The sequence below is a fragment of the Lagenorhynchus albirostris genome, chromosome 6 (genome assembly GCF_949774975.1).
Source record: "Lagenorhynchus albirostris chromosome 6, mLagAlb1.1, whole genome shotgun sequence".
Classification (NCBI taxonomy): Eukaryota; Metazoa; Chordata; class Mammalia; order Artiodactyla; family Delphinidae; genus Lagenorhynchus; species Lagenorhynchus albirostris.
Genome location: NC_083100.1, coordinates 66,072,382 through 66,216,560, shown reverse-complemented (window position 1 = coordinate 66,216,560; position 144,179 = coordinate 66,072,382). Strand labels below are relative to the sequence as shown.

Below are 144,179 nucleotides of genomic sequence, written 5' to 3'. Positions count from 1 at the left end.
CTGATAGTGAGTCATGCAGGAGTTTAGAGGGGTGGGGGGGGTGTTCCTTGATTACACTTCTGTTTGCGATTGCCCACCCAGTGCCAGGTGTAAAGAGGGAGACCAGGGACTAGACCAGCACAGTGGTCCAGCTCAGTGAAAATGCCTGGGCAAAGACAGCAGTAGTAGGGATGCAGCTAAATGGGCAGAACTAAGAAATATTTGGCGGAGGAGTCAGGACTTAATTAGGTGGAATTAGGAGTAAGGGCAGGAAAGCACTGAGAGTGATTCCAAGTTTCTTGGCTTCTGCAACAGGGATGGTGTTGCTGGACTAAGATATGGAACATGCGAGAGAAGCAGGTCTGGTGGGGATGACTTCAGGTTCATTGTCTGACACAGTGACTTTGAGATGCCTCAGGGAAATCCAAGTAACAAAATTAGTCTGAAGTCTAAAGAGAGATCAAGGCTGGAGATGCAGACATAGAGGTCATCTGCATAAAAGTGAAAATCAAACCCTGAGAATGGATCAGACTGCCAAGGCAAGAACGGGGAACAGGGAGCAGTGGGTGGAGAATGCTGGGGAACACCAGGTGGGAATGGCTGCAGGAAAGAGGGCTGGATGAAGAGGAACCTGCCATGGCAACCAAGAATCAAAAGTCGGAAAAGTGGAAGATGCCTAGGGGAGTTTGATGCAAGTGACAGAAATAGAACACTTAAAAAGGGCTGAAAAATTTTAAAGGGATAGTTTCTTCTGGAAAGGTCAGTTCTAAAGGAATGATGGAAGCAGATGCCTTATGGAAGAATAGATGAGAGATGACAAATTACAATAATTTTCCAAATTATTGGATATAAAGAGAGAAGTGGAGTAATATCAAGATGGCAGTGCAAAAAGTGCTTTGTTTCATTTTTCAAATGAAATGAGAAGGTGTGTTCTGGGTTGGTATTTATCCTATACACATTGCAATTATTCACTAGTTGCTTATGAGTCCTACTAGATCCGATAGGCAGATTTACCTATTCTGATTCCATGGTGGAATCTATTCCGATCTATTCAGAATCTAGAGTCAGCAGTCAGGGTCATCGTTAAATATTTTTTATATTCTCCTTAGTGTGATTATAGGCTAAAGGGAAGAAGGTAGAAAAGGAATGGCTGAAGGTATGGAAAAATGGCAATTATTCTTAGCAAAGGTTAGCAAACTATGGCTGAGAGCCAAATGTGGCCTACTACTTCTTTTTGTATGACCCTCAAATAACGGTTTAACGTTTTTTAACGATTGAAAAAATAAAAAGAGCGTTTCATGACCCATAACGATTTCATGAAATTCAAATTTCAGCGCCCATACATAAAATTTTATTGGAACGCAGACAAATCAATTTGTTTACATACCATCTACAGCTGCTTTTGCATTGCAACAACAGGGTTGAATAGTTGCAACAGAGACCATATGTCTTGCAAAAGCCTAAAATATGTATTATCTGGTTTATTACAGAAAAAACTTGTTGACCACTGATTTATAGTACAATTCTTGAGAAGAGAGAGGGAGAAGATGGGATCAAGGGCACATGCAGAGGTATTGGCCTTGAACAGGAAAAAAGATGCTTCATCCTACAAAACGGGGAAAGGATGATAGGATTGTGCAAATATAAACAGTTTTGTAGGGGCTGGAGGAGAAAGAGGTGGGGGCTCGTCCTCACCACATACACCTCACACTCTAAGTGAAATGTGTTAGCTGCCATCGATCATGACATTCTAGAGGACAAAAACTGTGTCGTATTCATCTCTGTCTTCCCCACAGCTTTCAGCACAGAACCTTTCTTTCAGCCACTCTCACTAAATATTTAATTGAATCCCAGGTGAAACTCTATTATAAGCGCATTCCTAGAAACCTCTGCCTTTAGGGCCTTGCATTTAATTCTCTTACTATCTGAGCCCACATTTATTCAAGTTTGATATGTTTAGAGGTGTAAAGAAAATGGAAGCTGACTTCTTATTCAGTTAATTTCCAGTTCACTAAATGGAGTCCATATAGTCAGAAAGAGTTAATATTCTTATTAAAATTGTTCTGTTTTTCCCTTTTTTCAGCTGGAATAGTTTTGTATATCAGTAAGGTGTTTTAAGAATAAATACTATACAAGTATAAGTCATTAATACAGATTTTTTTTAAAGCTACTAACAATGTAAAAAGAAAATAGGAACCACAGGAAAGTTTAAAAGTTAAAGGGGAAAAATTATTATAGAGTAGCATATATGACAACCCTCAGTTATTTTATTTAGCCAGCATGGTGAGTTTTAAGAGCTTGAATTTTAACACGCTTGGGTATACACTACTCATTCACTGCCATTGTCACAGTTGCTACTGTCTTATACCTGCTCATACGAATATATTGCCAGCCCGGACCTGAAAAGTATTTAAATTTCTAATTGCTAATGAAGAGTTATCTGAAAGCACAGAACAGTACAGATGACCAACTTGAGGTTTATTTTCATCATGGCTTAAATATACATGCACACATATACATACAAGAATATTTACATGAATATACATAAATTCACCCCAATCAGCCGAATCGTCAGCTCTCCCTTGTTTACTTAAAAAGTAACAGCATGACAGTGGTAATCATATTACAATATATTAATGTATCAAACCAACACGTTGTACACTTTAAACTTTCACAATGTTATGTGCCAATTATAAGTCAACAAATAAATAAGCACCAAAATAAAAAAAAAGTAACAGCATGTTTGTGAAAGTGTCTATTTTACCTGTTAATCTATTGTGAAAATTAATTTTGCAAACACCCAGTTATCTAATGTTCTTTAGCCCCCCAATAAATCTTTCCATCTCCAAAGGGAGCTATACGTGTGATGACCTATAATGATATTCATCTTGGCATGATCATCGTTATAGTAATCTTCTAGTAAGGCATAGATTGCTGAAAAGAATACTCTGAAGTGACTGATGATAGCGTTATAATGCCCAGTGACAGAGAACATATCTATACATTCAAAGTAATAGTAACTAGGCACATTTACACACTCCCAGGCTGCCGCCTCTAATCTAGAAACTTGTCTAACAGATGTAAAGTACAGCACCAACTTGCAGTAAAATGATGTGTCAGGAGCTTTGGGGGAGAAAGAGAGAGAGAGAGAAGACATATGCGAAGGGAAAAAAAAAGCAAAATATTATGCCTATTAATCAATTCATGGGATATGAGAATTGGAAAATGGGAGTTTTTGTTTCTTCTTTCCAACTGCATTATTTTTCAACAAATACAAAATTTTGGTTCTTTGCCACTTTCTTCAATAAATCACTCTGGTACCAGAAAAAAAATCCCCAAACAAAGCAGTGCATGGTCTGTGAAGGTGACAGAAACATCAATAAAAATAGTCAGTTTAACTGTTGATCTCTATTGATAGAGGTGTACCTTTAAGATCACTTGTTCTAAATGGTATCAAACTCCTCATAGGTAAAGGCTAGGAGGAACAGGATATGGTTGCAGCTGAACATGCTTTTCATTAAGTATCTTACTTTAGGCTTTCTATCTGAACAACATTTAAATGCATTAGACCAGGATAAATGTTGGGAAGCTGACATTTTTTTAAAAAAATGAACAAAACATAATTCATTAGCAGACTGTTCTCTGGAAGGAGTCCCAGTTATTTACAAGTAAAGAAAAGGGATGTATAATAGAACTAATAGTTGTACTAATGAGCAAAATCAGGTTCTATTGTCACCATTTAGTTTTGACACATTAGAATTTAAGGGAATATAACTAAATTGAGATCTATAAGAATAGGAAAAATGTTAAATTTGCATTTTAAGCCATCTTTCTAGTCTCCTGTTTGTCCCATATTACGGAATTACTCTGCATGTGATACTTTTTCAAACCTAATATCATTTTTTATTCATCCTTATCCAAGGACAAAAGGTTAGGTCCTATTTCTTGTCTTAGAGAGCTCACAAACTATTATTTTATCTGAAAATTTCCTCTTGTTAAATGATGGGATCAATGGACTTCTCCCCTAAAAATATATTTTTAATAGGAGTGTCAACTTTATATAGTATACATATACTCCCAGGAGCAGAGGAAGTTGCTTAGTGACTTCTGTAAAGCTTTTTTGAAAATGACCCATGGTACTGGTCTATGTAGTAAGAGAATCAGGGAGTTACGACTGCTTTTTAGCACTCACCTTAACCATACTTTTCATAATACCTGTGAACAATCCTTATATGCCCATCTCTTTTCCTGCATCTTCATCTATCATGTTATTCTATAGCCAACCCAAGCTCTATGCTATCTTTTCTCTCTACCCTTAAGCCACGTGGTTCTCACTGAGTGATTCCATTCATGCCCCGCAGCCTCTGCATCTCCTGTGACAGTGTCTACCCAAACCACCGGAAGCCTGGCTACCATGCTGAGCTTGAGTTATTCAAATCACTCTGTTTTTGATAAGAAGAAAAGCAACACAGTAATCAGGTGATAAAGTACTATTTAAAAGCAAAGCTCAGCGCTTCCCTGGTGGCGCAGTAGTTGAGAGTCCACCTGCCGATGCAGGGGACACAGGTTCGTGCCCCGGTCCGGGAAGATCACACATGCTGCAGAGCGGCTAGGCCCGTGAGCCATGGCCGCTGAGCCTGCGCATCCGGAGCCTGTGCTCCGCAACGGGAGAGGCCACAATAGTGAGAGGCCCACATACCGCTAAAGCAAAGCTCAAAATATCTGTGTATAATTTGGTTAACTACTTGATCAGATATGAAATGCAGGTCCGTATGGCAAACCAGACTTTTTCCCGTTATGTGCTTGGCTTGCAGATCTACTCTGTTAGTGATTTGCCTTTAATCTCTAAACTGTTTATTTCACTGGTGTTTATGATATGATTTGGCTCACTGAAGCTTAAACCTTTGAGGGGTAAAAAATGCTATTATTTTTATATTTAGTTATAGCTGTCCACTTTCACACAGTGCATTTAGGAACAGGAAACATCCCCTTAAACACTATCCATTTATCGAACATATAAAAGGAGACTTTAATTCCTTATAGTAGTTACTAAGGGCTACCACTTGTCAAATACATTTCTGCAGTTAAATAATAAAAAGCCAGAGTGTTTGATTGAAAAGAGCACTAGTCTAAGCTAAGAAAGTGGCTACTTGAAATATTTATGCCTTACTTTTCCCACCAGTAAAACTTCTTCCTTGCATGGCTACTTAAGGATGAAAAGTATATTTAAAACACCTCAGGAGAAAATTCAAGTCCATCAAAAGATTGAATAAATTCAAGTTACCCAGCAAAACCCTCCCAAAGGCCATATGAAATTGGACTCATAAAGGGAGAATGGTTGAAATGTTTTTTTCTTCCTCTCCAAGAATGATTTCTTACGTTTCCAATTCAGCGACGATTCTTCTGTTTATTCTGTGCTCTTGATATTCAACAAAAAGTCATTTCAATCTTGGCAATATATTCACCGAAACCGAAAATGAACTGTTCATTTGGGTTTCATTCTCTCTGCAAATAAAATAAAATTACATTTATTCTCTCTTCTATAAATTTAACACCAATATTTACAAAATTCTTGCAATACAGGCCACATTATATTCTCTTTTGTCCTATGAAATTCACCACAATTAAACTGAAATCTTACTATTTTCCATAGCACAGTATGTCCCTTGCCTCAAGAGGAAAGAATAGACAGTTGTGATAGACAAAAACTGAGTAAGAAATTTCTACTTTGTAAACCCTTTTTCCTTCTGGTCCATCTGCTGTAGATTTGATGCAGGAGGGTGTTCTCATCATCAATCAGTGTCTCGATAAGTATTTCTTATGTTAATGGCCATTAAAGTCTAGTGAACTTAATGCTGAAAAAATATAAATACAAAGCTCTTCTATATGTAATATTAGTGTGTGGACATTTTAGTCTATCTAGCATACTTTTATTTAACACATGTCATGAATTGGTAGAAAGCTTCTGTTTACAGAAATAGCATTCTTAAAATAGCTTACATATTGGCAGACATGTTGATCCAAAATGTGAAATGTTTGTGAAGGCCCATTAGCAAAGCCTGAATACCTCTTACGTGCAAGTGTCTGTACTCTAAAAGAAACCTACCTCTGACTTCAAAGAGACTATGTTAGACAAATAAGTACATGCAAAATCACAGGCACTGCTCTTGGACATGGGAACAGTTGAAGCACATCTCTTCTGTATTTGGAAGAAAAGGAGGAAAGGGAGAAAAGTTGTTGGCAAAGAGGGTAGTAATGATGATTGGTACTTGAGGAAAAGGTCCAAGACGTTTTATCAGTTGGAGGAATTTTTAACAAGGCTGAAAATGTGTTACCAGCTGTGGAACAGCTACAAGAGGAGAAAAATTGCAAGGTATCCTGTCTGATCCAATTCTCATAACCCTGTTATGATGGGTGGGAGGAGGAAGTGTGTACAATATCTCCAGTTTTCATTTGTTTTTTATTGAGACGAGCTCAGAAAACACAAACTGGAAGCTGGTGTTAAACAATAATTCTGTCCTCTGAATAACAACCTGCATGTTGCCAGCATTATCAAACGTTATAAAGACAGCTATCTAAAAGCTGTGTACACCTTATGTCTATATTCTAAAAACATTTTTGCAAGAACTTGTGCAACAGCATTGAGCATCTCTGGTGTGAAAGCCTTGTGGTAGGCACTAAAGGTATAAATATGAATAATGTGGAGGCTTTATCTTTGAGATCCCAATTTATTGGTATCTTTCTAGAAATGTAGACACATTAATACAGTATGATGTTATAAAGTGGATAGTAGAGTACTAAACAAAGACACATGAAAGAGAGAGAAAGGAATGGCCTTTTCTCTCCATGTGCAAAGGATATGGAGATAGGTTTTAAAGGGAGGGCAATTTTGAGCTAAGTCTTAAAGGGGAGGCAAGAGTTGATTGATGGAGGAAATAAGAGTATAAGAAATCAGAGGACCATCTCACAGTTAATACTGGCCTGTGGACTGAGAATGGGCTTCTATTCCAGACTCTTCTATTTATAGCTAAAGATGTAGGGGTCATTACAGATTAAAAGTTGCCCCTCAAATTGTTGCCTGGGAAACACTCTCCAACTATGTTATGATTGGTTCTTTTCCAGTATACAATTAATAACTATAACAAAACTGACAATAGTATATTTAGGTTCAGAAGTTTCAGCATCATTTCTCTCTGGGATAGCAAGAAAACAAGAGTTCCACGCCTGGACATTTGCTTTGCAGGCACTCTCCAAGCATAAGGAAAATTTAGTATGAATGCATCAATATTTTCCCAATTAGATGTTTTTACCTCAGGCTTTCCAATTTTTCTGCTATTAAATTTCAACTGGAACTACATAATGCCCAGCTGTAGATTTTTTTTTTTAATTCTCAAGGTCTTCTTCCAGTTTAAACATGTATCTCTTAGCTCTAGTGCCCTTACCATTTTTTGTGAAAATACAATCTCTCTCCTCCAGGCAAGTAAAGTAATTTATCATAATGTAGGGCTCAGCAGCTGGGTCAGAAGTAGGGTTACTCTACTCACTGAGACCTTCTTGTGCCACCTCCAGTCACCCCTTCTCGTCCACTGCCACTGAGAGAAGACATGGGAGTAGATATGTGAATCTCTTTGCAGAACCTCAAAAGTGAATTTAGAAAAGCAGTGCAGTATGTAGTTCCTTAAAGAAAATGTTGAAAAGGAATCTGTTCATCAATCAAAAGAAGTCACATCTTTAACAAAGCTGGTAGACAGGATGGCATCGTGTCCAATCCAGCCTAAGGGTGGAGTGTGGAGGCAGAGTTCAATTTCCTTCATATCTAAAGGCTTAAACTTACAGCAGTTGAAATTGTTTGAACAATATCCTTATTTGAAGAACCTAGGGGCAAGACGGGAATAAAGATGCAGACCTACTAGAGAATGGACTTGAGGATATGGGGAGGGGGAAGGGTAAGCTGGGACAAAGTGAGAGAGTGGCATGGACATATATACACTATCAAACGTAAAATAGCTAGCTAGTGGCAAGCAGCCGCATAGCACAGGGAGATCAGCTGGGTGCTTTGTGACCACCTAGAGGGGTGGGATAGGGAAGGTGGGAGGGAGGGAGATGCAAGAGGGAAGAGATATGGGGACATATGTATATGTACAACTGATTCACTTTGTTATAAAGCAGAAACTAACACACCATTGTAAAGCTATTATACTCCAATAAAGATGTTAAAATATATATATATATCCTTATTTTTAAATGCCTTTCTTACCATTAAATTAAGTTAGCATAATTAATTTTAATATAAAAGTTCTAATGTTATTAATTTTACATTGTATCAGTAACAGGAAACAGAACACTTGTAAAATATAGAAAAAGCCAAAGTCAAAAATCAAAATCACCTATTACCTAACGTCCAAAAGATAACTATTTTTTATGATTTTGATTATACTTTTCTAATTATTTTATGCTTATAGATACCTAAAATATTGAGCCCGTAGTGTGTATATTGCTTTAAACTCACACATAGTCCCTTAATTCCTTTAATTCCTCTCCAGTCTTCTTCTATACATATTAGTTGTAATCATTCTTTATATTTCTGGGAAATTTCTTCACTAAGTATTTTTTAAGTATATGTATTGTTTTTACATAGTCAAAATACTGATTTCAATGGCTATCTGATATTCTACTACATTGATAAATATATATTAAGTATATTTAGGTAATTTAAAGTTGGTTTTTTTGTTTGTTTGTTTGTTTGTGGTACACGGGCCTCTCACTGCTGTGGCCTCTCCCGTTGCGGAGCACAGGCTCCGGACGCGCAGGCTCAGCGGCCATGGCTCATGGGCCCAGCCACTCCGTGGCATGTGGGATCTTCCCGGACCGGGCACGAACCCGTGTCCCCTGCATCGGCAGGCAGACTCTCAACCACTGTGGCACCAGGGAAGCCCCTAAAGTTTTAATTATTGTGTGATTTCTTGAAATAGCTTTGTATTTAAAAACCTCATTCTTCTTGTAGCCCATTAAACCATAAATTTATTGCTGCCACGTGGTTCCACAGTGGCCATAGAATATAGTAAATTAAAATAAAGGGAAAATGGAATAATGTAGCCATAGGTGTCCTAGGTCAAAGAAATACTGTATAAATAAAATGTAATAAGCATATGTAGACAACCTTAAAGTCACCTCACTGTGAATGGCTGGGAAACAGTAGCAATATAATGCCCAATTTTGTCTCAGCCGTCATAATTGCACGTTCCATAGATAACTATCAGTAATTAAAGAGGCAAAGATCCAAATCTTGCTTTGGCTTCGAAAGAGTAGCAATAGCTGTGGTATCCCCAGTTGTCGGCTAAAGTTATCAGGAGTTATAGTATTCAGATAAAATGTATTTACCGTTCTCTCTATTCTTAATCCCACATAAGAAATTCTTAGAATATCTAGAGTTTAAATGAGACTGTGATCAAAACTTGTTTTTACTGTTTATTTACAAGGCTAATGGCTTTTCTTCAATGGCATGTTGATGTTCTAAACTAAGACACATGTGACTAAGACAAGGTTCTTTAGCCTAACGACCGAATTAAATAACACCACCTTCCAATACGAAGGAACACATATGCACTATGATCACATGTGTACATAACGATCATACACTAGTATTATAAGGGTGTATAATTTCCTTCCCTCCAGAGATAAAAATCAGAGCCAAACATGCTTGGATCATGGTTTCATGTAATAGTGCTCTTTGATAAAACAGACATGAATAGTGAATACTAAACAGGAAGCCGACTATATGAACAAGGAAGAAAATGCATGCTTCATTTCAAAGAAACCAGTCACTAGCATTAATAGCAAGCCACGGGATTAAGCTCATTAAAAAATTTGCCTAAAGGAGAAATCTCATTTGTTTCTTGTATTTCTTCATGTCGTATGTTTAATATAAAGCACAGAGGTGGATTTTGTGATCTGGATCATGATTTTAATCTGCATAGAACACTTTAATAATAGTTTCCTTATCTGAGTACCACAATTAAGTTCAATTGATGGTATTCCAGATTTGAAGTTTGATTGTGAAGTTGTTTTTCTTTCTTTACCTTTAATTAGGCCACTGAGAGAAATTCTGTTCTCTTAAAAGTTAGCTGTGATGGAGGGAATTGTTTATCTAGGTAATCGATTTTGTCTGTGAGCTCCTCTGCCAGGCATTGGGCACTCAGAGGTCAAGAAGGAATCTTTGTGTTCTTAGAACCATGTACTTTTGCCAGGTGCATGGTAGGCATTCAATATTTACCACTGAGTGGCTCCATATCTGATATTCCTCTTGTATTTCTTTCTTTCTTTCTTTTTTTATTTTTATTCTTTTATTTTTTAATTTTTTTAATTTTTTTATTTTTTTTGCGGTACGCGGGCCTCTCACTGTTGTGGCCTCTCCCGTTGCGGAGCACAGGCTCCAGACGCGCAGGCTCAGCGGCCATGGCTCATGGGCCCAGCCGCTCCGCGGCACGTGGGATCTTCCCGGACCGGGGCACGAACCCGTGTCCCCTGCATCAGCAGGCGGACTCTCAACCACTGCACCACCAGGGAAGCCCTCTTCCTTTCTTTTTTAATGTATTATTATCTTTAATTAAGTACAAAGACTTTCCCAATCATGTCACCTAGAGATCATTTTATCCAGTGCTCTGTTTGGCCGCCAGTCTCTTGTCTCTCTTCTCAGCAATGGTCAGTCAGATACCCCTTCCCTGGGGAAGAGAGATCCATGGTTTGTTGTTTTTGCCAATAACAAAAATGTTGGAGAGCCAGATGGCAAAGCTGTTGCCATTGGCATCTTTCACATGAACTATATCAAAAGAAACAGAATGTCTTTTCTGGTTGGTGATCACACCAATTCTTCCCAGGTTAGCATCTCCAGTCACCATGCTCAGGTTACCAGTGTCAAATTTGACAAAATCAGTAATCTTGCCAGTCTCCAAATCAATTTGAATCGTGTCATTTACCTTGACGAGGGGATCAGGGTAGCTGATGGTGCGAGCACCATGGGTCACCAGATGAGGGATTCCTTTTGTGCCCACAAAGATCTTTCTCATGTTGCACAACTTATACTTGGCCTCCTCAGGTGTAATATGATGAATAGCAAAGCGATCCTTGTTGTCATGGATCAGACGAAAATTCTCTCCCGTCTTGTCAATACTGATGACATCCATAAAACCATCAGGGTAGGTTATATCAGTGTGAACCTTGCCATCAATCTTAATGAAACCCTGCATGCAGATCTTCTTTACTTCGTCTTCTGTTAAGGCATACTTATGTCTCTTCCTTAGGAAAATGATTAGGGGGAAACATTCCTTCAGCTTGTGGGGACTTGTAGATGGACAAGGAGCAAACACACTAGTCAGTTTATCCAATGCTTTGGAGTTTCTACACAATTCAGGTGCTCCTTGAGACCATGAGCCATAGCTGCACTAGGCACGAAAAGAGTTCCTCTTATATGTCTATCCATGGTTACTGGTATCTTCATCCATACTGTCTCCTAAATTAAAAATCCTAGATTCAGGGTTCCCCCTCACTCCCACTTAAGTATCTGTTGATTTATTTCCTTAATATCTTTCCTCTCCATCCCCAGGGCTGCCACTGTTTTCATTCAGAGCTTTATAACTTTTTTCTAGGATATTTCAACTGTCTCATTTGGTCTCCTTTCTTCTAGACCCTCTCTCTAATTCATTATCCTGAGTTACCTAATAAAACACAGTTGTAGTCAAGCCACTTAAACATCCCCTATAAGTACAAATTGATTCTTAGTTGAACTCCAAACAACCCAGCATTACAAATGCACAATCCCATATCAAGATCAAATAACGTTACCATTTTCACAGTGAAATTTTTAGTTTCTTTCACATATACATTAGTCATGCCTCAGAATCTGTATGTATTATAGATCTTCTTCCCAGAATACTCTTTTCCTTTTCCACAAAAGAACTCCTACTCATCCCTTAAGATTTATTTTCCATGTCACCTCCTCTATGAAGCCCACTGTGACTATCTTAAGTAACATGATACCAATAGAGCCACACTGCATTAAAGCCATACTACCTGGATTTGGATACTGACTCTGTCACCTTGGCAAGTCACTTAACCAGTCTATGCCTTAGTTGTCTCATCAATGAAATGGAGATAGTAAAAGTAATTACCTCATAGGCTTGTTGCAATGGTTATGTGAATCAATTAATACACGTAAAGTAAAACACTTCAGTCTTGGTTAAGTGTTTGATAACTGTTAGCTATTTTTATATAGTTTATTCACTCCCGTCTTTATGTTCTTATATAATTTTCAGTTAGAGAATGTATCCCATTATGCTGTATCTATCTCTTTATATAGGTCCCTACCTCTAGGTGGAAAGCCAGTTAGCTTGAAGACTGTGACTTATTCATCTCTTTAACCTGTCAGAGTACCAAACCAGATCCTGAGCATATAGTATTCAGTGAATGTAAAATGAATAAATGTGTGAGTGAATGAATGAACAAACTCAGGTAAATAATATGCCAAAACTGTTTCTGTATGTGTCTGTTACACAAATCAAAGTAGATTCAATCTATTAGCCAAGTATCTATAGACTTGTATTGGTGAAATAAAATATAGGAAACTCTTTCTTGTGCCTTGAACCCCAAAGCAGTGTCATAGCCCTTCTAGTTATGATGTAACCTTCCCATTGACATGGAAAAGCCACTGGTTCTATTAAATTATTATTTTTTTCTTTTTTACCTGCTCAGTTCACGTTTGCTTTTGCACATGCTGTTTGACTCCATATTTTTGGTCTCTGGTTAGACATCTAATTCATTAATAAGAAGAAATCATTATAATCAACTCTGATGGTCACTAAGAAATAAATGTATCCTTTGTGTTCTCAGAGAGGAGGTTTGCCTCATTTACCCTTTTCTCTTTATAAATGCTGTTTTCTGATGCCTTTGTGGTGATAAAGAGAATGAAGGGTGGGGGGGAAACCTAGATACTTTCTTCTCCGGGTCACTTTGCATAAAGACTTCTTTACAGCCACGTTCAGATGATTTATGTACATATTGTATATGCAGCAGCAGCAGTTATAGAGCTATTCCTACCATTTAACCTGCATCATTCTGAGTGGCTGTTCACTGGCTGCTTAACTTAACATCTGGTACTTTGGTAGTCTAATATTCAGACAGAATGAAGAATCAGAAAAATAAAACTCCAATAGGCTTGTTTACTTCGATAGGTAATGGTGTGTGGTTTTGCGGGGTGGGGTGTGTTTTGTCTTAGTTTGCATTATCCAAAATTATCTATCTTTTTAATCTTTGCAGAATTAAGGCATGTTTGTCTTTTCCCAACTTAGGAATCAGACAGCAGAAAGAAATATAAATGGTCTCCTCTATGTACTGTATTTAAGGAAGGTCTTGTTGTTTTATAGTCTTTTGCAGCTTCCCAAACACAACATTAACAATACTTGATATTAACAAATTTTCACAATATTTGGAAGTAGACAAACTGAGGCCAATACAAATCAAAATACCCGTACAATTACTAAATCTGTCTAACTAAACTAGTTAAATGCTCTCTAGTTGTCATATATAATTGGTAACTGAATCATAAAACCATTGACTTTTAAGGCTATCAATGAGATCAGAGCTTGGCTTATCCAACCAATATAAAATTCCTTCTTTCTTTTTGACGAATTCCTTTCTCCTCATTCCTCAATTGTCACCTTTAGTTCAGACTTTCATCATATCTTAACTCCTCTTCCTCAGCCTCTGTGCTGCCTTGGTGCTCTACGAGTCTAGACACGCCTCAACTGCCAAAGTTGCTTCCTTTATTTATCACTTTGACTATACCGCTTTTCCTATGCCTTGGTCACTTCCCAACATCTCATATGTTGCAAAAATCTCACTTCAAGCTTCATTGCACTCCAAGAAGGGGCACCAGACTTCCTTTTCTCCTTCAACCTCCCAACACATGCCTAAATCTCCTGTCACCCAAAACACTTCCTCAAAGTCCTCTCATTGTAGTTAGTAAAGCTCATGCCCATGTTTCTGGGCTTTTCCCAAAGTACCATTACTGGGAATTCCCTTTTCTCCTGGCTAGTGAGGCAATCTCTTCCCTATTAGTTCAGAAACCCCATTCCTGCAATACAATCTTCTTAGATAAATCAGTCCTTATGTGCTTTGGACACACCCTGAATTTTTTTTTTGCTTCTTTCTCTGCCCTCCTAAGTTGTATTTTCTTTTAATGCATCCATTAAATTCATCCATTTCACTGAATATATGTATCAGACAGTCCTTTCATGTACTTTTAGGTTTATTATGTTGTCTCTGTCATACACATGTAAATAGGTTCCAGTTATCAATTGCTGAGTGACTACTACAACACTTAGTGTCTAAAACAGCAACCATTTTATTGCATCTTATGAATTCTGTAGGACAAGAATTTGAGAAAAACTCAGCTCAGCGCTTCTCCACATAGTGACAACTAGGGTCACTTCATGATATCCATTTGGTGGATGGGTAGGTTTGGAGGGTCCAAGGTGGCTTTACATACATGTTAGGCATCAGGAATGGCCGGAACCCTGGGCTCGGTTTGGACTGTTTGAGCAAAGTGCTTATATGTGGCTTCTCCAAGGCAGTCTTAGGGTAATTAATCCTCTTACATGGCAACTCAAGGCTCCTGGAAGACTCAAGAGGCTCCAAGAGGCCCAAGTAGAAGCTTTAAAGTTTCTTAGGACCTAACCTTGGAATTTCTAAAACATCACCTCTGCAGCCTCTATTGGATTAAGCAAATCATTAAGACTAGCTTAGAGTAAAGGCAAGTGAAATTGGATTCAACCTCTTGATGAGAAGGATAGCATAGGAATATGTAGCCATTATATGTAATATAGAGATGTAGAGATAGAGATTAGATAAATGATAGATAAAGTCTTTTGATAAATGGCTTTAATTATAGTAATGATTTTCTGACTTTAGGAAACAATATTGAAAAGAAATTGTATTGATTGTACCTATAATGCATGTTGTCAACAAAATATTCAAACTTTAGAAAACATTATCTCTACTTTACCACCCTCCCGTAACTTGCTCAGCACTTTTTTTTTTTAACCTAGATAGACTACAATCTTCTTGGGTACAATGTATATTTCATTTTTTATATCCCTAGCAACTGTCTCAGAGCTTGGTACACAGTAAGCTCTCAATAAATGTTTGCTGAATTGAATTGAATTAGTCCTGGATTTTGAGGCTGACATGGCCAACTTAATGACCTCTCTGAACATACCGTAAAGAAGGATAAAGGTAGCAAGAAAATCCAGCCTTATCAAGGGTAAATCCAACAGGAGGTACTGATATATATATATTAATATATATTATATATTAATATATATTAATATATATAAATATATATTTATATTAATATATATTAATATATATAAATATATATATATGCCAACTAATACAGTTCTAGAAAACACAGGTGATGGTATCAGTTAATCTTTTCCATCTTCTTTCATGCAGTAGAAATTTCAAGAGACCATCCATTTAGCATGTCTATGCCCAAATTACTGCAGGAGCTGGATAGCAAACATTCTGGATTACTTCTGACAAGCTTTAGTTATTTTGGAGAAAAGGGGGGCAGACAAAATGATTCTATTATGCCTCTTTGTCATTAGAGAAAAGCCAAGCTACTAAGAGTCAATAATAAGAATTGACATATCTTTTTGAATTCGCAGCTTTTAATATACAAAGTAAATTAAAACATCCTTTTAATCTTGAATGGAATTTCCTTCTTTAAGCTGTGATCTTGTGTTTCTCTGTTAATTTCAAATTTAAAGAACTCTTGGCTGATGAAACTGTTGTATAAGCAGAGGCACTGTTGTTCATTGTGTAATGTGAGAATCAGAAACTCTACTGCAATTCTCTTGTCATGTCGCTGACAGAGTTCCAGAATTTTGATTGGAAGGATGGGTATATTTTATAATTTGTTTTAATTCTGAGGCAATTTTATGAGATTTGTTTCAAATTACTTACTAAATTCATTTCTATTTTTTTTCTGTATGTATTAGGAAAAAACTGCCTCTTGTTTCCAAAAGTCCTATCTACTTATTATATCTGTTTGTCTTGGCTATTAGGATAATGCATTTAAAAATTCTTTTAAATAATCATTAGAATTTTACATCATTTTTTCTCATTTTACTAATATTAGTGGACAATGCTTGAATAAAACCAATTTAGGGAACTGAAGTATAAAAATATTGCTATATATTTCCATGACATGCTTTCCAAAAATTTTTCTGTTCCTGTTTTGCAGACTTGACAAATAAGGCAGAAGATGATAAAATAACTCACCAAGGTCATTTAAGATAATAGTAGACCTGGGAAGCTTATTACTGTTTCATGATCATTTTGTCTCTTTCTAGGTCTTTCCAACTATGTTGTCCACCTTTAAATACCTTTTTCAACATTAATGAATTTAGTAAGCTTTTACATTTAATACATTGTTTACAGACTATAGTCTTTCCATTGGAGACATTATTTTACTAATTTGTTTTAATTGCTAGCTATTTCTATATCCCTTGTATTTATTTATAGTTCTTTCTTACTGTAAATTATTTCTTTACATACATTCATACAAAATTCACATATATGGATTTTTATTTCTAATTTCACACCCATTGCCCCTCCCTATCCCAAGAATTTGGAAGTAACAGTTTTCTACTGATTCTTTCCTTCCATTTGGCAACCATTTTATTTCACTGTTTTTGAAGTGATGCAGTAAGAGAAAAATGGCTGCCTTTTGTTTATTTCCTTGTACATTAACATGATGACATCATCAAAGATATTAGCTAGAATGTACATATCTTTAAGAACCCAGAGGTACACTGTAAGCCAGAAACACTGTTTTCCTTTTCCTCCTTAATGCCCCAAGGTTTTGCAGCTTTAGTGTAGCTCTTGTGTGCAGGGGGAAAAAGGAACTTGAGCATTTTGGAACAAATGCATTAAAATGGTGGCATTTAAAACATATCTGAATATTTTTTCAATGTTAAGAAAAATCCATGAAAAGGCATTTATTTAAGTCATGAAACATTCTAAATCAATGCTACCACTACAAAAAATATTATAAAGCATGATGTTAAATCATTGTATTTAGAGACTGGCTAAAATATTTAGCCACATGTGCCTATTCTGGCTTTAAATTATTTTTAAAAATTTCCATTGACACAAAAAATTTTGTTATAATTATTTCCAAAAAATAACTTCTCATTAATGGAAGGTTTAAGCAGGTATATAGATTTACTATTTTTAAGATTACTGTATTACTTACAAACACTATTAAAATGTACTATATAACTGTACAGAAAATTTATTTTCTGATCTTCATTTATGATGCTTCTGACTTTTCTTTCTGTGCTCTTTGTTGCACATTGCATGTACTTGTCATAGGATTTCCATTGAGGTTAACAAGCAACAAGCTTTCAGTTACAAATTCAATTTAGATTATTAAAGAGATAAGAAGTTTATTTTTTTCATCAAATTCCAATTATTAAATAGCTTTTTCATTTGGAAATACACAATCCATTTTCAAATTTTGAGAAATAATTTTAGGTAATTATTTTTAAATGTATTTTAGAAAGATAATCTGACTATACCTATGTGTGTGTATGTATATGTATTAATTCAATATTTACATAGCAGAAAATTCCTGTAAATGTTGAGTACTCAGCTCTGAAACTACTTGTTAACACTGAAATCAGATAAGGTAAACCATATGCTTTATTGAGGTAAGTGGTCTAAAATAAGTTACTGAGATTTTAAGAATTAATATGAACCACATGTCCTTTAGATCTTTAAATTGAAATCTTCATTGTTCTTTTAAGTCAGCTGTTCTAGGAATGTGTCATCTTTTGAGAAGATAAATTAATCATCTACCTCACTTATATACATCAATAAAAGAGACTCACCCTCTCATCTACTTCATCAAAAATAATTAGAACATCCATATTTTTATTCATATATTATATCTTATTTTTATTCATATATTGTATCTATTAGTGATTGAGATTTTCATTGAGGAGATTTTTAGGGAAACAGCCACTTATCCTTTTAGAGAGCAACCTCCTCCAATAAAAATAAACACCAGCAATCTAAAGGTTAAAACATACTGTCAAATCATTCAGTTAAGCAAGGCTCTTGAATAACATTTGTACAACAGTACTTTCAGAAAGCAGAAGGTAGGAAATAGCTCTTTGCTAGTTCCCCTTCCTTAAATTATTATCCAGCCTCTTATTAAAATAAAATCTAGTGAACTTCTTTTGAATGCCTGCTCAAACGCTTTCTATAATAAAAAAAAATCTTGTGAAGGGATTTCCATAAGTTGTGCTGCATTAATGACTTAGAGCAGCTTCCTAATCTGTTATTCCTTCCTCCTAGCAGACCTCAGCTGATAAAAATATCCATACACACAGTGAAGTCAGTGGCATGCCTGGCTTTCTCAGACAAAACTCCCATGTGATCACATATAGGCAGCCTCAGTGAGGCTGATGCCGTGCAGCAAGCAGTAGGTAATGAGTCTTTGTGCAGAGTGAAGCTCTTGTCGCTGAACAATAAAGCATACGGTACCAGCAATAAAACACAGGGCTGGCAAATTTCAGAAGATTCCGCTGAACCAGGAAGAACAGTGCCTTCGGTGATGCTGACACACATTATAAAATGATAATCAATTTATTTTGGATTCTAATGAATAAAGAGTGCAAGGACTAAGACTACAGCTATTTGAACAGGTCAGTGATTTTATAAATTACTCCTACACTTCCTTGTGTTTGATTGGATTTAAATTAGGATGGTCTGATGTGTGTTTTGCCTTAAACAAAAACTTTGCAAGATATTTACAGTGTGTAACATGAAGGATGCACTTGAATTGACCCAATTCAATTAAATGGCTGATGTAGTCAGATGTGGTAGAGAAACGTTTATATGATTATAGTAAACTGAAAAGTAATTTATTCTATTTAAAAATTTATGGGTTAAAAATCATTCAATAATTTCTAATCTTCTATGATTCAGAAAGAACATAAAGCAGAATACTACTAACAAATAGCTCAAATAAAAAGCTTCACATTAATGTTTCCGGTATTAAAAAATCCTGTATTGCAATAGTTTGTGTCTTATGATTTGGATGATATATCCTTCAAAATTTATTGATGTCTTTCAGTGCACTGCAAGAGGTTTAGTATATTTAATTATTTAAATAAAAAATTTTAAAACCAAGAAAATTTTGAAATGTTAATAATGCTATCTCCCAGAATAATGCATTTTATATTTAACTATAATATAGTAATCTGTTATGTGCCTTTTATTTTGCATGTTATATTTCTTTTGATAGATGGAAAATATTATTGCATTAAACCTTTTATTTCATAAATATTCACTCATTAGTGGAGAAAACAAATTAGCTTAATTTAAAAAAGAAGAATTGATTAATTATGTTATGATGCATATTTCCATTGACTCACCATTTAGAAAAGAAGAATATGTGCCTTCATGGGTATTTATAAAAATATGTACACACATGACCTTCTGTATCTAGAAAATAACCACTTCTTAGGTTTATGAGCAAGAGAGTTTATGTTTTAAATAGAGAGATTGCTGTGTGTAGGAAGACAAGGAAGAAATAACTCTAGCAAATAATAGCACAACACTGAACATCTCTGTCAAAGACATACAAGCATTACTGCTGCATGAATCTTTACATTAAAACACATAGTTTAACTTTGCTCTGCATTTTTACTGCTGTATTGTTTTAAAGGCATCGTGGGACCTAAATTCTTTACAATTAATTTCTTGGACACCATTTAGGATGATCTTCTCTAAGGCACTAGAGTACATTTAACATTTTATAGAATTACCGGTGACTTCATGTATTTGTATAGTGACTCAAATAATTCTATGCCTGTAAGATGCTGTTTAAACCACAACAAAAAGAAATACCCTATGTCCCTGATTATGCGTGTACTATGTATTCGAAAGGGAAAAAAATAGCTATGTTTCAAAAACAAGAGAAGTTAATGAAAATTTTAAATTGGCCTTCCACATGTATTTAAATGAAGTATTTGACTATTTGAGTTTCCTTGGTTACCACTGTCGCTGCTGACAGCTTCTTTTTGGTGGGGAGGGGGGAAAGCAGCACTCCAAAACAAAGAGTTAAAAAACACTTATCCATTAATAGACGCGGGGGTGGGGTGGGGAGGCGGGAGGGTGTGATGCGGACAGCCCGGCGCAGTCGGTGCCCACTCCCCATCGCGTATTGCAGCTCTCGGGCGATTCAGGTATTCTGGCAGAACCGCAGTTCCACAATTCCTTACCCAGCATTCCGTTTCAGCTGCTGGAGGGCTGCCTGAGCCTTATGCAAATGAGACCAGCTCCGAGGCTTTGACTCGCAGAAGCGAGAGGAGGGGGGCAGAAGGGAGTTCAGAGGTCACAGGGCTGGTGGAAAGGCTGGATCGGTTGCCCGAAAAAAAAAATGCACTGGGCTCCTCTGCAGCAGTGTTTTGCAGCAGTTACATGAAGTGTGCTTTATTTCTCAGAGTGAAGATCTTAACAGCGTGTGTGCCGTAGTCGTTTAAAGTAAACGCAGGTACGGTGACAGATTTCATGATGCGCCTGATTTTATTTCTATAAAAGACACTGATGAGGATTGGCTATTTTAACTCATTGTGGAAATTGGCAGGGTGTTCGCGATTTTCAGCTTCCCTTAACTAGTTTATTAAATCTTCTTAATGTTGTCTCAATTTGAAACGTAGGTGTTTTGTTCCAATGGAATAATGTCATGAGAGAAAAAACTGGTTTGGGGCTTCTAAATAATTCCATTTTGAGGAAAGTTTTTGATTGCAGAGAGGTGTCTGGGTTGAAACATCTAGCTGAATATCAAGACTTTCAACTTTTTGAGGATTTTCACATTTTTAAGAAATGTATTTTAAATGAGGTATCTGGAACTAAATAATGGAGTTCTTTTGTTCATACCCCACATGATATCATAAGGACAGTTTTAATAAGTTATATTTTCATTTCATTTTAAGAGAGGGTTTCAGTTTTGAGATTCTTCTTTCTATATTTCATCGTTAAACATCTTATCAAAGAAATAATTTATTTGGGGGTCCCATCCTTTAAATACTTTAATTTTCATAATTGTTATTAATATTCTTTGGAACTTTTTAGACAATGCTATTTTGAACTCAACATGTTCAACTTCCTGTGACTTTTCCTTTCAGTTAAATCTGGATTGTGAAGTGATCCTCATAAATGTCACAGGCAGGACAAAAGTCTTCTTTTTCCATGCACGAAATTTCACACTTTTGTAAAATGTGTGATCACATCATAGAAAAAAGTCTGACCTGAACCAAACAAATGTGTACTCACTTTTATTGTTCATATTGCTTTTTTATTTCCAAAGCGTATTTTTAAATAAACTTAACGCATCGTGATCAGACTGTTTGTCTATATCATTAAAATTTTAAAATATATCAATTCAGCAGTTACAATGCTGATGGGAAAAATGTTATTTTAATTTGCATCAAGTGTGCATCTGTCTACATTATAGGTTGTACGTGTATGAAAATAAATTGGAAAGATGAAGAGGCAAAATAATGTTTAGTCATGAAATAACTGCTTTATGCTTTCATATTTGCATAAGATATTTTGGAGTGAATTTTATGCAGCTTACGTACAAAGAGCTAGTACATGTTTAGATAAACTTTCTTTTGCATTGAAAAGGGGGTGTTTATTTTATTATAATGATTAAGGCTTGGCAGTTTGGCAACAATATCTTTTATTTTTAAATGGGGGGTGGGGGGGAGCATGGAAGGCAGACCAAAACAGGAGGATGGCCATTTAAAACAGTGATTTAAAACAGTGATTTAAAACAGTGAAAGACAATTACTTGAAATATTTATGAAATCACTTCATAGTAGTCATCCAGGGCCAGATTCTCACCCTTTATCACTCTATGGGGACATTGTGACATTTATCCAGGATCCCGAGATTAATTTAGGAAAAGAAATTCATATTTTGGTATGAGTTTTTAAAAAACAAATAAACTGCCATTTTCTTCTAAATTCTCTTTTGAAACTTTCAGTAATGACTGAAGCTTAAGGGGGTATATTTTAAGTCAATTGTTTCCTTTTTATGTTGAATGGAAAATGCTGTCCTCTGTCCTCTGGTCCAAACAACGTATTTGTTTACTTTTGTTTTATACATATGTATATAATTTATATATATATATAAATTATATATAAATATATATACACATAGGTTATGAAATACCTATGTTTACATATATTTATATATGTATATATTGTTATGCATACTATAAATTATATATATTTTGTATGTATACATACACACATATATTTCAAACAGCCAAATAAAATCTTTCTTACGGTCAACCATATTTAATCGAACAATTTTGAAAAGCAAAAACTCTTTATTTCATTTTTAACTCAGGTAGTGCCCATAGTTTATACCTCCCAACCTCTGCGTGTGTCTAGGCAGGGCACAGGGAGGAGGAGAGAACTGGGTTTAAAATTCATTTAGCTTGTCCAATACTATTAACTTTGTAAATGCAACCGCTACCCGTTAGCACATTCTGAATATAGAAATAAAAACAGTGCGGGCAAAGAAGGAGAGCCTGTGAAGATTCTTGGAGAAAACGTGGTAATAGACAAATGTGAAATAAAGAGAATTGTTGTGCTTCCGTGAGCCACGAGAGAGCTATATATGTCCTGCAGCAAATTTATGGCTTTGAATATCCTGGAGAATTTATGTCTCTATGCAAATTCACTCAGAACTTTGAAGTCTTTTTTGCATTTGCTCGAGCCATACTGCTTCCATTCAAATCTCAGCAGCGTGTACCTAGTAAGTTCATGGTCTGGATAGTTGGGTGTATATAGAAAAATGCATTTGTGTAAATGCAATTCAAATTAAATTTAGAAAGTTAAAGAGTAAATAGAATAATGTAAAAACAAATCATTGAAGGAAGTGCAGTTAGTGTACTTGAAGAGGTGATGTTACATCAGACTTCAAAGGAATCTTTAAGGATTTTTCAAAAATTAATTTCCTGCTTTCTGATTACCAGTCTGTCTTTGTCATCACTTGAAACTAGAGACCATATTGTAAGCTTGGAAAAGATGTTAGGGCAAACATGTCGTACTCAGTCTAGCAGTATGGAACATAGTCTAAAATCTACAAATAACTGTTGTCATCTCAAAATCGCATGTGTAGGTTTTAGGTTGTATTATCACTATATGTGTCCTCCTGAACTTCTGGTGCCTATGAAATAGAAAAAAGAAGAAAATAACTTATAACATATAGCAGGAAAATATTCAAAATAATTGAGTATTCAAAACAATCACATTTCTTCATTTTAACCTGGCATTTCTTAGGAAACAAAACATATGATTGCATTTTTATCGCCTATTCTAAAATTTAAATAGAATTGTATCAGTTTTATTGAAGAGTATAAGGACGATAAAATTACAAAATGATTTTAAAGGTCTTATTTTTATTCCATAGTATTAGACACATGGCAACATTATAGTAATACTTTGTCTAGGACAGTTGGAAAATAAACTGTACTAAATTAACCAATTTTCCAAACAGGTAAAGTTTATGACTTAAATGGCCAGTTTTTTAAAATGTGTTAATTGCTTTCATGGAAGCAAAATACAGTGCATGATGCCATTCTGCCTTATTGAGCAAAGTAGAAATCCATTTAGCTTTTCTTCATGGCAAAAGAATCATTATTTCCATCGTTACATTGACTTATTGCAAATGATAACACTGTTCGCCAACTGTACACCAACACTAAATGGTGTTCCTATTAATATGCTTTTTGCATATAGTTTTATATGTTTTTTATATACTTTATATGCTTTTTATAAATTTACTCCTTTTCTCATGTTAATATTTATTTTAATAGTTAACAATTATTCCTTATCTGAGAGTAATTTGAAAATCAAGTTTGTGCACTTTATTTTACATTAACTTCTAAATCATTTAGACTTCAGTGGGCAAAGAGAGAGATAACATCCCTCTATACTTCTCCTATGTACTGAACTTCTGACATGTACATGTATGTAGTATACTGAGCATAGAAACATAGAAAATAGAATTTCTTTTAGTTTTCTTATGTTCAGGATATTGAAAATCATGTTTGAGCTCTAGATAAATGAGAAATTGGTTCTTGTTGCTACAGTGAGAATCTGTCATAGTAAACCACCAACAGAAATTTGAAATTACTTTGTCTAATAAGGAAATGAGGAATCTCTAACAGGTATACCAAAGAAAACACGCAGACCAATTGTTTTGGTGGTGTTTGACTAAACATTGGTGTCATATACCTATTCTTGCCAATTTCAGGAATTGTGTCTATTTCATTCTTAAATCCTGGGGCTTTGTGATACACCATCACCATGCTAGTTAGGCAGAGTTGTTACTCAGGCAATCTCTTATTTCCATGCAAGCTTATGAATCCACATATTCATTTAGAAATGCATTTAGTCGTGTGTGTGTGTGTGTGCGCGTGTGTGTGCATGCATGCACGTACGTGTGTGCATGCATGCACGTACACGTGTGCACACCTAACATTCTCCCCAATCACATACAAGAAAAGTAAGACAACAGAGCCATCAATCCCCATTTCTTTTAAAATTCACTAGTATAATGCATGTGTAAAGATACACGAGGTGGCTAATACCATAACAGCTAATAAGTGGTCTCTTACACTTTGAAGACCTTTGAAAAGCTGAAGGAATATTGCTTCTCATTCTGTAAGAATTAGAATAGTCCAAACTATTGGGGAAAAGCTCCATATTCTGGTCTTTTTTTGCCCATTAATATTTAAAAAGGCCTGAGAACTACTTTAACAAACCTGGGTAACTTTGTTTAATACAATAAAACGTTGTAAACTTAGGGCAATTCATGAACAATTGAAAAACCAGGAAAGTATTGTATATTGTTTTCTTGATAAGTAAGTGCTTTTATTATGTAGTTTATTGAGTGTGTGAGTTCAAGCTATATCATGGAGTGTGAAAAGACTGAATAGGACAGTGGTTTGGAGCTTACCTTCATGTTCCAACCCTGGTGTCACTTCTAAGACATGGTCTGCAACTTACAATCCATGTGGCCTTGGACAGGGTACTTGAAAACTCTAAGCCTCATCTTCATCTGCAAAGTGGGGATAACTGTCTCTATATCAAAGGGTTTTTATGAAAATGAAATGGCATGATGCATGCCTGGCACAAAGTAAGATCATTTTAAGTGATAACTAATATTACTATTTTTCATCCCACAGGGGTTGATTCCCTGGTGCTGATAAGACAAGTTCAGCTTAAGCCTATAGTTACAGATAATCTTGATAAAACATCTTAGACTTCAATGGATGAGGAAAAGCCGTGTTTTCCAAAAATAGAAACCCACTAAGAGTTTATTGGAGGTCATACCTAGGAGGTACTAAGCAGCTGATATCTTATAATCAGATGGGACAAGCAGAGAAGGCAGTCACCAAATTCAAACTATATGTGGCTTCATAGATAGCTTAAATCTTACCAAACAGAAGCATAATAACCACAAAATCACATCCTCACATAGGATGTAGTAATATGTGATTTTCTGAGCTCTCTTGTTTTATATCACTTGTTGCTTTAAAATGTTTCATCTTTGGGCCTTTGCCTACTATTTTTTCTTTTCCATGTTGACTTTGTACAATTAAGGCATTAGTTGTTCATTCTATTCACCGCAGTTCCTATCTTATCCATAGACTATGGACCTTTCAATTACAGAGGGAGCCTGGCTCATGTTAGGTGCCCAAGAAATGTTTGCTGAGCCAGTGCTGTTGTGGAGCATGAGTCCAGTTCTATCTCATGACTTAAAAGTGCTAATTTGTTTGAATCGTGAAACGATCTCTATTCATGGACTTACTGCTATTTTACACTTCCTGTGTATCAGAATGATGTCTAGAAATATTACATCAATTGATTTAGCCACAACGTTTTTCAGAAGAAATTTAGAAAATATACCTACATTTTTTTACTTAAAAATTATTATAATAGTAGCATACCTAGAAGTGATAACTATACATTGGTAACAAGTGTCGGATAAATTGGTTGGGGAGGAATATCATGACTCTGCTTTTGTGAAGCTTGTTTGAATGATGAAACTTTTCTAAATAGTGGGTTTCCAAGTTTTAAAAGATTGTATGAGCGTGGTGTGATTTATTTCTATTGTGAACCAGTTTTAATTTATGCCAGTAGAACCTTCACTGAGACTTGAAAATCCAAGTATTTAATCTTACTCTCTAAATTATTTTTACTAATTGCTGCTTAATGTGATGTCAGCTGAAGGTTGAATAACTATTGTTCTCTGCCTTAGATAGTAGAAATCTATATCTTGCCTAAGGTAGTAATCATTTTAAAGAACATCCAAAGTACCTTCTTCTACATACTCTAATTTTTTAAATCTTCTTTATTTTTTTGCACAGTATCTTTGGCAGGATCCCAGTGCTTAGATGGGTATAGTCCTAAAGCTTGACCATATTTTATTCTGATGTCCACTTTAGAGTACTTTATGAGGGAAGTGTTTTTAAATATCCTTTCACTTCAGACTATTCTAATGATTCTTCTGAAGGAAAAGGATGTCATATTTCTTACATACCTTTTGAGCTACACTGACTACTTTATTATTTAGTCAGAAACTTTCTAAAAGACTGAAGAGAAACTTCTTAAGTGCTAAGGAGAAAAAAATACGTTATCTTCCAGTGCTGCAGTAGTAATTCTAAATTCTTCCATGTCTGTGTGGTCTTTTTTTTTCCTTAATGTGGTAAGTCTTGCCAATCTTCCAGGAAACTAGGCTAAATACTCCTTTTTAGTCGTAATAGCAAGCACATCAAATAAATTTTTCGTTGGTACTTTTGTCGTTGGGGTAGGAAAAATAGGACAACAGACACTTGATCAATTTTCAACAGTTTTAAAAGCCTTATCATGTTCTTGGTTGGGTCTCTGTGCTCTTGCTAACTGAAAACACGTCCTGAAAGTTAACGTTGGGGAAGGACTTTTGGCTTTCAGTTCACATGTATTCTGCTATATCATGTTGACAAATAACAAGTAATGAACAATGTTTAGGGTTAAGAGGCATTAAAAACCAAGTTCTGGGTATCTTATATGGATCCTAATCCCAATGACAGGTAATATGGAAAGCTTCTTGGGGTCTCCCCAGCCAGACATTCATAAAGAACCCCTTTACCATTAGTAAGTGGAGTAGTCTTCCATCCGTTTGTCAGCAGGGCATAAATCAATTTAGCCATTGCAGTTTGCACACAGTGAGGGAAGAGGTATGGACAGTTAGAGGCACCTACCTTTGATGGAAAATCCATGGGTAAATGACGTGCATTTGTGCACTGTTTTCAGGGATAAACACTCATTTCTTTAATCAAATTCTCAAACTGCAAATCATCAAGCTGCAAAACTGTCGAAATCCAAAGCACATAAAGTAACTCAGACCTCTAACTCAAGGTCATGGGCAACTCCGGCACAAGGAATTCATGCATAATTGGGGAACCCTACAATCATTTCTCCAACAAAAATATTCATTAGACAAGAGTGCTCCCAGCATTTTTGGCTTAAGCAGACACCTAGACAAGAGAAGTGTATTTGGCTAACTTGTACTTCTTGAATTGGCAAGCCACCAGTAGCATTTTTCACATTGGTGGTGCCCCATGGAAACACCTTGCAGGATTTTATCTTGTGAATTAATTGCCAAATCCCTATCTTCTTGGCGGCAGATAGGTTAATTTCTTGCCAAATGGGTTAAGGCAGAAATAGCCCTAGTATTGTGAAAGAAGTTATCCCTTTTTTTTTTTTTTTAAGAGCAATGCATAAGCATTCTGAGACCTGTGGCGTGATAAGTGTTCAAGGCATTGAAATCTGATGCCAACTTCTTAAGATAATGATTATCTTATTTAGCAGAAACTTTAGCCAATAGTCAGTGTTTGATTAACATAACAGTGTAAGGGCAGTAGCAATGTGAGTGTTAGGGCAGAACAAAGATTACTCAAATTCATGGTGTAAAAAATTTGAGGAGGAAAAGGATTGAATATAAATTAACTCGTTTAAAATTGTATCCTGATAGTTAGGAACACATCTGGATAACTAATGATATCCCACCAGAAAATAAAAATAACACAGTATGATGTTTTTTTAGCCAAGCTCTCTTTTGTTGAGTATTGGAATAAAACCTACACACCATCAATTGAGCAACTGTCCTCTTCATCCTCTCTCTAGCCCTGTAGACAATCTGGTTGATGAAGTGTGACATTGTGAATAATCTTGCTTTTGCCAACTCAACTTCTCCCACCTGCTATCACAGATGAGCCACACACCAGTATTTTCATCAACTTGTTTGCAGTACTTCTCATCTCATCATTTGAATTTGGTGAAGCAACCAGAAGAAACATCAAAATTGTTTTCCATTCTGCATGAAAGTAAAGAAGAATAAGCTTCTTTTTCTATGCAACTTAATCCTGACACTGGTGTTTCCTGTTCAAGGCGAGCAGCCTGAGCTTATCAAAGTCGTTGGGAGAGAACAGTCATGGTTTCTTAGCTTTTTGTGCTTGCTGGAAGAATTTGATGAAGATGTAAAATAGATGATTTTGTTCTTTGACAAATCATGAAGAAACGTCCTTCATGTCAGGTTATAATGCAGTTAACATGCTCCTTTGATGTATGCCATATCACCAAGGCAGAAGGGTGTTTGTTAATGACCTTTGCAGTTAAAGGTTGCCCTCATTTTGATCAACTACAAAACTAGCAAGCAAGCAATGCAAAGGATATACGCAGACTCCCAGGTAAAAGTGAACAGAGGGGCTCTAGACACCCCCCTTGTTCCTGAGAGAGGACCATGTAAAGCTCCCGGTTTAAGCAGCCTCCATTGGAATTAAGGACCTGCCAGGTCAAATGAACCAGGAACTCACAGCTCACCACCCTTTCTTTTATCAGGCCAGGGAAGAAACAGCATCTCACCAAAAAGACCTCCTCGTTACCATATAAGGAAATTCTTGCCATGCCAGAATTACTTCCTTTTAAATTCATTTTTTCCTGTGTCAGTGATAGGCCATGCCTGCCCTAAGCCTATTAACCGTCTCCCACCCCCTCACCTTTTTTTCAATAGTTTGATAAACTCTTGATTCACCCTAATAACCTTACGTATTTTATTTACTGGGTTTTGTCTGATTGGTAAAGGACAGGAATATTCACGTATGGTATTTCCAGTTAGTAGGTGGCATTTTTTTATGTAGATGTTTTGTTGATTTTATAGTCATTCTACTTTCTCACCAAGAGCACCAGTTAGGGTTGTGAGAAGAGATGTAGGCTGCCCAGGTAAATTTAAATTTCAGATAAGCAACAAATAATAAGTAAAATGATATCTCAAATGCTATTTATTTTTTTATCTAAAATTCAAATTTAACTGGGTGTCCTGTTTTAATTTGCTAAATATTTTAATTTGCTAAATCTGGCAACCCTAAAATGATTCTTCTCCAAATCAGACAACTTGCTCTTCAGAACTAGGAGATTGATGATGCTCTTAAGGCATTTTTCCTGTGGTCATTTCCCTATGATGCAGAGCAAAACATTGGGAAATAGGGACAGAATGTAAGAAGAAAAAAGGATTAAACATTAGATGAATATAAATGGGATAGTAAGAACTCAATGGGTTACCTGGGAAAGCTATGAAATTTTTAGGCAGTCAAAAGAGAGGGATATGAACCAGGTCCTAACAAATACCCAAAGTTTAGCTTCAGTAGTTCTTCCAGAGGCGTTAAAATGTACATTTTTATCCAGTGTCTTACTTATCTTAACCCTGCAGCCTTCTGGTTTCCAACACTTTTTCCAGAAATATATTAAATAAAATAATTGTATTTACTTATAACCATAGAAAATCTAGTGTAGTTGATCAGTATCTTTTTGAGGAGAAATGGAAACATTTATACTTTTCTACTACTCTTTCTTTAAATGTGTCCAGAGACTTCTTACATCTAACACAAATATGAAATAAATAGTATATGATAATTAAGAATAACAGGTATCCAAAATTACAAGATGTTTATTAGAGTTTTAAAATAAAGTAGTTCAGGGCTTCCCTGGTGGCGCAGTGGTTGAGAGTCCGCCTGCCGATGCAGGGGACACGGGTTCGTGCCCCGGTCCGGGAGGATCCCACATGCCGCAGAGCGGCTGGGCCCGTAAGCCATGGCCGCTGAGCCTGCGCGTCCGGAGCCTGTGCTCCGCAACGGGAGAGGCCACAGCAGTGAGAGGCCCGCGTACCGCAAAATAAATAAATAAAAATAAATGAAAAATAAAATAAAATAAAGCGGTTCTTAATTGAATTTGGCAATAGAAAGGGCACTTAGGTGTAGGGAAAGAGGAATCCCAAACTGAGAAGCCGGCCAAGTGTTGAATTCATGGATGTTTTGCCGAAAGCCTTACTTTCGGTTTCAAGGTTTGTAGGATTCGCTCGCAAAATAACCTCTCTACACTCAGTTAAACAAGAATTTAGAGAGAGTTTATTGAATTAACAAATAACAGTATACTAATTAAGAAAAGAATAGTATAACTAAGAAAGAATAGTCAAGGCAGAAGTATATACGTCACCGAATTGGGGAAGCACCTACATCCAGGTCCAAGCAGCGCTGGGAAGTCCCTTGAACAGCAATCTGGAGTCCCAGTTGAGAAGGTCCCGGGCCGTGCGTCCACCCCTCGGGTGAGACTTCAGTTTGCCACTCGAAGGAGCCCAGCTTTTAGCACCAGGCCGCAGGCCGCTAACAATCAGCCTACTTGCAAGTTTGCAGCTCTGGTTGTTGTCATAAATGCCTTGGTCTTAACTCATAAGTTTTGGAATGTTCTTGATCCCCAGGGGCTGGCCAGACCCTCAAGGTGAAAGAAGTCCCATGACTTACGCTCTATCTTATCTAGGGGTTTACTATTGATTCTGGCCTGGGTGTAGCTCAGCAGTTAGGCATGCAGTCAGCTTTAGCATCATTATCCAGTCGCCTCTGAAGCCTGAACAAGACTACTTTACTAGCTTCCCCAACAATGGACTCTATTAATAAGTGAAAAAAATTAGATAAATCAGTGTTAGACAAGGAAAGAATATTGGCTTTGAAATGCAGTTGAACTTATTGAAGCCTCTGAGTGAGGTTCTCTGAGGGGATAGCAAATTGGCTGGCTCCTTGTCTACTGGCCACGTAGTCGAATGGTCGCAGGGCTGACACCTGACCCAAAACGGGCTAAAAGGTTGCTCATGCTTTGGAACATTAAACTTGAACTGTGAGACGTAGAAGTTGTTGGGCTTAAACCTGGTAACTGTGGTGCTCTAAAAAAAAGGATCATGGAATTTCTACAACCATAATCCCAGAAGCTGTCCTTATTCCTGCAGTTCCTCAATTTTTCATTTCAGCTCTATCTTAGATTGCATGAACTAGTTCAGTATTTTTCCAACAGATGTCTTTGTGCTTAAGTTAGCTAGAATTGGCTTTTGGGTTGCTTGCAAGCAAAAAAAAAAAAAATTATATGACGCTTTGAGGTCAATTTCATCTCATTTTAATTCTCATCTAATCAAATATGCCAGATATTTTGATAGGAGAGATAGAGTGGTGAATGAGATGTACATGATTCTGCTTACGGAGCTTTTAGTCTATCAGAGAAAATAGACACTGACACAATAATTAAAGTATGGAAATAGAAGGGTTTCATTCATTCATCAAACACATATTTACTGAGCCTCTATTAGATATAAAGCATTGTTCTAGACCATTGGAACATCAGTACAGAGATCCCTGCCCTGGTATCTTCCAGCAGTGAGAGGCCCGCGTACCGCAAAAAAAAAATAATTAATAAACCTAAAAATACATAAATAAATAATATGGATTTAGGAGGTGATAAGTGCTGTGTGAAAAGAAATCAAAAAGTAGATCGGAAAGAATCATGCATACATCAAAAGGCTTAGAGTCCAGAGAGAAAAAGCAGGTTAGAGAAACTGAATTATTATTAGTACTGAAATATTGGCAAAAAGGCCAATGGCTCAAAAAGAAGATGAAGTTAGCCAGAGTTAGCCAGAGTATATTGTTAAGGACTTTATAAGCCATTTTGAGGATTTTGAACTTTATCCTAAGGTAATCCAAAGCCACTTAAGAGTTTTAAGCTGCTGACCATGATCACATTTGCAATTTAAATTTATCATTGTTCCTCCAACCTGGAAAACCCATTGAAAGCAAACAGTAGTGGATGGGAGAGAATAATTAGGATGTGGCTGTCCTAGTCCAAATGAGAAATGGTGATACCCTTGACTAACATGTGTTTCTTGAATTGGAAAATGGTAGCTGTGTTTAAATGGCTGATAACGAGACTTAGATTCTCAGCTTATCATATTTAGAGTAAATTAATGCCTGTTCAGGTTTATCTTCTGTTCTTTGAGCTTTGATGCTGTTTGCCAACTTGAAATGTTGACCACTTTTTCACTGGCTTCATACCTACCAAGTTTAATTATGCCTCGTCTTTGGGAACAAAAATATATTATTAACTGACTATTTAAGGAGCTATGGCAGCCACAGGACAAGCATTGATTCTGCTCACTTGCATCTATACCTAGCTAGCCACCTATTGTCGTCCTCAAATTCTGAGAGAACCAATACAGGGTACAAGCAAACCAAGTATATACAACTCCTATATTAACAGGGTCTTTTCCCTAAATTCTTTTTTTTTTTTTTTAGTATTTGTTTAAGGATCTCTTTGTTTTTCTTTTTTTTTTTCTTTCTTTTATTTTTATTTTTTTTCCCTAAATTCTTGTATTCTTTTCTTTCCTAGTGAGCTAGTATAGATGCTGTAGGCGAAAACCACATGCTCCCATTACCATTCCACTATTAGGTCTTGATCAAGGTTTATATACTTGTAAGCAATAGGTCATTTGGCCCTCATAATTCGTTATGACATCTTGTTATGCTCACTATGTTTTTTAAAGGCTGTGAAACTAGACAGGTGTTTCGCTTGGTTGCTGCACAAGCCATTTAGCACTTAACCAGTTTCATGGGTATAAGTTAAAGTTATGCCCACTTGTAATTATTTGAATGTTTAATTTCCAGCATAGATACTAATCCCACCTTAAACAGTCAGTTCCTTTGTCCCTTTGACCTGGGAATAGCTCAGGCTCTTTCAGTCTCAAAGATGTAGACAGAAATTACAGCCAACCTTCAACTCCATTGCTTCAAGTCTTGCCAGTACAAATGTAATAACAAAGGGAAAAGAGACTTTTGAATTCCCTCATCATCCCTCCAAAAATTTCCCCTCTCGTGCTTGAGGAGGTGAGAAAGGAAGAGAAGAATACCACGTACCACATTTTGCCATGTTTGAATATAGTTTCCTTTGGGCCTGTTGGGTATCCTTGAGAAATCTGCCTTTCTTAAGGAAGCTGGGGGAGGTCAGATGGGAAAGTAGAGCTTAAGGACATGGTTTTTAACTGTTCCCATTGCAATATCTTATTATAAAAATGTACTTTTTAAACACGGATTTCCTTTTTGTATTATTTTGTCTTTCTGTTTCTCCCTCATGAATTACTTTGCATCTTGTTTGAAGTGAACAATTTTAATATTTATATCCTGTCCTACTTTTCTTTCAGGAACTTTACTTAAAATATCTGTTTTTCTCTCCACCCTCTCATATATGCATGAACATCTTATGCATTTCACACTCTTTAAGATGGAAAAAATAATAAGCTAATCTGAATAGTGGTAAAATCAGTCAGAGTAGAGATTTTATTCTCAAAAGAATAGACAGTGTAGTGTCGTCTTATTGCTATCAGTTATCTCTATTGTTAATATAAGTCATGAAAAAGACATAAATTAGTAAAACAAGGCAGTAGAACATGAATTTGCAGGTTATTCTCAATTCCATGCAGCCCAGCATAGTGGATGCTTGCTCCTTGGGAGCAGGTAACACATTCTACTCCTTTTTGTATCCCCTACTCCACCCAAGGTGGCAAGCATATGCATACCAGTTACTAAACACGTGAATAGATGAGTAGAGTAAGTTGAAATTAATGATACTTAACAGACATCTAATACTGTACTTATAGAATTCACACCAGTGACGGACCAAGAAGATTTTGACTAGGAATTGAGTGCTGGGTTATATAACTCTCTAGGGCTGGTGTGTGGACACACCCAAGGAAGGAAAAGTCCAAGGAAGGAGAAGTCCAAGGAAGGAGCTACTGGAGAACAGACTAGAAATTAGACAAATGGCCCTCCAATTTGAGGATGTATCAGAATCACCTGGAGGGCTTCATAAAGCAGAGTGCTAGGCCCTACCCTCTGGGAGTTTCTGATTCAGTAGATCTGGAACGAGGCTTGAGAATTTGCATTTAGGGGCTTACCTGGTGGCGCAGTGGTTGAGAGTCCGCCTGCCGATGCAGGGGACATGGGTTCGTGCCCCGGTTCTGGGAAGATCCCACATGCCGTGGAGCGGCTGGGCCCGTGACTCATGGCCGCTGAGCCTGCGCGTCCGTAGCCTGTGCTCTGCAACGGGAGAGGCCACAGCAGTGAGAGGCCCGCGTACCGCAAAAAAAAAAAAAGAGAGAGAGAGAGAGAGAATTTGCATTTCCCTCCCAGGTGATGCTTATGGTGCTAACCCCAGTAGCAGACCTTGAAAACTACTGAACTAAAATTTGGAAAACTCGCCCAGCTAAGGGGATCTGGTCAGGCTGCCTGCTGTGATCTGCACGGAGAAGGGGTTATTACAGAGATTTCTGAGGGCAGTGCCTAGGTAATGTAACTAAGAACTCAAACAAGAGTTAAAATCAGCTGACATAATGAGATGGAAGATAGAATGCATGGAATCAATTTAGCAATACTTTCAGCTAAGTTAAATTAATTTAACAATGTAAGACCATCACATATATCTAAGCTAATTTATATATAAGTTATTCCTGAAAATATTCTTACACTGCAAGGAAAGTTTATGCCCTTCAGCTGACTATGTATATGTCAAGGTAAATGGGGAAGGTAGAGAAAAGGCAGCTCAAGGAAAGGGGAAAACCCATTCATCCTAGAGAAAGGATTTAGGAGAAACCGTATCCACTACCCACACCTCACTCTTCCCACCCAACTAGTGCTACGTCCCAACTAACTAGCCTTAGGAGGTTTCCGAAACAGTAGCAGCAGCTTCAGCAACCAGGTGTCATAGGGACATACTTCACCTTATTGTAATATTTCAATGGAAACTACCTAAAATTTAGACCTGATTTCATATAGTGCTCAGCTAATTAGGTTTCTTACATTTTAAAACTTGAGTACGAAGTTTTTGCATATTTACATGTGTTCCTTCCAGCAATCATTTAGGACTTTGGGGAACATTGGTGTTTATTTTCGATACAGAATCTTATGGACTTAGGTGGATTTTCTCAATTTGCCAACAAAAAGGAATAAAGGTATTGCATTAAAATGAACTATGTCTAAAAAAGTTGATACATTTTGGTAAGCAAATGGTCAACTGCTCATATTTAATTTAATTTTTGTTAATTTGTAAATGTTTTTTAAAAAACTGCTTAGTGATCCTTTCAAGGGAAAGCTCAGCTCATGTATAAAAAGCCACATAAAAATGACTCCGGGACCTTGGCTGCACATCAGCGGTCAGATATTTCAATGCTTCGTTGCTCCCGTTCCTGCTACAGGTACATGTGACAGCGCTGCAGCGATGAGTGGAATTTTAAAGAGGAAGTTTGAAGAAGTTGACGGCTCCTCCCCCTGCTCCTCTGTGCGGGAATCAGATGATGAAGTTTCCAGCAGTGAAAGTGCTGACAGTGGGGACAGTGTCAATCCATCCACTTCTAATCATTTTCCCCGTGAGTATGGAAACTATACCTGAAACCGATTGTCTGCTTCTACAGTGAAAATAATTGTATCATCTTGGTCATTTTTTAACTTTTATTACTAGTTTGTTTTTGTTTTTACAGTTGAGCTAAAAACAAAACATGATTAAGTAAAAATGAAATATTTCTGAGGCATCAGTGGGTTCCTGTATTTAGAATGCTTTTGGGAGTGGATTATTTGATAGTGTTAACCAACTGATTCAATGGAAAAAATGACATTTTATTATTATTACTTTTCAAAGGAAGCACCCTACTCCAACAGTAGATGGGGAAGGACAAGTCCAGGCACAAAAATATGTATCCTCCCATAGCTGAAATGATATTCTAGGAGGAAAACATAAAGTGGGGAGGATGTATTTGGCAGTGGAAGTTCTAGGTGCAGTGGGAAAGAGCATAGCCAACCATGCGTTAAGAAATGAAAAAGCAGCAAAACTCTCCCAAGTGTGCGAGTGCAGTGTATACCTCTTTTCCACTCATCCCTTTATTCTCTTATCCTTAAGAATAATATTTAAAGCCCACAAAGGAAAAAAAGGTGTATGCTTTCTCTTTTTCCTTTTTCTGCCACACTGTAACATCACTCCTTCCTGTCAGACAAGGTGAGGTTTGAAGGACTGACAGGAAGATTTTGTAAGGAAATACAATCTACAGGCTAAAGGAAACTGACTATTAATAGCTAAATAATCTTGAATTTATATTTACAACAGGAAGATTTTAATATATTATGATATGATAGATAACTAGTCTTAGTTTTTTTATTTTTCAGTTAAGTAGCTGATTTTATTAATATGTGATTCCATAACATAAAATTTATTTTGGAAATGTGACAACGCAGAAAACCAAGAGAATTAACCATATTTTTAAGAGGTAATAAGGAACTCAGTAAAACTATTGAACACAAAACAAACATACAAAATCGACAGCATTCCTTTAAGCAAGCAAAATGAATAGAAAATATAATGAAAGGGCAACTACACTTATTATAACAGGAAAAAATCATCAAATATTCAGGGACAAGGTTATTGTGTGATGTAGGTGATCTTCAAATACATTTACATATATCATTATGATGTGAAATGAGCTTGTGTTTTGATTCAAAAGAAGATATATGTTTACCTATTTGGCCTTAATATTAACAGTGATAATAACAACAACATCATCATCTGACAGGGTTCTGTGAAGATCAAAGAGCAAGTGAGATAATACATATGAAGGAACTTTATAAAATGTCAAGTACTAAGCGCATGTTATATTAAAAATTATTCTCATAGCTAACATTTACTGGGTACATGCTGTGATTCAGTAGTTTTATATACATTATTCCTATTCTTTATAGCAATCCTGGAAGTACCATTACTTTCAGTTTATGAAGGAAATGACTGAGGATCAAAGAGGCTAAACATCTTGCCCAAGATCACACAGGATTAAAGCCTAGACATACATATATACACACACACACACGTATATATATGTCCATATATTTATGTGTTCCACCCCATAGCCTTCACCTTTTCCATTATCTCACTCTGCCCTTTAGTTATGTAATATTGGACATATCTTTAAAATGTGATTTATTGTGAGTTAGAAAAGAATACTGGAATTAATGAAGAGACAGGTTATGTTTCTGGTAAACATTTATAAAGGTAAATCTGTTAAAGCTTTCCACATTAATTTATGAATATAAAAGGATAATCTCAATAAAACCCTCAACTGGATTTTCTTAGAAGGTGATGGAATAATAAAAATCCATTTGGAAAAATAAGCTAATGAGAATAAAGGGATATTTTTTAAAAGAAGCCATAAATGTTGAAAAGCCACTCCAGATACCAAATAATAGTAGAAAATTATATAGTTTAACATTTTCGGTACCATGTTAGATCTAGGAAAATAGAGAAAATCTCAACATAGTATAGATAAGAATTTTATATATATATATATATATATATATATATATATATATATACACACACACATAAGTGTATATGAATAGGGCATTATAAAACAATGGGAAAAGGAGTATTTAATAAATGGTTTTGGTATTAGAGTTTGAAAAAGGAAAATTTAGATAACACATCTCACAACATTGCCAGAATACATTTCAGATGGATTAAGTAGACAAATATTTTTAAAAATCAAATCACAGGGGAAGTTTCATATTTGGTAGGATTGTTATCTGAGTGTTGAAGTAACATAAAAAAGTTACATTGCAAAATACTTAACATATTTATATAAAAATATTAAACATACCTGATCCCCAAAAATCCCAAAGTAAAATAATCTATATTGGAAAAAAAATATTTGCAGTTAATATGATAAAGCGTTACTGTCTGAATAGCGAATAAAAAAACACATAAATTTTTATATAAATTAAGATACACACCCCCAAACATAATCTACATGATAGGAAATATGATTAGCAAATATTTTGAAGCATTTAACACCAGTAGTAATAACAACACAGATTAAAATAATACTAATGAGATTTCATTAGTATGAAATCATGGAAATTTCATCTCCTTGAAATTAGTGTTCCTCCCTTCAACAGAAAATACTAATACCTAAGTGCTGGTGAAGGTCACAGTACAAATTTTGCATACATCCATATTGCTTTTGATGGCAATGAAATTTATAAAAGTGTCTGTTTAGCACTTTGGAAATATAAGAGCCATAATGATATTCATATCTATAAGTCTGTACTTCAGAGAATTTATCTGAAGGGGGAAACATCAAAAACATGGGGAAAAGTGCATAACTGAAAATGTTGGTTCTTGAGGGAAATAACAAAAAATGGGAACTGGGGCAGGGAAGAAGAAGGTAACATGTCTAAGAGTGGGGAAATGATGCATTAAGTTATGGTAGCTTATACAATTAATTAATTTACATGATAGGTATGAAGACAGGAGATAATGTTAAGAAAAGCAGAACACAAAATTTTACCTACACTGTCAGGGAAAGTCTCTGTATCGTAATGGCAAAGAATGGTAAGGTGCTTTGAAAACTGAAAACGATTTGATTTGTTGAAGTATTAGAATGATAGATTAATTTTCATATTTATTAATTTTTATTTCAGTTAATATTTATACGTCCCACAACAAAGAAATTTTAAATTTAAACTAAAATGATAACTGTAGTTCTGATTGTGTTTATGTAAGCAAATGGCATGATCAGCTAAATCATGCAATACTTCAGCTAACTAGTAAAGGGTTTTTATGAGTTATGTCCAACAGATGTTATTTTTCCTGTTGAAGAAAATAGAAATATTTTGTGATGCCCAAGAATTTATTGAAATTTTCAACTCATCATTTATTATCAGTGGTAGTTGGCAATGGTTAGTTTATGAAATTGCTGATTTAACTTTGTATTAAATGAAATCTGGCGGAGATTTTTCATGATTTTTAGAGATAATTAAATGATTGATTTAATAAAAAGTGCCTTTTTGATTTAATAGTCTGTTTAGTTCACCATATTCACATTATGGAGAAGGAAAAAAAGAAAAAGTGAGAGAAAAAAAACCCAAAAATCAAAAAACAAAAATTCTCCCTCAAATATTTGCTATATAAAAGATCTGAACATGTTAACCAATGTAAAAAAAATAGTTTAAAAGGTTTCTTGTTTCTAGAAATGTATTTCAGATTATTTGCTAGCCCCAAATTGATGCACAAATTTTTATAAAATGTTTTATTTATTTTTTCAGCTAAAGTACAGTGATCTTATCTGCATATGAATCTATGAACATGCATTTTTAGAAATATTGTTATTGATGAATCTTATTTCTTTAATATATTTTTCTACTTTCAAGAAAAAAAGTAGTTACCTTAGAGTAAAAAAGGATTTTTGATGACTATCAAATTTGTATAGTATTAGGAAACCAAATTTAGCTTCACACTGAGATCTTTTAAGATACAGTTATTTAAATCTCACTCATCATGAGCTCATCTTTCAAGTTTAAAATGTCAGATGCACTCAGTGCTTTATAAGCATTAACATATTGTATAACATAACATTTTGTTATCATTGCAAATATAGGAATTGATAAAACTGTGTGGTACAAGTCAGCAGCTATGGTAGTAGAAAATTCCATCTATCCTAAGCTTTCTATAAGCTATTCAACTTGCAGCACATCACATTATGATAGTAAAAGCTTCGAAAGATAAATCAGTAAAGGCATATGGCTTTTACCTTGGACTTTTGAGTTTTGCTAGGCAACTAGCATACTTACCAGCAATGAACCAAGGTCATATCTTATACTTCCCTTGAGATAGAAGTAGCTGGATTCTGTATTGCTGTGGAACACTTTGTTTCATCAAATCCCTGTGGCTCTATAGCCAATCAGCCTGTACTTGAGTGCTGTCAAAAGGAGAGCTACAGAGAAGCTGGAATGATTTTTTTTTTCTGCCCTCTCAAGGTTCCTGGCGCTTCACACGAGTAATGAGAAGCTGTATGATGAAAGGAACACATTTTTCCTGAAACAGAGTGTTTCTACAGATAAATATATAGTATTTAGGAAGTGGAAATATCAAAAGGCAAAATGATAGGTATTCTAAATTGCACACGAAAACAGGTAGTGTATGTCTTATATAGGGATAAGAGTTTCTAATTTACACTTTCACATTCTTGGGTTCATTTGATATCCTAAAGTTGTTGTGTGATTAGGAGCCATTATTGTACCCATTTTATAAAAGTAGAAATTAACATTCAGAGATATATTATTAATTTATCCAATGGCTGAGATTTTAATGTTTTCCTCCCTCCTTCCTTCCTTTCTTTCTTACTTCCCTCTCTTTTCTCTCTGAATAAACAGGCATAAATACGCTGCCATGTGCACCCAAGTCACAGTCTTCCTCCAATGTCATTTCCCTCACAATGACTGCACATTTCATAGTGGGATTAGAGACAAAAAATCAAAAGAAATCAGATCTTGACATGAAACTTTGTAGTGGAAGTATGACCAAAACATATCTATTCTCTTTACCGAGCAGTTAAAATGCATTGAAAATCTAGATTCAGTTTTGACAAATATAGTGTATCTTATGTTACAGTCTCTGTGGTAGGTGCTTTCAGACATGTCAAAATGATAGACTACAAGTAATAAATACAACTCAGAGATACAGTGACAGATCATGTCTACTCAGCATTGTGGTATTAATTTGAGAACTTACTATAGCAAAGACAAACATAGCAATCTATCCCTAGATCAGTGATTTTTCAAACAATGGAGGAGTGTTAAGGCAGAAACTGAACATAGAAATTTTAGGGAAGTCTTTGAGCAGGACTTAGGACCACATGACCCTCAAAAGCTCCTTACTACCCTGTAATAATATGGTTCTAAGAACAAGGATCAAAATAGCATCTTAAGTTAGAGCAGACACCAAGTGGGAAAAGATAAGCAGCGTAGGTCAAGGCACCTCTGATGAGCTATTAAATTAAGACATCTCCAGACTCTGACTCTGCAGCTCCTTATGTTGGAAAAGAACCAAATAGCCTGGCCTTGTGAGATCAGACCTGGAACCAGTTGCAGATCTATTATACTAGGTCATGTCCCTATCTGAACACCAGACATGGACCAGTTGAGTCATTAAGTATTAAGTTTAGTTTAGTGGAAATGTGGGAGTTTAAGTAGTTGGCACAATTACGAGTGGAGGAAATAGATACGAGTTAGTGGTCCATTTGGAAAATACTCACTTGAATGTACTATAAAAGCCATTGGCTGATACAGTGGAATTATTTTCAGATCATTTCATCTGAGAGATCTGAGAGATGCAGTATGATAAATCAGAAATAGTCAACCATTGCTGCCTCCTCTGACCTTACTTAGACCATCCTTCAGGTTGAAATGTCTTCTACTCTGCCTCTCAATCTCTAACTATAAAGTTATGTACCTGCTACAAGGCTCATATCAAATATTTCTTTCTCCATGAACACTTTACCACATCTCTCATGATACTCATACTCTTTGCCTGAATCTCCTGGTATTTCACCAACATTCAAAACCTTTGGCAATGGTTTTCTAACTTCTTTCCATCTCAGTTTTGCCCACCAAGCCATGATGTCAGTAGCCATGTTGAACTCATTGAACCATTAGCCTCATGTTTCCTTGACCACCTCTATTCTGGAGTCTTCCATTCCATTCACGTCCTTTACCTCCACTCCATATAGCTGCTTACGTCCACAGCTTCACCCAGGATAGTTCTATAAACTAGTACAGCTCTATCACCGAAATATCAAATTTCAGTGTTCCAAACTCAGACCATAACCTGTTTTCCTTCCACTTCCTTTCTCCCCCTACCCATTTTTTTTACCTCATCCTGTTTTCCCCCAACATAACACCCACGTCTTGTCTTTACATATCTTTCCACTCCACCCTTTACATTTGCTCCATTATTTCAGCTTTTTTTTTTTTTTGGAGTCTTGGACTCAACCATTTTCCTCCCATATCCTTCGCTCCATATTTCCTTTTTATTCAAAACATCCGAACACTTTAAGGAAGTTTTGGAGAAAATGACGAAACTGTATGTTTTCAAACTCAGCTGCCTGTTACTGCCACAAAACATCCTCCTAAGGTGTCCACGGTCATTTTCTTTTCTATCTCAAAGAGCAGAGTGTTCATCAGACTCATCAAGTCCCTCCACCTCCTACCTCATATTCAACAGATCACCTTGCCTTCATTGTGAATGCTACCTTCCTATTTGTCCTTATCTGCATGTCCTTACATTCTACCTTTAAGCAGAGCCGTCAAAATGAGTTTTAAAGGAATGAGTGTAAGCTCATCAAAGGCAGGAACTCAGTCTTTGTATGCCTAGTATCTAGTAGGCACTTAATAAATATTGGATAACAGATTGAACTGAAGAGTCAGGTTTATATATATGTATACAACGTACGTGTGTGTGTGTGTGTGTGTGTGTATATATATATATATACACACTGTTGAGTGAAATACACAAGTTGCAAATAAGACAGTACTTACATAATTAAAACACACAGACAACACTCTATTTTATGGAAGTAAAAATATACATAGGAAGGGCTGATACACAACAATGTGGGGATTGGTTACTCTAGAGAGAAAGGATATAAGAAGGGGTGGTGGCTGCTTTAGCTGTACTTTCTCACTTTCACTTATATTTTAAAAGGAGCAATCTAAAATAAGTATGCAAAATATTAACACTATACACTGTTACAGTGTATATACAGTAAATCCCACATAACATTTTTGCCTCTTCTATGGTGTTAATATAGAACATTGTTTCTTTATTTATCAGTAAAGTAGCTGCTTGTGTGTGGGAGCTATTGTAAAAGAAAAATATTTAGGTTTGCTATGATTTTGCTTTCCCTAGTGCATCAGGTGAATTTGTGAGAATGAGACTCTACTGCAAATTCCTTCAATTTGTTGTAACTGAAAAAGCCACAACCAAGGAGCCAGAAGATCCTCAATCTAGTTTTAGTTCTGTTACAAGTAGCTCTGACCGTGATTATATCATGTTTTTTCATTTGAAAAATGTGAAAAATGTGAAAATTTTAAATTGCATAAGATTCAGGTAATCCTTTTTCCCTCCAAATATAATATGCCTCTGGTAGTCTTTTTTGCTTGAGTTATTTATAGCATTGTATTTGAGGACATCTTTGTGTTTTCAGTGTTTATGCTTGTGTACTATTAGTGTACCTATATACAAGTCCAATAGAATATTCCATCTGGTGCTTTTAGTTTGTAGGTTCCACCCCCCAAAAAGAAGACAATCATGTGGGTTATTTTAATTGATGACATTTTGGGCTGTCTTGATTAAACAGATAATGCACTCAAAGAATAGTACATTAGAACTGTAAAAAAGACAGTTTCATAAGGACTGAGTAAAATTAAGTAATGATGGTTGGAATAAGGAGTTGTGTATGTTGTTCTGTTGACAGTGAAATGTTGGAAAATAAATAGAATATTCATATACTTACAATTTTAAAAATTATCTTCAAAGCTGTCTTTATCTGAGATGTATAAGTGAACACTCCAGAACATCTCATTACCACAAAGGAATATTCTAACTAAAAATTTCTAAAGAAAGCTGCAAAAGAATGATGCATTGGAAGGAATGATTTATCTGGAATATGTTTAAAATGCATAGTCATTTGAAGCCATGGAATGTTATTTATAAAACTAAATATCTACATTTGTCTCATTTATGTGCTAATTGTGTTTTAATATTGATAGGGTCAACCCTGCTTGTCCACAGAATGTACAGGCATTTAGGCAGTATACTTTAAGAGGCTTTTCTGTCCTAAAATATCTTCTACCACATAATTGGAATTCCCACCATTAATGTAATCGCTTTGGGATGATTCCTTTGGAATGTCTATTGAAATCCACAGGGCTTCCCTGGTGGCGCAGTGGTTGAGAGTCCGCCTGCCAATGCAGGGGACACGGGTTCGTGCCCCGGTCCGGGAAGATCCCACGTACCACAGAGCGGCTGGGCCCGTGAGCCATGGGCGCGGAGCCTGTGCTCTGCAATGGGAGAGGCCATGGCAGTGACAGGCCCGCGTACCGCAAAAAAAAAAAAAAAAAAATTCCACATATAGGTGGCCTATGTAGTCTATCTAGTAGTTAAAAATGTAATGTCTATACTCAAATTGCTTATATTCTCATCAAAGATTGTCTACTCAGGGGCAAGTAAGGTAGTATCTCTGATGTTGAGTTTCCTCATCTATAAATACCAATAAAAAATAGTATCTACATTATAAGTTAAATGGTGGCTTAAATGGGCGATATAGGCAAAATGCTTTACATTGTACTTGATATTTAGTAAGTGCCCAAGAAGTGTTAGCTATGATGATGATAATGGTTCCAATGAGGGACAACACAAATTTTATTAACAGTTATTTTGGAAAACTACCTATGCAGAGAATAACTCTCCAGAGGGAAGGAGACATATGATAGCTGTGGTTTTGGTAGGCTGGGAGAGAAGTCTGGAAAAGATATAGATTAGAGATGCAAATCCAAATATCTTCAGAACCAGGCAAGTCATAGAACTGTGAGAAAGCATCCAGGTGTATGACATGAAGGTATGGCGGATCTAGAGTATACCTCCCTAAAAGGAATTAGACTTAATGGTAACAATAATAACAATAAACCTGTCTAATCCAATGAAATTCTTCTTGAGGTTGTATTCAGTTTACTAACTACCTGTTTGCTACTCCTGGCCTAGGCATTGGAACATTATTCAGAGGATATCATGAGATTCAACACAACAGCTATGGAAGTAAGAATTTCCAAAGTATATTCTCCACTCTTGCTGGCATTAGTCCTAAAAAGTCATAAGGGTTCAGAATAGTAGTCATAGCAGTACTAGCTGCCATTTATTGAACTTTCATTAAACACTCAGTGCGAGGGACTGCACTTACATTTTATGTATGTTATCTTAATTAGCATAACCTATGAAGCATCTGATGCTGATTTTAAGTAACTGCCCAGAATCACAAAGCTAATATGTAGTGGGGCCAGCTTTTAGTCTTTATGTCAGTGTGACTCTGGAACCTGTACTTCTGTATTATTATATCATATTGTTTCCCATAATTATTGTTGAAAACAGCATTAACAGTCTTTCTCATTCGAGCATCACTTCTCAGACTTCTGAAAACATCTCCTAACTGTTTAGGAAATATAGTATAATCTACTGTTAATTAATAAAATAGCACATAGATTCCATTTCAAATGAGAGACACTCAGTAAATATTACATGGGTTGGGTTCAAAGTAAATAAGCTGTATTGGCTGACTAACTCTTTCCTTTGTGTTTAAATTGCAGGGCAGATAGTCAGAATTTTGTCCTCTTAGGTTTTTCTGAAGCTGAAGCACTTAGTCTTTTTCTGAATGACATTTTCTTTTTAGAGTAAAAGGAACAGGGAAGAAGAGTTGCTGACGTTGTTATGACTGAGGGTGTAAGGCTGGGCATTGTGGCACCTCCCAGCCAGGCCCACTTCCCCGCAGGAAGTGCTTCAGAGCTGCAGAGAAGAGGGTGTCTTGTCAGCTGCCTCCCCTTTGATTGACCACATCAGGCTTTAAAAATATCTATGATCTCATTAGCATCAGCCATTTGCAGAGCTCTCTTGTAGACCATCTTAATGGAAACGTGAGAGCTTTTATGAGTGCACTCTAGGATAGGATTTACGGGAAATAGTCACAGCAGGTGTTTGATGTCTTTTGGACTTATTCTCCTGAATTCTAGATACCATCAGAACATCAAGAGAGTGTGACTTTTGTGTAAATACCAGGACAGAGAAATAAGTGTTGGCACAGGTATTTCTGGAAAATTTTCTATAACATTTATCAAGGACAATTTACTAGAAGAAATGGATAGTAACTTGAGGCTTAAAAGTCAGAGAGGGAAGGAAGGAGGGGAGAGGAAGGGAGGGAGAAAGAAGATAATGCAGCCGATTGCACTGAAAATGTATACTTATATACTCAGAATATGGGATTAGGAAAGGAAAAGGGTAGTAAGCAGGAAAAGCATCATAGGGTAGAGGCGTGTGCTTGGCTCAGGCCCGAAGCACAGACAGCAAACAAGTAATAAATAAGAATGTGTATTAAAAAACCAATTGCTACTGTTCCAGTTAGCATCTCTTAAAGTTTCCAGTTAAGAGGCAGAGTCCATTGCAACCTGGCAAGAAGGGTGGGTTTCCTTTCAAATGGTAAAAGAAATGTGAGATTTAAAAAAATGATGTTTACTGCTATACTTTACATGCATTTATACAGTTAATGCCTATTACTTTTAATCCTAATTTTTCACATGAAGGAACTGGAACTCAGAGAAGGTTAGTGACTTTTTTCAGGGTCCTGTTTTTTTCTTTTTTGTTTGTTTTTTTTTTTTTTTTGGTGGTACACGGGCCTCTCACTGTTGTGGCCTCTCCCGTTGCGGAGCACAGGCTCTGGACGCGCAGGCTCAGTGGCCATGGCTCACGGGCCCAGCCGCTCCACGGCATGTGGGATCTTCCGGGACCAGGGCACGAACCCGTGTCCCCTGCATCAGCAGGCAGACTCTCAACCACTGCGCCACCAGGGAAGCCCTCAGGGTCCTGTTTTTAATAAGTGGCAGAACCACATTCAAACCCTGGCCAGCTTCCTTCCAGTGCCTCCACTCTTAACCATGCACCTTTCCCTTTCTATGGAAGCCTCAAAGGACCTGCTCAATGAAATCTTTTTCTTCTCTGATTTGCTTCTTAATCTAGGCTTGAATTTAACCCTTGCAGAAATCTATGTGGGTGTGATTTAATTTTCTAAGTATAAAATAAAATCATTAATTCAAGAAAGTCTTCATTGTACAGCTTTTATTAGTATTGCCTAAAAAGTAAAAACATTTATAATTTATCATATATGCTCTTGCTTTTAATAAAGACTACCTTTATATTGTCTGTGTAATACTTAAAAAACCACAAGATCCTTGCCAAAATATTAAATACAAATTTGCCACATGCAAAGATTTTTTAAATATTATTTTTGTGGTTATTCTTGGTAATCATTTAGTTCTCCAATTTTCAAATTTGTGTTTTGTATAGAGTAGCAAAATCAATTACCTTAGAATTCTTGAATAATAGAACTATGCATGTGTAAAGGAGTATATGTCAGAGTATTATATAAGCTGCATTCATTTGTCCAAAGTTTTGAGGACATATGGGTGAAAATATTGCTTGTAGTGGTAACCAAATTTTCAGAAACGGAGACCTGATTGAAATAAAGAGGAATTTATTTGGGGTTTGTTAAGACTGCAGCCTGGGAGACAACAGATTTAAGAAGCACTTGAATTGTGTTTGCTAGGACTACAAAATGGGGAAGGCTTACAAAGGCAAAAAAACTACAAGGTTCCATAAGTTGTTTGTCAGTAATTAGGACTGGAGCTGGCAAGAACTAAGGGTGCTTGTTAAGCAAGGATTTGTTTGGGGTCTGAAATGATTACATAGTTGCAAAGGTAGAGGTGGGACTTTGAAACTACAAGGTTGCAGCTAGCAGCTGCTAGCAGATATTGTTTTGAAAATGGCTGGTGGTGTCCTTCAGTTTGATACAGTTTAGAGAAAATTCAAGTTCTCAGTGATGCAGGAATGGGTCTGAAACCACATCTACAATGGTAACCTGGCTCCATTTTGGATGCCTGAATCATAGTTACTCCATTTTGATTTTTAAATAATCTTAAAAATGTCACCATAATCATCAAAACAGTGAAATTCTAACAATACTGTTTTACACTGTTTTGATGGTTATCATGAGAGCTGTTTTGCTTTTGCTTGTATGTTTATTTTGTACTTTGAGTTATTCCCATAAATATTATATTGAAATAAAATTATATTTACTTGCCAGCCATGATGGAGTTATTTACTCCACAGAAATTGGCAAATACCACACATCAGGGCTATGCATTTATTGTTTTGTAGATTGTGCAATGGAAGAGTGATGGAAAAAATGCAAATTAAAATTATATCATTTCTGTACCTTTTACATTGTGAATAGCACAAAAACGTGAATATTCTTCTAGTCATCAAAAATTATTATTCTACTTAAGAGAGAAGTCATTCATGTCATTGATGAATGAGTGAAGTTTCAACATGTTTTTGATATTTCATTTTCCTTTTACCCATTTACTTAAATGAAAATATCAATCAGTATTCATATCTAACTACATTCATCTATCAATTGCAACCAGAAGTTGGTGATAGATACAAAAATTAGGCAAAAGTCAATTAATAATTGATTCTGTGAGAATCAATTGATTAAATAGAATTACAATAAAGAATATTTATATTTTATTATTTGCAAATCATGGGCTATGCATTCTTTATATAAATAAATGTATTTTTATGGAGAGCCAGTTGTTAACTACTTGGTTAGCTCTATGATTATTGTTAAACCCAGCAGTTTTTTGTGGATTTAAAAATTATTTTGCACTTTTCCTTTATCCTTTTGAATGCCCTGAGTATAAAATTTTAATGTTTCTTAACTGAAAAAATGGTATTTTGTTAATTTTCATAAATATTGACTCATTACAAATTCTTAAAACTGTAAGAAATAGAGGGGAAAGCCACTCATTACACTAAAATGAAAAAATAATCTGGGCAATAATTTATAGATATTTAAATATTAAAAAAAATAATCCGGCTTTTCTCTTATGTTTCTCAACCATTTCAGGTCTTTTTATGCTGTAAGCTTTTGTCTGATTTGTGGTCAGTTAGCTCAGTTAGAATTTGAGTGTGAATATCAGGCACAATTCCAGACTGACAACTGCATCAGCTTCCTTCTCCTCCGCTGACACAGGCTACCCCCAATTCTGATCATATAGCTACACTGTCTATTCTCCAATTCTACAGAAATGGGCTAGAGGACAAATAAACGAAAATGTTCCACAGCAACAGAAAAACAGAGTTCAAAGTGTGTGGTGCTCAATGATCTTTGTACACAGATCATAGTCCCATATGATATACCAACAAAAATGTTCCATCTGTGAGTTTTCAGCACAGTTGTGATAGGTCATTTGCTATGCTATCTTTAAGCAGATGCTTGAAAAACTAAGAGTGTCTTTTTCCCCCTCTTGGAAATTGAAGTGTGTTATCTTATTAACATAGCTCTCATTGTCATCAGTGTTAGCAAATATTTACTAACAACACCCAAACAGTTCTTTCATTTAATTGGACTCTGAAATTCACAAAGTTAGGCACCTTTGTTATTTAGGGGCAATAGCAGCAGAAAGACAGTATGAACCAAGAACTAAACAAATTGACATTTACACAGATTACACCATTTCATATAATTGTGAAGCCAGCATCAGGACACGTTTGCTATCCATTCACCTCTTTGCCCTGTGTACAGCCCATGCAGAGAAAATTATATATGTGGAAGGATTATGGAGTGCTAGAAATAATAGCCTTCACAGGGATGGGAAATGCTCTGAGGTTAATTATAAAAGGTTTATTAGGAGACCCAAATTTTGAGTTGGGCTTAAAGAATGATTTGGTAATGTATTAGAGGTGGAAAAAGAAGTATACAGTAGGATTATGGTGGATTATCCTTGTGAATCTTGTTATTTATGTGGTATGAGTTTGGGAGGCTGTTCAAAAGTGCCGTAATATGTTAGGAACACATTCCTTTTCATTTAGACCCACCCTTCACATTCTTTCTTTGGGGATGGTTAATATCAGGGCTTTAAAGCCATAAAGCTGTCAATCACAGCCAGCATAGTGAGTGACTTGGTTTCTAAGAGAAGGTTTGTGGGGCCCCAGTAGTGTTCTACATATATGAATTAAAGAAGAGCTCCAATGAAATCAAGCAAAAGAGCAACAAAAAGAGAACTAGAGCCGAAGCTCTAGTTTATATAATTTTATATTTATTATATATTTTTATTATAATATATAAATATTATATATTTATATATATTTATTATATAATTATATATATATCTAGTTTATATAATATATAATTTATAATTTTACCTAAAATTATTCCTAAAAGAATGCAGAGTAGATGAGGGATTGTAGGAAAATCCCCTCTTCTGTGTCCTAATTTTCCACTTACTGAGTTGTGAAGTGAAAAATTACGAGGTATTTTTTTTCTACTTACCTAAACTTCTTTCAAGTCAGATTCACACAATCTGAAGATTACAACTGACCCTTTTTGCTACCACAAAATATTTCATTACATTAGGAGTGAGCCTAGGGAGTAAAGAGTGCTTCTTGGTGAGTTAGTTGGTTGGGGCCACATGTGATTTTCCCCCTATAGTGTACCTCATGGCTGCTGGCAAAATCAAGAAAGTGTCAAAAACAATGAGAGACCTTATCTTTTTAAAGCCATATGATCGGGCTTCCCTGGTGGTGCTGTGTTTGAGAGTCCGCCTGCTGATGCCGGGGACACGGGTTCGTGTCCTGGTCCGGGAAGATCCCACGTGCCGCGGAGCGGCTAGGCCCGTGAGCCATGGCCACTGAGACTGCGTGTCCGGAGCCTGTGCTCCGCAACAGGAGAGGCCACAATGGTGAGAGGCCTGGGTACCGCAAAACAAAACAAAAAAAACCTCATATGATCATCTCAATAGATGCAGAAAAAGCTTTTGACAAAATTCAACCCCCTTTTATGATAAAAACTCTCCAGAAAGTAGGCGTAGAGGGAACCTACCTCAACATAATAAAGGCCATATATGACAAACCCACAGCAAACATCATTCTCAATGGTGAAAAACTGAAACCATTTCCTCTAAGATCAGGCACAAGACAAGGATGTCCACTCTCACCGCTATTATTCAACATAGTTTTGGAAGTCCTAGCCATGGCAGTTAGAGAAGAAAAAGAAATAAAAGGGATCTAAATTGGAAAAGAAGTAAAACTGTCACTGTTTGCAGATGACATGATACTATACATAGAAAATCCTAAAGATGCCACCAGAAAACTACTAGAGTTAATCAATGAATTTGGTAAAGTTTCAGGATACTAAATTAATGCACAGAAATCTCTTGCATTCCTATACACTAAAAATGAAAGATCAGAAAGAGAAACTAAGGAAGCAATCCCATTTACCATTGCAACAAAAAGAAAATACCTAGGAATAAACCTACCTAAGGAGGCAAAAGACCTGTACTGAGAAAACTATAAGATACTGATGAAAGAAATCAAAGATGACACAACAGATGGAGAGATATATACCATGTTCTTGGATTGGAAGACTCAATATTTTGAAAATGACTATACTACCCAAAGTAATCTACAGATTCAGTGCAATCCCTATCAAATTACCATGGCATTTTTCACAGAATTAGAAGAAGAAAAATGTTTTAATTTGTATGGAAACACAAAAGACCCTGAATAGCCAAAGCAATCTTGAGACAGAAAAATAGAGCTGGAGGAATCAGGCTCCCTGACTTCAGACTATACTACAAAGCTACAGTAGTCAAGACAGTATGGTACTGGCACAAAAACAGAAATATAGATCAATGGAACAGGATAAGAGCCCAGAGATAAACCCACACACATATGGTCACCTAATCTATGACAAAGGAGGCAAGAATATACAATGGAGAAAAGACAGTCTCTTCAATAAGTGGTGCTGGGAAAACTGAACAGCTACATGTAAAAGAATGAAATTAGAACACTCCCTAACTCCATACATGAAAATAAACTCAAAGTGGATTAAAGACCTAAATTTAAGACCGGACAGTATAAAACTCTTAGAGGAAAACATAGGAAGAACACTCTTTGACATAAATCACAGCAAGATCTTTTTTGACCCACCTCCCAGAGTATTGAAAATAAAAAGAAAAATAAACAAATGGGACCTAATTAAACTTAAAAGCTTTTGCACAGCAAAGGAAACCATAGACGAGACGAAAAGACAACCCTCAGAATGGGAGAAAATATTTGCAAACAAAGCAACTGACAAGGGATTAATCTCCAAAATATACAAACAGATCATGCAGCTCAATATCAAATAAACAACCCAATCGAAAAATTGACAGAATACCTAAATAGACATTTCTCCAAGGAAGACATACAGATGGCCAAGAGGCACATGAAAAGATGCTCAACACCACTAATTATTAGAGAAATGCAAATCAAAACTACTATGAGGTATCTCCTTACACCAGTCAGAAGGGCCATCATCAAAAAGTCTACAAACAGTAAATGCTGGAGAAGGTGTGGAGAAAAGGGAACCCTCTTGCCCTGTTGGTGGGAATGTAAATTGATACAGCCACTCTGGAGAGCAGTATGGAGTTTCCTTAAAAAACTAAAAATAGAACTACAATATGACCCAGCAATCCCACTACTGGGCATATACCCTGAGAAAACCATAATTAAAAAAGACTCATGCACCCCAGTGTTCACTGCAGCACTATTTACAAAAGCCAGGATATGGAAGCAGCCTAAATGTCCATCAACAGAGGAATGGATAAAGAAGATGTGGTACATATACACAGTGGAATATTACTCAGCCATTAAAAGGAACGAAATTGGGTCATTTGTAGAGACACGGATGGGCCTAGAGACTCTCATACAGAGTGAAGTAAGTCATAAAGAGAAAAACAAATATCATATATTAATGCATATATGTGAAATCTAGAAAAATGGTGCAGATGAACCTTTCTCTATTCCTGCTTTCTTGCAAAGCAGAAACAGAGACACAGATGTAGAGAACAAACGTATGGACACCAAGGGGGAGAAGGGGGCGTGAGATGAATTGGGAGATTGAGATTGACATGTATACACTGCTATGTATGGAATAGATAACTAGTGAGAGCCTGCTGTATAGCACGGGAACTCTACTCAATACTCTGTGGTGACCTAGATGGAATCCAGAAGGGAGAGGATATGTGTATACATGTGGCTGATTCACTTTGCTGTACAGTAGAAAGTAGCACAACACTGTGAAGCAACTATACCCCAGTAAGTTTTTTTACAAATCAGTTATAAAGTTCTGTACACACAATGTAAAGCATTATCAAAAAGAGGAGAGTTGGAGGCTCAGAAATGCTTGCCTTGTATCCTAGAGTTTATTCACTGGCAAATATGCTGGTGTAGGTAATTTTGACCTGTGCTGTTTCTCTACTCGCTCAATCTGATGAAGTTACTGAATTGCTTATACAACCACCTAAGTCAGAAGGACTTAGAAGTTCCAAGGAAAAAGAATTTAAAGAATTCTTTTAAACTTACTAGTGAAGTCATTCATTTGATTATTAATAAGACTAAACTTACTACTCTGGTTGGAGGAGTAGATGCTTAGTAAGAGCAAGGCTTGGAAATCAAAGAAAAATTCTCAGATGAAGGGCATGTATCTGAAATGGGCACCCACAGGAAATGCAACCTTTTTTCTTCTCTTGTTTTTAGAGATTTTATATATCACCTAAGCAAAAATATTTAATTGCAAAATTTTTAAAAAGTAGAATTAAAGCAGCTTTGTATTTAGTTAATAATTACTTGATACATCATTTTCTATAAATGTTATTGGATAAAGCATATAAGCACTTTAAATTTTTAGTTTTTCTTTTTAATCAATTTGATCCAGCCAGAGCTTATAACCTTCTAAAAATTATCTAAGGTATCTGGTCATCTACTGTTCAAAAAAAGAAAAAAAGAATGAAACCTTGTAAAGTTAATAAATATTTTTAATTTTCTTTGTTTTTTTTTGAAATCTATGCTGTCGTAGTTGAATGAAATGTATTCACTTAAACTGATTACAAGTACAAAGTGGCTTTTTTGGTGTGTATTTCGCAATTAAAAGATAATGTGGGGAATGGTAATATTGATATTAAAAGGGATCCTCAGTGTTGAAAACATTGAAAAAACATTATTCTAGATCCTCAAATATGATTTATTCAGAAATAAGGGTATGTCCAATGGGATTGATAAGGTAGACCATTCAGCACTTATTAGTATCGCATAGTTGCCTCTGTCGCTTCCAAATAGATTACTCTGTTCAAATCAATACTACATAAATGTTTAAGAATTATTTAGAAGGATAATAAAGCAGAAAAGACTTTTATTTAAATATTGCTATAGAGGGTTTCCCTGGTGGCACAGTGGTTGAGAGTCCGCCTGCCGATGCAGGGGACACGGGTTCGTGCCCCGGTCTGGGAAGATCTCATATGCCGCGGAGCGGCTGGGCCCGTGAGCCATGGCCGCTGAGCCTGTGCGTCCGTAGCCTGTGCTCCACAACGGGAGAGGCCACAGCAGGGAGAGGCCCGCGTATCGCAAAAAAAATAAAAATAAAAATAAAATAATAATAATAATATTGCTATAGAATTTGCAAAATACTGCAAGCACACCCTTGATATATTGTGACTCATTTTCCATTATATTCTGTGATATATGCTCACAGTGGGTAGTATTGGTATCCCATAAATGTGGTGGCTGATATCTTACGTTTGGTATTTGTAAGGTGCTTTTTCATTCAGTGAATGCTCACATATTTTCATAGAAGGAGTTTACCTGAAGGATATTACATTATAATTCCTTTTCTACAACAAAATGTCAATGTTGCCTATGGCTTAAATGGCCTCAAGCTTTGTTTACCATCCCTTAATTTTATCTTCTCTTTCATGTGTGCATGTGATATATATGTATATATATACATATATGTATATAAAATGATTCATATATAATGATATATAATGATTATATTATATAATTATAATTGTATCATATATAATTATATATATAGTATATATATAGTATAATATATGTAATGATCAGTTCTTTAGCTGACCTCTTTCTAGTCTGCTTTTCTTCAAACTTACACTTTTAGGAGAGCAATGACCACTATATAGTAACCTCAGTTTTCTTACTTTATTTCCCCAATGTTTGAAAGAACAGAAGGGTATGGTCCCGTTATGATACAACTTAAGCTGGAAATCAGAAGCCAAACTAAACAAATACCAGTCCTTGGTAAGCAGTTGTGGATCATTGTAGTCCTGGGTGTTACGCTGAGTCTTTTCCAACCACAGCTGTTCTTGGCAGCTTTTACTGCAGGCGTCCTACCAAAATATTTTTATTTGTGTTCCGCTTGCCTTCTTCAATCCTTTTTTTGAAATACCATTGATGCCAGCTCTTTTCTGGCTTTTCATCTCCCTTTCCTCCCAGCAGGCAAAATTGTCCTCAAGTATTCTTTTATTCAAGATGCTAAGAATGGAAGACACTAGGAAATAAAACATGGTTTGGCCCTCAAGGAACTCCCAGTTGTAGTGATGGGAAAAGAAGATGCAAGCAGTTTTCAGTAGAGCATAAAATGAATCGGTAAAAGTAAGGAAAAGTGTGTGAAGCAGCACAGAGCAGAATATTTCTGTTGAAAGGGGTATGGACCAAGAAGGTCTTACAGATGAGGGGATATTTGAGCTGTTTTGTTTTTATTTAGTTGAAAATAATAACATTTCTTTATTGAAGAGAATTTAACATATGTTCTCATCAAATTCTCTATCTTTTCTTGTTCTTAATAGTTTGTACCATTGAAAAACAATCTATTTTAAATAGTCTCAACACATTTTGACTTTAAGCATGCTTGAAAGTGTGCACACGTGCGCACACACACCCACACAGGATTTATCTTGCTTCCCTATTGCCTTAGCCTCATTTACTCCTTGCCTCTTCTTATTTTGACTTCTCACTTGATATTTCTACCTAGGTGTGCTATTAAATGTTCTCACAGGGGATTCGAATGTTTATTTTGCTCTTTGGAGACATCAGCTTTACCACGTAGGGAATTTTCTTCAGATCATTTAACATGCTCGCCTACTCTTACAGATCTTGAAGGTCAGGTAGAACTTTCCTCTTTGTGCTGGTCTTTCTATTGTATTCTGAAATGTCTCCTTTCTAATAGGCATCTTACTGTATATATTTCTGCCATATTTTCCACATTGAAAAATAATTTCTGAAGTTACTGTGGCAGTCAGAAAAGAGAGTATGTCTCAAATTGAATTCAAAAGGTTCTTTTTCTTGGCAAATCAATATTTTTAATTCTAGTAGCCTATTTCCCTTCTTTCATACGTGTATTTTCCACCATGTTATTATCCAGCTAAGCCTCCTTAATTCTCATCTGGCTTTATAGATCTTTGATGGGTTAGTTCTGGGTCTGTATATTTTTGTAAGAATCAAAATATGTATTTTAAAAATAGTATACTAAAGAGAGGCATATATTTAAATAGCTTTTCTTTAGTATCTATGTATTAGTTTGGCTGATGTAACAAAGTAATAGCTGCTTTAGCTACATTATAGAATATAGCTTATGATTAAGGTTATTATGTAGCTTAAAGAAAATAAAGTTTATCTCTAAACATAGGGTCTAAGCATAAGGAGCCCACTGCCCGTATGGCAGCTCCCTGGTTGTGGGAACTCAGGTTACTTCTATCTTGTTGACCTTTGATATTTCACATACAACTTCCAGGTTGGCTGTTTGGTCTCCTGCCACCATGTTCACATTCTCACTCGTGGGTAGGGGGTAAGAAAAGAATGGTGGGGAGAAAGACACTTCTCTTAAAAACAAGACCCGGAAATTGCACATATGATTTTTACTCATACCCATGGGTCAGAACCTAGTCACTTCATGACCCCACTTAACTGCCAGGGAGGCTGGGTGACTAGCTTGAAGATATTAGCAGAGAAAAAGTCAAGATATTGGCGAAAGAACTACCAGTCTCTATGCTAATCTACACCTGTACATCCCACTTTCTTCTCCTCCAACCCAGACCTACTGTCTTTAAATCCACTTGTCCCTCACTTTTCTGAAGAGTCTCCATGCCCAAGCCTTTTGACATACCAGGCTTTTGTATGATGTTTCATGTATTTGTTCTTTGACAACCCTGCCCAGCAGAGCCTTCAGCCGTCAGATATTGTGATGGTGTGCGGTCACTGATTGTCTCTCTCCCTCCCTTCTGATTCCTACTTTTGATTTCTCTTTCAGGTGGCTGTTGTCTTGGCTTTTTGTCTCCTACCATTACTTTTTCTAACACTCTTCCTTTCCGTTTTTAGAACAACCTCAAGTGAAGTGACTCTTCCTGTCTCCTGTTCTCCACAAACGCAATGCTCTCCTTCTCTGGCTTTTCCCGGGATTCCACAGGAAGCCTGTCAGCCTCATTTCTCCATTCCTCTCTGGAGCTTCCTCTTGCCAATCCCCAATCCTTACAAACAATAGCAGAAGAGTCCTAGCTACCCTGCACTCTTACTCCAGCCCAGTTATCTTGTTTCTTCTTTCATCCTGGACCCTAAAGATGATTCAGGAAAGCCATCCTGGAATTTGGGGGGTGGGGAATAGTTTCTATTTTATATAATTTTGGCTTTTTAATAAAGAAATTTTATTAAATATTTTATTTTTCTTAAGCTTTTCCATATATATTCAGAAGCTAAAGGGTACAATAATCTTTATCAAAACTGTTTTGGGATTCTGAGTATATATGCCCCAGCCTGGTTCTGTGGGACCTCCTGAGGGAATGAACAAAGGCTTCCATGCCAGCTCTGCAGAATCACATAGAGGGCTTCCATCAAGCCAGTCCTTTCTTCTTCCTAAAACGGCCTCCAAAGGCAGTCTTTCTTGTTGTTTTTCCTTTGATGTAAGCTCACAATTTTCTCACTTTCAGGGATTTAAATTACTACAAATGTTCTGGGGGTTCACCCATTTTTTTTTTCTCCGTGTATTTTTTTTTCCATTGAGGTGAAATTCACATAAAATAAAATCATCATGTTAAAGTATACATTCAATGTAGGATACATTTTTATTTTTATTTCTTTTTAATGAATTTATTCATTTTATTTATTTATTTTTGGCTGCGTTGGGTCTTTGTTGCTGTGCGCAGGCTTTCTCTAGTTGTGGCGAGCGGGGGCTACTCTCCCTTGCGTGGGCTTCTCATTGCCCTGGCTTCTCTTGTTGCAGAGCACAGGCTCTAGGCATGCAGGCTTCAGTAGTTGTGGCACGCAGGTTCACTAGTTGTGGCACACGGGCTTAGTTGCTCCGCGGCATGTGGGATCTTCCTGGACCAGGGCTTGAACCTGCGTCTCCTACATTGGCACGTGGATTCTTAACCACTGCGCCACCAGGGAAACCCAGGATACATTTTTAAAATTTCACCTTGATTTTCTCGCTTTTCCCTTAAAGGGTCAAGATACACCTTTCATTTTGTTTTTTAAATTTTTAAATAAAAATTGTATATATGTAAGGTATATGACATGATCTTTTGGTATACATATATAGTGAAATGGTCACTATAATGAAGCTAATTAACATTTCCATCTCCTCATATAGTTACCGTGTGTGTGTGTGTGTGTGTGTGTGTGTGTGTGTGGTTACAGCACCTAAAATCTACTCTTTTAACAAATTTCCAGTCTACAATACAGTATTATTAATAGAGTCATCATGCTGTACGTTAGCTCTCCAGACTTATTCATCCTGTATCACTGCAACTTTGTGAAGGTTCATCCATTCCGAGGTACCATAGTACCTACAGAGTCCCTTGCTGGCTAGCTGTTCTCATCCATTGTCAAACTGGTGCCTCATAAATTTCCCCTTAGAGGTCCTCCCTCTTCACAAATGCTGCCTGGTCTCCTCTTCTTTTTTTTTTTTAGAAGATGTTGGGGGTAGGAGTTTATTAATTAATTAATTTATTTTGGCTGTGTTGGGTCTTCGTTTCTGTGCGAGGGCTTTCTCTAGTTGTGGCGAGCGGGGGCCACTCTTCATCGCGGTGTGTGGGGCTCTCACTATCGCGGCCTCTCTTGTTGCAGAGCACAGGCTCCAGACGCGCAGGCTCAGTAGTTGTGGTTCACGGGCCCAGTTGCTCTGCGGCATGTGGGATCCTCCCAGACCAGGGCTCAAACCCGTGTCCCCTGCATTAGCAGGCGGACTCTCAACCACTGTGCCACCAGGGAAGCCCCTGGTTTCCTCTTCTTAACTAAGAAGCCTTCTTTCCATCCTACAACCCTCAAGGAAAGCCAAACACACCAAGATTCTCACCTTTCCTCCCCCAGCCTCTCCCTATTTCCTCCTCCTTCCTAACATCTCATTCCTTTGTTTATTCTGTCCACTCCAGTTGTCTCACCTACCATTCACTAGGAATTGCTTAGGTGCCAGATGTTATACTTGTTAATCTCCACAACCCAGTGAGGTAGATATTCTCATTTTACAAAGAGGAAACAGGCAAGAGAGGTTATAAAGCTGGAAGAAGGTGGGAAACTAAATAGTGGCTGAGTCAGGATCGAAATCCCAGTCTGGCTCTGAAGCCAACACTGTGTCACACTGCCATTCAGACATACTTGTCACGTTCTGTTTTTAATGAAGTCGCACAGAGTCATTGAAACAACGTGACAGTCCAAAAATCCAATTTCAAATCCTGACTCCACCATTTGGTTTGTGTCCTAGCCAAGTTACTAAACTTCTGAGTTCATTTTCTCACCTGTAACATGGGGCCAATGATCCTTTCTTTAATTCAAGAAATATTTACGGAGCACCTCCTATGTGCCGGCCACAGTTCTAGGCCATGAGGACACGGCCCTGACTAAGACAGACGTTACCCTGCTCTCAAGGAACCAACATTTTAGTGGGAAGGCAGGTAATGAATATACATATCATGTAGTTGTAAGCACTCTAAAGAAAAATAAAACAGGGAAGAGGAGAGAGTGAGACAAAAGAGGGGAAGAAAAGACCATTCCAAGAATGTGAAACTTAAGCAGAGACTCATAATAAGAAAGGGAGGGAGCAACATGGATATCTGTTATAAGAATATTCCAGGCAAAAGGAAAGGGCAAAGGACCAAAGGCAGGATTCAGTAGTAACTAACTCAAAAGCTTGTTAATGATTAAGTTAATCCTTACAGTGTGTACGGATTGGTATATTTCAGGCATATATGTCATCTTTTCCCCTTCAAAGTTTTCACGTATTACCAACACTCGATATTTCCTGTCCAAATCATATGTGAGAGCTGCACGCATCCAAAGACTTCCTGTTTTGCTCCACTGCTATGGTGTGCACTTCCTCTGTGCCTTCTGCCACCACCTTTCACTACCCCTGGTCTCTCCTCTTTGTACCCAGTGGCCAAGTGGCTTCACCCCAGTGTGGACCAATCTCTCCCAGTGTGAAAGCTCTTGATTCTGCCATGCTTTTAAACATAAGATTAAAGTTACTTATATTTGTCCCCAAACCAGAGAAAATCCCTACTCCTGCCTCTAGTTTTCCACACCCCCAGTCACATCCCACTTCCCCACGAACACAACGAACGGATTCTTTTCTTCTTTCTCCAGTGGCACTCCCCTCACCATTGCACAGGCTGCATCTCTGGCTTCCTTGTTTCTGGTGTGATATGTGTTGCTTATTCTGGCTTTAGGCTTTCACGCACTTTAGAGAAGAGGTTCTTCATGGCTTCCTTTGAACCCCTTCACCCCTTATTTGACTCTTCTCTTTTACTCCCTGCTGGTTATCTCAAATATTCTCTTAAAGACTCTTCTTCTCATCCACTAGTTGACAACATTGAGAGCTTGTGGGAGCCATTTAACTAGGCTGGATGTTCCCCTCGATCTTCTCCTTCTACCCTGAGAAGACCTCTACCTCTGATGTAAGCCTACCCATCGCCTCTCTTCAGCAGGTGCAATCATTTCCCTTTCATTTTCTTGATTTCTCTATTGTCCAAGCCGGGTTAGTTTGTTTTGCTTTCCATTGCCTGAAATCCTCTGCCATTTCCCCTGCAAGCCCTTTTGCACTAGCTGCTCTTTCTATGCTATGATAGCCACAGGTAGCTTCCCTGAGTTCTATTCTCTTTCATTCTAGACCCTTGAAGTAGGCATAGCCTACCTTTACTGAGAAATGATTTGTGGCCATCTGCAAGAAATAGCGTTTTCTCCCTCTTTTAAAAGAATTCACTGATAGTCTCTCCTTTTTGAAACCGCTTTTCTCCCTTCACATTGTACTGATTGCTTGAACCACATGCAAACCATGCTTTTGGTGCCCTTTCTTGGAGCCATTGTAGAATTCTTGAAAAAGAGGATGGGTAGTTTTTAGCCTCAACCTGTTCAACTTTATGAATACACATTAGAGTCTGATACGCATTAAAGCCTGAGAACATTGTCACAGATCACATGTGACCCTGCTAGAGGCATAGTCTGCTCTTTCAGGCCCTCACCAAGTTGTTCTGACATCCCTCCCTCCTTCCTGCTTGGGGGCCCAGGGACAGATAGAGGACTACCGTGTGTGCTCACTGTTTGCCTCCTGCTGACTCATTAAATAATGTGCAACAACAGCAGATCCCATGACCCTGGAACGCTCCCATATCCATTTCACTTGGAGTAGCTATGCTTTCTCATTCCCCGGTTCGTACATCTCATTCACAGAGGTAAAGCTCCCATGACTTTTCTCCAAAATGCTTTGAATTCAGGAGTGCGCTTATGATCTGTCTAGCTCTGAAGCGGCTGAAGCATCATAAGGCCATTTGGTTACCTGTCAAGTCAGGAGAGAGGGCAGAGTCAGAGGTAGGGTGTAATCTTCTCCCTTCAGATCGCTGTGATTTAGTCTACCAAGTAAGAAATGAAGATGTCTCTACCTGTTTGATTTAGAAACCAAATCAGTAAGCTCCAGAACCATCAGATTTCTGTGCTTGTGAAAACCTGAAGCATCAGCTGAGCATTAATCCTATTCAGTCACCCTCTCTTTCTTCCGTTTAAAAGTTTTCATCTTTATTTATCTTCATTTTGCACTCTACCATTCATTGATTCCCTCTTTTAATCCCGGACGCCCTGCCTGGTGTATTCAGCAAACTCTTCCTTCTCTCAGATCTAGAGGACGCTGAGCTGATTTCCTGTGGTTCGGTTCTCAACCACTTAAAAGAAAGGTTGCAGCGTTTTCTTTTGTACGCAGGTGAGTTTGATTGTTTGAAACAAGGTTTCTTTCAAAGAGTCTCAACAGACTGTACAAAAGCTTAATCATCGTATCTGTATATAGACTAAAATAAGACCTGGGGGGGGCCACCATCTGAGGGTTCCGGCTCTTTGATTTTTGAAGAAATTTTTGAAAGCGCCTTTTTGTTTCCTTTTCTGCCTGAAAAATTAAATTCTAGTGAACAATGTATTAATCATGCATACGTATTTTGGATTGGTCTTTTCTTTTTTTACTAAGATGACATTTAGAATTGCGAGTTTTATTTCTTCTGCTGCTTTATCTGACTCCTTTTCCTTCAGTGTTGATTCACCCTGCTTTGTTGCCTTTCTTGCTTTACCCATTTGTAATTCCTCCTCCTTAATCACTTTGAAATCCACCATATTTTCTCCTGTTCATTAGCCCACAATCTCCCCGGGGCATTAACTGTAGTGAGTGGTGGACACGTTTCAGGTACCTGTGAGAGCCTGCCATGGGGCGTTGTCCCTTCAGCTAGATGCCAACAGTTTCTGCAGCCTGGGTCTCCAGTATCCTCTCCAAAACTGCTCTCACACTGCATCTCTTTTTTTCCCAGATATCAGATGAAAGACAAGGTAGACATTTTATATTTACCCTGTACATGGATATCTCCCTCATGGTGAATTTCAACACCATTTCAGGAAACATTGACTTTGTACAGCTATCCTCTAGTGGGAATTTTATCAGAAATTCTTTTATTTCTCTTATCATAAAATTGCTAATATTCAACATGTTCAGAGTCAGCTCTTCAGTTCTTCAAAACTAGTGGAGCAAAGGCCTATTGCCTTCATTCATTCAACAAACATTTCTTGAAAGACTACCCCAGGACACACAGGAACAGGTGGATGCCCCAGGGAGGCTAATCGTTTGTTCCACATTCTCTTACTAGGGCCAGGGTTTGTATACCTTTTTCATTATGTTCAAAATGAGAGATTTATTACCTGCACTAAACATTTTGTAACATTATAACTTAAACGTAATTGCCTTGCTGCTGCAATTTTCTGAACTAGATAACTTCTGAGGAGGCATATAAGAGAGTTTGAAATTTAAATGATAAAATAAATCATGTGTTCCTGGTAAACAGTTATGCCATGCATCAGATGCTTTCAGAATTTCATCTCCTGGTGACCATGACTTCAGGTAACTGACTAGGTGCTGGGGGCAGCACGCGTGCAGGGATGTGGCTCATTCCTGTCCTTGCAAGGAGAAGCTTGTTGTGTGTGCCATGCGTATCCTCAACAAAGATGACTGGTGACAGTGAAGGCTTTTTTATATACTTTGTTGGGAACGAGACCAATTTACAAGTTGCCAGTCTCCTTTGGAAATCCAGCTATATTGGCACATATATTTTATTTATTCCAGTGATATTCTAATATCCCGTTACGGACGCCCTAATAGGAACGCTTGGCAACTGCCCAGCCATCCTGCCCTTAATATATCAGGGATATTAAGGAAAAGCTAGATGCACTCCATGCTCTGAAATACCTCAATCCAATAGAAGAAGCAGAATTGGAAACAGATAAGTTACACAAACTGGTAATTAGACAATCAGAATATGTCTTGTTTTAAATGATATTTTTACAGCAATAATCTATTTTATAATTCAGAGTTCGGCAAACTACAGCCATTGCAAGCCAAGCCTCTCCTGTCACCAGCTTTCGTAAGTAAAGTTTTACTGGCATACAACCGTCCTGGTCCATTTACACATTGCACATTGTCTGTGGCTGCCTTCGCACTGTAATGGCGAGTGGAATAGTTGCAGGGGATGGAATGGCCCACAAAACCAAAATTTTTACTATCTGGCCCTTTACAGAAAAAGGTTTGTTGACCCCTGCAATGAAATATGTATGAACCTATTTCAAAGTGTTGGGTTCAAATACTATGGGCATTTAAAGCATTTGACTCAAGAATTGTTTGCAATATTTTCACACTTTCTGTGCTGTGTGGCCAAACCTAGAAACAATAATGAAATATGACCATCCTCACACTAATGTTGATAGAAAACCATTAAGCATTGTATAAGTGCTTAGAATACTGCCTAGGTACTAATTCTGAATTTAGTGAGAAAATGTTCTTTTTATTTTCTTATCAATGTCACAAGTCTGACATCCTATTAAGAAAACAAAAAAAGTGAAATAAGAAGAACCAAATGTTGTTTTCTCTCTCTTCAACAGTCTCTCCCTGCAATGGGAGTTTAGAGTCTTACATTTACATTTTAAAAATCTAAATCTAGGAAATCAACAAATCAAACCCATTTGTGTTTTAATAAATTCTCCAGCAGAATATTTCATTGTGATTCATAAAAAAACCTTGGATTCAATGAATATCTCCTCATGGCATAGTTCCAATAAATATAATTGTGGCATACCCCGTGATTCGCCCACATTTTTACTTTGCTTCTGTGTTTACCAGAATTTGCACTCTCCAGTCTAGCTGAACCACATGGACCAAGCGACTTAGCGGCTGTCAATTTCCATTTCCTATCTGCAGAGTAGAAGCCCTTTATCTTATCTGTAGGGCTGTGCCGAGAATTAATGATATAAAACCTGAAAAACATTGAGCACTGTGGTAGATGTGTGAAAAATGTTATTTTCCTTCCCTTTTTTTGATACGTTCTGTGATATTTGACCATTCTTTCATGTCATACTTAATGCAAATGTTCCTGTCACCTTAAACTTAGCAAAAGGACCACCCAAGTGAACCAAATGCTGACGGAATGGTGAAGCTGGTTTCTTGTCTCTGAAAGCCTTCATCTCCGTCGTTACCTGATAAATACCATTTCAATTGATTGAAACCTAGGGATGCTCAACTCCAAAGGACTAATAATGCAATAATATTGTTGAAAAGAAGGCAGCCAGGACTGTCTTTTATTGTTTCTTTCTATCACTTAAATCACCTGTAACTATGTTGGAATATAGATCATTAACCTCCCAGAGTCAGCAGGTTTTGAGTTTCTATTTTTTTTAATAAATTTATTTTATTTATTGATTTTATTTTTGGCTGTGTTGGGTCTTTGTTGCTCTGCGCTGGCTTTCTCTAGTTGTGGCGAGTGGGGGCTACTCTTCGTTGTGGTGCACGGGCTTCTCATTGCAGTGGCTCCTCTTGTTGCCAGCACAGGCTCTAGGCACACGGGCTTCAGTAGTTGTGGCACGCAGGCTCAGTAGTTGTGGCTCACGGGCTTTAGAGCACAGGCTCAGTAGTTGTGGTGCACGGACTTAGTTGCTCTGCAGCATGTGAGATCTTCCCAGACCAGGGCTCGAACACGCATCCCCTGCATTGGCAGGTGGATTCTTAACCACTGTACCACCAGGGAGGTCCTTGAGTTTCTATCTTTAAGGAAGAATGTAATGGTCTGTCATCAAGCCTCAGCTTTCTGGCATCAACTGTATTTTGATCTTGTTATTTTTCTAAGATTTCTTATGAAATTGACCAGGAAATATTTACTTTTTAATTACAAAAAGAAAGAAATCTCTTCTGATAATTGAAGCTTCTTTAGTCTTGCTTTATTCAACATTCTAATGCCTTTCTTTGTTTTCCACATAATAACTTCAATCCCCCAGTTTACAAGCTTTCCAAGACTCCCCACTGGGAACAGACTAAAATCCGGTCTCCTGATCACAAGATTTGAGTTTAAAACCAAGCTGGTCTATTCTATTGTATGTTGGATTCTAGGGCTTGTGTCTAATTCCTCTGTTCATTTCTTCAGTGCTGAGAATAGTGCCTGGCACATAGTAAGGTGCTCAGTAACTATCTGTTAAATTTAACTAGTAACTGAAGTATGAACAGAACTGCAACCATCCACTCTTTGTGGATCCCTGAATGTGTTCTGTCCCTGGCACCCTTGGGGTTCTTTTCAGTACCGTTGAAATCCTACCCACACTTTCAAGGCCCTGCTCCATTAAACCTTTCCTGATCCTTCAGCAGCCAAGATTAATTTCTCCATTGAGTTTTCATAGCATCCCCTACATCTGTTACAGTATTAAAGCAATTCATTCATTCTACAAGTATTTATTTGTTGTGAAATATTATTTATAAAATATGTATTGAGCACCTATTCTGCAATGTTCCAGGCACTGAAGATACAGTGGGGAAAAGTCTGATAAGGGCCTTGTAAGTTTATATTCTGATGGTCATAATGAAAACAAACAGACGAATGTATCACATCAGGCGGTGATGTGGACTCTGACAAAAAATAAAGGAGGGAAAGGAATGGAGAATGACGGATGGGCCTCCCTGAGGAAAAGGCACGTGAGCAGAGACCTAGATTACACAAGGAAGTGTGCAAGGCTCTGTGCTAGAGGCTGAGAAGATAAAAGACTGTGAAGCATGCTCCTTGCTCTCAACAACATGAAGAAACTTACCTGTTAGGTGATAATAATTGCACTCTAGTGTCTGGAAACAATGCCAACACAACCTGTAGACGAAAGCCATTCTAGCACCGATGTGTTTGCCTTGCTATTTTAGATGCTTCTGTGTTCCTTATTATATTGTCCTTTTGTCTAGGAAGAAATCATGGGTTGTTCATCTTGGTGTCCCCCAGCATGTTCACAGTGCCTGGTGCCTTCCCGGCCCAGCAGACTGGTGGGTTTGGCCAGTGCAGTCCCGAGCAGAGCCTTCCCGGCACTGAGGCTGGAACTGAGGGAGGAGCTGCCTGGAGCTCCGTCTGGGTGTTCTCCGCAGAGGGAGCTGATTGCTCTCCCCTATGAATTACCATCCACACTGAGAAGCCCTCAGCAGCGGATCTGATGAGTGGGAGAGCTGCCAAAGCAGTGCAGCCAGGCTGGGCCCCCGGGGCACCTGTGAGGTCATCCTCTTGCTTTCTGTTTGAAAAGCTTACTGTGATCACAGTGGAGGTGAGTGGGTGGAACTGGGAGAAACTCTTACTCTTTTCTCTCTATATATAGATATCAAAAATGTACCCCAGTACCACACGGGGTAATTTGATTCATCCAGGTTGGTAAAAGCCTGCCTCTATTTTCCTCCCAGGAAAAGAAGGAATTTTAAATAGAAACTAAATTCCAAAGTCTTCAGAAACCCTAACCCTCATTCTCAGAGGCACATCTGAGACTTTACTCTCTGGGATAATTGTTGGCTTTAACAAGGAGGTTGGCGTTCATTGAAGCAGAAAGAAAGAGAGCAAGTGAGAAAGTGCAAGTGAGTGATTTGTACGCAGGTAGAAACATGGCATCATAGAATGTTGGTACACCCAGGACAGGATTTTGAATCCTTAATCTTATTTATTATACTATTTATTATACTATACTATATATATTATACTATTTACATATGAGACAGTATTATCTTGTCTGCACACAGTATCTCACTTAATGGTGAGACTGGTCGGGACTGGTCTAGATTTTGTGACAGATGACAGTAGTCATCTCGATGTTGTGGCCATGGTCCAGTGCAGTTCACCAGGATTGCAGATGAGAATGACATGATTCTGTAGAAATGAAAATCTGTTTCAGAGTCATAGGTAATCATTGCATAACAAAATGTGTAACCTTGCTCCTCTCCCTGGCTCTACTCTTCCTCACTCCATACTCTCTTTTCCCCCTGAATTGCTCCCCTGAGAGCTGCAAGGCACATCCTTTCATTATGCAGAACCATTTAGCTCCCTCCAGTTTCTGCTCCCAAACATTCAAACACAGCATGGGAGTGGCAGACTAAAGAGTAAAGAAACCTGGTTTTTGTTGTAACTCAGTTTCCTGAATCTATGTAAACACCTGACACTGTTTTAATAGTATTCCTATAGACATTAAGAAAAACAATGTCTTCCATTGGGTCAAATGAACTTCCTTGTCTTTATCGGCTGTGGCCAGTGGCACACTCGTTTTGTCAGCAGATTGGCAATTTATGCAGAAGCCACTTAGAAATTGCCTGGGTTATAGGTGCTTAATATATGTTTCTTCAGTGAATGAGTATGAATGCATGCCTACATAATTGCGTGCATAAATTAGGAGCGTATATGTGAGGAACTCCTTGAAGGAGTGAATAACATAAAAAGATGATCTGTGTGTTTTTAGAGATCAGTGTATGAGGAAAACCATTCTAAGTTCATTGATAAGACATGTCTTGAGATGCTTTCCCAGTAATGTTGATGTATTTGCCTTACTCAAGTTCATCTCTTCCATTTAGTTCTCATAACTGACAGCATTGATGTACAAGACAGGACAGGTGATTCCTGTTACCATGTACAACCTTGGCTTCGCTAGAATCAAATTAGCAAATCAACCAGATACTAATCACAAATGGATATATGACTATAAAAACATATATCTATGTTACTTGTATTGGATTAGCCAAAAAGTTTGTTTGGGTTTTCCATAAGATGTTACAGACAACGCCGAACAAACTTTTTGGCCAAACCAATATACGTAAGTCACATGTATATTTGAATTCTAGCAAAACTTAGACTCTATGGATATTTTTTCCACCCATTCCAAAATTCCATCATGCTAATTCTCCTACACTTGTATTATTTTTTAAATAATTAGAGAATTAAGCATTAGTTGACTCATTACCTACAAATTCTTCTGGTTTTTACCAGTGCTGGAGCAGAGCACACAGAGATGTGGTTTATGATTGGTAGATTGGGATTGAGGGCAGTGACTGGGAAGTAGGGTCGACCCCTATGTAAGAAAATCAGCAGTCCTGTTCACGATACCACAGGTATCATGGCATATGGTTCTGGTCTAGGCCAATTTTTTGTTTTTAGCTAAAACGTCTGATATGGTGAAAAGAAGTATGGCAGAAGATATTGTGGGATCAAGGAAATAGGCAGGTCACAGAGCTAAGATTCTAAGTAGATTCAACAAGGCCATATAGCACTAACTCATAAAATAACTTGGAATTGAAGGAATAAGACCAAGTCCTGAGTAGGAGGAAAGAACTAAAAGAGACCAGGGCTCTGATAGGAAAGCTTCAGCTCTAACAGGGAAATGGAATGTGAATTCAGAACCAAGAATGAGGCTGCTTTAAACTGTCTGGGTCTTTATATAGAGATCTGGCAGAAACGCTACCCTCCAGTGGATGTCGGTATGCCCTGTGAGGAAGAACAGACTAATTGTATACCTGGCATGCTAATGGAGATGAAGTTATTAATATATTTCCAGGCTCATCCTTACTGGCTCCAAATTAGTACTCACAGCTGGTTGTGATGAGACAGGCAAGGAATAACATATTCATAACCATTATGGAGTAGTTTAGGCTCTTAAACATACTATATGGAATTCTATGTATAAGTACTTGTGCTTATATTTAATGGAATTTAGAAAATGTGAAACATATGGTCATAAGTGCTGGGGTATAAGATGACTCATTATAGTAATGCCACTTCATGAATGCACTAAACAATTTTATTGTCTTATGTTCAGAAAGCTATAGAAGTGTTTTTAAAGGGCACAACGGAAATTTTACAGTCTAAGTTTTCAGCTTTTTGTGATGTTCATTGTAGAAGAGTTGGAAAATTCAAAACAGCATAAAGAAATGGATTTTTAAAAACTATAACCCTATCACTCCAAAATGATCAATATTAGCATTGTGGTATATTTTCCCAGTATTTCTTTCATGTATTATTATATAGCTGCTATGTATTGTTAAGCATTTTTTTCTGATCTGCTACTGTTTTTTACTGGACACTATATCAGGCATTTTCTAGTATTATTAAAACATCTGCACAATCTTATTCATCTTGTTGGCTACAGAACTATCCCTTCATATGGACAGAGGCTTGTTTTAACTCAACCGTTTCCATAGTGTTGAGCATTTAGGGGTTTTCAGTTTGGCAGTATGCATAACTTGAACATGTTTGGACATAAATAATTTTTTAAATTTCTTAATTTTTTAAGATCAATTTCTAGATTCAGAATTATTTTTATTCAAAACAAGATGAAGATTTTCTAAGGTTCTTGGTATACATTGAGAAATTGCTTTCTGAAAATGTTGCGATAATTTATATACCAATCAGTAGTATAGAAAAGTGCTCATCTCTTTGTATTGTTGCCACAATTTAAGATTATTAGAATTTTGTATTATTTGCTAATTAAATGGGAGAAAATTGGATTTTTTTATTGTTTTGATTTTTACTTATTTGATTATTAGTGAGTTTGAACACTTTTTATATATTTTAATCATTTAAATACCATTTTTGTCACTTTTCTATTTATTAACTTTGCTCAGCCGTCAATTGTTAGAAAATGGCCCATGAACAAAGAAGAAGTACAGCTGATTCTCATTATTCATGGTAGTTGTGTTCTATAAAGCTGCAGCAAACACCAAATGAGCAAATACTGAACCACTGCTCCTCGGAGAAATACAGGGCTAGGTTTCTAGGAGCCTCTAGTCCTAAGATTTTCATTCACGGATCAATACATACCTTGTTTAGTGTGTTTCTATTTCAAAACACCTTATTTAATATTTATTGTTGATTGATTAACATTAAACTCATGGCGAAAAGCACTGTGACTCACGCCCGAACAAAGCTCATCTAACACGTGTATATTTTCTCTGTAAGGCACATCACAGCCTTGCACTTAGGAATACTAGAGAACATTTCAGCACTACGCTTTGGGGCCATTTTAAACAGCAAAATGACCAACAAGAAGCCCCGAAGTGCAAATCCTGTGGCACTAAACATACTGCGTGAAGGATGCATGTTTACACTAGGAGAGCTGAAACAGAGAGGCAGGCAGTCCCCTTGTGCAGTCTCAGCTGAGAACATGAGGCTACTCAAACTTTTCACTGCTCTGGGCATGTCTGTGAATGACCATGAACGTGCCATGAGTATTGATTGGAGGTTACAAATAAGTTTCAGCAAGTAGGCAAATTCACAAATACAGAATCCATGAATAATGAGGACTGGCGGTATCTTCATATCTTCGTGATCTGGCCACAGATAAATGGTGATAAGTATGGGTGAGTAAAGAAATGAATAGACGGATAAATGTAAATCAGTTCATGTTGAAGGGAACAAGTAAAAAGAAAAGTGTTCTTTAAATCCTATCATTTTGAAGTATAGACAGGAGTTGCAATACCCACAGCAAGGAAAGAGCAAAACTGAGAATGGCAAAGCAGGTATGTTGACACCTGAGGAGAAAGAGCAGAACAGGGCAATGCAAAGGGCACCAGCGAGAAGCCAGATGGAGCTGAACGTGAGGCTCATTTGCCAGCTTGTGACCTTGGATGAAAACCACTCTGAGCCTCCATTGTCTCCTCCACGAAATCAAGATTAAAATATCCTCCTTAGACTAAATGTCCCTTAGGGGTACCTTTTGTCTTTTATTCAGTTACAGCCCTAGGACTTTGCATAATTCCCAAAATATGTATGTCAGCTATGTCAGATATATATATGTCAGATACTCAATGGCCAAAATGTACCAAAAATGAAAAGAAATATGTTTAAAGTTCAGAATATTCTACATTTAAAGTACAGAACAAAGCATTTTCATTGTAAAACACTTGTCATACAGGACTAGTCCCTGCCAATGAATAGTTAACAAACGTCGATCACTCCATTTCAGACGCTCTACTGCTCTATATAAATGATTTATGTGAATTCAAATTATATGAATGATTTATTAATTTCTTTATTTTTATTTAACAAACATATAGTACTTACTATGCGCCAAGCTTTGTTTAATGCTTGACAAATGTTAATTTGTTTAATCCTTGTAACAACACTATGCAGTAGGTTTTATTATTAAAACTATTTTATACATGAGTCATAGAGGGAGTAAGTAACTCGTCCAAGGTCACACAGCCAGTAAATGGCAGACCCAGGATTTGAACTGAGTGCTTTGGCTCCAGAGTTCATGGTTATAACCTCTACTTTGTCACAGTGGCCCTGGGAGATTCGAGATAAGGAAACAGGGGTTAAGTAACTGACCTAAGTTAGCAATGAACCTGCTGGTGTGTCTGACTCCAAAGCCTGTGTCATTAGGATTTATAGCTCAAGGCCACTAGCATTCTGGTGATAAAACAGCAGAGGCTTACAATGGTTTACTACCTATGTTGCTTCTAACGGCTTCTAAAACACAAACAACTTGCTTTCTCTCTTCCTGGTTTCTTAATAATGCGGCTAGATTATCATTGCCCTAATTCTAGATTTTTTCTGAGTCCTGAGAGCAGGTGTTCATGGAATATAAGAAGGAAGAAAAAAGAGTAGTAGCCCATTCTGGAACTAAGGAAGGGAGGCAGGATATTGTCAAGATTAACAGCTTGAGCTATGGACTGACACTGTCTGAATTCAGATCAGGCTTCCCTGCTACCGGCTGTGAGGTTTTCGTAAACCACTTCACCTCTCTGGACCTCAGTTTCAGCCACAAAATTGAACAGTTCTACCTATTCAAACCATGCTTGTATTGGTGTGAGGATTCAATGAATTACTACCTATAAAGCAATAAGAAAGGTCCTTGGCACACGGTGAATACACAAATAAAACTTCAATAATAGAAGCAACATTTTAAAATTATCCAAGTTTGTCTTTTACAATTTCACCTCTTATGTACTAGTAAGTTTCCAAACTTTGTGATTACACACCTTTATCATTAAAATTGGCATATGTACAAACATCCTTACTTTATGTATAGATTATCGAAATGTGTAGCAATAGATTGTAGTAACAGATTGCATGAAATTTTAAACTAGATAACAGCAACAGTTCACCAAGTCCTGGTTTATCTTTCCCTAATATGCCTAAGCTGCCCTGGGGCACCCTGGATCCTTGTACCCAGACCTCCCCTCCCCAAAGAGTTCTTTGCTCAAAGCTACCTATGGCCTCCTCTAGTCTTTCTTAATTTCAATGACTTGTAAAAGAAAAAGGGGTAACTTCTTCTGTTGATGGAAAGTAATTATATCCATTACCATCTGGGAACAATAATAGTCCCTTAACTCTTCCAAGATTATTCACATACTCAAAAAACATCCTACGTTATCCCTATTGAATTCTTGATCAAAGGCCAGAAGTCTGGGGGTCAAGGCAGGGTCTACCTCAAATTGATTCTGCTTCTCACATTTTTCCTTTTGCCAACTCCCAGCACCAGCTCCCTTTGGTGAATGAATTGGTCTGTGGCAGGGGTTGGAGATGAGTATTTTGCTTGTGAAAGTCACTTAAAACTTGGACTTAGCAACATTGAAGACCACATATACATGAGAGGGAGGTCAGGGAACTGGTTAGTGGAAGATGCTGAGAACCAAGATTCCAAGTTTGAGTTCATGCCAGACAATAAAAGAAACATAGAAATCATTGAGAAGTGGTGCTCTTGAAGATAGAAGAGGCTGAGTCCTGCTTTTATTAAACACAGTATACTCATTCCGCTCATTTTTCTCTTCCATCCCAAGAAATATAAAATCCTAAAATGTAGAAGGAAAAGAAACCTTTTTACACCTTTGCTTCTCCCTTACATAGCCCGAACCTGAGGTCACATTTAGCTTTGGAAAAAATATTTCTTGTAACAACCCATATGTCATAAGAGTAGCATAGGAAAGGGAAAACATAGATCCCAAAAGGAGGACTGTTTCTGTACCTCCAGAGGTACCTGAGAATATATATGGATACACACAGTTGGCCCCCCCATATCCATGGATTCTGCATCTGCGGATTAAACCAATGAATGATCAAAAATATTCAGAAAAAAATTCCAGAAAGTTTCAAAAAGAGAAACATGAATTTGCCACGCTCTGGCAACTATTTATATAATATTTACATTGTATTTGCAATAATCTACATAGCATTTACATTGTATTAGCTATTATAAGTAAGCTTGAGATGATTTAAAGTATACAGGAGGATGTACATAGGTTATGTGCAAATATTATACTAATTTATATAAGGGACTTGAGTATCCATGGGCTTTGTTTCCATGGGGGGGTCCTAGAACCAATTTCCCATGGATACTGAGGGACACCTGTATTCCCTTACATGCCCCATAGATGTGATAGCAAATCGTAACTGGTACCACTCCTGGGGGCTGCCAAAATCATTCCCAAGAACTTTGGACTTATTCTCTCCTTTGGCAAGATGTTTGCAAAGGGAGGTATCTGTGAGCTATGAAGAGACCGAGAGGAACAATGCTATACTTTACAGGAATAAAAATACCTCATGAAGCATTCTCTAGGAAACTCTTTAGTTCATAGACTCTTTATAGGGAAAATTGTTTCTTTATGTGTTTTGAATATTGCTTTCACATACTAAGTAATAAATAGTTATGATGTAGGTGCTTATGAAATTTTTATTTTGCAAGAATTACAGAGTTTAATAAAAGTAGAACCCTATCAATAAATTCCACTCATTCATTAAAAAACTATGTATTAAATATATCCCCACACTATTCTAGGTGCTTGGGATATATGAATGAACAAAATAAATAAAAAATCTGTCGGGAGACCCTTGCCAAGAATGCACTGCGCTGTCCCCTCTATACCTGGGCCATTTCTCAGTGTTGCATTTGTAGCAAGCAGCCCTGAAGGATGAAGTAATGTCTCCTTCCTTCCAGACGAAGAGCAGGCTTGCTTACTGCTTACTAAAAAAACAGTGGGTTCCCAAACTTACTATGCTTTTGGTACAATGCAAACCTACTATGCATGTAGCATCTATTTGACCCCTCCACATTGCCCCCATAGAATCTGGGGGACAAGGAGTACCGACAAGAACAAGATGCTCATGCTGCTTGCTGTACTGTGAACAATGCAGTAGTTTGTTTCTGATCCAGAAACTCATGTTTTTGCCCCCATCTGCAAAACGTTAACAAGATAACTCTTTAGTGTCAAGGTAAAATCGTCCCAGAGAAGACAAATCTCTGCCTTCATTCAATTTACATTCTAGCCCATATTGTATCAATTCTATCTTGCTTTCATATTTCAATAAAAATTTAAATCCAGCCTTCCCTGGTGGTGCAGTGGTTGAGAGTCCGCCTGCCGATGCAGGGGACACAGGTTCGTGCCCCGATCCGGGAAGATCCCACATGCCATGGAGCAGCTGGGCCCGTGAGCCATGGCCACTGGGCCTGCGCGTCCGGGGCCTGTGCTCCGCAATGGGAGAGGCCACAACAGTGAGAGGCCTGCTTACCGCAAAAAAAAAAAAAAAATTTAAATCCTCCTTGCTTGCTTCTGCAACTTTTCTCAGGAGCTCATCAACCATGGTTTTTACTTATGTTTAATCACCACTATCAACAAAAAGAGAAAAATTAGATGACTTAGAATATGGATGTTATTATAAAATTTCATAGGAAATTATAAATCTTGTGCAATATGATATTTTAAGGTAAGTAACTACTTTAAGGTGAAGATAACAATTTAAATACTAAGAGACAGAATTGTTTTGTAGATCTATCACTAATGAACTGCTAAAGGCACGAATTTCAATCCTGTTTTTGCCAGAGGTCAATATCAATTAGTGATATATATATATATGTACATATATATATATATATATATATATATATATGTTTTTTTTTTTTTTTTTGGTACGTGGGCCTCTCACTGTTGTGGCCTCTTCCGTTGCGGAGCACAGTCTCCGGATGCACAGGCTCAGCGGCCATGGCTCATGGGCCCAGCTGCTCCGCGGCATATGGGATCTTCCCAGACCGGGGCACGAACCCATGTCCCCTGCATCGGCAGGCGGACTCTCAACCGCTGCGCCACCAGGGAAGCCCCGTCCAATTAGTGATATTTTATCAACAGGATTTCTCTTTCAAAACCATTTTATAATATTCAGATAACTCTTTCCCTGGCCAGCTACTTGCTTTTTAGAGATGGGTTTACCAACTCATTATTAATGGATTATTTAGACGTTTATTATGGTGCCAGGGTTTGTTTTTTTATGTTAGGTCTAGTGAAATGTAAAATATAGCATATTTCAAATGGTTTGTTAATACAAAAGTTATGTGTACCCTCAAGCCATGAGGGCGATGTGTCCCCTCTTCAGTATATAATGGTTTTTATTGAAAGGTGTCTCTAGAAAATAAAGTGAATAGAAATTAGTGAGGAAGGAAGACACTGACCATGAGGCTTTAGGGGAAAACTGTCAAATGTCATCTTATCATTTAAAATTAAGGAAAATATATTTAGGAAATGTATATGTTTACTTATTTAGCCCATAATTCAGTTATTCATTCATCGAATTTAGTGACGCAGACATTTATCAAGTGAGTCCTCGGTGCCCAGCTCTGTGCTGTACGCTGAGGGTTCCCCAGGGAGCAAAAATGCAGTCGTTGCCCCCTAGGTCCTTACCAGGCAGTGGAGGAGAAACGCATACTCATCTGTATCAAGGCAGCGATGTTCTGGAAATGTGTAGAAAGAGCATTTACCTCATCTTAAGGATTCTATGAAAGTCTTCCTGAAGTTGACATTTGAGCTGAGTCTCAATTTATTTTTCTGGTATTGTTAGGTATTGGGTAGTAATTTTATGCCAGACGTGATACTTCAGAGATTTCCTTATTCGAAGTTTTAAAAAGTGTTAAAACAGACAAGGAGGAGATTATGAGAACTTGAAGAATATGCTCAATCGAAAAATATATATGTTTGTAGAAAAATCATAAAGTTTTTCTTTTCTTTTCTTTTCTTTTCGACGTTTACAAGCCTCCCAAATCACTCATTGACAACCAGGAAACAGAAGGCACCTCAGTAACCCCAGCTGCCCCCCTCCCAGCTGCCTTCCCAGCCTCTGCTTTAATCCCAACTCTGCAGCCCTGGATCTCTTTTTGAAATTTAGCATTTCTAACATGTGGAGCCAATAATACAGCATTGATGAATTTCTTCCTTTTATGTTTTTAACGATTTGGATTTTTATTGGGGGTAAGTATAATAAAGACTTTTTAGGCCTAAGGGTAAAAAAGAAAAAGGTGATTCCAGATTTCATCCTGCCTGGGAAAGTTCAAGTGTACTACTATCTTTGACCCAGTGTTGTTCTGCAGAATGACTTGCTCTTAGAAGAGTTTTGTTGCTCTCGTTGTTTTAGAGGATTTTGCTTTGTTTTGTTGTTATTGTTGTTCAGTGATGTTCTGACCTGGATTGTCGAGACATGTGAGGCTTGATGGGGCTATATTGTTGGATCAGATGAGATACTGTGTGGGAAAGTCATTGAGCAGGTGGGAAGTGCTGTTTAATCCTTCTAACAGGAGAGGCTCATGGTGGTACTGAGAAAATGTAAAAAGCAGCAAAACAGGTTAGTAGAGCCAAAGAATAGCAAATGTCTCCTTCTGTCACCGTGTGAGCATTTTAATCAAATGACCTGCCTCATGCAGCTTTATTTTGCATCGAGATATTCTATATCCTCAAAATATTTCTCCAATGGTGGTAATGAATTGCATTGCCCTCTCCGTTGTAAGAGCGTGGGTATTCTGCTGCGGAGCCATATGGTTCCCATTTATTTTAATGTGTCTTTGACATCAGGAGAATTGCTGAGACAGCAGAGGAAAGTGCTTACAACTTGGACTGCAGCCAGAACTGCGAATATTTATGTTTAGTAATGACTACCTTTTTTTCCCAATTAAAGAAACGGTATAGTCTTAAGATGGTATCCATGTTGAGATTTTAATAAAGTGAGAGTTTAAGTTTATATATTTTGGAAATAGCTGTTACTTTAGTAGCAGAGAAATATATTTCTTAAGCATGAAGTTTTAGGGTTTAATTGCACATATGAGAGATTAAAGGAACAAGCTGGGAAGTAGGTGGTACTTATTTTCTCACTGATAATAAAGAAACACACTTTTTGCTTGGTTTAACAGCAATACCAAGATAGTAGTCTGCATATGTAATGCTTTCCATCTGTGATTCCTAAGGCTTTTAACAAAGATAATTATTTCTGATAATACTCCTGTGAGGTAGATAAACATAATTCTGAAAATACTAATGACTGAGAAATGAAGGTGCCCATTAATCTAATCTGTATAATGGAGATCAGCAAGTTTAGAATTCAGATTTTGATTTAAGTACATTATCTAACAATTTACTATTTTCCAGGTATCAGGATAGGATAATATTTTCTCTAATTCATTAGTAATACTGTATGCTTATAATAAAGAAGCATTCTTTAAAAATGAGAAGACAGTAAAGACCTCAGTAATAATGAATGTTCCATATGTAAATGTTAATATCAGCTCTGTTGAAATCTTAGGTTCCTTGTAAAATTTTAATGTTATCTAAAAGAATATACATAGTGTGAACAGAGAAAAGAGGTGATAATAATGTTGATCACAATTCTGTGAAATTGTTCTCACTAGTAATAAGGTCAGATGGCGAGTTGAATATATGGAACAGGAAAGAAATTTCCCAACTTCCAGTCTGTTTGGGGCAGAACTGAACAGAATGCAGGGCCCAGATTTAGCAGAACACTTTAATATTATACTGTCTTTCGAATATTTTGCTTAAGGATTTTAATGTGCAAACTTTAAGTGATGTATCATATAAACACACAATTTATCATATAAAGACCAGAAGGAAGACTTCATGTCAAATATAGAATTAAAACTCCAAGATTCGTGATGCCTAGTACTATTTGATGGATGAATTGATGAAAAAGGAAAATTGGAATGAAACTTGGTAGATCGCTCAGTTAGTGGTGCTATTTTAATCTACGGTTTAATCTAAATTTCTTTTAGTTTAACAATTCACCATCCCCAGTATTAACTGCATTTGATGTTGATGGCTAGCGCTTTCTAAGTCACATCACATTTTCAGTGGAACAGCAGTTTAATGTAAGCAGGAGAGGGTCAGTGCTAAGTCAACTATATATTAAGATTATATAAAAGAGAGAACATGATTTCTTTTTAAAATTTTGTTCTTTCCATTTTTAAAACAATTTTATTGGAGTATAGTTGATTTACAATGTTGTATTAGTTTCAGGAATACAGCAAAGTGAATCAGTTATACATATACATATATCCATTCTTTTTCAGATTCTTTTTCCATATAGGTTATTACAGAATATTGAGTAGAGTTCCCTGTGCTATACACTAGGTCCTTACTAGTTTCTCCCAATGTTTTAATTTCAAGTTTATAACTCCAAACTATTGTATTTATCCCTTTTGTCCTAACAAGTATGAGAACAAAATGACCTCCTCCCTATTCTTTTAGATCACTCACAAGAATTAGGGGGAAAGTGCAGGGGGCACCTTTAATAAATAAAAATGTGTGAATGAAAAACAGCTAGTTCTGAGAAATGACCAACCACTCCTTGTGAGTTAATCATCTTAATTATTTATGACATCAAAGCTGGAAAGTCGAAGCTTGCACTTAATTTTTATATGCCGCTTTCTGAATTTACATCAAAATCCTGGGCAATAAACCTTATTTTTTTTCAAGCTGAGGACTGCAAGTAGATGATTACACTATTAAACCACCCCTATAATTGCAGTGTGCTGAGTGGCCTGGGCTGTAGCTGTCAGGAGAGACTCAGGAGAGAGCTGGTTCCCTCCACGCAGATCTCGTGCTTGCTTGTGTGGACGTAGCTGACAGACTCAGTGGATGATGACGTGACATGAATGTTCATCATCCAAAACAAAGCTTTAGCCTCAAGGGTCATCTTTTTATATTATTTCTCTTCTTGTTAATTTTTTTTTGCTTAAATGCATATACAATATTTTTACATATCTTGATAGAAAATGTATTATCACACAGTCTTATGTGAGAGGGTTTTTTGTTTTGTTTTTGTAAACTAAGGATTTAACCCAAAGGGTCTCATCTTGAATTATTTCACTCAGAAGCTGCAATGAACAAAAGACATTATTGGTCTCAAAAGTAATCCATTGGTGAATATTTTCATCTTGTTATAGGATGGAAAATACTTATGGTTAAACTACCTAATCTTGTCTACAAATTATAAACCTAGTCCTCTACAGAAGGACTGACATCAGAATGAAGACGACTGGTTCTTATGTATGTCTATCATATTTTATATTCTCCAGTCTATTTGCTGCTTTACTAATACATAAATTGGTTGGTTGGTTCGAGATGGGGAAGAATGGCATTTAGGAGCTGGAGAGACAGATGTGCTACAATTTGAAAAGCATTTAGAGCTATCATTCACACTGTAGGAAACCAAATACAAATTGAGACTTGATAACTTGAGCATCACTTCAAGTCGGAGCTACTCTGCCTTGATTTTTGCTTTTGAATGCTGCTTTCATAGAAATAAAGTCAGTAGTAAAAGAAAAACAAGCCGCTGGTTTGCTCTTTGATGGATTCTGACATTTTCTTACACTTACTGACTGTCTCAGTTCTGATGAAATTTTGGGAAATGCAAAGCACTTCAATTCCAAAATATTGGGAATACCCCAATATTGTCTCTAACATGTTCAGTGTTTAGGAAAGTCTCTTTCTTTCCTTTGTGATTGTTTTTGCCTGCGTTATATCCTTCATAACTGAGTATAAAGTAACATACTGAGTATAAAATACCATAACATTTATTTGGCCATCACTTTATGTTACATACTTAGGGTAATTTGGATTTTGTTCATGATTGGAAGGAAAATATTCCCAATTAGTCTTTACTTTCATTTTGCCTCTCATTTACCCATGCCTTAAGATATTTCCTTCTTATCAGTCTTTTGGAATTGCTCCCACTAAAATGATTTACTGCGGCCCTAAGTACCTTACTTGAGCAAAGTAACAAAATAAACACAACTGGGGCAAATATATTTGAGAAACTTGAGAATGTGACCTAAAGGAATAAAAGGGGACCATTAGAACAAGGAGGGATTGCTTTTGATAGCAAAATTGCCTTCATATTCAAAGGAACTACTCCTATGTTTCTTGGTTACTAGATCCATTTTCACTCCTTACTTGTGGTTAAGATTTGAGACCGTGTGTGTGACACCATGATCAAGAGGGGCCAACCTTGACAATCACATCAAGCTGGAGAAGATGTGAAAATATGATCACAGGAAATTTTCAGAAGTCACTTGTGAAGACTGAGGACATTTTTTTTTAGTCTTAATAATTTTAAACATTGGAAATTGATTTAATATCTAAGCTGTTATGCTAATTTCTATGCAAAATATTTTCTGATGAAACTGGATTTTCTGTTTGAAAGCTAGTTTTCATGCATGATTTCGTAACTGATTTGATCTTGATTTGTTCTTCAAAAGGTAAGAAACAACATGCATACTTTCAGAGCCCCTGACTAATTTGGTCTGTATGATGCAAAAACACAAGTTTTTATTGCCCAGGATTTACCAAGATAAACAAATTAATTTCAGCAATCTTACTTTGCTTCTACGGAATTTCCTCCAAATAAATGAAAAATAGACTCAAAATATTGACTTACAAATCACCTGGTATTTTCCTTTTGAGCATAGCGCATAGAAGTATGCTATTAACTTCAGACCCAAATGGTAGAGTTAATATTTTCCACAATTTACCCCTTGTTTAGCATCAGACTGGACCATAAACTCTCAACCTCCACGTGCCAACTTTAGTGCCAAAATACATAGTTCTGTTTACTGCTTTCTGCCTTTCCAGCTATACCAGGGCTTTGCTGATAGCTGTTGACACTAAATGAGCCAGGTGTGCCTTAGGAGGGTAACTAGATTGCTGCTCAAGCATTGGCCCCAGAGTGGCTGCACTATGGCTTCCATTTTTTCTTAAGTTATTTTATTGAAGTGTAGTTGATTTACAATGCTGTGTTAATTTCTGCTATACAACAAAGTGATTCAGTTATACATATATATATATATATATATATATATATTCCTTTTCATATTCTTTTCCATTATGGTTTATCGCAGGATACTGAATATAGTTCCCTGTGTTCTACAGTAGGACCTTGTTGTTTATCCATTCTATATATTGTAGTTTGCATCTGCTAATCCCAAGTAGCTTCCATTTTTAATCCACTCTGATCATGAACTCTTTATTATAAGGTATGGTACAGCTTATTTTATTTTATCTACTTACATTCTGACCCTGCCATTGTGAATTAGTCAGTTTCTCAACTCTTTTTTTCACTTATTTTTAAAAGCATTTTTTAAGGTTGGGTAGCTTCTTCAGATGGCTAATGTCAGTTGCTCTGTGCTTTTTATTCCCTTAATTTACAAGGGTCAATATTATCTCCATAATATGTGATCATTTTACAGCAACACCAGTATGCCCTGTTGTACCACCATAATGGTGGTCCCAAAAGCTGTGTCCTGGGCAGGATATATAGTACTGTTGCATTTAGACACTTCTGCTTCAGGATGGTAATGGTGAATGGGATAAAAGAAGAGGAGCTGAGAGGCAACAAAAACTTAGCCTTGTGTATGAAAACAGACTAGTTCTTTTTCAAAGCAGTAATGAAAGCCACCTTCTCCTTCTTCTTTCTTCTTGCTCTTGACCATCACGGTAGTAAAATGAACCCCTGAACTCTGTAGAGACACAAAGTTGAGTTCAATCATTCTGTAAAGGGCACAAATTACTAGGTAGATATATCAGGGAGGTTCCGGATTCCCTAAGGCAGTTGTGCTGAGTGAATTTAATCTGTTCTTCCCAGGCTTGAAGAACACAGACTCCTTTTTGCTAACTTCATTCTGTGATGTTAGTCAAATCGGGGCCTGGAGACAGGAGATAGCCCACAAGAGCCCATTCTGGGACTCCAATTCAATCATCAGAAGAGAGACGTGAGTGGCTCCTAAATTTAGGAGAGCCACACTTAAAATATCCTTCATTGGACTTCCCTGGTGGCACAGTGGTTGAGAGTTCGCCTGCCGATTCAGGGGACACCGGTTCGTGCCCCGGTCCGGGAAGATCCCACATGCCGCGGAGCGGCTGGGCCCGTGAGCCGTGGCCGCTGAGCCTGCGCGTCCGGAGCCTGTGCTCCGCAACGGGAGAGAGGCCACAACAGTGAGAAGCCCGCGTACCGCAAAAAAAAAAAAAAAAAAAAAAAATCCTTCATAAGGCTGATCTTGTGGCATTTCAAAGCCTTCCTCTTAAATATATCCCATAGGCTTTTTGATCATTGTTTCTACAGTGCTATTTATAACATGCAAGTGCTAAAACAAGTATAAGCACATGTTTGAATTATAAACCCTAGTGGATGGGAGGAAGCACTAATCTTAGTGCACTTTGACAGTGTTAGAAATGCCAAGAGCCCAGGTAAAGGGCTTCTGCTCTCTGCAACTATTGTCTTCTTCCAAGCCTTGGAAAAACATCTCTTAACTGTCTTTTGGGGAAAGTGTAGTCTGGCTTTTTGTGAAAGGATGGTACAATAGATTCATCCAGAAGGTTGAAGGATTTTTTTTTTTTAATAAATTTATTTTTGGCTGCGTTGGGTCTTCGTTGCTGCGCGCAGGCTTTCTCTAGTTGCGGCGAGCCGGGGCTACTCTTCAGTTCGGTGCGCAGGCTTCTCATTGTGGTGGCTTCTCTTGTTGCGGAGCATGGACTCTAGGTGTGCGGACTTCATAAGTTGTGGCATGTGGGCTCAGTAGTTGTGGCGCCCAGCCTTATTTGCTCCGTGGCATGTGGGATCTTCCTGGACCAGGGCTTAAACCCATGTGCCCTGCATTGGTAGGCAGATTCTTAATCACTGCTCCACGAGGGAAGTCCATGAAGAATTCTTATAATCTAAAAATACAGGTACAAAATCTAAGTAAATTTTTTTAAAAGGAAATTTGTCTAGAGTACTATGAATTGTCTAAAAAATAAGTAATAAAATTATCAGAGGTGTTTATAGTAATTATTTTAAATGAGTACATTAAAATGTTTTTATTTCATTTGTAAATTATGGCCTTGAAAGATAATGTCTTCAGGGCATCATTTGTATGATATTAAGAGTAAATTAGGTTGAAAGTTATCACCCAAAAAGCAGAGTCTCTAGCCTGCTGTAAGGTGGTGACGGATGAGGCTGTCAGATAGGGTAGCAGATTACTGGGCAGATTATAGAATTTTGCTTTTTACAGTGATCTTTTACATTTTGACAAATTCTTCTCTGTTTTGAGATGATTTAAACATACAGTTATGAAGCAGATCAGAGCTTCTAAATCTAAGTTGAAAATTGTCACTGCTGCCAGGAGTACAAGTATTTTGCCGTGAACGTGTACATAAATAAATGGGAGAACTACGTACATGCTTGAAAGCATTTGCTTCCTGGCAATCTCTTCTGGAGAGGTAAAGCAATAAAGAGGAGAGAAAGTTGGGAAAGCTAAATTCTTGCCCAAATGTCCTCCTTCTCTTGCTCTGTAATCTTTTGAGTCTGTTTCTTCTGTCTGAGTTTCTCATCACTGGAAGTGGAAGTTCCGTACAGGCAGGGATCACCATCTGTTTTCTTCACCAGTATGTCCAATCATTTAGAAAGTGCCTGGCATATAGTAGGCCCTTGGTTTATATTTATCGAATAAGTAAATCCTTGAAATGAGATGTATCATAGCACCTCTCTGTATTTGGCTTGAGAGTTTAATGGGGGAAAAATGAGATAAATGAACTTGAACTCCTTGAAAGAATATTCTTATATAAATCCAAAGTGATGCTGTATTCACTTTTCCTTCATTGCTTATACAGCCTTCCAAACAGAAATCATCTTTGGTCTACAAATAACAAATTTTGGGAGGATGTGGAGAAAAGGGAATCCTTGTACACTTTTGGTGGGAATGTAAATTGGTGCAGCTACTATGGAAAACAGTACAGAAGTTTCTCAAAAAAAAAACTAAAAATAGAACTACCATATGAACTGGATATATATCCAAAAAAACCAAAAACACTAATTCGTAAAGATACATGCACCCCAATGTTTATAGCAGCTTTATTTATAATAGCCAAGGTATGGAAACATCCTAAGTGTCCATCAACAGATGAATGGATAAAGAAGCTGTGGTATATATATATGATGGAATACTAGTCAGCCATAAAAAAGGACAAAATGTTGCCATCTGCAGCAACATGGATGGACTTGGAGGGCATTATGCTAAGTGAAATAAGTCAGACAGAGAAAGATAAATACCATATGATATCACTTGTATGTGGAATCTAAAAAATACAGCAAATTAGTGAATATAATATAAAAGAAGCAGACTCACAAATATAGAGAACAAACCAGTGGTTGCCAGTGGGGAAGGGGGGAGGGACAATAAAAGGATGGGAGAGTGGGAGGTATAAACTATTGAGTGTAAAATGTGTGCAAGGATGTATTGTACAACGCAGGGAATATAGCCAATATTTTGAAATAACTGTAAATGGGAAGAAACCTTTAAAAAGTGTATAAAAATAAAACATTTTTTAAAAAGAGATATACACCCCCCCAAAAAAAAGTCATCTTTGGAGTCTGCAGCAGTTGACATCTACCAGAAGCAATGTGACACCAAATCTCAGCCTTGTTCAGCTCCCTTAGCATGACCTCAGCTCTCTACTGTGAAATGATGGTTAAAAGACTGGGCTCTTGAATAATGAATCCCAGTTTCACCACTAGTTATGTGACCTTGGCCATGTTATTTAACCTTTGGTGGATTGGTTTCCTCAAATGGAGACATGGGTAATTTCAACACAAGGAGTTATAAGGATAAGATGAGATAATTCATGTAGAGTTCTCTGCATAGTCCATAAATGTTAGCTCATATATGTATTTTTTTACGTCCAAGGAGTCCATTGTTTCTTTCTGTCTATTTCATTCATTTCTTTCTTCATGAAAGAGATAGCTCCAATTCTGTAAGACTGCGTTACTTCACTACAAAAGAAAAAGACTGGGCTAGATGATGTCTAGCATGTCTTCCAACTCCAAAAGGTCAGGATTATAACGTGTAGCTCTCTTTTCCCTCAAATACAGTGTGTATCTCAACGTTCCATCGTGCTCTGTGCATCTTGATTTCCCTGTAACTAGTAATAAAAGTTCTGATATATCTCATGACGTTTTCAATTTTCTCAATGTATACTTGGATTAAAATCCCACTGTCTGTAATGTTATTTATTGGAGTTTTCATCAAATGAAAGCTTGGTTAGATTTAGGTTATAAAAATACCTAAATGGTGCCTTTGAGCCTTTTTTGGCGTACATTTTTACTGCTTTTTGGAATTTTCTAAAATTTAGAAACAGACATGTTTTTCATGCCAGATGCCTTCCATATCAAAATAAGAGCCAAAGCGTTTGTAGTATGTGTCTTTTCTGATTATAGTATGCTACGGCTCATGTGAAAACCATAAAAGTAAAACTTAAAAGGTTAGGGGAAATGAGAAATTAAATTGTGCCACGGATCCACAGACTACTGGCAACTTTCCTAAAAGTTTGCTTAGACTACCATTATAGAAGGACTTAAAAGTCTACTCTGCCACAGCTGGAAGAAAATAGAGGAAAGGAAAGAGAAATCGGTACCAACTCTGAGAGACCACATTTTTAGTGTCTCCCAGCCAGAAAAGGTTGACCATAGATTGAAGATCATCGAGTGACACTTTCTAATTCTTCGCCTCTTCTGAAGACTGCTGCCCTGGCTGTTCACTGAACTGTCTCTTTCCCTTTCAGCTTCCTCCATCCTTAAAAGGGAGAAGCGGCTGAGGACGAAGAATGTACATTTCAGTTGTGTCACCGTGTACTACTTCACCAGGAGGCAGGGCTTCACGAGCGTGCCCAGCCAAGGCGGCAGCACCCTGGGCATGTCTAGCCGTCACAACAGCGTGCGCCAGTACACCCTGGGCGAATTTGCCAGAGAGCAGGAGAGGCTCCACCGCGAGATGCTGAGAGAACACCTCAGGGAGGAAAAACTGAATTCTTTAAAGCTAAAGGTAAAAAAACCTTAGACGCTCACTTTTTTTTTTTGCCAAACCCCCATCCTTACCTCACTTTGGTTGCATTAACCATTTTCATATTTAGGTCCACAGATTAAACTGGGCATTTTCCACAACAGACTGTCTGCTGAGGCTTTTTTAAAGCAAAAACAGTATGGTCGCCTGAAAACAGTGTGGAAAACTTACCTGACATTGTTTACTTATTCATCCTATGAATATTTCTTTAGATCCTAGACCCTGTGCTTGGGCTGGGACTATGTAGTAGGAAACATAGATGTGATTCCTTTTCTCCTGGGACTTACGTATCAATAGGAAAGATAAATATTAATCATGTAGACAAAATAAAACCACATCTTCGTGAAGTGCTGTGAAGGGGAGTTGCAAGGTGCTATGAAAGTAAGTAACAGGGAATTGATGTGGTCCAGAGGTCAAGGAAGGTTTCCTCAAGGAAGTGATGGTTGAACTGAAATCTGCACAGATAGACAGGAAGTGTTGGCGAGAGTGGTTCAGGCGGCAGGGAGAGCTGGAGCTGCCTCATGGCAGGAGGAATCACGGTGAGCACACAGAGCTAGCATGGCTGGAGCAGAGTTGAAGAAAGTAGAATAATGCGGGGGGTGGTGGTGGTGGTGGTTGGGCTTTGTAAGTCTGGTTGAGGCATTTGTTTCCTCTTCATCCTGATGCCATCAGAAGTCATACAGGAGTCCTAAGCATGGGGTTGGGGGTGGCAGGGTAATGTGATTCAGTTCATGCTATGATGTGAGGATAGTTTCGGGGCAGGGGCAGCCATGTTGGGGGAGCTTATGGAGTCAGACCAGGTAAGAGGCTATTACAGTGGTCCAGGAGAGAGATGATGGTAGGTTAGATTAGACTGATGGTAGAGAGAGGAAGAGAGATGGACAGAGGGAGTAATTTAGGAAATAAAATCGACAGTCCTTGATGATGGGTTGGATTAGGAAGGGAAAGAGGGGGACTGTCAAGATGACTCCTGAATTTCTGGCTTGCAAAACTAAATGGGTTGTGGGTGATATTACTTTTCTCAATAACGAGGATATGACAAGGAATCCAGGAAGAGAAGCAGGTTCAGGCCGGGGGGTGCGGGCGGGCAGTGCCGTGGTGGTTATATAATGAGATCATTTTTGGAGATACTGCTTTTGAGAGGCTTTTGAGTTATCAAAGTGATGTCTGGGAGAGGTCCAGGTGGAGATAACTATTGTTGTGCCACCTTAGAGATTAAGTGGAGAGAAACACAGCTCAGAAAACCTTTTCCTCAACCGGAGACACTCTTTATGTTTGTATTGAGCCATCAGCCTATCAACATGTAGAAAGTGCTCTCCCATCATTATCTAATGAAAAAGGAAATCTTTCTTAGGAAATCCAGAGTGCTAAACATAAGGGATCACTGGTTAAATAGCAGAAGCACCATAAGCACATCTGTGTTACCTGTACCTTTAGTTTCCAGTATGAAGTCAGTTGGCAGAGGTGTGATGTGTGTTTCAAAACACCTTGTTTTTATGTATTTTGCAATGTATGCATGTGCTTTGTTCCCAATTTACAAGAAGGCAGTTGCTTAAATGAAGCTAGACACAACCTAGCCTAAAGTGTGCCTTATATTTTCTTTGGTGGTATTTTTGACAGATTTCAATGAAAGTCTCTTCAGATTTTTTGGTAGCCAGACACTGTTACTGTTGTTCTCCATGATTGCTTTGCATGTAGCCTAATTTAATGATAATGCTCAGATTTGCTTCTGAAATCCACCCTCTGCCTTTCTAACCCGCTGCAAACCAACTCTACCCCCTACCCAAAGGGTGAAGTCATTCTCCAGATTCAAATATTGGCAGAACAATAGTGATGGCTGCTCTTCATTAAGTGATTTTTATTTGCCAGCCATTTTATAAACATTATTTAACCCTAACAAAACCCCACTGGTAGGTAAATTATGAGACCATGTGTACAGCCAAAGAAGAAGAAGCACAAAGATGTTAAGTAACTGGCTCATTCAATAGAAAACTGGTTTTGTTATCCTGTTCCTTACTATTCTAAAATTAATTGATTATTCCCTATAGGCATTGGGAAAGACAATCTCTGTACCTATAGGGAGTTGTCCCTTTCTGGGGTTTGGTACTGTGTGCAGTGGTTTTTTAACAGCTGGGGGACTGTAATTCTATCTGAGAGAAGATTTATTGTGGTGACCTTTGAAGCACATTGTACATTCCATGACTATTAGGGGGAGCTACACACCTGCAGGGTCCTTCCTCCATACCAGGCAATGATATATTCTGATACTATAATTTGTATTCAGTTACTTCTACCCTTTTATTTTTAACAAGCTAAAGAAGAAGCAAAAAAGAGGCTTCTATTATTGATTTACTTTTGTCATTGTGCTTAGTTTTGGAAGTTGGGAAGACATTCATCCGAGTGGGTGTCATGTCTTGGTTTGTCATTGATAACCGAAAACATGCAGCTTTCCCTTTTGGTGAAGATATAAACAAAAGGCATTAGGACATCATCACTCCTTCCAAATGAATATCAAGCAAAAAGATAATGGGATTCTAAGGTGATCTGATCTAAGCCTCCCTATACTGAAAGTATTCAAAAACTCGGAAACACATGTCACATAAAACGAATGAAAGATCACGGCAATGTGGACTCACTGGCTAAAAAAAGCTGAGGGAAATTAATGAAGGAAAACATATATTTTAATTGTGATTCCTCTAGTGTATTAACTTTTATGAGTTTTTAAATATCATTGACTATGCTTGTCTAAGGTTTAACTACCCCAAATCTAACATTAGCTATCCAAAAACATTACCTATCCAAAAATTTCACTCTGATACTTGAAATTTCACTTTTAATGTGACGTTTGTTTTGAAATATACCTCTGGCATAAGCAACGAAATGTGACTAAATTGATTCCATTTTTTGGCTGGAGCAGCAAGAGAGGGTCAGTAGCTGAGAGAGGGGTCCAAAGAGGAAAGGGAGGATTATTAAAGACAAACTTTGCCACTTTGGTTTTGCCTGGAGGTGGCCCTCTGTGGGTGACAGCGAGCTGCCCATTGAGTAAGGAAAGAGAAGGCAGCATCTGACAAAAAACACTTTCCAAAGCTCTCAGCACCAAACTTTTTCCTAAGCCCTTGCTAGGAAACTCATTGGACTTGGAACTGGGTAGTTTCCTTCCTACTTACTTCAGAATCAACAGCCCCAGAAGAGTAAGAAGTTTCTCTTTCCATTCTACCTGTGTGTCTTTCCAGGGTGTCTTTCTAGGTTCTAAATAGTGAGCCCATTTATACAACACCACCTCCTCCCATGGGGCCCTCATAGTGAAAGGTTAGTAAAAAGAACACAGACACGCATCTTGATGTTTCTTGGTGTTTCTTTGGAAACAAAATAAGATAGAAATTTAGCTCTTCATTGTAAAATGTCTTCTTATTTAGTGATTCATCTCTTAATCAAATTATGAGTTAAATATATTAAGAAATAATATATGCAATTAGATTTGTAGAACAAATCCAATTTTATTTGGGGGGTTCAAGTGTGTCTTTTTTTGTTGTTGGCATTGGTGTTCCAAACATTGCCTAGAAACAATTAATAGAGAAAGCTTATTGAATAAAGTGCATGTTTCTAGAAGAAATAACTAGCTTTAGATTTCTAAATTACAGCGCACAGTACTTTTTCCCTGTCAAGCCCATTCAGACATGTTGTACTCTTCACAGTAATCAATGCAGTCATCTTAATTCTATACTTTTTTCCAAATTAAGTACTTAGATTTCATCATCTGCACCACATTGTTGAACAATTACATTAGACTTTATTCCCATTTCACATGGGTCTGTAAAATGCATTAGGGGGCTATTTATATGTTTCAAAAGAGCCTTGGCATTCGAATTGCCTCTGGGGTTATATCTTACTGGATTCTACTACCTTGGTGTAGGAAATGTACCTTAGTTTTCACAGCTTTCACTGGACTCCCTTTCTCAATGTTTTTTCAACATTGATTGTTTTTCCTCTCCTTTCTAAGATCAAGCCTTTCTCTACTCTTGTACCATTTCCAGAGGCTTTCCAAAGTTATACAGTTTTCTCATGGGTCCCTTGACTAATGCTTGGTTGTTTGCTGTCTTTCTTCATAAAAAAATTTACCAGATGGTGACTCTTCCTTTAAGGAGCAACCTTGAAAATATCTCTATCTAAATCTCCTTCGCCCCAAATCTTAGATTTATGACTGTGTGTTATTCATTTAGAAATTTACCTGTACAATATTATAATTCTTCCTCTTCACCCCCAGCCCTGCCCCTTGTATCCTCTTAAGAGTCTTGTGATTTAACTAACCTACAGATAAAGTTCTTAAATACCTAGGAGATAGGTGGGATTAGAGATTTGTGAGAGGTGGTTGACACCGAATATCTCTAACCTATAGTTTCAAAATTTGGGGATGTGGTTTTAACTATTTCCTTATACCACAGTTCTTATCAGACGGGTCAGAATCTGCTGATCTTGGTAGTCTTAAGCTCCACTTATTCCTACAGAACTTCTTTGTCAGCCTCTGTAGAGATTACTCAGGAGCATACGTAGTACCAGTGCTTCCAGAATGCAACCCTCAGTGGAGGCCTGCTCCAACACTGAATGCAAAACTTTGATTTCCATTTGCCATGTCACATGTACAGCCTATTTTGACAAGAACAGAGAAGACACACCTAACCAAAGTGATGCATCCTGAGAGACTGGGCTTCAGCCCTGAGCAGATGCAATATATTTAAGAATAGGTTCTTTCAAAATATTGCTGGCATTTTCATTTAAATGGAAAACTTAAGCATATGTAATCACATCTCTACATTCTTCCTGTACAGTAAACATTGATCTTCTCATTGAGGAGAAATCTGTTGAACTGATTCTCCTGATTAAAATATGGGGTTCATGCAGCGGTGTGCTGTAGCCAGCTTGTAAAAATTCTTCACTAAAGAGGATTGTCTCATCTCTTCCCCATGGTAGCTCAAAATCACCCACGATGGGAGTATTCACATCGTGCGACTTGCCAAACACAAAACTAACAGCACAATTAGACAAACAAATTCGACAACAAATTAGAAACACCCCTCCCTTTTTTTTTCAGAGACTCAGTTGTTAAATATTTATCAGCCACACTCTTGGATTCATTTAGCTTATTAGCTGCTGCTAAAAGAGACAAAGTTTGTCTGAACCAAAGGGAGGATAAAGGAATGTATGAAAAATTTATATGTCTTATTGTTGATATTATCATCTTTTCTGGTGACTTTTGGGGTGATATGTAAACCAAAGACTCATTGTAAATTCAGGTTGTTGAAATATTTATTAGCTGACAAAACAACCTAACATTTCAAGGACATGATTAATCTGGTTCCAATTTGCCACCTGCAATTAACAACTAATGAGCCAAAGAATTATACTATAAGATTTAATTGAATGTCAAAATGATATGAATGTTTTACTTCAGTTTGCCAGAGACCTTAATGACCAGGTTATCTATCCAGCTCGTAGCATGTAACCAGGAATTCCTTTCATCAAATACATATGCAGATTTGTATATCCAGCCCCTTACTATACATCTCTGGCAACCCAAAGCACACTGATTTTTAAAAAATTTTATTGTAGCATAGTTGATTATGGTTACCAAAGAGGAAAAGGGGGGAGGGATAAATTAGGAGGTTGGGATTAACATATATACACTACTATATATAAAAGCACACTGCTTTTTGAGAAAGCCAATTCCATTTTGTAGCTGTAAATTGTTAGAAAGCTCTTCTTTCTGTTGATCAAACTGCTATCATCTAATTATACCTTTTGACCCTAATTCTGGCCTCTAAGGACGTAGAATAAATCTTGTCCCAGTTCTCCAAACTCCAAGTGTTTGAAAGCAGTGTTGATGGACACGCAACTATTTGATAATAGGCTATATGGATGGGCTCCATGTGTCTCTGTTCTATAAGATTAAACATCCCTAGTTCTTTTCACTAATGCTGCTGTTTTTCAGACACTTTATGGCCTTGGTTACCTTCTTGTGGATATAATGCTATTTATTTATGTCCACCTCAAAATATGGTACTTGATCTGGACATTGTACTCCTAGTGAGATTTGTTCAGTATGTTACATTACATTTTCCCAAGTTGTGGATACTCTATCCACAGTATACACTAAAGGTACAGTAGCTTTCTGGACCTTAATCAGTTTTTTTGTTCATATTATGCTGGTGGTAAGTAAAACAACAACAAACAAAAAACAAGCAAACAAACACATAAAACCCAGGTAAATCAGGTCTGCATCATTACATAAATTAAAACATTTTAACATCTCCTGGGCAAGAATCCTCTTCAGCGCTAGACATGGTGTACAGAGAAGGATCAATAAAGTTTTGTTTTCTATTTTAATGAACCTAATCTTGTCATCTGAAGATGTGATTAGCCTGCCTTTTAGTTATCCATCCAATATATTATTTAAAAACTATATTTAACAAGACAGGGCCAAGTTCAGGATACCCTCTCAGAGTAGTGGCCCTCAAGAGGAAAAGGGGGAGACTTTCCTGTCACCACCCCACAGCGACCTCCCTGGAGATTCCTTGCCAGGTGGGTCACTGCTGCCGATAGGATGTGTGGGTGCCACATCCCTCATTGGTGGTGCAAAGGAGCCGAGCATCGCTGTTCTTTGAAACATTTTCAACGTTTCAACTAACTAAAAATCCATGCATTCAACCATACCCTTATTAATCATCTTGTATTCCATCCTTCCATGTACAGAACATAAGAAATTTTGCCAGAGAATCTCAAGACTAGATCACTGGTTTTCTAATTATGTTCCATGGGGTCAGGGCTCTGGGTGCCTCACTCTTGCTTTTGTCTGTTTTATATGTTAAGATTCTTCATGGGCTTTAATTTGACAAATGGACATTTTCTCCCTAGTGAGCCCAGGCAACAGTCACTGTTCCCTCTTTTCACACGTACAGACCATCTGTTTAAATCATCTTTTCTGGAATTTTATCTAGAATTAGCACTTTTTATTTTTATTTATTTATTTTTTTTAGTTTTCTTTTTTTTTTTTGCGATACACGGGCCTCTCACTGTTGTGGCCTCTCCCATTGCGGAGCACAGGCTCCGGACGCACAGGCTCAGCAGCCATGGCTCACGGGCCCAGCCGCTCCGTGGCATGTGGGATCTTTCCGCACCGGGGCACGAACCCGTGACCCCTGCATCGGCAGGCAGACTCTCAACCACTGCACCACCAGGGAAGCCCTAGAATTAGCACTTTTTAAAATAATAATTCACTTGCATTTTGATTACCTTTTAATTCCTTTCCCTATGACTCTTCACAGATATTTGACTGAGCAATCATAACTTTAAGCTTTTTCATTGCTCTAAAACATGAATACCCTGGGCCTGGGTATTCTTACATAAAACAGCTGAGTACTCTTTCACTCTCTCCCACCTCTTGTTTTTACATGAAATCCTTCCTAGCTGTTTTCCCATTTCTTGTTTAAAGGTTTTTCTCCTTGATAGAGACTGTGGAATCAGAATAAGAAGTAAATAATTCTACTTTGTGTCTTTGTACCTCCCCTCCCATTTTATTTGTCAATCATTTCCTCCTTCCCACTGCTTCTATAACTTGCTCATATATTTTATTGAACTTACCACACTGTATCATATTTGTTACATGGTCATCTCCCCAGCAGACTAGAAGCTACTTAGATGGAAGCACTGTTATACATGTGTAAACCCTGATACCTAATACAGCGGCTGGCAGCGTAGCATAGTGATTAAGGATATTCATTCATTCATTCAAAAATATTTATTCATCAATTAGTATGAGGTTGCAGTTAACACAGTGCTGGAGACAGAATTATGAGCAAGACAGATATGGTCCTTGTTCTCAATGTATTCACAGTAGAATGAATGAGGGAGGTATACATAAAACCAATTACCAACACTAATATATTACTACAAAATTAGGCAGCATACTATGCTGATTAAACGCAGGCCAGGGTAAAAGAGTTAAAAGTCAGCTGAGGAAATCAAAAGTAACATTATTTCAACAGTGGTAGCTGTCACTTGGACCAGCTTCTTTTGCTGGCATATCTATTAGAAAGAACACCTCCGCAAGCCCACAAAATAAAAACTCAAAGGAAATGCTAACTGGTGAGAATGTCATATCTTCAGCTGGCTTCCTGTCTTCTTTTTTGAGCTCCTGTTCTCTGTATATGAGTCATATATTTTTTTATTTCTGAATGAGCTAATTATAAGGAAGCTTGTCTGCTCTTTGCCTCCTGCCCTGCAGTGCTGAGATCAGCTCTTAGAGCGTGGCTGCAACCATATCCTTTTCTTCCATACAGGTTTCCTGTTACTCTAAGAATTTTCACTCCAAACTGGTCTCGTGAGCCTGGCTCAAGCTTTGGAGTCAAATAGACCTGAGTTTGATTCTCAGTGCAATCACTAATTATCTATGTAACTAGACTTTGGCAAATTATCTTCTCAAGGCTCCAGTTTTCTCCAAATACCATATTCTAAGGCATATAGAGAATGGACTTGAGGACACGGGGTGGGAGGGGGAAGCTGGGGCCAAGTGACAGTAGCATCGACATATATACACTACCGAATGTAAAATAGTTAGCTAGTGGGAAGCAGCAGCATAGCACAGGGAGATCAGCTCCATGCTTTGCGATGGCCTAGGGGTGTGGGATAGGGAGAATGGGAGGGAGGCTCAAAGGGGAGGGGATATGGGGACATATGTATGCATGTGGCTGATTCACTTTGGTGTACAACAGAAACTAACACGGTATTGTGAGGCAATTATACTCCAATAAAGATCAATTTTAAAAAAAAGAAAAAAGCACTGTTGCAAAACAAAACCAAAAACAAAAGCTCCAGTTTTCTCAACTGTAAAAATACTTCCTAAGATTGTTTGCAAATCAGGTAAGATAATTTATATAAAGTATGGAGGGAGTTCAGTACCTGGTTATCAGTATATGATAGCTTGGCCCACTCATTATACATATCATCATCATTATAATAGGCAGGAATCAGTGTTTGTGGAATTGAATTATTCTTTCACATTCTTGTTTCCACTGTCATTGTTACATGTGTTAAGAACTTTGTAATAACCAGGAGATTTTATTACTAAGAACACCTTTTAACCACTGAAGGGGAAGTGTTTTTATTTCTGTGGGTTTTATTTTGTTTTGTTTTGTTTTCAGCATTATAGTCCATCCACATTTTCAGTGTTTCCCTCTCCATAATCATTTTGCACTAAATTAGTTTCTTCAAGCACTTAATTCATCAAAAAGTTCATCTTGTAGGAATTTACAGTGGAATATATCCACTACATGCTATAGCCAAAAAAACCCACAAAAGATTGAATGCTGAGTTGATAATCCCCTCCCCCCCCACTCACTCACTCCCCCGCCTGACCTGGTACTTGATTCAGGATAGTCTGAGAATCACTCCGCCGATTCTGACAGTAATGTGTAATGTGTCCCATCCCGCAAATGTATTTAGATGGGCAAAGGTTTTACTCTGTTGCGCTTTGGGAACTGTTTACTCATACGTAACAGTACATATCAGACAGATTTGCAAAAGTAAGATGTTTCAATTCTGTTTAAGAAAAGTTATAGTCCTTTCATTTGTAGAGTGAGTCTGGACAAGTTTACACAGTGGCTCAAGAACTAAGTCCTATCTTAAGTAGCATCGTTGGAACAAAGCAAGTACACACACACACACACACACACACACACACACCTTAAGATACTTCCAATACAGTATAAATAAATGCACATATACGTGAGATAAATATAAAATAAGATAAGGATCACTAAATCAAATTATGAGTTAAGTCATTACTTTTCACCTGTAAAATGGCTAAGGCAGGGGAAGGGAGATGCTACTTTCTGAAAACCTAATGTTTATTTACTTTTTTGTTTTTTGCTTATGGATCAAGACAGGAAGGGATGCCACAAAAGTTCAGCCAGTCTGGCTAATTTGCAAGCCAATGAATGCATGCTCTGTCCCATCTCAGGCCTTTGAAGCTGTTGTTGCTCAGTGGGGAATACCTTCTGCCTCCACCTGTTCAGCTAACTGCTACTCCACCTTCAGATTCAAGCTTAGGTGTGAAAGTCTACCCTCCTCACCCCATCACCAGCCCCACCTCAAGGTGGCCCTCCTGCATGGTTTCAATGCCTTGTGTTCAAGCTCAGCTAGGAAATCCTTACAAATTGGATTGAAATTACTAGATTCCTCTTCTCTTTACTCTAATCCATTGATTTCAAGACCCATGTCTTGTGCACCAACACACTTAGAGCCTAGTGTAAAATAAGCACAAAAGATTACTGAATATATATTCAATATATAAAAAGTATGTCTATATAATTATCAAGACAGTTAAGAACCCAAGCTGTAGAGTTAAATATTTAGGATTCTGATGTGGTACACACCTCACTGCTTATGATCTTGGACAAGTTATTTAGCATTCCTGTGCCTCAGTTTCCCCATCAGTTAAATGGGTAGAATGCTAATATCTACTTCATGAGATTTTTGTGATGGTCAATGAGTAAATGCAGGTAAAGTGCTTGCAGCAGTGACACACAGATTCAGAACTGTTACTATTATCGTCTCATGTCTGATTCTCTCACCTTTCTTTCACCTCCAGCTCCAATCTCTCTTCTTTTCTCTTTCTCTCTCTCTCTCTCTCTCTCTCTCTCACACACACACACACACACACACACACACACAAGCAGGCTTGAAGGTCAGGATCCTTTGGTGGTCTCCTTAAACCACATTTTTGGCAAGCTTTGTTTGAGCTCTTGGAAAGGCAGTGTTCTTTGGGAAAAGAACACTGAGATAGAAATGGTCCAAATCCCAGACTGGCTTCTAAGGAATCTACTTCAAAAGAGAGCATTCCTTTGAATATGCTGGTTACTCTGTATGTATTTATTTTGTAAACAAAATAGCTTGTTAGACACATTGAGGTTTAACTCCACATTACAGTCCCTGTACTGCATTAGGTACCATTGAAAACTTGGAATCTATCTGTTTTACACAGGGAAAAGCATGCTAAAATAGGGGTCAGGGAATTAGGTTCTATAAGCATGTCTTGGAGGGGACACAATTAATCTGAGCCTCAGTAATGCATAAAATAAGGAGGCTGTATTTGATGAACTAACATCTGAAAATTCAATGATTCTATTTTGAGATAGGAAGAAGACATTTATAGGTATCACTCATGTCAAAGAGACAAAATGTACAAAATAAATATTCTTGTGAAGATGGGCCAGTGGGGTAAAGGAGTCAGCAAAAACAGATGAGGGAATCATGGAAGACTCCCTAGAGTTTGTTGTACAAGATCTTGAAAGCATGATGAACATGAGTTGATGGACAGAAATAGAGAGCTCATTGACTTATTGCCCCGTTGCTCTAATATAGAAAAATGCATTTGAAAATAATGTATGTAATACTCTGATTTAAAGGAGCATTTAAACTCGATAGGTTTGGTCTGCGTTTTAAAGGGGCAAATGGGCATATCCTGGAGGAGAGGGCTGGGGAAGGACTTCCAAGGGGACAGCAGAGAATAGTATCTGTCAGTGGTTATGTAACCAAACCAGAAACCGTGAGGACAAAGAGATAAGCCAATTAACCGGGTTGAACTAGAATATTTCCAGTCTTCACTAGAAATGGCAGAGATGATATTGGATAGATGAGGAGAAAACCTTGCCAGATCACTTCAATGATAATGTGAGATTTTTTTGAAAATCTAAATTAGGGCCCTTGTGGGTTCTTGAACAAGAGTAAGAACAGTATGTAGCTAGCTGTGTATCAAGGACTTTTAGATTCTTAATTGAATTTTTATTTAAAAATGAAACTGTTTATTGTAATTTAAGTGTGGGAATAAGAAATGCAGATTTTATTTCTAAGGGCTCTTATATTTGTTTTTTTATGAGTGAAGAATTGTTTTATTGTATTTTTTTAATTTTTATTGAAATATGGTTGATTTACAATGTGTTAGTTTCAGGTATACAGCAAAGTGATTCAGTTTATATATATATATATATATATATATACACACACACATACATATATATATGTAACTGAATATGTATATATATCTTCATATATATATGTATATATAGATATATCTTTTTCAGATTCTTTTCCATTATAGGTTATTACAAGATATTGAGTATAGTTCCCTGTGCTATATAGTAGGTCCTTGTTGTTTATCTATTTTGTATATAGTAGTGTGTATATTTTAATCCCAAACTCCTAATTTATCCCTCCCCTCCTCTTTCCCCTTCGGTAATCATAAATTTCCTTTCTGTCTGTGAGTCTGTTTCTCTTTTGTAAATAAGTTCATTTGTATCATGTTTTAGATTCCACATATAAGCAATTTCATATGATGTTTGTCTTTGTCTGACTTCACTTAGTATGATAATCTCTAGATCTATCCACATTGCTACAAATGGCATTATTTCATCCTTTTTCATGGCTGAGTAATATTTCATCACATATATGTGTATGTATATATATGTGTGTGTGTTTATATATATCTTCTTTATCAATTCATCTGTCGATGACACTTAGGTCGCTTCCATGTCTTGGCTATTGTAAATAGTGCTGCTGTGAACACTGGGGTGCATGTATCTTTTCGAATTAGAGTTTTCTCCAGATATATGCCCAGGAGTGGGATCATACGGTATTGGAATAAGCATCATCTGTAGTTTATTTGAGATACAGTTGTTTCTTTTTCATTCTTAGATACCATTTGGTTAGTCATGTTGCCTTAAAAATTGTCACGTTTTTAAATGTTTGCTGAAGTCTTACTTTTTGTTGATTTTTAGATTTCATGTATTATATGACAGCAACCATTATTTTTTAAAAAATCAAACCCTGTTGATATGAAATGAAGTTTTTTGTTGTTTTTGTGATGTTACCAGTTACTGTTAGTGGACATCACAGAAAAATGAAAACAGCTTAACCAATACATTTATAAAGAAATTCCAAGGAAGGAAATAAATTACAGATCACACCAAGAAACAAAACCCAATAAAAGGAAATGCCCAACTTTATAGGAACACAGATTTAAGCTCTGAAATATAAAAAAATACATAAATTAGTAGCTTTTGACAATGCATTTCAGGGACCCTTTGCAATATATTTTAATATACACTTGCTACTGTGTTGTTTCCTCTACCTGAGGGCAAAAATCAGTCTTTTGTTTGTTTTTCAATACATTCAGAGTTGTCCAGGTTGGGATTTTTGGTCAGTAATAAATATTCTTATCTAAATATAGGATTTTTCCTAGGAAGATAAGAAACTGATGTCTGGTGTCACCAGGGTATTTTAACTGTGTAATAACTGAATTGTTATTAAGATCAAAAGGCATAGTAATAATTGCAGTTAATGAAGTTCATGAAGTGATACATATAAAAGTTAAAGAATCAAAATAGCTTCCCTATCTAGAACTTCCTTGAATAATCTCTGAGTTTCTTCATTTATTCCTGTGCTGCTTCCCAGAATATAGTTCTTGCTTATATTCAGAGGAAATGTCTCTTTCTAAATGTTTTTTTATGAAGAAAATATATTATGTGGTGATATGGCAGTAAGAAGTGAAATACTGACTCAGGCTTTCCCGATGGATGAAATTAATTTAGAAAAGAAATATACACAGAAGCAGAAAAGTTATGGGTATGAGACACAGCCGTCCACAGGTGCTATTATGTGGAAGGTATTGCTCTGGGCAGTTTCCTATGAACTCCTTCGAGGGAGGAGTTCATTGTTTGGGTTGCCTGTTGGCAAGAGCCTGCCACGCTGCCCTCTGCTCCTTGTCTTACTGAGAGCACAGTGACCTGACTAAGTGCGTCATATCAAGCTCTCGTTCATGGAACATTCTGTAGGGAAACCGTGTTTGTAATCCCAACAGCACAGGACAGCAAAACTTTACTTCCTAGTACATAGTTTCTCTGGAGCCCAAAAGACAGGGTTGTTATTTCAAGGACATGTTTGCTTATTTAGGTGGCAGTAGCTTCCGCTAAGATGCTATCACCTCTGAACAAGGACACATTTATTCCAACATCAAATCTGCCCATCACAAACTGAGTCTAACAATAGCTTTCACTGATGGGCATCTGTAACCTCTGGCCTTTTTCACATCGCGCAGGCTGAAAGCTCCAGCAACTATACCTCCTAACATTAAGAGGTTAAGAGTTCCAATTAACAAGTCTTGTGTCCATTTAAAAGCCTATCATTTTGATGCATTCATTTTCCTTCCTGTAATTTCTCTAAAGAGAAAAATAAAAGGAAATGATTTGACTCACAAACATTTTCTTCATCCCTATGAATCATTTATTTTGTAACTGGAAGTTTATGCCTCTTAATCTCCCACACCTATCCACAAACACTTATGGATTATGGGGACATAATGTTATATAATAGCTTCATTCTTACCAAGTGCAGAAGTAGGGATTTTAGACCCTGTCCATGCTAAGTCTCTTTTTTGCTGCTTTGTATTTCTAGATGACGAAGAATGGCACCGTGGAATCTGAAGAAGCTAGCACTCTTACAGTGGATGACATTTCTGATGATGATATCGATTTAGACAACACCGAGGTAGACGAGTACTTCTTTCTCCAACCCCTGCCAACAAAAAAACGGAGAGCACTGCTGCGGGCCTCTGGGGTGAAAAAGATTGATGTGGAGGAAAAGCATGAGCTACGAGCCATCCGCCTATCTCGAGAGGACTGTGGCTGTGACTGCCGGGTGTTCTGTGATCCAGAAACGTGTACCTGCAGCCTGGCAGGCATTAAGTGTCAGGTAAGGATTGGGATTTCAAGGAATCCGAAGGCATGACATTATACACCAACCCCTAAAGAGGCAGTTGTGTTCCATGTAATGAAGTTTCCCACACGTGGAGGAAAATTCTGGGGTAAGGCAAGACACATGATTCAAGAAGAGAGAAATACTAATTCAATGACATTTAGGGGTATATGTAATATTTATATATATATGGTATAGTGTGAAAGGCAATCCAAGCTGCAGTTGTCAGTTGAAATTGTTTGCTCTTGGATTCATTTATTATGCAAACTTATTTTGTCTTCTTACAAGCATTCAGGGAGATCATGACATCCCTGACATTTAAAGTTTGTATTCTCTGATCCATCCATGGGGTATAAAATGATGATTGCTTACAGGTAGTGTAGATTAGTGGGAAAATTACTAGACTGGGACTTAAGAAAACTGAGTTTTCCTCCTGGCTCTGCCTTTTGCCACGATGTGAAATTGGCAAGTCAGGTAAACTTACTGGGTTCAGTTTTCCCACTTCTAAAATGAATGGGCTGGGCTAGGTCAGGGGTTGGGAAATGATAACTCACAGGTCAAATCTAGCCTGCCACCCTGTTTTTGTAAGTAAAGTTTTATTGAAGCACAGCCATGTATTTTTTGTGTGTGTTTACATGTTGCCTATAACTGCTTTCATACTTCTACAGCAGAGCTTGAGTAGTTGTCGCAGAGACTGTATGGCCCACAAAGGCTAAAATAATTATTCTCTGGCCTTTTTACAAAAAAAGAGCTTACCAACCCCTGAACTAGATGCCTCTCAGGTTCCTATCCATCTATATCATTGGTGCGCCATGATTAGTTAGGGGTTTTTATTGTATGCAGAAACTCAACTTTTTCAATAAGAGCCTCTCAGGCAGACAAAAGGAGAGGACAGTTCTTATCAGCTGAACAGTTGCTTGAGGTAGATTCACAGAAAGTGGAATCACAGGTAAGAAAGTAGCTATAGATTCTGGCTCGACATCTGCTACTACTTTTTGTGGGGACCGGGATGACTGTGCTAGAACCCACTTTCTCCTCTCTTGCATGGGAAATACCCCATGCTTGGATAAGGTGGAAAGAAGGGCAAGTTCTTTCTGGTTGCCTGTGCTCTGGTCTGCATAAAGGTGGAATCTAAGCCAGCAAATATCTTCGGAGTCCCTTAGATTGCCCAGAATTCCACTCATCACCTGAGTGAAGAGCTCAGTCCAACAACACTTGCTGAACCTAATCACTCTATCTACAGAGTCCAAACACTCGAATAATCATGGGATATTGATTAAATGAACATCTCCTTCTCTCCAGAAGCTTGTAGTCTAAGGGAGGGGTAGGGAAGGCCGGGGAGCCAGCAACTAAACAGAAATCCACCAGTCACCGTCATGAATGTGCGTACGCATCGCAGCCTGCAGTTGCATACGTGCGTCACCTACCAAGGATCCAAAAGAATGAGAAGGTACACCAATGAGAGTGAGTTATCACACTGCTTGATACTAAGGTGGTGTCAATCTGGACACCTTGGGCAGAGAAGTTCATTTTATAATAAGCAAAAAAAAACTCCTGGCTAGAATGAGGAATGTCATGTCATTTAGACTAAAAATAGCAGGTGGGGATGAGGGCAGTAAGTTTGTTTCAAACTGAGCCTGTGAGCTGGCATGCAGCAGAAAAAAAGGGAGCTTGGGGAAAGGACAGAAACATTGAAAAAAATGGGAGCAAAATTAATGGGATGGAGAGAAGAGGGAAACGGAGAATGGCGACAGAAGTAAAGAAAGCACAGGAGGGATAAATGAACAAAACTACACACCATACTCATTTTTATTTTGAGTATGGGTTTAAAATTAGGTTAACTCATGTTCTAAGCCTTCACTTCCCTTTTTGTTTCTGTCTGCAGTTTGATTGTCGTTTGTTCTGGCGTAAGTGGGTTTAAGTCATCCCAGATTTCAAAGGCTTTGCCCTGAGGTACTGGATTTTTATTTGATTTGTAAGAGTTCCAGGGGGCTAATCTGTGTTCTTCCCTCCAAGGTGGATCGAATGTCTTTCCCATGTGGCTGCACTAAAGAAGGATGTAGTAACACAGCAGGTAGAATTGAATTTAATCCTATCCGTGTCCGGACTCACTTTTTGCACACAATAATGAAACTTGAACTGGAGAAAAACCGAGAGCAGCAAATCCCCACGCTGAACGGCTGCCACGGGGAGATAAGTGCCCACAGTAGTTCCATGGGCCCTGTGGCTCACTCCGTCGGATATTCCATCGCAGACAATTTTGAGATTGAAACGGAACCCCAGGCTGCAGTGCTGCACCTGCAGTCGGCGGAGGAATTAGATTGCCAAGGAGAGGAAGAGGAGGACGGTAGCAGCTTCTGCAGCGGAGTCACGGACTCCAGCACCCAAAGCTTGGCCCCCAGCGAGTCAGACGAGGAGGAAGACGAGGACGACGAGGAGGAAGAGGAGGACGACGACGAGAAAGGGGACAGTTTCGTGGAAGCTTTGGGTCCCCATGCCGAAGGGGTCCCTCTTCCTTCCGTCCTTTGTTACTCCGATGGCACGGCCGTCCACGAAAGCCACGCGAAAAGCGCTCCCTTTTATGCCAACTCTTCTACCCTCTATTACCAAATAGACAGCCACATTCCAGGAACTCCCAACCAGATCCCCGAGAACTACTCGGAAAGAGAGACTGTCAAAAGCGGTGCCCTCTCGCTGGTGCCTTACGCCATGACCCCGGAGCAATTCGTGGACTATGCCCGACAAGCGGAAGAGGCGTACGGCGCCTCCCACTACCCAGCTGCCAACCCCTCTGTCATCGTTTGCTGCTCCTCTTCGGAAAACGACAGCGGTGTGCCCTGCAATAGCTTATATCCCGAACACAGGTCCAATCATCCTCAAGTGGAATTTCACTCATACTTGAAAGGCCCCTCCCAGGAAGGGTTTGGCTCTGCATTGAATGGGGACAGTCACATTTCAGAGCATCCTGCTGAAGATTCTTTGAGCCTCGCAGAAAAGAGCAGATTGCACGAAGAGTGCATCAAATCGCCCGTGGTGGAGACTGTCCCTGTTTAGTAGCTTAAGTTATTCTTGGACCAACTCTTCTCCTGTGTAAAGCACTGTATTTAATTGGATTTCCTGGGCTCATCGTGGTTTCAGCTGAGGACCAAGAAAACTTGGACCGTGGTGAATCTTCCAGACTGTATTTTGTTTTCTCCCTTCTAGCTACGTGACTGTGCCGTTGCACAAATGCAGTCTCTATGAGGGTTTTAAACGATTTCAGACTGTTTTGATAGAAAATGCTAATTTTAAAAAAGCATATCTCACAGTTGCCTACCTGTGAAACTGTGTGAAACCTGCCAAGCTGTGTAGATCAGAGCTCCAAGTTTTGGATTATCGGGCCTGTGCAAGATTGTTAACTAAGACTGGGAAATAATAAGATTTAGAGTCCTAATTTTCGATATATCTGAAGATGATGGTGACTTTTTAATGTAAAAGTAATTATTGTAAGAAAAAGATTTAATTGTTCCATGCGTATTTTATTTATGGTAGTTAGAAGTCACGTTTTGATGAAAACGAACAGCAGCATGTTCTTTTAAGCTGAAGACACATAGTTAGTACCACCGAGCATGCCCACATGGATTGCCTCTGGAATCCATTCACATTTTTATGATCGTGTCTGATCAAATTTGCAAATACTTTCTTAAGGGTGAAATAGGCCTATTTTTGCTATTTTGGACAAATAAATGAGTCTATATGTGCAGGTCCTTACACAGTTTTCTCTAAAGTTAACGGTTAGGACAATCCTCTGGTGAGGGTCTAGTTCATTGCCCTCCCTCAGTTGACTCCAGAGATGGAGGTAGAAGGAATTGCCTTTCTTTTTTAAACAGCATCATCTTGGTTCTTAGCTTGGACAGCACCTTCAAACTCTACTCCCCTGCATCAAAATGCACTTTAGTGCCCCTTCATGGTACCTTGTGAGGGGTGGGGACTAAGAACTCTTTGAGATGAAAAATTTTAAAAAAACATTTTTTAATCTGTAACTATTATAAGGTTCATATAATTAAATAGAGGAATCACCCAGTGATACTTTATGAAGGAAAAATGACCTGTTTTCCTTCACCACTCTCAAGACCTAACTCGGTAAAAGCAGAGGAGGCCGAGAAAACACGGAAGAGACAGAACCTCAGCAACCAGCCTTTTTCTACAGCGTGATCAATCCATCTCTACACAATGAGCGTATAATGAAATGTCCATTTAGTGACTAGCTGATTGAAGGGGGGGCCTCTACCCAAATACTCAACTAGGCCTTACTTTTCTGAAGCATTTTGATTTCTCTTGCCTGGGACAATTAGCAGAACAGTCCAGAATGCATTGAATACTTTCTGATTACCTCATGTTCTCTTATTAAAGGGGACAGATAGAAATAAAACATGCACTCCCCATCTTTAGATTATCTGCGCTTGGTTCGTCGGAGGACTTCTAAGATCCCGTTTTCCTGTAAATTAATTTAGGTAACTAAATAGTGTGTTCTACTTTATTTTTTTCCAATGCAATATGACTATGCTAAATCTGTTTCATATTTTTGACCTTCTATTATATCATTTCACATTTTATGCCTCTTTGAAATGTGGACATGCCTTGCTATTCAGTGACTGCATCGCTACTTATTTTTTATGTCTTTTAGACTTGGATGTTTGGAAATATGGATATAAATATATTGTAGATCTCAAGTCCTTAAAAAATACTATTTTATTTCACTGAACTTAAAAAATGTTTGATCTAGAGAAAGTCCTCCAATGGAAAAGTTTCTACTAAGACTTGATTTGGGGAAAACATGTTTACTTGGCAGCTCTTCCACTGTGCAGTTGGTTCCTGCCCCTACTCTACCCCACCACTGGGCCAAACTAGAACCATTAGTATTAACAGTACAGCAGCTTTGGGTTGGTCCTTATGGAGGTAGCAGTAATGAGGGCAGGGATGTTCCTTTTGAATGACAAGCCCTTTGGGCTAATCAGATTGGGGTTTTGCTCAAATCTTGATAGTATATCCCATGTTGTCTACAAAGTTACAGTTTTTAGTGCTTGATCTCCAAATTTTTCCCCCTATTATATAATCTAAAGAGCACAGGCCCAAAGAGAAGATGACAGGAGGCTATTGTTCCTTCATTTGAGCACGTGAAAGAATCACGTGTGCCATATTGGCTGGGCCATTACAAGCCTTTGAAGCAGCTACGTGTGAAGTATTCAGCTTCTTCTTGGAACACAGTGTGGCAGAGTGGGGCAGAGGTGACTCTGGCTGGGGAGAGTTGAAGGGTAGAATGCCAGTCCAGATTCTGAAATGATAGATATTTAATTTATTCAGCTTTATTTTCACAAGAAGGTTGACACCTACTTGTTTATGTTTGGCTGGGTCTCTGTTTTGTAGCTTCATTTCCAAAAAGATGTTTAACCTAGAAACAGGCAAACAAACAAACAAAAACAGAGCTTTTGCCCCTATCTGTCCAACTGGGGTGGAAAGTCACTGCTACACAGAAGGATTAACCTTCCAGCCACAACAGCTTCTATTCCAAATGTTCATATACATAACCTAACCCCTAAACGTCTCCCACAAACTACACACACAGATTACCTATTAAATCACCCCGGGACGTTGCACACGCACGCACACACACACACACACACACACACGTACACACACACACACACATACATAGTAGGTGTATACCACACATTGGAGAATGACAGATTTTAGGCAATGGCCAGTAATGAGTACTGAATTTTTCCCACCCTAGCATCTGGTTGGGTTTTATGATCTAAAAATGTGGTTTAAAAATAAAGATAATTTTTAAAGCTATAGTTTAAAAATATTGGTTCAAAGTTGCAAGTAATACTAATGAGGGAATCATTTCATTGTCACTTCCTTTCCCAGAAAAGCTGAGAGAGCAGTGTGTGCCAATGGACTTTTTTTTTTCCATTAATAGACCTTCTATTCAACAAAAACTGCCCACATGCCAGGAAAGCGCTACAGTTTTTCTAAGGTTTTTAAATGGGGATCAAGCTGGATGCAGCCAGTGGATTCTTCAGATCTTTATACCAAGACACAGTAACCTGACCTGCAGCTGTTGTATTGCCCCCGTAGTATAGCTAACCAAATTATAGTCTTTTTTGACACACAGCTTTTTAGTCATTCACTGTCAATGGCAAAGCTTCGTGCTTTGGTCCCTGTTGTTTTAGCATCAGCCCTCTACTTTTTATTAGGGCTTAATTCCCAGTTTATAATCCAGGCCAAATTGATTTGCAAGTCAAGTGGCTGGAGCAGCTTGCATTTCCTTTGTCATTTTAGGTTTCTTCTGGGAGAAAGAAGTCAATGAAAGAGAATTACTTAAGTTTTTCCCATCTCTTGATCATTGATTATAAAGATGTTAGTAAAATCCATTTGTCTCATGTCTTTTGGTTAATTGAAGAATATGGTTACTTTTTGAAAGCCAGTCTTTTCTTTGTGATGAAACTATATTTTTCCCAGAGTGCCAGTCACATATAAAATGTGAAATTAATACTTACTAATTAAATTTTATTATTAAAATCTTCACAATCGTATATGGCCCAGCAATACCTCCCCCAATAAAAGCTGAATTACAGAAACACTGGCCGCAAATTAATCAAGAAAAAAGAGGATTATAAGTGATTGTGCTCTTTAAATTTTTATACTCCAACAGATGACTTCTAGGCAACATTCTGGTTTGGTTATCATTAAACAGGAAAATATATGATTTATTTTCTATAAACATATATCACTGATTCTTTGTTTAAACTTCTGAGATTGTTGTACAAGTTAAAATCCTTTGTTCTTGATCTTTAGAATGTACTAAGTATCACTTCTTTCTTTTAACAAATATTTATTGAACACCTACTATGTTAGAGGAACTGTCCCAGGTGGTTAAAAAAGAGGGGGAAAACACTACAAATTCTAAGGGATTATGATAATGATGAAAAATGGAATGAAATAATCAAGCCCCATTCTAATCGTTTTAATCTGTGATTTTATAAAGTGATATTAGAAATAATGACATCAATTCTTGTCTAATTACATTCAAACTGCGACTAAAGAGAGAACTTCTTTTGCCTAAATTAATGGAACTCAATGGACCCTCCTTCTCCCCTCTCTCCCCATCTGAAATTTATGAATTAAATCTGGACTCAGCTAGAAGAACTGTAATCCAATGAAAAAGAGATTGTCAGATAATTGCTTCTTCCCTGTTAGACCTATGTAAGTGATGCTAAATTTATACCAACAAACTCCTACCCGACAGTTTCAAAGGCAGGTTGACTCACACATAACCCAGGAAACATTTCAGGAAACCTTTGAAACAACAATGTAGAACACCATCACTCTTCCTTCTGTTTATAAACAGCCTATCAAAATAGCTAAGCCTGAGTTCCTAGTTCCAAAGGCATTGCCTTGCAGCTTGTAGAAAACACATTGGTCATTCAGCGCCCTCACTTTTAGTCAGGGATACAAACCATTGAATTAGTAGGTAGAAAATTAACATCCTCAGAAGTTGAGACAGCCTTTTTAAAAGGTGCCATGAGCCTTCCATTTCTCCAAATACAGACTTAATCTTTCTCTTTAAAATGGCATCTGCTCCTTGTCTCCAAGACAGTTTAGAGTATATTATTGTAGTCAGTGTATGAAATACCAACCTTAAATGGGAAGTACCTTCATGCTTTCTTAGGCAAGACTTAACTGTAATTCAAAACTGGAACAAATCTATGTATTCTTACCACAACCAACACCAAAAGCTTAAAGCCTTGATCACTCTTAGTTCTAACACAAATTTGCAACTACTGATTACATTATTCTTTCTGAGATCTGCTAACTTGAGTGACTTAAATGCCTAAGCCAAATGCCACAGCTTTGCACAGACAGCGCAGCTCATCAGATGTTTTCCGTAGCATTAAAGAATGTAATTGACAATTTAACTGAATATCAGCAATTTGAAAACTCACTAGAATTATAGACATGTCGGGGGGTTGAGGATGGAATATAAGCTTAGTAAGTGGTGGTGTCTCCTAGGAACCATAAAGTTTCAACAGAGCTGACAAACTAGAATTTTATTATACTGGAAAAACTAGATTCATAAATGGCAGCCCAAAACCTAGAAGGGTCCATTACAATGTGGACACTCACAGCCCAGTTGGTGTTCCCATCTGTGACCTACTATCCCCATCAATTTCACCTTCCGATCTAAAAATCATCTGATGCTTAAAAAAAATAAAAACACAGAGCTACAGCATGCTAAAGAAACTGTTTTAAAGATTTAAACACATTTTATATTAAAAGGACTGATAGACTCTTGTCAAAAGTAATGAATATGGAAATAAAAGAGCTCTTTAGTATTTTACCTGCCAAATCTGTATATTCAATGTGACTGTTTAAAAGAGTCACTTCTAAGTTTTATTTCAACTCCTCTCATAGAAAGGGGAGCATGAGGCTCCCCTCCCCCTTTCTAACCAATGCAAGTGTTTTGGTTTTTTTCTTTCTTACCAGAAATTCAAATTCAAAAGTTTGATATGAACTGGGTTTTACCTGGTGAGCAGTCCTGGTGTTAGTCTAACTTTGTGCTGTCTGGATAGTAAGTGTAATAATGCCTTGATTTCTGTATCCTGACAGTGGTGATTCAGACAGAATGATGGGAAGCAGGAAGGTCTATACAACCAGATTCAAAGTCTAAACCAGTTCATCTATTATATGCAATTTTTGTAATCTAACTTATAGCCTGGGATTTTAGTAAATACAGGTACTTGTTACATTCATGGAAAATGAATCTCAAAGATTTAAGTCAGGTTGTTGACTACTTTCTTTCACTTGTGATACATATACCACTATACAAGGTAGTTGTTTTCACTTGATACTCGACACTTGCTAATAATTCAAGAAAAGCCAATTCTGGTGTGTCATTTTATTTCATCTCATAAAAGTTTCTGGCAGAAGTGAAGTTTCAAAAGAGTATGATAGAATGTATTTTGGACAATATTTGTATTCAACATGCTAATGGTGGCATTCCTTTCTTTGCATTTCTTGTTACCATGGTGATAGTCAAGTCAGTTCAATGACTCTCATTTTAGTGACATGTGTGAGGCCACTTAAATATTTTTAAGATAATGTATATTGATTAGAAGCATTTAGGAAAAAACAAATTTATGGTAGAAATTAGCCTTGCCTTTGTCTAAGTTAATTTATGTGACCTTGTTTGAATGGTTTTAGTTGCAATTTTGGAATACTTCTTTGCTAGGTATTCCTCTCCTTTCTCTTGTGGCTTTCTCCCAATATTTTTATCTGGCTTAGCAGTATCTTAAAAGTTATTTATTGATGAGTATTTGGAAGGAAATTGATATAGAAAATATCTCTTTAAAAATTGTCTGGGAGCTTCTATCACCAGAGATCTTCATCAAGCCCTCCTGCCACACTGGGTAAGACCTGAAACGACCTTGTCAGGGATGTGGCCTCCTAATATGATTTTGCTGTTGTCTCTAAATAGGGAACCTATAAAAAATACGGTTGAGGGGCTTCCCTGGTGACGCAGTGGTTAAGAATCCGCCTGCCAATGCCAGGGACACGGGTTCAAGCCCTGGTCTGGGAAGATCCCACATGACGTGGAGCAACTAAGCCCGTGCACCACAACTACTGAGCCTGCGCTCTAGAGCCCGCGAGCCACAACTACTGAGCCCACGTGCCACAACTACTGAAGCCCGCATGCCTGGAGCCTGTGCTCCGCAACAAGAGAAGCCACCACAGTGAGAAGCCCGCACACCACAGTGAAGAGTGGCCCCCGCTGGCTGCAACTAGAGAAAGCCCGCATGCAGCAACGAAGACCCAACACAGCCAAAAGTAAACAAATAAAATAAATTTATTAAAAAAAAAATAAGGTTGAAATTTCTAACTTTGTAGCATAATTTATCCAATTTTGTTTTGCTCTTCCTTTTTATGTTGGCCACCAAGCTTTCCTCCTTAGCCATATATAAAGTGCCCATCTTTTAAAAAAAATTCAAAGATCTATATACCATTTTGAAATGATACTTAAATATGAAAGAGAAGGAAGAAATAAAATAAAATCCAAATCTGAATTCTCCTGAAGAGGAAAAATCTAAATACTTAAACCTAGAAAATAAATTGCCTGAGATTTGTTGGTTTTGTTTTTAATCTAGTGTTGATCCTTGGATGGTTTAACGATACCCAAATTATATCTGAATATAATTGATTTTAAATTTTAGTAGTTGGCAAAGTCATTTCCTTTGTACCATAATCAAATAGGGTCCACTGCCAAAGGTTACTGTCTGAATCTTGATTCATTAGGCACTAGTCATGCCAAACGGGTATCTCAGAATAGTTTCATCTTTTCAAAGATACTCACAATGGCCAACTGTGTGTGAATAATGGAAAGTTTGAGATTCTTCTGTATTCTTCAAATTTTATAGCCCTGAGACTAGAAGAGATCTCCAGCGGTCATCTGGCTCATCCATCTACCTCCAGGGAGGACAGTCACTCAGGCATGCTCTACAGGATAGACACCCATCTATTCTTAACATCTCTAGGGAAGGCAGTTTCCTTGGCAACACAATCCAGTCCTCCTAGGTTTTTCTCACAGTACGAAAATATCTTGGCCAGTCTTTGTGAGTTAGGCACCTGGCAACAGTTGTGGTGATTTGGGCCATTGTACTGGGAGAATCGGAAAGTTAGGTTTCCCCTACCTTTGATGTTTGTTACATTTGATGATTCCGTAAGTCTCCTAAGAAATCAGAGTTTTAAAAATAAAGATGTGGGTATTGGGACAGTGTTCAGTAACGTGACCTGCTCTCAACAAATATGGCTGTAGTTTTTGTTCGTTCGTTTTTATTTTCTCTTTTGTTTTACCATTGCTGACATCCCTGATGTCAGGGAAAGTGACTGTTTCAGATCCCCGGTGACAGACATCAACACTAGGATCGAGTGACTCAACTTTTTAACTGTTCAATTTTCTGAAAAGTTACAATTACAAAAAGTGAGCATTTTCTACCTTCTTGCTTCTAAATAAGTACCTTCTTATTCATCCTTCTATACCCTAAAAATGACAATGAGAATCTCAAATTTTTCCACTTTTTCTGGGGAAGTGACTGGTTGTGGCGAGTCTGGTGTGGAATGAAACGACTCCAGAGAATTACTCAGCTACCATTTGATCCCAGCCTTTGTCCCCATGTTGTTAAAACAGTGGTTGCTTGCCTTCTCAGGGATCAGCAAAATGATTTAAATATTTGTCATCTTGACAAGGCCTGAAAACGAAAGGAATCCGGGAGGGTGGTGATTTTTTCCTGATTACATCACTTGACCCAAGCACCCCCTGCAGAGAGCTTCTTCTGTTTGTTCAGAGTTGCCTCCAACTCAGAGTCAGAACTAACCGGAAAATGAAGAACACCCTCAAAATCGATGTTTCCTTTCTCCATGGGATTTTTTCCAATCTAGGTACAGCTGCTTATGCCCCCCAACTCAGATGCTCTTGTGAAATGACAGCCACATCAGTGCGTGGTTGCTCCCCACAAATAACATTAGGGGAAATAACCTTTTTTGCTTTAAAAAAAAAAAAAAGCTATAGAATGCTTATGTAAAGAATGTTGAATCATTTGGCCCATGTTTTAATTGACTCTAGACACCTCTTTGGAAATAAGTCCGAGGCGTAGTTTGTGAAACATGTTTCAAAAGTGTTTGATGTAAAATAAACGCTAGACATTTACAGTACAGAAATAGTTTAAAAAAAAAAAAAACCTGTAGATTACAACTCCGTTCCTGAGAACCTCAGCCTTTATCGTGTCTTAGTAAAGTTGATCTGCTTTCATTTTAGTTTATTGCATTTCTGGTGTAATAGCCTCTTAAGATAGAACTATTAATACATATGTACTGGTTAATGCCTGTTAATGCAGAAAATGCACTTTGTTATTTCAATGTGTTTCCCTCAATGTCACAGGGTATAACAATTTGATAGGAAAAGGTCATTTGACATTGGTCAAAAATGCATTCTCCCCATTTAAAATGTATATGTATAATTGGTTGCATAGACAAATGTCACCTTTTGCAGTATCTTTATCTCCATCATAGTCTTAGACATCAACTGTGTGCCCACTTTCCAGCTGCCGTAGAAATTTGGTACATTTGCAAATTCTGGTGAAATCTAGTGAGCTGAATGTAATGGTAGATCAAATGATCCAAAGCACTTGGGTGTTATCTTTCAGTCTACATTGAACCATTCGGACATTGGGAATGGTTTTTACACAAGGGAAGTCTTTTGAGAGTATTTGTGTGTGTGGGGGGGGTCGTTTTGTTTTGTTTTGTGTCTTTTGGATTTCGCTGGCCAAAAAACAGTAATCTAAAACCAGTGAGGTCAATCCACCGTAACATTTTCAACATTGTGATTGGTTTTATCTTTTAGTTGATTCCTATTATGAGTTTTACTCAATTTCAACAGTATTTCAATAGATATTTTATTACTGTTATGTTCAATATAATCATTTAGAAAGGTTGAAAGGGAAGAGAATCAAACTACAATTCATACATAACTTCACTTTACACTAAGTTGTCATGTTCTATGTCACGTAGTTTCTAGATTGATTTCTCTTGTGTATAAGTTACAACATCAAAGATGCCAAAGGGTATATAAAATAAGCTACAATAATATTCAACAGAACTTAACCTGGACCTTATGTTGTAATAATTTATTCATATTAGCTGTAGTCTTCTGTATTTATATTTTCAGTATTTATTATGAATGACATGGAAATTCGTGTATTTATTGTGGCTTTTTATTGCAGTGTGTATATATATATATATATATCTATTACAAATAAGCATTTTTAAGTCTGATCCTTAAGTTTCTTTTATTAGTGGCACTTGTATTATGCTGTACTTTTTATTATATATTGTACAATATCTTGTCCATTTGTTTGCAGCAGAGTAAAACCGGTTTCTAAGTTGTATCTACTGTTGCATTTTTGTTGCATTTTGTGTAAATCCTTTGTTTTTACCTTCTGAGCCATCACACACACACAAGAATACCTCCCTCCTCTGGTGCAAAAGATACATTCCTGAAAAGTTGTGTGTGAAGCCAGTTCCTGTGAAATGGCTCATTACCTTATCATCTCAAAGATGTGCTAACTTTATTATGATTCATCTCTAAGTGGACATGCTTAATAAAATGTTTCCTCCTCAACTCTTCAACCCTGTCATCAAGTAATGACATGTAAACAAAGATGAGGGCCAGAGAGGAGCATCTTATCCCAAGGAAACTGGGGAGGATATTTTTACCAAGACAAATCCAATCCTTTGCAAGTAGTATCCTGCAATTCACCTGTTCAGTAGTATTTGTGTTTTGCTTTGCTTAAAGCAGAATCTGTGTGATTTGGGGTTTAGAATATATATGTACACATAAGTACATATATATGCCTACCTATTTGATAATGCCGACTTGAGGTAACCAAACTTCTTTTTATTGGCAGTAGAATGAAGAGAAAAGAAAATGGATCCTTCCTAATCTCCTACTATGTGCAGGTCACTGTCTTCAAACAACTTGTTTTTCTTACATCTGGACACTGGTCTACATTTTTGAAAGTTAAATAATAATATGTGATTGTGTGATCATCCCCAAAGGCAAATTTGATCGTGTTGCTCACTTAACAACTCTTCTGTACGCTTCCTTCCTCATTGCCAACAAGATAAAACCCAAACTCTTTGGAATGCCCCCACGAGATCACCTAAGATCTGGGTACAGCAAGCCCCCCCAGCCATTTTGCTCATCAGGCTCTCTCTTTGCTTCGCTTGCCCACAGACAGACCACTTAGACTTTGCCTACGACCCTATTTTTTTTCTGCCTCCCTTTTTGCCCAGAGTATACACTCCACACCCCATCCTGACAACACAATTATAATGACTTCTTATTTTTCAAGAGAAAACACAAATGCCCCTTCCTTTATGTTGCCTTTCTGATTTTCCTGAGGATTGATTACCTGCTCTTTTATGCCTAATGCAGACGTTTATTAGCGCCCCTCCCTTCAAGTCTCACTGCACTTATTTAGGTACCTAATCCCTCTACAGAACTCCCTGAGAACAGAAAATGTGTCTTCTTACTCGCCATGTCCTTGGCATCCAGCTTAGCGCCCAGACCATAGTAGATGCTTAAACTATGTTTACTGACGTATGTGCAGTACAAAACTGAGTGGTGCATTGGTAGGAGTTCAGATGAGGGAAGGATGGGTGGCTGAAAGTGTGGAGAGGGTGTCAGATTCAGGAGGAGGAAGAAATTCAGCTGGTAGGGAACATTCTAGGTTCCACGTTGTGGAACAGCCTGAGGAAGGGCTGAGTCAGGACCAAATCACCCACTTCTGTGTAGGGTAGAAGGAACTTGCTAAGAGCAGATGATTTACATTCAGGAACAAATGAGCATCAGGTGAGGAGAATCGATTCAGATATTGCAAAGCTTTGAAGACCAGTCTAGAGAGTCTGACTTGTATCCTTAGGGAAACAGGGAAATCTTGAAGGGATTAGAAGAGGAAGTTCAACCAAAGAAGAGTGATGTTTAGCAGAGTGGAATCACTGTGGTTGCAGGACACAGACAGTTTGGGAAGATGGGAACACCAGAGTAAAAATCGTCCTTGTAGGTATTGCAGTCATTACTCATTCAGAAAATCATTGTCAAGGACCTACTCTGTTTAGGACACTTTGCTAGATTACAAGGGGGCAGAGCTGAGCAAGACAGGCAGATCCCCTCCAGACGAACAAAGATAGGGGTCCTGATGATGATGACAAAGAAAATGTTGCTTATTTGAAAGCCTACTTAGGTGTGAGAGATTAAGAGCAGCAAAAAGATGATGAGCTTAAAATACGACAGGTGGAGTACAGGGAAGGACTTAAGAGAATGGCTATATCGTTAACAGAAATGACGATGTTACAAGGAGGAAGGGGTGTGTTCATTTTGGACATTGAATTGTGGCTGGAATACTCAGTGAAAATACCAAATGGACAGAAGGAAATATGAATCTAGAGCTTAGATGAAGATGTGAGATTGGGAATGAATGGGTGTTTTAAGAGGAAACCAGAGAGAGAGAATGAGAAATGTACAGAGGAGAGGACTGAACCTTTCAAAGGCTGGGGTTGCAGGTTGTGCTTTCAGGCAGCGGTGCTGAGACGGAGTTTAGCAAGCAGGATTTTCGTCAGGGACCAATACTCATGGAAGCTGGAGGAGGACGCAGGTGAGGAAGAGGGAGAACTCAAGCTACAAAACAGATGCAACAAAGCCCCGACCAGCCATTCCCACCTGGGTGCTCTGAAGCATAAAGGGCTCCTCCAAGCCTGGGGGCTGAAAATGGCTGGGCTTTTATAGTCACCCCACAGTCAGTTACTGGATGTGGTCCCCTGGGATGGGAGTGCTCTGGGGCGAGTTGGTACTCTGTAATAGAAGAAATGCCCAAAAAGAGCCAAAGACTGGAGGCTGTTTGCTAGGAACACTCTCAGAAGCTGGGAAAGTCCTTCCTTGAAGGGGAATCCTTGAAGGTGGCACGGCTCTGTGTCTTCCACAGTCCATAATTCAGACCCACTTCTTCATTTGAATTTCAAGGAGCAGGTCCTCCAGGATTCAGGAATACTTAGAAGAGCTTCGTTAGTAGAATAAACTACAGCTCTTGCCACTGCAATTGGCCTTAGCACCACCACTGATATTCATCATCTCCCCAGTTCACTATAATTTCTACATTCTCCTCATCTTCAGCAACCACTTCTGCTAATCTCAGTGGCTTACTTGGTGGTATGACTCAGACCCAAGAGGCATCTTAGTGCACTGATATTCCTTCCTGGCCCCCATCGTGTAATAGTAGACCCATCTCTTCCTGACGATCAAGATGACGACTCTTAGGGCTTCCCTGGTGGCGCAGTGGTTGAGAGTCCGCCTGCCGATGCGGGGGACACGGGTTCGTGCCCCGGTCCGGGAAGATCCCACATGCTGCGGAGCGGCTAGGCCCGTGAGCCATGGCCGCTGAGCCTGCGCGTCCGGAGCCTGTTGCTCCGCAACGGGAGAGGTCACAACAGTGAGAGGCCCGCGTACCACAAAAAACAAACAAACAAACAAACAAAAAAAAACCAAAGTGTGCCTCCTTTGGGAACTAGGGCCTTTAACCCAGAAGAGCCTATAGAGTTGTGAAATAGGATGCACAGTTTTCCCCAGTGGGTCATGTTAAGTGGGGCCACTTCCTTCACCCCATGGAAGGAACACTTGGGTTCCTAGACCCGTGTGTTCTTTCTCCTGGGGATGTAATAGTATATAAAGGTTTTTGATCCAATGTGTATACTGCATCCTGAAGCATGGTACCCCATCCTATAGAGCAGCGGTCACCAACCTTTTTGGCACCAGGGACCTGTTTCGTAAAAGACAGTTTTTCCACTGACAGGGGGGTGAGGTGGGGTCCAAGGGGGTGTTCAGGCAGTAACGCGAGCCATGGGGAGCAGCAGATGAAGCTTCGCTCGCTCGCCCACCACTCACCTCCTGCTGGGCAGCCCTGTTCCTAACAGGCCACAGGCCGGAAGTGGCCTGCGACCCGGGGGTTGGGGACCCCTGCTATAGAGTATCACCTCCAAGCTTTAGCAGGTCAGTCAACACTCTGTCAGGCTGGCGGCTACTGAGTCCATGATATGACCAGTGGATCTTGTGGTCATGGGCCCACTCCATACCTCCTTTCCTATAAGTTAGTTCACGGCTCTGATATGATGTTAAATGGGACCCCATAGGGGCAGATCATATATACTGTAAGCCCTGCAGCTAAGAAAGGCAAAATCAGACTTAGAATATATATTTTTTTAATTAAAAGCAAACAAACAACAACAATAGCAAAAAGCAACCTCTTTCCATCCAGGATGTAAGAAAGTCCAATGTAATCAATTTGCCAGCAAGTGTCTGGTTAGATTTCGGAAGAACAGTGCCATATCGAGGGCCCAGCATGAGGCTCTGTTGCTGGCATTCTATAGATTCGGCAGTAGTTGTAGCTTCATCAACCTTGGTAAGTTGGAGGCCATGCTCATGGGCCTAGCCTTCCTATCTCCCACTGCCACCCAATTCGTGTGCCTATCACGGCAGCACCGGAGTAGCCAATGGCTGAGGCTGGCTGCTGTCAGCTGGCCGAGTTCTTCTGCCTACACCAGTACTTATCCCTCTTCATGGTGGGAAGCGCAATCATTTATCTCTACTGTGAAGGAGATGTCCTGGAATGCCCCAGACCACAGGGTCCCCAACGATTATACTGATGCGGCAGGCTTCTGAATCTTCAAAGTGTTTATCTCCTGCCCTTTAGAGCTCCTGTGTTTTACCAAGGCCTTCAGCATTCATGATGACCATTTATTACTCATCTGGCCTGATTAGCATAGTATCATAAATGGGGTGGTATTCTGCAGGATATCCAGAGAGTCAAGATTTCTTTGTACTGTATCATGACAGAGTACAAAACTAAATACATACTGTCACCCATTCCGTGTGAATGCAAATAATTTCAATCCTCTTTTCTAATTGGAATAGAAAGGAATACATTTGCCAAGTCAATGGTCTCACCCATGTACCTGAGGTTGGTTAGCCTTCTCTAGCAAAGATATTACATCTGGCACAGCAACTGCAATTGCGATTACCACTTGGTTGAATTTGCAGTAAAATACTCTCATTCTCCAGGATTCATCTGCATTCTGCAGGGGCTCAGGTGACTTAAATGGAGATGCGATGGGACCTCCACCCCTGCATCCTTAGGTCTTTAAGGGTACCACTAATTTCCACTATCCTCCCTGGAATGCGAACTTGTTTTTTAATTTTACCTTGATTGGGGGAGGGCACAGGAACGGTTTCAGAGATTTCCTCTTGGCCTTCCTCACTATTATAGCCTTTATCCCACAAGCCAAAGGTCCTATGTGGGGATTGCATACATACCAAATACGCCAATCTCAATTATGTAGTCGGAGACAGGGGAACCGGCCACTGGATGGGTCTACAGACCCAGTGGACTTAAGCCAGACCTTAACCAGGTCACTGTTTATTTCCTGGTTCTTATAGGTCCCCTCTTGAACAGGGGGCTCATAGTGAGGCTTCAGTTCTCCAGGTCATTGTCAAGTCTAATCCAGTGTCAAATAGTCCTTAAATATTGGGATATTCCCCTTTCCCTGGTGCACAGGTATCTAAGTAAATGGTTGTAGGTCCCTTTTCAGGAGGACTGGGGGAACCATTACCATGTATACTTGTATGATATAGCTGGGTCCTTCCTCCTAGGGATCTGGCCTCCTCTTGGGTCAATCAGCCTGAGTCTGAAAACTAACCCAGGTCTAGAAAATGGGCAAGAGATATTTGATCTTTTATTGGGGTGATTGCCTTCAGGCTCCTAGACATCCATCCTAATTTCTTGTGATGGTATAAACTGAGTAGTACTTGTGTTGGCTGCCCATCTATTTTTTGTCGCATACTAGTTTCTATGAACCATTTCCATAGCTCTCTGTGTCAGGACCCTTCAGTGCCACTCTGACTCTGCCACTAATTATGATAATTGCAACCTCCCGGTTTTTAGCAGTTATGTGCCACTACCTGTCCTCTATTGTTTTAGAGTTCTACCATCCCCATTGGACTGCCACCTTGGGCCAGGAAGTATCTGTCCTCCATATATAATATCATCAGATCATCAAGGTCTTTGTATGTCATACTTAGGACTTTGGCTATTAAGCAGTGGCGAGTTTTATTCCACTCAGAGTTTTAAAAGGGTAAGTCTGACAGCAAAATAGAATGGATTAAGAGAGGTGTACAAGACAGGAAGCAGAGAAACCGATTAAGAGTAGCCATGATTGGGGGCTTCCCTGGTGGTGCAGTGGTTGAGAATCGCCTGCCAATGCAGGAGACACAGGTTTGAGCCCTGGTCCGGGAAGATCTCACATGACGCGGAACAACTAAGTCCGTGCACCACAACTACTGATCCCACGCTCTAGAGCCCGTGAGCCACAACTACTGAGCCCACATGCCACAACTACTGCAGCCCACGCCCCTAGAACCCGTGCTCCGCAACAACAGAAGCCACCGCAATAAGAAGCCCATGCACCGCAATGAAGAGTAGGCCCCACTCACCGCAACTAGAGAAAGCCCGCTCGCAGCAACGAAGACCCAACGCAACCAAAAGTAAATAAATAAATTTATTTAAAAAAAAAAGAGTAGCCATGATCGATGGAAGCAGTTCTGCCTTGCTCATCATTGTATTTGCAGTACCTAGCATGGTGGCTGGACATGGAAGAGCCTCCATAAATCACCATTAAATGAGTGTATACTCAAGCCAAGTACCAACGCTCACCTGAACCAAGACAAGGGCCATGGGAACATCGAGGGGGCAACCTGTTCAAAACATATGTCAAAGGCTGAATGCAGAGGAAGGGAGAGGAAGGATTGAAGGGTAATGCAGAGATTCCCTGATTTGCACGTAGAGGTACACTTGCTCTAGACCAGAAACACTAGAAGAGGAGTAACGGTGGACAAGGGAAGGGAAAGAAGGAAAGAAAGACTGAATTCTAAGGTTCACCTAATAATCTGTGGTTAAGAGCTGCCTTTGTTGAAATTTCTCAACCAAGTCTCTGCTGCTAATGCGCTTTCTCATAGCCGTTTTGTCTGCACGAGTTCTCGATGATCAGCACCTCCCTATCGGTATGGAACAGCCTCTGCCTCTTTGTCAAGCTTTCACTGGTAAAGCAGAGCAGCAAGCCAATTACTGAGATCATTCAGATGAAAATTTTACTTTTGCCTGAATTAGCCAGAGAATTGAAGCATAAATGGACCTTTTCACTTGACTGATTGAGATAATTGCCTCACTTTTCTAGGGGAGACCTATAGCTGGGAGGTTGCGTTTGATCACCAAAACATGTTTGTAATATGCATTATTGACTTTTCCTGAAACATCTATGCTTGGCTAGGTGCCACACCCAAATGCTATACCTCGTCTCTTGAGGTATCACTAACAATGCAGAGAAATACCATCCCTGGGAAAACTCAATGTTTGAATTCTTTCATTCTGGGCCAGCCTGAAAACAGAGGTGCTCAGGCCACCAGAAGAGGTAAAATGGCATCTAGGGGAGTCTGGGGGGAGGCGGCAGGGCAGGAGGTTGGCTCAGTGGATAAGATGCGAGAAGTGAGAATTAGCTCCAGGTGCATGGAAACAAATGGCTTTTCCTGAAAGAAGTGGGTAGGTGGACTTGAAAGAAACATGTAATTTACATTTATTATTGGAGGGGTGAGAGGAGTTAATAAAGAGACCTGAGTAGGGGCACACATTAAATCAACAGCAGGACTCAGATCAGAGCCTTTGGCCTGGATCCTATGTTATAGAGGCTTTTTCAAAAAGCGTGGGACATGGGGAAAAAAGGACTCCACAGAAACAGCACAGCATCTGAGCTTTTCCACAGCATTTACTATCTGCTGGCCCACTGCTATGACAGCCTGCGAGCGCACAGACAAAGCATGGTCAGTGATGACCTAGAAAATTCGTGGAAGAGCAAGATGTACATTAGAAAAACCCTCACAAACTTTCATTCTAGAAGGAAAGGTTGTCATGGAAATGTGTTCATAATTACTTTGTGATGGCTCCCCTTACTGGCCGACAGGCAGAACGTCCTAGATCCCGTTCTGAAGACAAGTGGGAGGACATACATAACACCGAGGCATCCTGCTTAACTTCTAAGTTTCCTGCGTTAAAAAAAAAAAAAAAAAAAAAAAGTTGCTAAAGTAGATTTTATTTTCTGAATATCAAAGTAAAAGAAGGGAAATTTCAGCCATGGCATTTATAAAATCCACCAGACTTATTCTTTGATCTTTATATTAATTATCCCCAGTGGTTGGTAGAGTCCAATGATAGGATTTGTGATTTATAAAGTAATATGATTGCTTTAAATGTTTTAATTCTTTAAACTTTTATAGTTACATCTAATTTCAAAAACTACTTGAGGTGATGGATGAGGTACACACAAGCACACGCACACACACACACATCAGGATTGATATATATATAAATGAGCTGCATTTTTTGAAGACTATATGCTTACAATAAGGAGACTGTCATTGTTCAAAGCAATCTTGAATTTCTTTTTTATTCTATTGTTTGGACTATAACTTTGTGGCAAGTATTAATACTTTAAAAATCGATTTGGCATTTTGTAACATCCAAAAATCATTCAGAATCAACTATGTTGAATTGTGAATGAACTAGTAAAGTTAAACAATTGTATCTAAAATAATAAACATAAAATATATGTCTTCCACAATGTTCCCCAGGATTTCCCCCCAAATAATCTTTAAAATGTCAAATAATGTGCTAACTTAGCACATTGGGTGCTATATATATCATCCACCTTTCCCACAGGTTGTGTACATGTTTTTTTAATTTAAACATAAGGACAGGAATATTTTATTTAAAATCTATATATAGGTATGGTCAAATATCTTTATATGCACTTTGCTATCAAGAAGTCTGAGTAGAAAAATTCAGTTGCTACTACAAGACTAATTTTTTACTTTAAACCAAGACTAGTAAATTTTGCTTGCAAGACAAATGATATTGGCATGGAAGTAATAACACTATTAAACTGATTTTTTTTAATTTAAGCTGACCAGCAAGAGATAGGATACTCTTGAGATTAACAGTTTACATTGAAATTATTCATTCTCATTAGATTTTTCACTCTTTTCTTTTTATTTTACTATATCCACTGTGTTAGTCAAGAGATTCGAACTTATGTTTAGGGGCAAACAAGCCTCTAAATCTCAATGGTTTGAAACCTGGTCTCACATCAGGTCCATCTTAAATGAGAGGGGCACTCTGCTCCAAGCCGTCCTCACGCAAGTATTGAGACTGATGGAAAATTCCACCATCTGAAACATTGCAGGCAGCGGGAGGAAGGTGGTTAATCGCTCACTCTTTCTTAAGGATTTTTGGCTGGCAGTAACATGTCACTTCCACTACAATTGCAGTGACCAAAATAAGTCAGATGGGCAGAAATAGAATTGCATTTTACTTCCTATTGTCTTAGTTGACTCCCAACAAAAATACTTTAATCTTTCATAGAAACAAAGGGGGTTGGGTAATGCTATCCTACTATGTGCTTGGAAAGAGAACAGAAACACTGTGAACAGCGTGAAAAACTACCACACTTACACTGAATGAGGAACTTTATCTTAATACAAGGAAAGGGGACATTGCTTCCTACCTGAGAATCAAATACAGCAACAGGATACAGTGAAATTTATGTTTTGATTTTTTAACAGAAAGAGGCTGAACATAATATTTGCTGATTAGATTTAATGCCTGAACTTCTTTCCAAGTCTTACTTTTTACTGAAATAAATTGTACTTAAATTGAGCTCTCTGGGGATTTCACAGTGATTGATTGATTAGACTGTGGTTAGGGCCACTCAGGATAAGTGTGAGACATGGGGCAACGGTGCGAGAGCAGCTGCTTTCAGGGCTCTGGCCTTAATCTTGAGTGTTGCCATGGTGACAGCTGCCAGCAGGAACCCACTGGGAGCCCAGTAGGCGCACTGGCTGCCAGACCTTTGTATCAGACATACCATCCCCTGCCTTTCAGACATAAGCATAATGAACTCTTTAGCCAGGGTGTTTCTGCTTCCTAACCTAGGGGACAGTTTATTCTTGCTTCAACTGTCAATTATCAGATGTCAATTCGGAAAGACAAACTCTATTTTCTCTTTCTTCCTGTACTCTTCCTTGCAGTTTATTTTCATATCACAGCCCACCCTTTTCCCCATTTTATAGTTACATAATTAACAATTCTTAATAGAGCAACCTCAACACGTATGTCCTCTAATACAACGCTGACCAGTAGAACTTTCTGTGATGATGAAAATGTTCTATGTCTGTGCCATCAATACAGCAGCCACTGGCCACATGTGCCTAGTCAGCATTTGAAGTGTGGTCAATACAACTGAGTCACTAAATTTTTAAAATTTATTTAATTTTAGCTCATTTTAACTTTATTTTAATTAGCTACATGTGGCTAGGATGATAGCATTGAACAGCACAGTTCTAGAATCATATTTAAGCTCAGGGAGTTGTACGACCTACAGCTGCCCAGAAGGGAACCATCCTTAGCAGCTTCCTCTCATTTGGAGCAGCGTATTATCTGTTCTAAAGCATATTATTGCTACTGCCGCATAAGGTATGCCTTGCCCTGCACTAACCTCCTTGCTTCTTCTAAAGTTAATTATGCAGCCAAAGAAAGAGGAGTAAAAGGAAATATGATGATTTGGGCCATTAAAGGTAATAGTCATCTAGAAGCAAACCTTAATAATAGGAAAGATGTTACTGTTTCTAATTAATATACTGGCCACATTACTGTGATTCTGCAAAAGAACAAGATTCTCACTAGAAGTCATCAGTTCTAGTCCCAGAGTTTAGGCTAGTTAACTGTATTATTTAGGGAAGACACACAGCAGAGGGTTTTTTTTTTTTTTTTGCCTAAAATTTCTCCTCTGTATGAAAAGGGGGATAATAATATTTACTGTATGTTTACTCACATGACAGAGGCTTTAAGTCTCACTTATTCCTTTTAACGAGTCAGTAAATTAGGATTTATTATGTACAATATACAGATGAGGAAACTGAAGCTTAGGAGGGTTAAGTGGTTAAGATTTCTCAGCTAGTAATTTTAAGAACCAAACGACCTTCCAACTCAAGTCTGTCTCCAAAACCCAAGTTCTTTCTACTAAATATCATTAGAATGTTTCTATAATCCCTTCCAACTCTTGATTCTCTGTCAAAGTGACTGCCATGTATTTAAACGTATTGCATGAGCTTTGCAAACAAGCAAAAATAGAATTCTTAACTGTACTCCAGTTTTAAAAACATTATAATAACTGTAACTATTAGATACTTCCCCAGCTGGACCCATCTAAGATGCCCCAGTTTCGTGGCTTTCAATCGTGGCTTCACATTAGAATTATTTGGGGAGTTTCTTTTAAAATATGGATGCCAGGGATCTTTCCCAAACTAATAAAATCAGAATTTCCAGGAATGGGGCCCAGGGACAGCTTGTTTTAAGACCGTCACGTGGTACCAATGTGCAGCAGGGCTGAGAACTGATCTACCAGGTGTGCAAGTTGCAGAAACCTGGCTCTGTTGAGCCACCTGCTAGAACTTCATGAACCTGCGTCCAGGAGAAAGCCCCTTGGCATCTTGGTTGATGTGTTTCATTTTATGGACATGTGCTGGGAGCAACCGCCGTGTGGAGATGACGAAGCAGTCTCACACAAACAAGCTTCTCCTCCTGAAGACTGGTTAACCATGACACCAGAGGAATATTTTCATCCTGAGCCTTAGGACCCCTAAGCCTCTGTCACACACAAAATTGGAAGGAAAGTAGTGCAAAAAGAGTAATTATCTGATGGGAGAAAGGACTTGCCAACTTCGTTCTGAATTTCTTTCCATGTGCATAGGAGCTATAACAGGGTAAGTCCAAGTTCAGATTGCAACAGCGTTCAAAAGGCTTCCCTCCTGGCAGGTAATGCCACAGAGAGCAGGTATGCTAAAGTGGGATTCCTCCAACGGGCAAAGGAGTTTAGTAGTTAGGTTGGTTCATAGACTAGAAAAATAGGCTTGCCCATCTTCTCACACCGAAACCAGTTGCTTTTGTTTTCCTTTTTTTCAATCTGAATTCTGTGCAGAATTTTCTGTTACCAAAAAAATGAGCAGAAGTAGACCAAAACTTCAGTAGCCCTCAACAGAGCTTAACTCTGACATGATTTTAAAGAGCTCAAGTTTATCATCCTCAAAAATTTTGAGTGACATGACTTTTCTCACAGCACTGAGAAGTTTGTTTAAAATGCATATTTCTGGATCCCACTCCTGGAGGTCTAGAGTGGAACCTATTTGAAATGTGTATATTTTAAGGATTCCAGTAAATCTGTTCTAAGTGATCATGGTAGGCTAAGTAATGGTCCCCATAAGATGTTCACATTGTAATTCTCAGAATATGTGAATAAGTTAGCTTAAATAACAAAAGAGACTTTGCGGATGTGATTAAAATAAGGATCTTAAGCTGGGAAGACTATCCTGGTCATCCAGGGGGGCCCAATGTAACTACAAGGGCCTTTATAAGAGGGAAGCAAGAGGGTCAAAGTTTAAAAAGGAAGTGTGACAATGGGACCAGAGGTTGAAATGAGGCACTTTGAAGATGAAGGAGCCATGAGCCAAGGAATGCAGACAGCCTCTAGAAGCTGGAAAAGACAAGCAAATAGATTCTCTGATTGTCTCTTAAAAACTCCAGAAGGAATGCTGCTCTGCCAACATCTTGATTTTAGACTTCTGACTTCTAGAACTGTAAAAGAATAGCTTTATGTTGTTTTAAGCCACTAAGTCTGTGTTAATTTGTTACAGCAGTAATAGGAAACTAGTACAGTGATCCAGGCATTAACCCAAATAAAAAGCTGTAGAAATCAGCTTCAATACCTCCCATTATAGAAAAGTAACCTTGAGCACCAAGAGTGAAGTAAATTAGCTAACTTCACTCACAGACCTGTGGAAAGTCCAGGAGAAAAGTGGAATTTTCTTAGTTTGGTTCTATCTCTTTAACCTGGCACTCAAGGTGTAACTCCTCAATCTAACCCAACCTTTTCCACATTATCCCAGTACTCCTATATCCTCACTCCTATGGAAGAGCAAACTAGGAGACACATTTCTCCCCCTGGATAAGCCCTATATGTTCTGTTTCACTACCTTGGCACATGTATTTCCCTCTTCCTTAAGTCCTCACATTCTTAAATGTTAAGGTTCATTCGAAGTCAAGTCCTGCCCCTTCTTGAGCTATCCAGCATCAGATGAACGTTGGCCTCTGACTCTTGTGGCGTCAGTACAGCTGCTCTGTAGCGATCATGATGAAGACTCCCCGGTCAGTCTGTTTATTCCTCAATACGATGATCTGATTAACTCTGGGGCTTATGGATACTCTGTAAAGTAATAATGAGGCAGGAATGGATAACTAAAGATGTTTAATCCAAGTCGAAACCCGGACTTTCCTTGTTCAATAATTAAAATCTTCTAAGTGCCTTGATTTATAGATAGCAACCTCAATATTTACATCTCATTAGAGTAAAAGTTTTTTAAAACATATTTCTTATTGAGATATAATTCACATACCATAAAATGCACCATTTAAAAGTTGTCTTTAGTATATTCACAGAGCTGTGCAACAATCACGATTATCTAATTCCAGAACATTTTCTTTACGCCCAAAAGAAATCTTTTAACCATTAATAGATACTCCCCATTCTCTCTCCACTTCCCCAGCCTCTGGCAACCACTAATCAATTTTTTCTCTCTATGGATATGTCTATTTCATGTAAATTAAATCATCCAATAAGTGGTCTTTTGTAGCTGGTTTCTTTTACTAAGTTTAATGTTTTTAAGGTTCATCCATGTTGTAGATTGTATCAGGATCTCATTTCTTTTTATGGTTGAATAACATTCCATTCTATGGATATATCACATTTTTTTTACCCATTCATTGGTGAATAGATATTTGGGTCATTTCTACTTTTTAGCTAATACGAATAATGTTGTTATGAACATTTGTGCACCAATTTGTGTGTGTGTGTGTGTTAAAATATGCTTTTAATTCCATTTGGTATATAACTAGGGGTAGAACTTTTTGAGGTACTGCCAAAGACAAATACTGTATGATATCACTTATATGTGGAATCTAAAAAATAAAACAAATGAATAAATATAACAAAACAGACTCACAGACATAGAGAACAAACCAGTGGTTATCAGTGGGAAGAGAGATGATGGAGGGGCAAGAAAGAGATAGGGGATAAAGAGGTACAAACTACTATGTATAAAATAAATAAGATACAAAGATATATTGTACAGCAATAAGTTTAAATGGAATATAATCTATAGAGATATTGAATCACTATGCTGTACCTTTGAAACTAATATTGTAAATCAACTATACTTCAATAAAAATAAATAAAAGCTGTTTCACTGTAGGAGTGACTTGGGGACTTGGTACCATTTGGAGACTTTCCAGTTTCCTCTTTCCATTGGTGTTGTTTCCCAAACTTAGCTAGATTAGGAGATGTTATTTGAGAACACAGATTCTGGAATCTCCTCCAGTCCTCCAGGTAGTAACCTGGAGACCTGCAGCTTAAAAGCTCTTCAAGGATCCTAGTGATTGGCCAAGTATAGAAAATCGATGCTATATGTTTTATTTCTTTTCCAGAAAGACTAACCACCTCAAAGTTAAACATTAAAGATAGTCTGAATGCAGTTGGTTTGACTCCTGGGATAGAAATGATGCTAAATAATTTAATAGGAACTTTTGTCAGGACTGTAAGAACGAGTTGCTAAAGATCTATTGTATCAAGAAGAGGGAAGGCAAAAATTTACTGGGGACACACTTCATCAAATGCTGTTGTATATGGAACATGAAACTTAAGAGTCCCAATTTCCCTGCCAGGTCAGGTTTCCTCCTCCATAGCTGTTACATAACTGAGTATGTGAAAAACTGAAAAGTTGTTTCAATTCAAAAGTAAAAATGTACAGTGCATTTCTTATTTACAGTCTTTGTTCCTAAAGTTACCTCTAGATTAGTTGCTTAGAACCACATAAATATCTTTTAGGAGATGTAGTAAATGGTGAAAATGGTTAATACACTTTTAGAATTTTTTGCAGCATATTAAATGTCTATTTAAAATAATATAGCAGAAAAACAGTTCAATAAACCTATCTGAAGTTCTGGAAATAGAAGGTCATGGAGAGAAGGCAAGAAGAAGGCACAAGAGGTGAGAAAAGAAGAAGCAAAGGGAAAATGTGTTTCCTCTTCTTTTCTGAATGCAGGGTCCACCATAAGGAAAGTGGTTTTGCATCTTTCTTTGCCTTTTCTGTACCGCCTTCTTTGGCCTGTATCGTCCTCATAGCCAAACCACAGGTCAGCTGGCACTACCCCAGTCAAAGCTCTCCTAAGCTTAGTGAACAGAACACTTGTTCTTCCAGCACAGTGCAAAAACCTCAGCTAAGCTTAGCTGGAAAACCTTGATCTCATCTATAACCCTTTTACAATTTCAATGGAACCTACCTTGTTTTACAAAGGCCATAACCCAAGATAAACACACACATATATATATAAAATTAATTAGGGAATATAAAACAGTGAAGAACAATGATAACAACAATGAAATCAGGATATAGGCAGGAACGCTAGGACCTCTAACTTTACCCCACTTTTCAAAAAACTTGAGGGGTAGTATCTATGTGGATTGAAATGTGAAATTCTCTGTCAAGTATTAAAAGACTCAAATTCCTTTCATTCACAGATAGTTCCAATTCTCTCAGGTGGGCAGCATTTAAAATAATTTGTTACCAAAAACTCAGTGGTGCCCAGCTTTCTGTAATATGTGCCATAAAGAGAGATGGACTCAATCCTTTATTTAAATTGTTTGTGGTGGTGTTTTCATTATACTAAGGAAAAAAGTAGGGCCAAAATGGAGATCCATAGTGCTTTATGTTTTGCTCTGTTTTTAGTTTGTTGTAGTTGTCATTGTTTAACTTTTTATTTTTACGTAATTTCAGATTTATAGAAAAATTTCAAGAGTAGTACAGAAAATTTACATCTACCAGTCACCCAGTCTCCCCCGTGTGAAATTTCATCATCTTTGCTTTCTCTTTCAAACATTTTTCCTCCTGAACCGTTAGAGTGTAAGTTGCGGAAATGATGCCCCTTCACCACTAAATCCTTCAATGTTCCACAGAGATTTGGATCCGCTCTGCTAGCTAGGTGAGTTCCTATACCCCCTGAAGCACACAGGCTGGAGGGTTAGAATGCCTCTGTCCCTGGGTTTTCAGATCAGCATTAGACCCAAGCTTCTATTGACTGAAACATCTCAATGTTTCAGGAATTTAGAGCAGCTCCTGGAATCCCCTGAAAAAAAAAAGAGGGCAGTAACTATTGTCTACCCTGTCAGGGCCTTTGTTTTCTAATGCTTTTCGACATCCAAAGCTGCTCCAGTATTAAAAAAAAAAAAAAAAAATACAGTTCCCCTCCCACCTTAGCTGCTGACCTAATTTAGCTGAACACACCCTATTAAGTATTTATTAAACATCAGTTTGTGGAAACACTATATCAAAATGAGTACACAAGGGCAAAGCCTACTGGGCAGGTTTTCGGTAAGTCAAAATGCACAGCTCAGCATTAGGAGGGTGACTGATGCTCTGAAAAGTGTAACAAGAACTTGATTATTTGGAAAAATGGTTCTACACGATAGCAGGAGCCCACTTTTCTTTTAAGTGGGTTAAAAAGCAGAACCAGAAACATCATAAATACAGTGGAAGAGAAGCTACATTTCATCTTCCTATGTGGATTTGGAAAGAAGTCTCCTTCGTTTATTGTTCAGCTTTCACGTTTGCAACTGTTCATTTCCTTGAGCACCAAGGGCAGTTGCAAGTGTTGTGGAGGCTGAAGCTTTTACAATTTGGGAGCTTCTTGTTATGAAAATAAAACATAGAATTATGAACATAGAGTAAAAAGGTAAATACCCATAATGAGAATTTAAATCTCAACAAATGACACATTTTAAAAAACTGACAAATATCATAAATGCCATAAAGTCAATAAAAATAAGCTTGGTTAATGAACTAATATGCCTCTATATTTTCCTGCATTTTTTAGCTGCATGCTCTCTCCATACAATGATATTTTAATGTCATTTTCTACATAGAGAATATAAAAATAATTCCATCACACCTCTACCATGAATGGATAAAATTTCTATCAAAAATAAATAAACTGACTCCTTTATTAGGGCCAATTTTAAGCAGTGATTTAGACTTCTTTTTACAAGTATGTCCCTCACCCTCTAGACAGTACTGGCAAAATTCTCCTGTGACGCACAACAGGTTGGGAGTGATATATTATGTCAAGTCTTCTCTTGGAGAAACTTTGATCAGACTTTCTAAATGTGGAGCCTTTTGCCAGAGTGAGGGTAGAAGAACCAGAGGACCTTGGGACTTGGGGGAGAAGGACGGACAATGAAAAGGGACAAGAGCATAAAAAAAGAAGCAGAAAACAGAGTTAGATGAGAGGATGCTGAAATCATCTTCCTGAACACTGATTCATAAGGCCTTTGGTAACATTTTCTCTGCCTCCATCACAAAGTGAATTTGAATGCCAGCGGGCGGGCACGCTCCCGTTGTTGAGAAACAGATCTAAAAGTAAGTACCAAGCAGACAAAAATGGGTGACAAACATGATGAGCAGCACTTTTCAGCTAACTATAGAAGATGTAAGCACAGATGGAGGAGGATAGTTTATCTTTGCTGCTGCTTGAAAAATAAACACCAGAAATATAAATGCCATCAAAATGTTGACTCTTCTCAAACCAAAAATTTTGGTTTCGTATTCAAAGCCATGCCCATTTAGAAGAAAAACACATTCATTTGGGTTTTGTGGTTTGGGGAAAGAGCTGCCAGAGAGGAGTTGAAGCCACAGTGGAGCATTCCTGGACAATCTATCGCAGGCCTGGGAGATCACCATGCAGGCAGCTGCTGCTCCCCTAATCGTCAAAATAGCAACAGGACCACAAATAATTCAAAGCCCGAGACGTTTTCTTCCCTCCAGTTCAAACTCTCCTGCTTCCGTTAGATGGCTCCAGCAATCCTGCCTCTTTCACAAAGCGTTTCCCAACTGAAACCGTGGCGGCTCCCTTTGAACTCTACTTTATATAAACACACAGTTCCCATGGTTCCCTTATAACTCCCAAAATGCACTTGCTCTGTGGTCAGATCATAATGCAAATCCTTTTATGCTGCATTTGTTCAATGCTCGTCGCTTTGGCTCTACAGCGTTCATATCCGGTAGGCCCTTCTGAAGTATTCTAAGTTCCACATCTAATTCACCAAGCGTTTTGCTTAGCAAAGCCTCTTACACAGATACATACTGATCATGAATGCTTTAGGACATATTAGAGACAACAGGGCCATTTTAGAGAAAATAAGAATAGTAGTAAGCAAAGCAGACCCTCCTCGTGATGCATACCCCACCTCCGCCGGCACCCCCAACCCTGCATCATCTTCACCCTCCTGCCGTCTTTACCTAACCATGTTTTCTTTTAATTATAAAATGCTTCATAAATACAGAAGACTGTATGAAATATAAATCTTCATTTTCAAGAAGAATGAAATGAGCACCCACCTTAAGAAACAGAATGTACCTTAGACAGTCCTTGTGTGTCCCCTCCAGGTCACAGCCCTGTCCTTCCACATTCTCAGTAAACACTGACTTTCATGTTAGTCATTGACTTTTGCTATTCTTTAGGTTTTTTACTACCTATGATTTATCTCCAACAACGCACAGTTTAGTTTTTAAAAACTCAGTAGCAACCACAACCTATCTGTGTAAGAAAAAGATCAATATTGCTGCTGATAGAGGACATCTCCCAGAAGAAAATAAGCTGACAGAGGCTCTCTGTCATAGCATGCCTTCAGTTTCCCTGGGAGTTTACAAAAGTCACTAATACGGAAGCAGAGGAAAATAGACCGGGAGGGAGGGACTGTCAAAGCTAGGGCATCTGGGTGTGAGTCCGGAGGTGGAGGTCTGGAAGTAATAAAGTCAGGAGAGGGGCCAGCTCTGCCCTCTCTGCATCTAAGCTCACCGTGGCCCACCTCCTGCTCTCAAGAGTGGGTGAAAGATGACCCTCTTTTACCCGATTCAAAGAATAAATGCCAGATTACTGGGAGAAGCTGAAGGGCAGTCAACCTGGCTAACACTAGGTTGTTCTTCAAAGTACAGCTCCTGGGCATGTCTTCCAGTAAAACTTCCCTGACACACACACACACACACACACACACACCGTTGTGTGCAGGGTCACCCCTGTAACTCTCTTTGCACTCTGTGCTAACTTCTAACATCTAACTTTGGTAGGTGCCGACTCCTACCTCAACTGTAATCATATGATCAGTTGTCCACTTCCTCGTTGAACTGGACACTCCTTGAGGGAATAGATCATATCTTACTCATTTTAATAAGTCACCTAATGTTTGCCTAACTTACTAATGTGTACACATTTCATTGAAACTAAATATCAAGACTTGATAAGCATAAGGCAGAATATGTGGTCTTGCTACCCCACCCTTATTAGGAATAGGGGATTGGGGGAATCTCTTCTGTTAAAGTGCTTCTGTGAATTCTTCTTGCATTCTCCTGGCTTCAGGCATGTCACATCTTATACAAATATTTCAGTACTGTCTTTGGCACAGGCAAGGAGACCTTTCCACAGTGATGCGCATGAAATAAAGGTGTCACAAAAATATTTTTGCCCTCATTTGTGCCTAAAACCAAACACGAGTATGTTGTACTAAGTAAATAAAAGTATGATGTAATCATCTTCTATTTTTCCTAACACAGCTAGTAGTTGTTTTTACTTTTATAATTAGAAGGTGAACAATGTATTAAGAATGCCACTGCCTTTTAAATAACCTTTACTAACAATAGTTTTCTATGAGATAAGCACCTTTACTGATTTAACTAATCTATAAAATAAAAATTAGTAAAAATTAGGCATCTAGATTATCAGATATTACCCCACTACCCAGAATTAACCATATTACATTACTGTATATCCTCCCAGATTTTTCCCCCCCAAAAATGAGATCATTCTGAACACTGATTTTTAACTGGATTTTTTAAAATTCAGTATGTCCTACATGTCTTCCCATCTTGATAAATACACTTCTAAAGCAGTAGTGTTTAGTGTCTGTATATGAATCTATACATGTATAGTAAAATTATAATAAAAAACAAAGGAAAATAAACACGAAACTCAGAAAAGTGGGTGTTTTTACAGGGGGGAGATTGGATCTGTGAAGAGTCTAGCCATGATTTTAAAGACATAAATATTTTTCATTATTTTTTTACATGATATTTTATATATAAAATTTATATACATATACTATTTCATAGTATAGGTATACAAAACTTTATTCACAACCTTCTTCTAATAAGCATTTATATTGTTACAATCTTTCACTAAATAACATTCTGATGAATATTCTTACACTAAAAGTTATAAAAACTTTTCTTTATATCCTAAGATAAAGTTCTAGAAACTGAATTGCTGAGTCAAATAGTTTGCACAATTTTAAGACCATTAACACATATTGCTGAGCCGCCATTCAGAAATATTATGCCAATTTCAAATCCCACCAGCAACTTGTGAGTGTCCTTTTCTCTCAGCCCTCACCAACACTAAGCATAATTATGGGTCAAAAAAAACTCTTCCAGTGTGGCTAGTGAAAAATTTGTCTTCTATAGTTTTTCTAATTTGTATATCTTTAATTACTAGATTAAACCTTTTAAGTTTTAAGCCATTTCTACTTTTTCTTATGAATTATTTGTGAATATTCTTTGCTTATTTTTCTGCTAGTGTTATTATTCTTATTGATCTGTAAGAGGTCCTTATATAATTCAAGATGTCAAACTTCTGTCTTATATTGTGTGAGGCAAAATAATGGCCTCCCCAAAATGTTCATGTCCTAGTCCCTACGACCTCTAAATATGTTATGTTACATGTCAAAAGGACTTAAGGTTGCAGATGGAAGTAAGGTTGCTAATCAACTGGCCTTAAAATAAGATTACTGGATTATCCAGTGGACTCAAAGTAATCATAGACATTCTTAAAAGTGGGAGAGAGGGACAGAGGAAGGATCAGTCACAGAGATGTGAAGATGCTGGCTTTGGGGATGGAGGAGTGGAGCCACAAACCAAAGAATGTGAGTGGCCTCTAGAGGATGGAAAAGGCAAGGAAACAGATTCTCACCTAGAGCTCCCAGGAACACAGCCCTGCCAACAGATTGATTTTTTGCCCAGTGAGACCTGTTTAGGGCTTCTGATCTCCAAAACTATAAGATATTAAATTTGTATTGTTTCAAACCACCAAGATTGTGGTAACTTATTATAGCAGCAATAGGAAACTGATACACATGTTGCATATGTTTTTCCAATGTTTAATGTACAGAATATTTACAAAGCTACCAAAGCGCCCCTTGTGACTTGTGCTTTTTAAAATGTATTCACTGTATTATTATATTCTCACCTACAGTGAAACAGATGAGATTTGATCAAAAACACAACTGGTCTAGTTTGGCTTCAAATAAATTTTTCTCTGTTTCAAAAACTGTTTATAAAAAACAAGAGGCTGTTTTCTCTTCACCTCTTTTTTCTTCTTTTTCCTTTCCCTTCTCTTGGAGGTGGCCTGGGGGCTAAGGAGGTTAGAAGGACAAGAAGGAAAGGGCATTTTCTGGGAATAATGAGGTCAGTACATTGGATATATGTGACTGTAATAAACATAGTGAGAAGAAGAAATGCCCGAAAATATAATTTGGGATCAAATTATAAAGATGTTTATATTCCACACAGGGTCTTTTGGCATTATCTGAGAGTGAAAAACCATTACAGGCTCTTAGGTAGGCAAATAATGTGTTCAAGCCTGCAAGTTAGTGGTTAAAAATATTTTAAGCATAGAAAATACAGTCCAACTAAATTGAACTAAAATACAGTTCCAAAAATACAGTGCACTAAAACAAGATATTTCTTTTTTTAAATTAATTTTTATTGGAGTATAGTTGCTTTACAATGTTGTGTTAGTTTCTACCGTACAGCAAAATGAATCAGCTATACCTATACATATATCTCCTCTTTCTTGGATTTCCTTCCCATTTAGCTCACCACAGAGCATTGAGTAGAGTTCCCTGTGCTATACAGTAGGTTCTTATTAGCTATCTATTTTATACATAGTAACAATAGTGTATATATGTCAATCCCAATCTCCCAGTTCCTCCTACCCTCCCTTCCCCCTTGGTGTCCATACATTTGTTCTCTACATCTGTGTCCCTATTTCTGCTTGGCAAAGAAGATCAGCTATACCATTTTTCTAGATTCCACATATATGCTTTAATATACGATATTTGTTTTTCTCTTTCTGATTTACTTCACTCTGTATGACAGTCTCTAGGTCCATCCACATCTCTACAAATGACCCAATTTCGTTCCTTTTTATGGCTGAGTAATATTCCATTGTATATATGTACCACATTTTCTTTATCCATTCCTCTGTTGATGGACATTTAGGTTGCTTCCATATCCTGGCTATTGTAAATAGTGCTGCAATGAACATTGGGGTGCATGTGTCTTTTTGAATTATGGTTTTCTCTGGATATATGCCAAGTAGTTGGATTGCTGGTCATATGGTAGTTCTATTTTTAGTTTTTTAAGGAACCTCCATGCTGTTCTCCTTAGTGGCTGTATCAATTTACATTCCCACCAGCAGTGCAAGAGAGTTCCCTTTTCTCCACACCCTCTCCAGCATTTGTTGTGTGTATATTTTTTGATGATGGCCATTCTGACTGGTGTTAGGTGTTACCTCATTGTAGTCTTGATGTGCATTTCTCTAATAATTAGTGATGTTGAACATCTTCTCATATGTTTGTTAGCCATTGGTTTGTCTTCTTTGGAGAAGTGTCTATTTAGGTCTTCCACCCATTTTTCAATTGGGCTGTTTGTTTTTCTGATATTGAGCTGCATGAGCTGTTTGTATATTTTGGAGATTAATCCCTTGTCAGTTGCTTCATTTACAAATATTTTCTCCCATTCTGAGGGTTGTCTCTTCATCTTGTTTATAGTTTCCTTTGCTGTGCAAAAGCTTTTAAGTTTCATTAGGTCCCATTTGTTTATTTTTGATTTTATTCTCATTAATCTAGGAGATGGGTCAAAAGAGATCTTCCTGCAATTTATGTCAAAGAGTGTTCTGCCTATGTTTTCCTCTAAGAGTTTTATAGTGTCTGGCCTTACATTTAGGTCTTTAATCCATTTTGAGTTTATTTTTGTGTATGGTGTTAAGGAGTGTTCTAATTTCATTTTTTTACATATAGCTGTCCAGTTTTCCAGCACCACTTATTGAAGAGTCTGTCTTTTCTCCATTGTATATTCTTGCCTCCTTCATCATAGATTAGGTGACAATAGGTGTGTGGGTTTATCTCAGGGCTTTCTATCCTGTTCCATTGATCTATATTTCTGTTTTTGTGCCAGTACCATACTGTCTTGACTACTGCAGCTTTGTAGTACAGTCTTAAGTCAGGGAGCCTGATTCCTCCAGCTTCATTTTTCTTTCCCAAGATTGCTTTGGCTATTCAGGGTCTTTTGTGTTTCCATACAAATTGTAAAATGAAAATTGGAAAATAATTTGAACTGAGTGAAAACACATCATAATTTGTAAGATGCACCTGAAGTAATAAAGAAATTTATAGCTTTTAAACAAAAATGATTTAAGATCAGCTATTTAAGCTTCCATCTTGAAAAGCCAAAGAAAAAAAGAGAGAGAACACATTAAAGAAAAAAGGAAACCAATAAGAAGAATAGAAATACATGAACAGAAAATAGGAAAATCAAGAAAATCAACAGTCAAAATGTGGTTCTTTGATATAAATTAATAAAATTGATAAACATATAGCAAGACTAATCAAAAGAGTAAGAAAAAAAAGTGTAAATTACCGGTATCAGGCATAAAAGAGGCACATCACTAGCAATCTTCCAGATATTAAAAGGATGATAAAGGGATGTTTTAGATAAATTTATACCAATAAATTTGCAATTTAGAGAGAATAAACTAATTCCTCAATAGTATACAACAAAGTTGATATAAGAAAAGTTGAAATACTTAAAGAACACTAAATTAACCCTCCATTAAAAAGAGAGGGTTAATCTCTAAGATATGTAAAAGAAGTCAGACAACTCAACAGCAAAAAAAAAAGCAAAATGAAACCAAAAAAAAAAAAAGGTTAAAAAATAGGCAGAGGAATTGAATAGACATTTTTCCAAAGAAATATACAAATGGCCAACAGGTACAACATGAAAATGTGCTCAGCATCACTAATCAACAAGGAAATGCCAATCAAAACTACAATGAGATATCACCTCAGTCCCATTAAAATGGCTATCATCAGACATATAAGAGATGAGAAGTGTTGATGAGGATGTGGAGAAAAGAGAATCCCTGTGCACTATTGGTGGGAATGTAAATTGGTACAGCTACTGTGGAAAACAGTATGAAGGTTCGTCAAAAAATTAGAACTATCATATGATCCTCAAAAAATTAGAACTAGGGCTTCCCTGGTGGTGAGTTGGTTGCGAGTCCGCCATGCAGGGGACACAGGTTCGTGCCCCGGTCCAGGAAGATCCCACATGCCGCGGAGCGGCTAGGCCCGTGAGCCATCGCTGCTGAGCCTGTGCGTCTGGAGCCTGTGCTCCATAACGGGAGAGGCCACAACAGTGAGAGGCCCGCGTACCAAAAAAAAAAAAAAAAAAATTAGAACTACCATATGATATATATCCAAAAGAAATAAAATCACTATCTTGTAAAGATATCTCTACCCCCATGTTCATTGCAGCAGTGTTTACAATAGCCAAGACAGGAAAACAACCTAAGTGTCCACCAAGAGATGAATGGATAAAGAAAATGTGGTATATATACAAATGGACTATTATTCGGCCATAAAAAAGAAGGAAATCCTGCCATTTGCAACAATTTGAATGAACTTTGAGGACATTATGTTAAGTGAAATAAGTCTGACAAACAAAGACAAACATTTTACAATTTCACATATACATGGAACACCCCCCCCCCAAAAAAAACCAAACTCAAAGATACAGAAAACAGATTGAGGCTCCAGAAATAGAGCGTGGGGAGGGGTGGGTAAAATGGGTGAAAGGAGTCAAAATTTTTAAAAAAAGAAAGCAATCCAGGCCAAGATGGCTTCTCTAGTAAATCCTATCATTTAAGGAAAAAATAATATTTCTATTACACATTGTCTTTCAGAAAATAAAGGAGGAGGAAACAACTTCCCAAATAGTTGGTTTTTTTTGTTTTTTTGTTTTTTTGTGTGGTACGCGGGCCTCTCACTGTTGTGGCCTCTCCCGTTGTGGAGCACAGGCTCCGGATGCACAGGCCCAGCTGCCATGGCTCACGGGCCCAGCCACTCTGTGGCACATGGGATCCTCCCGGACCGGGGCACGAACCCACGTCCCCTACATCGGCAGGCGGACTCTCAACCACTGCACCACCAGGGAAGCCCCCAAATAGTTTTATGAGTCAACATAACCTGAATAACAAAACCTAACAAAGACATTACAAGAAAATTCCAAACGAATGTCTTTCATGAACATAGATACAAAATCCCTAACAAAGTATTGGCAAATTAAATCTTTTGATATATAAAAAGGACATTGTAATGGAAGTTTTGGCCAGAGCACCTAGACAAGAAAGAAACAAAATACATAAAGATTGGAAAGAAAAAAGTAAAACTATTTCTATTCAGTTATGGCACAATCTTATGTACATAAAACCTTAAGTATTTCATTAACAAACTATTGGAACTAATAAACAAGTTCAGCAACTTTGCAGCCTACAAGATAAATGCAAATGCAAATACAGGATATAAAATCAAAGATCAAGAATCTAGAATAGCCAAAACAATCTTGAAAAAAGGAATAATAAAGTTGGGCAACTTGTTCTACAGGATTTCATAACCTATTATAGAATTGTAGTAATCAAGATAGTGTAGTATTGCCATAAGGAAAGATATGTAGATCTAGATAAAATAGACTAGACAGCCCAAAAATAGACACACAGAGTGCACTGATTTCTCAAAAAGGGCACCAATGTAATTCTTTGGGGAAAGAAAGTTCACAAATGATATTAGAACAACTAGATATCCTTATGAAAAATAAATAAATAAATCTCAAACTCCTACATCACTCCATATATAAAAAGTATTTCAAGATGAATTATTCACCTAAAATAAAAGCTAAGACAATAAAGTGTCTAGAAGAAATAGAAATATATCTTCACACCCTTGGAGCAGGTAAAGATTTCTTAGAACACACAAAGCAAGAAACAGAAAAGAAAATGGGAAAAATTACACTTCAATAAAAAGAAGTTCTGTACAGTAAAACACATCATTAAGAAAATAAACAATCAAGCTTCCGACTGGGGGAAAATATTTACAATACGTATGTCTAACTAAGGACTTTTATTCATAATATATGAAGATCTTCTACAAATCAATAATAACAAAATCTACTCAATAAACATGCACAAAAAACTTAAACACTTTACCAAAAAAGATATGTCTGTCCAAAATGAACATGAAAAGGTGTTCAAAATCATTCCTTATCAGAGAAATAAAAATTAAAACCACCATAAGATACATGTCCACACTCACTAGAATGCCTAAAATCAAAAAGGTTGAAAATACTAAATGTTAGTGAGGACTCAGAGCCAGTGGGAACTCTCATATACTGCCGGTGGGAATATAAACTATTACAACCATTTAAAAAACAACTACTTGGGGAATTCCTTGGTGGTCCAGTGGTTAGGATGCTACGCTTCCACTGCTGGGGGCCCAGATTCAATCCCTGGTTGGGGAACTAAGATCCCGCAAGCTGCGTGGTGTGACCAAAAAAATGAATAAATAAAATCAAAAATAAATAAAAAATGTTTTTTAAACTACTGACAGTATCTTTTAAAGTTAAACATACATCAAATCTATGATCCATTCCTAGGTATCTATCTAAAAGAAGTAAAACCATACATTCACAGAAAGACTTGTACGTGAATGTTCATAGCACTGTTGTTCAAAATAGCCAAAAACTAAAAACAACTGAAATGTCCATCAATGGAAGATGGATAAACAAAGCATGGTGTATCCATACATGGAATATTACTTGGCAGTTAAAAGGCAAGCCTACAGATACATAAAACTTCATGGATGAATCTCAAAAACATTATGATGGACAACAAAAGCTCTGTGCATTTTATTGTGTATAAATTATGTCTCAATAAAAACTTAACTTTATAAGACAAACTAAAAATTTCTACTGGTAGAAAACAAGTTATCTAACTCTACACAGCACAGGAATGAAAAAAATAGAATATCTTTGACCTGAGAGGCAAAAAAAGAGGACAGTGAGAAAGTGCTCACAATATGATTAAGTGGAAGCATTTTCATACATATAATATGTATAATCATTTAAATATGTGTGCTTTAAACTTTAAAGGAAAAGATAGCAAGGAAAGAAATCATGTTATAGTTTACAAATCCTAGGATTTGTCCTAAAGTCATCTGTCATTTTTTTTTTTTTTAGCTCCCTGGCATCTGAACTCCCTTCCTATGCCTGTGAAATTTCTGCCTTCTGCTGCAGAAGCCCCAAAGCCAGATACCAACTTTCATAAGCTCCATTCCCTTGCGGGGAGGGCACACGAACAGCCTGGATACTGGCAGTGGGAATTCACGCTAGCAGCCATGGCAGTAACTTCGGGAATCCAGTCACAACTATAGCAGGAGGGTCATCTAGTAGCCAGTGTCAGCAGTGGCCAATGCCAATGCCAGGTGAGTAAGAGGGGCAAACCATTCATCTGGTGTTTGGTAGTAGTGGAAATGGTATCCTCACCAGCATCCTTCTGCAGCATGATTTTAGCTTCAAAGCTACACGCTTTGCTTTGTCCTGCCCATTTTTCTAGCGTTATCTCCAGTGTTCCAAATGATTCTGTGAACCTACTCAGTATCCTTTCAACAAATTCCTTTTCTACAGAAGTCATCCGGAGTTAAGAACTTGATGGAAAAATAAAATAATAAAAGCACTCTAATACAGAATGTGAAATACTGGTCCTTTCAGTTAACAAGATTTTACAAATAAGTAGAAGTTATTTGGTCTTTTTTTGTTCTTTTAATTAAGTCATTGAAAATAACTTTTTTTTAAACACCTTGGATTCCTCTCATACTTTCAAAGAAAAGTGTTTTTCACAATTAATGTTGTTTTAAAAGGGGAGACATTTTCAAAATATCCACCGGAAAAAAAAATAGACATCTCCATAATTCACACAATGGATAGCTGAGGTTCCAAAGGAACACCTTAAAATTAAGAAACTGTTAAATAGAAAAAAGCACTCTCATAGCTAACATTCAAAGAAGCGTCTGTGACTGATGTGCTCAAGGGATAGGTCTGGGGACATGCCTATCAGCCTTTGTGTCACCCTAAAATCTTGGGAACATGCTAAACATCTTACCTTTCCTTATCAATTGTGAATTGATCAACCATCAATTTTGCTGAGTTTATTTTATATCTACGCAAAATTTCCACGTACATAAACTCTTTAGGTAATGAGTTTTATAAATTTACTGTTTGCTATGTGAATTAGTACTGTTATTTTTTGGTTCCATAAATTCTTGTACTATAGGATTTTATAAATAAATCTATGCTCTCTGTAAAACATCTTTTGAAGAAATAATGTATAGACTCAGATAATTTTTCCTATCAAGACTTTTTTTTTTTTTTTTTTTTTTTGCGGTACACGGGCCTCTCACTGTTGTGGCCTCTCCCGTTGCGGAGCACAGGCTCCGGACGCGCAGGCTCAGCGGCTGTGGCTCACGGGCCCAGCCGCTCCGCGGCATGTGGGATCCTCCCGGACCGGGGCACAAACCCGCGTCCCCTGCATCGGCAGGCGGACTCTCAACCACTGTGCCACCAGGGAAGCCCTCCTATCAAGACTTTTTAAAAAATTTGTATCTATCTTCATCAGTCCAAGCACAATCCTTTCTTTGTTGTTGTTCTTTTTATTTTTGCCCATTGTTCCTCTGCATCCTCCACTCCTATGCTTATAGCCCTTCCTCACTGGCACCCACTCTGTGTTTAAAATACAGAGTGGTTTTATGTAGAAGATGTACACATTACCTAAATTGTAATGTGACACGAATTTCATTGTTTCTTACCTTGCCCTCATGAAGCTTACACTTCGTGGAGATAAAAGACAAGTTCACATATAAAATAAGACAATAATTTCAGGCAATTGTAAATGTAATAAAGGAAATAAACAGGGTGATGAGTAGTGATTGAGTTACTTTATAAAGGTAATCTCTTCTGAGAATATGTTATTTGATCTAAGACCTGAAGCATGTAAAAGATACTGTTGTGAAGAGCATCCAGACAAAGAAAGCATAGGCTCTGAAACAAGAACAAGCTTGACATGAGACAAATGGAAGAGGCAACTGCTGTGTCTGGAGCCCAACGAGCCAGAGAAACCTGGTCATAGATGAGGCACGAAAGAGGCATGGACTGGGTCAGGATGACAAAAAAAATCAGGGAACTTAGTTAAAAGATCATCTTACTCCATGTGAGATATGATGGTTTGGAGAAGGGCAGTAGGACTGGAGATAGAAGTATGTGGTGCCAGAGAAGCCCAGAGACAAAAGGGTTTCAAAAATTTTAAAAAACGAGGTTGTAGTCAATCATTT

At 37.8% G+C, this 144,179-nt stretch overlaps 1 protein-coding gene and 1 pseudogene across 1 annotated transcript; one reads left to right on the top strand and one right to left on the bottom strand.

The window, feature by feature from the left end:
• Window positions 1–10,628: 10,628 nt before the first annotated feature.
• Window positions 10,629–11,413, bottom strand: LOC132521795 (small ribosomal subunit protein eS4-like; annotated as a pseudogene).
• A 24,310-nt stretch (window positions 11,414–35,723) lies between these two features.
• Window positions 35,724–105,008, top strand: CSRNP3 (cysteine and serine rich nuclear protein 3). Its single transcript, XM_060152735.1, has 4 exons — window positions 35,724–35,901; window positions 86,701–86,960; window positions 101,481–101,777; window positions 103,797–105,008. Exons 1-4 carry the CDS (start codon window positions 35,754–35,756, stop codon window positions 104,832–104,834), a joined length of 1,743 nt encoding a protein of 580 aa, XP_060008718.1. The 5' UTR covers window positions 35,724–35,753; the 3' UTR covers window positions 104,835–105,008.
• Window positions 105,009–144,179: the final 39,171 nt, after the last annotated feature.

Excerpts from the sequence above, each read along its gene's own strand:
- CSRNP3 (XM_060152735.1), top strand. The coding sequence starts at position 35,754 with ATGAGTGGAATTTTAAAGAGGAAGTTTGAAGAAGTTGACGGCTCCTCC. Across the intron at positions 35,902-86,700 it reads CACTTCTAATCATTTTCCCC|CTTCCTCCATCCTTAAAAGG; the intron begins GTGAGTATGGAA and ends TTTCCCTTTCAG. Across the intron at positions 86,961-101,480 it reads TGAATTCTTTAAAGCTAAAG|ATGACGAAGAATGGCACCGT; the intron begins GTAAAAAAACCT and ends TTGTATTTCTAG.